Raw genomic sequence first — 144,179 nt, 5'->3', positions numbered from 1 at the left:
GAGAGAAAGAGGCCTTGCAAAATAATTTCCAAAGCCATCATGGATTGTTGTTTGGCAATTAACACTTGGGTAGGGTACACCGGTAACATCTGCTTTTTCCCACCAAATACATTCTCCGGGAAGAGCTTAGCTGAAAATGGATGTGCCTAAAATTCCAAAGTTTTAGACATTGAAAAATGTGCTCTCCGAATGAGCGTCGTGTGTGATTGAGGTGTTGGACCTGGACTACGGTAAGAACTTTTGATAGGGTCTTATCAGTAAGACAGCCAAACAAAGTCCTCTGCCATCTTTGCAATAGGACTGGATACGGAGAAAAGAAATTCTGTGAAGCAAGGTCACGACAAGGGAGAAACGTGAAGCTGACACAGCCTTTGCTAGAAGAACTCAACTACATTGGACCCCAAAGAGGACATCTGCTTTGGAAGAGAAGCAGATTATCCATACAATGCTTTCACATCTCTCTGACGGAGGTAGATAGTTGGTCAACAGGAGAGAAAGGAACAGGTTCTGTTTTGAGAATTTCAGGAGTGTCTAATTTCCAGGAGATGGAAAAATACAGAAATACCCATAGTGGAGGAATGGATTGTAAAGACGGCAGAATTAGCAGAAATGGCAAAACTGACCTGTTTGATCAGGGATAACATGATAAATACTTTTATGAAAGACTGGAAACCTTTTATGGACTTTTTTTGGAAATGGAAAAAAGTGAAATGGTGATTTCTGGATTTGCTGATTGAAAAATTCAATCATTCAAAAATTCAAAGTTCAGTATGGGATAGAAGGCATCTTTGTAATGTGATCTTAAAGTAGGAGGAGGGATAACTAGTTTACTTGTAACTGCTGCAAAGAAGATTGGAAGTCACGTCTTTCATTATCTTTTTCTCTTCTTTCTTCTCTAATTGTTTTGCATTTCGCGCTTGTAAGTCTAGGTTGTCGAGTCTGTCGATGGCAGGGGAAAGGAAGAAGCAGACAACTGACAAAGTTACAAAAGTCTGTGACCACTGTTGTGAAAACCATCCAAAATTTAAAAAAAGAACAAGATACTCAAAAAGCTGAATAATATTTGATTTTAAGGCTATGCCTGCTGGATGGAGGACATGAGGATAAAAAGGAGGACATGTCCCCCTTCTCCTGGATGTCTGGTAGCCCTACACCCAGAGGATGAGGAAGCCTCCAGATATGGCAGCTGCAGTGAGTCTGTAGAGTCCAAGGAAAGTTTATTTATTCTCATGGTCAGTGGACCATGTAAATGCCAACTCAGCTGGATAGAGGCACATCTGTTTCAAGTTATGGGTATGTTTGGGTTGGCCAGAAACCTGCAGAGTTTTACACAGCAGAAACCAACAAGTTATTCTTCATGGATGGTGAAAGCTGGAAGGAAACTCAGCTGGCTTGTTTTCAGGAACTGACAGGGTAGCATTGAAGATGGTGGATTCAGAAGACAACCAGATTTTTCTGAGGTCTTCTGACATCATTGGTGGGCCCACCAATGATTTTAATCCAACTTGTATTAATTATTTCTATTCCATACACCATATATCCTCTAGCAAGGCCCTGCTGTGGTTTGCCAGGAAGAGACCCCTTAGCTGCAGAAGAACCTTTGCCACCAAGACAATCTCACCACAGTCACTCCAGGCCATCAGCTCAACTGCTCCATCTTCTTGAACCAAACTGGAAAACTTGGTTACAGGCCTACTTTTTTGACAATTTAACTTGTAAAAAAACCAGCAACTTATCTGGGATATTGTGACTTGCAGATCTCTTCCAGTCACCAAGAATCTTCAACACACACCCAGAATAAGTTCATCTTTAACATGAACTCACAAAGTGGTTGGTTTAGTTCTCTTGAGATCTTCTGTAAAGTGAACCATTGTGGCTTATAAACGGTGTTTTATCACAGCATGGTGCCTGTATCTAGCCAGTGGTGGTTGATTCAACAAGCCGTGATTAAACAAACTAAGGCTTCACATGATGTGTGGACCCAACCATTAAGTTATCTGTACTCAGTAAAATCCCCAGTGTGGTAATAAATGATTAGAGAACTGTGAACTAGTAGTTTCTTAGTCAGGACTGGACATGAAAGCCCAGTGGGATTCTTAACATTTCCTGGGCATGAGTCGGACCTATGGCAGAACTCCCACTGACAAAGCTGTGATGTAGGTTTTGATGCTTGGTTATGTGTGTCTCCCCCTCCTCCAGAATGGTACAATTATTTCTCAGAGTTAACCATGGGACCAAATAACACCTGTTCAACAACAAGAAAGTCGACAAAGTGTTGTCTTAAGCCAAGTCTACCCAAACACATGATAACACTGTTCCTGGACTGCTATTACAGATGGGAGATTGTGCGTTCACATGCAGACTAAGTTTTTGTCCTAAATATTCAGAATTAATCTATCCCAGAAAAGTGGATGTTAAAAAAGCAGTCTTCCTGAGTGCTAGTTACTCTTGGCAGGAAATTATTTCTCGGTTGCAATAAAGTGGGACATCCAGGAACAATTTTTGCATGCAGTGTGCAACCGGAGTTGAAAACAACCTTCGAAATCAGGCAAGACCATGACATAGATTTTGGCTTGCGCTGCATCCCACCCATCTTCCATTTTCAATCCCATTTTTCCCCCTTTTCTCTTCCATTTCTATCTTTCCCATTTATGAAAATGCTAAAACCCAGAAGAGACTTTTTCTTTTCAGCTGTAACTGGCTCTATGTTTTGGCTCTTCATCATGGGTCCTGGAATCTACATGAGAAACTGCGTGGGGAGGAATAGCAAATCTTTTGTCTGAGCATTCTCTCTTTCATGAGCAATAAATAAAAGGGCTCTCTGTTTGTGTGTGTCTGTGTGTCTAGGCATAAGATTAAGAGAGAAAAGGCCTCTCAGTGTTGGTGAAAGATATACAGCCCATCACCTTATTCAGAAAGAAGAACAACACATATTTTTATTTCAAGGAGCAACAATTGTGCTTATTCTGATCAAACCAATTAACAGATGACCTTAAATTAGCCTTCCCTGCTGGGCTTAAAGTGGCTGGAGGAATCCAGGACTTGACCTGACCCACCGAGCTCTCTGGATTTTGAATCCTATCGAGACCACTTGCCATCTTGCATGTTTGACCTCCTTTTAGGACACTTGGCGCCATTCAGAAATTCCTTGCATTTTCTAGAACAAATTGTAATTCCATATCTGGGGGTGCCTTGCCAAGAATTAGACACTTCAGCCTGAAAAAAAAAATCAGACTTAACAAGAGCTTGATATCCTGACTCTGACTCTGAAACATTCTGGCTCCGTTCACACGACGTGTTTAACTGTGTCAGGAAGAGAGGTGAATGCATCATGCAAACACTTTAACCTAGTTAAGGTAACCCTGACAAACTAATTCAGAGGGAATTAGTTTTAACTGGAAAGAAAGCATGGGGGTTCAGAGCTACCCCCCCGGGGCATTATCCGCTTTTTTTCTGGTTTCCAGGGCAAATCAAATCATAGAATAGCCCTACAGCAGTGTTTTTCAACCTTGACAACTTTAAGATCTGTGGACTTCAACTCCCAGAATTCCCCAGCTAGCCATGCTGGCTGGGGAATTCTGGAAGTTGAAGTCCACAGATCTTAAAGTTGTCAAGGTTGAAAAACACCGCCCTACATAAATGAAGTTTCTGTCGACATCTGCCCCCTTTTTGGTTGGTACTCAGTGGCTGCAGAGAAAAGTGTGAAAAAAGGTCTGAATGAGTATCCTCTGATTCTGTCCGCCACTGACAATTAAAAAAAGAAAAAATTGCAGCACGAAGCAGAATAAAACTTGAGTCACCCTGTGTAAGATGGGCGGCTATATAAATATAAGTTAATAAATAGATCAATAAATAAAACACTAACGAGTATTGGCAGCAACTTCCCAAACAGCCAGTTAATCTGCAATTGTGAACTGCCAGTACTTAGGGTTAAGACAATTGCTTGAGGGATAGATAACCTGATCAGTTTGTCCAGTGGTGTCCTCAGGGTATGGTCAGAAGAGTCAAGATGTTGACCATCATGGTGCGATCGAAGCTCTGACTGTGTTGCACATAAAAAACTGGCAGAGCTTTGATCATCCTATGGGGTGACCATCGTCTTGACTTTTTTGACCCTACCCAGCAGAGTTATCCAAATACAGCCTGGAGGTGGGTACAGTCTGGTCTAACAGAGCATCCATTTGGGTCCTCCAGCAATAAGAGGAAACGGAGGTCACGTTTGTGCTGAACTAAGAAGAGCTTGCAAGCACATCACTGCTGATTTTTCTGCAGTTCTTCTCTTCTGGGGCCTGGCAGCCTTGAACTAAATTTGAGCATTGAGGGGTGTCCCTGAGCAAACTCCTTCTGTGAGTGTGACCCCTTCTCTAACCAGTGACAACAGGTTTGAAGAAAAGAAAAGGACCAGCTTGCTCATCTATCAGGGATGTGAATGGGCTGCCTGAAACGCCTACTCCTCTGAAGGCCAAGTTTGCAGAAGCAAAGCAAACCACAAATGCAGACGTGTGCTTTGTGAACCCATCCAGCTCCACGTCTGTTGTTCTACTCAAAACTAGGAGTAGATGGTGGACGGATGACTATGGATCACATCTGTGGAGGATGCTCTTTGGGCAACGTCAAGAAAGAATGCACATCTTGGAGAAGAGCGATGTGATCAAAGGCCAAGATTCAACAAACAACATTGAAACAAATATTTTCGTATTATCCGTTCTTTAAAATCTGACATTGGATTGGCTCAGTTCACCTAACGTGCCCAGCTTGATTATTGAGTGAATGCTGCAGGCTCTCTTGGAGCTACAGGCTGGCCCCCCTGCTGTAAGCCATGATTTGCAAGCCTGAACGGCTGGGTTCGTGCCACAGACTAAACCAAAACATACATATCAATCCTGGATATCAGGCATTGCTTTTTCTGCCAAATGTGTACATCAAGACAGTGCCTACATTAATGGCTAGAAAACCTATTCCATTTTTTAAAAAAAACCTTTGCATTAGCTGGTCAGTGCTTGTTCTGTAAAATCATAAACTCTGTCACCTGAAGCAAGCATCGTAGGAGGAAAAACGTTTTGAGGTTGGGAGCATTCATGCGAGGTATGCTGCTATTTCTCTTCGGAGCATCTTGTGGCTCTTTGAAAGCAGGCAAATCTATTACTGCAATTATTTTTGCAGATGGGTGTCCTTTGAATCAGAGAGCAGAAATGTTTTGCAGAGTTACAGGAATACATGCACCCTGTGAAAAGGGAAAAAGAAAACATATAAAGTACGATGGTAATTAACCAAGGTAATTCACCCGTGGGCTGAAGGGAACATTTGTGAGTCAGTTAGCTAAACAAAACACACAGTCCAACTGGACGGAACTAACGTTCTTGACAAATTGTAGATCAATACATTCTAGCTGTAATTGGGTTTTAAAGTTTCTTTGTCTTCAAATGGCCATTTTGAGGTCAAGGAGACTGAAATGCTTCTCCAGTCACATTTGAATCCTGTCGTTCCATCCACTAGGCATTTCTGCCCAAGTTGGAACGTGTAGGAAGTGGGTGGCGGTGGCCAGAAAATGATGGCGCTGATCGCACTGAACACCAACTTATGGATATGCGCCTTTTGGCCTCTAATCCGTAGGTGTCTTTTTTAAAAATAATTTTTATTGGAGAAATGTTTAACAAAGTAAAAACCCTAGAAGAAAATAAAAGGCAATACAGAAAAACAGTAAATAGTGAAAAAAGAAAATAGGAAATAGGAAAGGAATTAGAAAAGAAAAAGAAAAAAAGAAAAAGAAGAAAAGAAAAGAAAAGAAAAGAAAGATGATAAATAAGTGAATTCCAATCTTCTTGACAGTGTTTATAAACACATTTGTATTTTTATATTTATATATATCTAATCCATAGGTATCTGATGACATCCCACATGTGACTAATTGTGCAAATGACCAGAATTATGCAATTTGCATTAAACACCAAGGACATGTATTTTATAATTTGCATCCATTGCTCTACAGTATATTACTCACAACAGTGTCATGAAGCACGCCCAGATTTGTAATCAAAAGATGGTGTGAATAGAAAGTAGCCAAGTTTAGTATCTTCTCAAGGCCTGCTCCCAGAGCTGATTTTTTTCCAAGGAAGACTGCGTGTGAAAAAGGGGCAGGACCTTGACGGCGTGGCTGTGTTTGCCATCTTGCCTTTTTTGACTCCCCTCCCCCTGTTGGACGTTCTTGCAAGTCTGATATAATTTTTATATTTAATATAAACCAACTGTCCACAAAATGGCAGTGGGTGCCATCTCAAAGCTCGGAAATAGAATGCCAGGAGCTTCAATGAAAAGAAACGTCAGAAATACCCAAGCATATTAGGGGGGTATTTACTTGAGTGAGATTTGAGCAGCTGGACACAATGGCTAAATACGGAAGGTTTGACTAAGTTCCTTATGACGAACGTACTTGTATTTGCAGAGCCCCAGAGATAGAGGTCATAGCACATATATTATTTGAATGTCAACTGTATAAGAGAGAGATCAATATCTTGGACCCACTCATTAGGTGAACAGCCTGTTGGGATCCTTTACATTACAACAACATATTTCATGTGTGGTCAGAACCCCAAAATACAGCCCTTTATCCGAATAAAATAGTACAATTGAGAACTGCATACAGGTAGTCCTTGCTTGATGACCATTTGTTCAGTGACTGTTCGAAGTTACGATGGTGTGGAACAAATGGTAGTTACGGATGGTCCTCAAAGGTACGGCCGTTGCAGTGCCCCTGCAGTTACATGATCAAAGTTTGGGTGCTTGGCAAGTGGCCTGCATTTACAACCACATTGTGTGCTTCAACTTCCCTCCCTGCCTATCTCCTCCCCATCTCAGCCCTTTTGGCCACCCTGCACTCCACCAGCTGACCTTTGCCATCTCCTCTTCCTGATGCTGGCCCAGGTTCCAGGCGCTAGGTGATGGCACAGCCTGGGACGTGTGCAGTGAGCGTGGTAGGGCGGCAGAGGCAAAGAGAGCTCACCGGGCCTGCCAGGGGAAGGGGCAGCAGGATGGAATTGGCTGAGGAGGCAGGGCAGGAGAAGCATAAGGTCCTCGCCTAATGACGGTGCGGTCCTGGACTAACGACCACAAGCGGGACTAATGGAACCGCAGTGCGGTCATGTGATGTTTCACCTAACAGCTGCTTCACTTAGCCACAGGAATTCTGGTCCCAATTAGGGTCATTATGTGAGGACTAAAGTATGTGGATCTGATTGGGGTAAATTATAGGGGTGACCCAGAAATACGATTTGCAATTTCTTTTAGCTATGTCCTTTACTTTATTTTGTAACACGCAGACTTTTATTGTTCTGTATTTCATGTTTTGTATTCTGATATGGCCTAATGGCTAATCAATAAAGTATTATTATTATAATGAAAAGAAACGTTGGGAGGGGAACATTTTGCTAACCTCTCTAGTAAAATACAGGAGAAAACCATGCAGGAAAACATAAGGAATAAAAATAGGATCATTCCAACGACCTTCCATGAGTTGGAATTGGGCGCTTTAACTGAGGAGCAAGAGAGAGAATGAAAAAACATGCCGGCTTTATGCCCTTGGACTCCCTCGAGGTGCTTGGCTGGAAAAATCTGCCTTTTAAGTCAGCTGTTGTGACTTTGGCCAGCGTTTCCTCACAGCTGTGGAAACTCCAGCGGGGAAGCAAAAATGTTGGAGGGTCAGCCTCAGTGGCTTTCTTTTTATATGTATAAAAAGGGGGAAGAGATGCATTTTTCTTGACCTTGGATGACATGCGCCAGTGTTGGAGAGGCAGGGAACTCCTTATGCATGCTTTGGAAACACAAGATCAAGGCATGACCCTCAGAGCTGGCTTTTCTGAAGCATTCCCTTCTGGATGCAGTGGAAACCAACACCCGTTGCTGCAGTGGCAGGGAAGATGGGAAAGGTGGTACGACCTCTTTGGAGAACATCAGTTGGGGGGGGGGGCTGCTCCAGGGCCTTCACTTGCTTTGTGGATCTGGGAAGAGGGTCTCCAATTGGAAGCAGCCCTGCTTTTGTCCACAGGATGACACATCGCAAAGGATAATGGTGTCAAGGGACGGTTGCCCCAGCAATTTTGGTGTCAGAGAATGTTCATGTGGATGGCATTCTTGAAAGGAATCCACTTGTGCCTGATTGCAATGAAGAGTAGCTGTAGTTGCAGATAAATAGATGAAGCCCTACTACTGGTGTGAGCAAGGGACTTTCTTCCCTAGATCAGTGTTTCTCAATCTTGGCAACTTGAAGATGGGTGGACTTCAACTCCCAGAATTCCCCAGCCTGCCATGTTGAAGTCCACTCATCTTCAAGGTACCAAAGTTGAGGTACACTGCCCTTAGATGAATGCAGTGGATCAGCAGGAACAAAAATCCAAAGATTTAGAAGAGCTCATTTGGCAGGGATTGCCCTTGAAGGCCTTATTCCAATGTTAGATGATTCAAGAAAGTAGAAAACAAATGCAAACATTTCCAAAAGAAAGGAAGATCAAAAACATATTGTTAAGAGAAACATGACCTTTAACTGGGCTTAGCAGCTAAGCAGGAAGAACCTGGTTAAGCTTGGGTGGGAGATCTCCAGAGAAAATCAGACAGGTGGGCTAAATTGGAAGGTTGGAAAAAGATATCCTTGGAAAAGGACAATTCCATATTGCTGTAGGGGCAAAGGCACGCTGCTTGTATTCCTATGCATTCTGAAATAGCTTTTCGAGATTGAATCTGGCTATTGTTTGGTAGACCTCAGATGCTATTCAATGGAACAAATAGGTGGAAAATATTTAGCAAATGCTCAGCTATTCAGAGATTAGGAAACAGTCGACTCCAACATTTTCCAAGGAGAATTGTCAAAATGTTGGAATCAAATGCATTTGGCGCTTGCTCTTGTAAACCCCCTCATGTCTGAAGACATGTCTAGCATTCTCATTATGAAACAGCAGTATATATGTTATAGATATCTAACTTTTTTTGTCTGTGTGTGCCTTCAAATCAGTACTGACTTGTGGCAGCTGCCTGGACAAGTCTCGGCAGTTTTCTTGGCAAGATTTCAGAAGTGGTTTGCCATTGCCTCCTTTCTAGGGCTGAAAGGGAGTGACTGGCCCAAGGTCCCCCAGCTGGCTTTGTGCCTAAGTTGGGACTAGAACTCACGGTCTCCTGGTTTCTAGACTGATGCCTTTAACCACTACCCCAAACTGGCTGTCTATATCTAGCCTGATTTGCCCAAATGAACATGACCCAGATACCCCCCATTTAAACTAGTGTTAAGTCTTTGTGAAGAAAATGATCTTAAATTACCCTTGTTCTGATAAATACCAGTCTCTAATTCCAGGTTCCACTAGAATAAGTTAGATAACTTACAATATTTTCCCAGTGCTTTGAAATATAATGCCTGGATTTTAATTAGACTGAGTTTTGTGGTAAAGAAATAAGACTGGACTAACCATTGCATCAAATACTTCAGCATTACAGTTCAGGCTAATTGAGGTTCCTCCTGCTTTGAGTTATCTGTAACCACATGAAAATGGCATCAATGGCCACTTCACCTGATCTTTAGAAAGCTAAGCAGGGTTGGACCTGATGAGTGCTTGGATGGGAGCCCACTAGAAGATTTCAGGACTGTAGGAAAACTGTGGATATATTAAGGAAGTCGTGAATAAGCTCAACTCTAGGGAGCTTTTCTTCAATTGGACAACAATATCTACTGTAGGTAACCTTTCTGAACTTGAAAAACTAAGCTGGGTCAGACATGGTTAGCATTTGGATGGGAGCCCATCATGAAATAGCAGGTCTGTAGACTAGATTGGGAAGTTGGAAAACATCCTAGGAGAAGGCAAATTGCAACCATTTCCATATGGTTGCCGAGAAACCGACATGGAGGTCTCCAGGAAGTTATCAGCAGTTGAGCTTGTCTTGGAATCAGCCCCACTAGGTAGACCAGACCAAGGAACTAACTCCACAGGAGAGCTAAACTACTTCTATTGAGGTTGTCTATAATAACAGAATCTTGCAAGTCTGATTGTGCAGTATGTCCTCTTCCTTTTTAGAGCTGAATTTAGGAGGTGCCTGCCTGAACCACTTCCAAATGTTATCTCACTAATCTGGGCTTTAAAAATTATTAAGCCCTTTTTGCCTAGGCAACAGCATCTGCGCATCTCCATCGAGGTCACCTCCCTGACTCTCTACACTTGGGGACACTATCCTTTTAACTTATGTACTGGGGAGAGGGCTAAAAACCAGCTGTCGCCCCAGTTTTCCCTCCTAGTTTTTCAGGGACTAATAGAAGCCTCATTCAACTGCACATGCAGGACTAAGTTGTTTTTTTCAACCCCCAAGGATGGTTTCATAAGTTCTGCTGGACTTTCCTAACTTCATCTTGCTGAACCTTCTCTTTTGATGACCACCAGGTTTTGCTCATCTGATTCCTCTTGTATCTCAGGGTCACCACTTTTGACCTGAAGATGCTCCCATGAAATTGTTTATCCCAACATCTAAGCAAGGGAAGACTTGACTTCTTTGCTTTGATTCCATAAAATACACTTGTTGATGGCACTGAGACAAGAATCCTAGAAAAGCTACTGGACACAGTTTCTCCGTAACCACCAGAAAATACAGCTTGACTTGTAACTGGAGGGAAAGAAGACCATCTGGGCAATTTGTTGAAAGCCCTAGAGAAACCACCATGATTAATTTCCTCAATGGTCTTACTGACTTCTTCTATTCTGAGCAAAATTCAAGTGCGAGTCGTTTCCTGCCTTGGCTGGCTGACATGGTCCCATCCTCTCTAGACACACAACTTGGCAGGCCTGTGGCTTTTTTTAAAACTGGAAACAAGCTTTGGACTTCACACCTGCACGCACACAGCAGAGAACAACAGAAAGGATTAAGAAGAGATCTGGCTGGATCTGAGTAACACCAAACAAGTTTAAAAATACCTCAAATGGCAGGAACCCAAATTGTTTTCCTTATAGGCTGGGGAAATATTTCAAAGCATTGTTGTTATATCTTGATATTGTACTCAGTGGGGGGTGGAGGGTGGGGGGGCTGCCAAGAGTCAAAATAGTTAAGATGGAGGTTGCAACCTTGTGGCTGAAACCTTCTTCCTTTCTTGTGTGCATCATGCACATCACACATGTAAAAAAAGATTAGGGTTTAAATTGTATGGATGTAGTGGTCACTTCAATGTTTTTGATCCACCCCGCCATGTTCACTATCGAGATCTCAAGACATCAGTGAGTTGCCTCTCGCTGAATTTGTGCATATCTTTGTCACTGAAGGTTATCGGAGCTTCATGTGGGTCCTTATAATATACATGGGGCAACTGAGAGAACAAATAACAAGTTAAGCTTTCTGATAATTTCATTTATTACCTAAACATGCATTCTGACAGTGTGGAAAAGGAATTGCTTCCTTTTATTCTGTCAGCCCCTTGACATAGGCCAGGACTGGAAACAGATCCCACAAGAACTCCTAGAACTCTACTTTATTGTAATAGGGTATAATAACAGAATCTTGCAAACCTGACTGAATTTCCTTTTCCTGTCCTTTTATACCTAAGAGAATCAAGGTGGGGCAGTCTTGAGTTTCTTCCTCATCCCTTCTTGTCTTCCTGGACATAGCTGATGTTCTTATAATGGCTGTCACATATTTTCTTCAAGGCTATCTCTGTATTCCTCTGAAGCTTCAGTAACTGGTTACACCATATTTAGCTGCACTAACACAACCCAACATTTCCTGTAATTCAGGATCAGTCTTTTACAAGGCTTTGCAGGAATTTTGGCCACATTCGAGGTTTTCTAGCATGAACTGCTTGTTTCACATTTTATGGAACTTAGGTCTGGATTTGAACTTGACTGCTACACTTGCTCTACTTCATCCCTTTCTCTTGTTAGATCTGCTTGGATGTTTGGGGATCATTGTTTTGCTGCTTCAGCTGGTAGAAAAATGGCCTGATGTTCTTTTGTAAAATTCTCAGATCCAAAGTAGAGTTCATAATTCCTTCAGTCATCCAGATCTTCTCAACCATGATACTACCAACTCCCTGCTTGACAGTTGGTATGAGGTTCTGATTTTAAATGTAGTGTTTGGTTTCTGCCAGACATAACAACACCCACATGGCTTGAAAAACTGACTCATCTGTCTGTAGAGCATTCCTTCAGAAAACTGGAGATCTGGCAGAGACAAGCATCAGTGTTTTTAGTGAACAATGGCTTCTACCTTGCCTCCCATTTTTACTGCTAGTTGAGTCATAACCACTGACTTAGCAACAGTGAGAGAGATCTGCAGATCCTTGGATGTTGTTCTAGGATTCTTTGTGACATCTTGGATGAGTTTATGCTGTGCTCTTGAATGTAGAACAGCGCCTCTTGGGAATATCCACCATTGTCCTAAGTCTTCTCCAGCAAGATTATGAGCTTATATCCTGCTAATTGTGGCATGAAGGACCCTCATTCATTATTTTTTAGAGGACACATCCTCACGATATTGTCTTCAGTTCATCCTCAGGCCACCTTAAAGTAGCTAAGTTTGTCTGTTCCAGATTTACACTAGTGTTTTCTGTCTTCTTACAACACAAGTCATGCTGTCTGATTGATCGGTGATGCTTCTTTTATGATGTTGGTGATGACTCGTTTGGGGACTAGGCTATTCCCAGCTTCTATTAGTTGCTGTAGGCTGCTCCAGGCACATATCTTCTCCTCCAGCTGTTGGACATTGCCCTGTGGCCATTTTTACCTTGGGCTGTTGGAGAGATTAGACACCTGGCTTCTACGGATGAATCTGCCCACGTGATGTTTGATCAAGTTAGGGCCTGCACATGTTTATCACTCCTCTGGAAAATGGCTAGATCTCTTTTTAAACATGTGTTTAGTGGTCTTTTGAAAGAGTGCTAGATCTGTCTTTAAGAAAAGGACTTGGATTCTAATCAGTTTGAATTGGAAAAGAGCTTTGGGTTCTGCTTGCTGGTTGTTGCTGGTTCTGTCCCAGATGAACACGTTTCAAGTCCTGTCCTGTTTCTGTTGACAAGGCGTCGCTTTCTGTGGCCATACTTTCTAAAGATTTTAATGCTTTGGAGAGCAGAACCATCTTGCCTACAGCAATGCCTGTGGTATATCCCCTGGATTACTTGCAGCACTTTTGATTTGGGGTAAATGGGGCTGGGTGAAATTGACAAGAGTTCTTTCTGTTTATTCTTTAGTACAGCTGAAGATCCATCTTATTTATTTTATGAAATTTAGAAGCTGCCTGACTCCAGACATCTCTAGGGAGCTTATATTTTAAATAGCCGGACCCTATGCCATGAATAGCTTTATAGCTGATAACCAACACCTTGAATTGCACCCAGAAGCCATGGAGCAGTGGTGACACGTGGGCATACCGTGAATCATGTGGATCTGAATACAGCCCATCAGGGCCAATGTTGACCTTCCCTTGCAGTACTTATCAATCGCCCTCTCCCACTTCAGTCATGCCTGACAGAGGGGTCACACCCACCCACAGTAGGAGAGTGGGAAAGGATTCAGCCCATGGCCATTGGCCCCATGAGTGACTTTCAACTGAACACTGCCAGAGTGCTCTTCCAGAAGAGCGCTGGACATTGAACAAACAGAATTCACACTCCACCAGAAGATTGCTAGATCTGTGTTCAGAACAAACCTTAAGGACGGTGATAGGTTGTTATTTTTTCCTGCCAGCAGGTGATACTGAGTGGAGGGGACCCAGAGTCAGGGAATCAATCCACCAGTCGTGGCCCTTAAATTGCCCCACGTTAAAGCTGCTAGGATGCACTGCTTGGGTGTCTTGTTTCCAAGAGTTCAGCCGTCGGGGTGGCACAATTTATACTGCCATATTTGGATGCTGACTCAAGGATGGGAAGAATGCATGTTCATGCATCCATGAGGAAGGATCCTGTGTCCCTGACAGTGGATTTGTGGGGACCTGGGGCTTTAAAAATGGCTTTATAGCTTTTTTCAGCGTGACAGATGTCAGTTATGTTCTTTTACAGAGGCCTTCAGAAGTATCTTTTGAATGTTGCATGATGTGCATCTAGAATCTGTGTGGGCAGGACTTCATTAAGATCAGGGGAACCAAATTTTATGAGAATAATATAGAGCAGAGCTGCCCAAATCAGATTGTTTAATGAAATACTCTAGGAGATGGCCCTAGTTAGCCTAGTTAATCAAATGGATTAAACTTGGGGCAAGAATTTTTTTCCCCATACTAAGAACATGGTTTTAAGTAGCTATCATGGTTCATCATTCTCAACACTCCAGACAGGATGGGCACATGAAAGGCACCAGACTGGAGAAGATCTGTGTAAACTAACCACAGGTTGACTTCACATTCAAACCAGAAAAGCCATTGTCAAGTTTCTGTATGGTTTCTGATCTTGATTTGCTCCTATAAACCATAGATCAGACCAACTGGTGTTCTCAGTTGGGACATAATTGTAAAACTTCAGTTACTTTAAACCTCAAGGTAGGAATTTCCTCCTTGCCTTCACATTGTACTCTTTGGAATATGAGATAAAGCATCCAAGAGAATAATGTGCCTTAATCTGAGAAGAAATATGAAGATCTGGAAATGAACTGGAAACACTTGGGAAAAAATGTATTTTTCCCTGCCAGTTTCTTTCTCAAGTTCTTTTCTGTTTTGCCAAGCAACTGGATTTTTTTTAAATGGGTCTTTTAAAAATTGACCTATTTTCTTTTAGAATAATGAATAAATGTTTAAGACTAGGAGTTCATTTATTACAATCCTTTATTTCCCCCAAAGACCTCTAAAAATATAACTGCAAGAATACTTTTCTATGTAAAATTAAGTCGGTCCCTGCATTAGCATTACTTGCAAGAACAGGATGTATTTCTGTGTCTAGAAATGCCACAGACATTTTTACAATAGGAGAAAGAAGGGATCTGTGTCTTCTTCACTTGCTGGTTTCCTTGTTTGCTTTTGTAGAGACTGGTGGACGTGTTCTTGTCTTCCTACCAGCCTGAATAGTGAAGTGGGCAACAGTTAACAGAGCAGATTAGAATAAGGAAGCAATTGCTTGGATTGTCCAAGAAAACATAACAAGTCCTAAGGTTTTAAAATCCGAAGGGCTTCTTCCTCCTTGTTCTGAGAGTCTGTCTTTGAGGTTTGCAAAAGGACGAAGAGTTGTGAAAGAGCTGGAAGAAAACACTGAATGGTCCTTTTCCCACAAGATGAGTAACTGATGGAGTGTTAGTGTGCTATGGAGATTGGATCAGTTTACTAACCATGAAGGGGTCAGATTTATACCCAAACAGACTTGCACAGGATTAAACTAATTCCCAGTCATGTCATGGATACAGAAGAACCCAGTCATTTGTCCCATTTTGCCTGTCTGGCCCCCCAAGAAGAGGAGCCAAAGAGAAAGAGTGGTTGAAAAAGCAAGCCTTTCCATGACAGAACTCATTTCCCAGGGTCGGCAGCAACAACACACCTCCAAATGTTGATCGGTTGCAATGCTTAAGTCATACCTTCTGCTGCCTGCTTGGCCATCAAGGAAGAAACTAGTAACACCATGAAGTCTTACTCATACTCCCCTGGATAGGGGCTTGTGGGATATTCTGGAGAGAGCTGGAAGGAGCTCATGGGGGCTTCTTGTTAATTTTGGGAGGTCGGTGTTATTACAGCACTCTGTTCTCAGTAAAAAAGTTTGGTACAATTTAACATTGTGGCCATGGGAGGTGGTCAGATAATGTGGACAGGAACACTGAGGGAGGAATCACTTATATCTGGCCATGTCCACAAGGGAGAAAGAACCATGGAAGTTCTGCAAGCATCACAGTTTAGTCCCACATAAGGGATGCCGAGTAGCAGAGCATTTGAGAAAGACTCAAGAAAGGGCAAGCTCGCGCCTTGTTACCTGACAGCGTTAATCTCTCTTGGCTAGGGTTACCAGGCATCTAGCAAAAAGAGGACGTGTCCTCCTTTCTGACCTCATGTCCTCTGTCTGGCAGGGATAGCCTTAAAATCAAATATTGTCTGGCTTTTTGAGTCTCGTGTGTACTGTGTGTGTGTGTGTGTGCATTTTATTCGACTGTTTTCACAACAGTGGTCATTCAAACTTTTGTGCATTGCAATCTTGTAAATTGTCTGCTTCCTCCTTTCCCTAGACTGTCGACAGCTTCAACAGCCTAGATTTATGCTATTTATTTCCTTATTCCAGCCCTCGGCTTCAATCCAGCCCCTTCAAATCTACGATCACTGTAGTCTGTAGATCACACAACTCATCCTTCATTCCTATGGTGAAATTTGAAAAGTACATTGTCGCAGATTCTATATTATTGGTAACATATATTCTTGAAAATAAAGATTTGTTGGAAAAATAATGTGATTGAAAAATCAATCTTCCTAATGCTGGAAAAAGTAATTTCATTTTTTGGGTATAATTTTATTAAAGATTTTTTAAAAAAGAAGATAAAACTAATACAAACTAATATAAAGTGAAAAAAGAGAAGAAGAAGAAAGAAATCAAAGAAAAAACTAAAAGGGCAAGAAAAGAAAAAGTAAAGGTAAAATAGAAAAGTAAAAAGATATGAAAAAGTAGCTTCTGATTTTCTTTATAGCACTTATAAGTACAATTATAAATTCACCTCTTACTCTACAGTTACAACATAACTCTCTTGTTTCTATAATGTATTCTATCTAATCATCAAAACCATAAATCATAATTTCATTTTTTCTGTCTCATGCAGAAAGTCCATAAGGGGTTTCCAGTCAGCAATAAATGTAGATATTTTCTTTTCGCTAATCACACAAGTCAACTTGGCCACCTGAGCAAGTTCCACCATCTTCACCAACCATTCCTCCATTGTAGATATTGCTGAGTCTTTCCATCTTTGTACATACAATAATCTCATTGCAGTTATCATGTATAACAAAGTTCCATGACTTTTTCTAACTATTTGTCCATTAATCCCAAAAGAAGAAACGTTGGTTTCAGTTGTATATTAAACTTTGAAATCCTCTGAATCAATGTATGTATTTGAATTCTAGCTTTTTTACATGTCCACCAAACTTGATAAAATGCCCCTTCTTGTTCTTCACCTTCCCAACATGTATTTGAAGTGCCTTTATACATTCTAGACAATTTCTCTGGTGACATATACCAACGGTACATCATTTTATAAAAATTCTCTTTAAGATTATAACCTAGTGTAAATTTCAGTCCTTTCATCCACATATTTTCCCTTTGTTCCATCGGTAGATGGTAACCAAAAAATTTAGCCCACTTTATCATACATTCCTTACCTTGTTCTTCTGTTTCAAATTTCAATAAACGTTTGTACACTTTAGCAATTATTTTCATATACATGGAGGCCTAAGTACATTTTTTTTGCAGTTTTTCAGTATAATTTTTGTCAGAGATGCCAAGAAAGTTAAACAGTTAGTGTCCTCCTTCCCCCCACTTTTGACCTCCTTTCCAATTGTCCGTGTCCTCCTTTGCCTGTTTAGGCTACCAATAAAAAGGCTATAGTGGTTTAATGGCTCACCAGGATAAATGTGTTGTGTGAACAGGACCGCAGTTGCCTTTAATGAAACCTAAGAATCCTGAAGCTAGTACAGTGGTACCTCGGGTTACGAACGCCTCTGTTAATGAACTTTTCGGGTTACGACCAGCTCCGGCCGCAAAAGTTTACCTCGGTTTGCGAACTCCGCCTCGGGGTACGAGCAGGATACGCGGCCATTTTCCCTCCCGTGACACGGTCTGCGGCCATTTTCCGCCCCTGACACGTGGTCTGCGGCCATTTTTCCGCCCCGACACGTGGTCTGCGGCCATTTTTCCGCCCCTGACATGTGGTCCGCGGCCATTTTCTGCCCCTGACACGTGGTCCGCGGCCATTTTTCCACCCCTGACACGTGGTCCGTGGCCATTTTCCCGCCCCTGACACGTGGTCTGCGGCCATTTTCTGCCCCTGACACGTGGTCGTAGAGAGGGGGACTCTCCCTCCAAGCAATGCCGCCTCCCTGTCCTCCACGCCAGAACGGATTAACGGTAATTACATTGAACCTTATGGGGAAATTTCCTTCGGGTTGCGACCAATTTGGGTTGCGGCCAGAGTCACGGAACGAATTAAGTTCGTAAACCGAGGTTCCACTGTATATTACATTCTATCTTTTTTAACGATACATGCATTGTAATGGAGTCCCACTAACTGTAGATAGTTTGTAGAAAAATAACTTGGCCAGTTTTTTAAATCTATAAACCTTCCAACAAATCTGATGACCTTATCAGCCAACCTTACGGCACATAATGCATTTTAGAAGAAGAAAAAATTGTAGCATGTTTCTAAAGGAAAAGTGACCTTTTGGTGCCTAACAAGTGCCAAAACAGTGACATGATAATCAGGGGTCTCTGCAGGATGTAGTCAAAAGCATCAAGATGGCAGCTGTGATGGTCTTTATGTGTTGTGGAGCTTCAATCACACTGTTGCAACTGCCATCTTGACTTTTTTGACCTTACACTGCAGACAACCTTGACAGTAATAATAATTAAAAAAACCTTCCCCCAAATAGTAGATTTTCTAAAACATAAAGGACCTAGAAGCTTCCAAAAGCATTTAATCTCTTGTCCAGAATCAGATGTCATACAACAGCATATTAACCGGTAGAATCACTTTACTTGGGAAGTGTAAGGACTTTACCCACAAGAAGATGCTTTATTGGTAAATGCCCTGATTTTAGTTTATTTATTCCTATTTGATATACATCCTGCTTTTCTTCCAGGGGCTCACAGGACTTAGATGGAGAATCTTTTTTTTTTTAATCCTCCCAACAATTGCCCTGTGAGGTAGGCTGGGCTGAGCGTATCTGATGGGCCCAAAGTGCTCTATGAGTTTCCATGGCTGAGGGTGGACTTAACCCCGGGTCTCCCCACTCCTAGTCCAGCACCTCCACCACTGCATCCTATTGGCCCTCTTTTCAATATATAGGGATTAAGTAGTTGTAAAGCCTTAAGGAATGAAATGGATATATAATCTGAACTTGGCTTAATTAAGGAAGCTTCATGCGGATATTAGGACAGCTCTGCTCTGATACCAGGAAATGTATCGCCTTGTTTCGAGTATAACAAGTCTGGGGTGACTAAGTCGTATCTTCAAGGATTTTCCATCTGCTGATTCTTCTAATGTGCTTTTGATCACCGACCTCTAGCCTCGAATTAAGAAGCTATCAATATGATTGATAAGCTCCTCACTTTGACTCTGAAGTAGAGGCTGCTGATGAATGAGAAAACGTGTTCCATGCATTGATTTGTTCTTTCACCAGTTTTCTTCACCAATACCTTATCTAAAGTATGAGTACTTTGCACCCTGATCGGGCTGATTTTGAGTATAATGTGGCTCTGGGATCTGTAAGGTAGGAAGAGTGCCAGAGTGTGATGGGCTGAGTAGAAAGGATCAAGCTGGACTAGTTTCACAGCACTCTTGGCCCAATTTTAAACACCATATGCAACATATCTTTGGCCCCCTGTAATCTATCCCTTCTTGGTGGGAGGAAGAGAAGAGGGGGTCAGGAACATAGAGTTTGGGTCCCATCACTTTTGGCTCTGACACCCATCCGCTATTTGTTTAAGCTTCATCCAGTGTGTGTCCTCCCAACATGTGCCTGGAAGGGGTATGATCCCCAATAGAAAGAAGGTCACTCAACCATACATCAGAGGATCCTTAATAAACCCAACATCACATCTTCCTTAGAATCTCAGGTGCATAGGATTGAAGAATTAGAGCATCTGATTTCCTGTCCCTTCCCAGTTTCCATCTCCAGAGAGCACACCTGTAGGACCTGTCGGGCCAGAGATCAGGAGGCTACACACCCAAAGAATTGTGTCTACTCTGACCCTCCTGGACAACCTCGCCCAGCTCATTTCTGCATTTCAGCAGCTTTCTTTCCTTTCCTGCTGGCTTTACGATGTGATTCCAGCCTACGGACCGGCTCTGCGCCTTGAAAACGGCATCTTAAATAATGTCCTCCTCAGGAGATTGAAAGCTGGGCTAGACCTTTGCTCTGCTGCGGTGGGAAATCGGCCTGTGTTCCCAGATTACCTTTGGGTTCCTTGGTTTTTTGTTTTGGATGGAAAATACAGAAGAGGACTTTCTAGAAATGAGGTCTAATTTCACTGAATTTGTTTGTAATTATGCGCTTTCTAGAGGGAACTTCCTCCCTGCCCCTTCTTTCTTCACCCATCCTACCCCATTCTGTCCTGTCCTTTTTTACATGTTTCTCACATACAGTAGTTACAGGAACAGTGAAAGAAGGGAAGAGGTTTGCATCACCAGTGTAGCCCATGAAGCGTCTAATAAATGCAAATTGTTTTAGACAACACCACTTGTATATGACATACTGGATTTAGAGTTTGTTTGCTTTGTTAAGTTTTGCGATGTATCGAAGGTGATACGTTGCAATGCTGCTTTGCTGCATTGGAGCTGGTCTTTGTGGCTGTGTTCTTCCTCTTCGGGGTAAGTTTAACAGATCAAAGAAAAGGTGGGAGGGGAAGAAGAGCAGTATAATGCAGCAGTGGGAATTGAATGAGACAATGAATACGAAACGGGGAAACTCTAGCTGGGAGGCAAGGGAGGATGCCCAGGTGGGCAGAACTCCAGTTCAATCAGATTCCAAAGAGGAATTCTGCTTGGGAAGGGAAACGGAGGCAACGGAGGCAGGAGAGGAACCCCAATGGGGATAGCACAATTTAATGACTCAAGGGCAGGTGGAGAGCCCTGCAGCTCAGCAGTGGGGACAGCCTTTTGGTTGTCACATGGTTGATGAGTCATTATGTGCCATCAAGTTGATGTCGACTCTTAGGAACCACATAAATTTCCTCCCTAACCTAGTCTTCCAATGGTGCTCCCATTGCTGCTGTAACTGAGTCCATCCCCCTGGCTGCTGCTCGTCTTCTTCTCTTTCCTTCCAACTTTCCCAGCATCAGAGCCTTCTCCAGAGAGCTGGGTCTTCACATCAGGTGTCCGAAGGAGGATAATTTGAGCCTGGTCATTTGGGCCTCAAGTGAGAACTCTGGGTGGATTTGTTCAAGGATCCATCGCTTTGTTTTCTTGCCTGTCCACGGTATTCTCAGGAGTCTTCTCCAACAGCAAAGCTCAAAAGCGTCAATAATCTTCCTCCCCTGTTTCTTGAAAGGCCAACTTTCTCCTCCATAGAGGGTCACAGGGAAAACCATGGCTTGCTTGAGTCTGACCTCTGTACTTATAGACCCATGACTGCATCTGAATCTCTTTTCCAAGGACTTCATGGCTGCTGTACTAAGTGCTGGTTACATGGAATTATTCACAATCTGTGCATTTGTGAATGAGTCCCAATATTGCAAACATCCATCGAGTCTTCCTTCTAAAGCCAGCTGATAACACATTCTTGGGCCTTCACACCATTTGGAGAAATTGCATGAGCAATACACTGGGGGCCATTGCAGGCCTTGGAAAGGAAAAGCATGCTGGGTAGAAAGGGACCTTTTAGAGGCATTTCTGTTGATACTCCAGCAACTGGAAGTTTGCCATGAAACCTTGCAAGAGCAGCTAAGAGAAGAGGCTGGAAGCCAGCATGAATGGCTTCAGGCCAGATAGCAAGATCAAAATGTTGTGAACTCAAAGATCTGGAGTCAGGATGTTCAATATTTTGATGAGGGTTTGGGGTGTGAAGGAGAGGAGATGGATGTTCATTTGACTAACAATCAAGCATTCAGGGCTGGTCTAGAAGGTGGTCACCAGAGTGGCCAGCTTCTTGTCCAGGCAGCTGATGGACCTGGGGTGTATATTTATAAGATGAGAAAAGGAATAGAGTAATAAAAACCTTGCAGGGAAAAACGTTTTATCTCTGCTAAGAGGCATCATAACTCCTAAAATGTTGTTGTACTTTCTATACCACCATACACTTCAATAAATGAGAACAACCAACTGTTCCTGTGTCAAAACTCTCCTTTTTAAAACGTGTATTGCATGTATGATGCATGTTTGGGGAGATGAAAAAGGAGCAACTGTGTCTAACTTACTGAAGGAGGTATGGAATGGTACAGGCAAGAGTAGAAAGACACAATTTTCAGAGCAGAAGCCTATGTTAACAAAAAGAGGATTCCAAAGGATTGCTTAGCCATAGTTTACAGTAAACCATGATTGACAGGGCTAGCACACTAAACCACAATCAAAGCAACCAAACTGCTTTATGGCTCAGATTCATCTGTGAATCCTGTCTAAATATAGCATGGCCTGTATTTCACCCTGATGCTACTTCTGTTCTTTTGCAGAATCCTGAACTTATTGCTCAAGAGAAAGATGGACTTTGTAAGCGTTCAGAGCAGATCTAGGCAACTTCTGATGGGTCAGGAGCCGCAATTCATTCTCACAATCTTCTGGAGGCCTCTGCTGACGTAGAGACATCGTTAGAAAAAGTTCCACCTTGGCCTTTTCTTGGTGGGTTTTGAGGATGGGAATGGGCATGGAGCTTCCAGAAGGCAAGGAGTTCCCATTCTCACCTGAAAACTCATCCCCAGCCCCCAAAATATCCCCAAATTTTGCCACTGAATTTCAGCCATTTTCCTGCTGAATTTCAGCAGCAGGATCCTCCCAAGATATTGGAGGGCCCCATATGGCTTCGCACAAGGAGCATCTGCAAAGGGGTCAAAAATGTCTAGACGAATGTTTCTCAACCTGAGGAACTTTCAGACGTGTGGACTTCAACTCCCAGAATTCTCCAGCCAGCCATGCTGGCTGGGGAATTCTGGGAGTTGAAGTCCACACGTCTGAAAGTTCCTCAGATTGAGAAACACTGGTCTAGATGATGGCTGCTCCCCTGCGTCAAAGCCCTGCTTCTTTTAAAAACATGTGTTGCACGTATGATGCATGTAAAGAACAGGCAAGGTTTCAACTGCATGGCTACAGCTGCCATTTTGACTTCTCTGACCCCCCCAGATGCCTCTGCCTGGGACCTCCAGTTACCCAACCCTGGTTCAAAGGAACAGGGGTGGTTTGAAGCAGGTTCATCATGTTCCCTTCACAAACGGCTTTCTTTCTTCGAGCCACTGTTAGGGCCGTCGGAAAACCCTTTTTCTGACCGTCCTTTTTTCAAAATGTGCCTCTTTCTTGAGGGGAAGGAGGAGATTAAAGAAGCATGTCTATACGTTTGAAAAAAGAGAAGGAAAATGTCCTGGGTGGCCTTTGTCCACCAGAGATCCCTCTTTCTTGAAAGCCCTCTTCAGTCTGGTGGTCATCTCCTGTCTCAACTGCTTGTGACCTCATACCCAACCAGGCTGGTGATGATTGTGAATCAAACAGAGGCAACCCAGGTTGAGGAAGGAGTGCCTGGCCCTGGTTTGCTTTTTCTACTTCAGCTCTTCCTGGGCCAAGGCAGCGTGGCAACGCTGAAGCCTGCATTTCTCCCTCTGCTCTTTTCTTCACATGCATCCCTTTCTGCCCCTTGGAATTTACTCTCTGGGAGAAATCGCTGGCTGCTTGAAATGGTGGCCGAGCCGCTGAGACCCTGGCATCAGGATGTCCTTGGGAAAAGTCTCTGCCCAGTGGCATTGATGGTTTCCCCAGCCTCAGGCTATTTCTCGCCTTTGCTCAGGGGCAGGATCAACCTCAGTCACCCCTGGCTTGCTCCTGCCCGTGGGTGTGTTCACACCGGCAATTTATTGTTGGAACCGTGGCTCTTTTCTCTCTTCCTGCTGCACCTTTGCACCTGAAACAGTTCTCTAAGGTTGCCCTTTTGGTCCTCCACAAAGGACTCGGATCCAGCTTACTCCTTGAGCGACAGCCCAGGCAGTACAGAAGGGAAGTTCAACAGGAGGAAACGAAGCTGCTTGAGGAGGTAGGTGGAAACTTCTCCTGGGAGCTGACGGGCCGTGACACGCTCAGGTAATTTAGGAGCTAAGGCAATGCTCCCAGCCCTGCTTTGATGGGGGTCTGAGCCCCTGACTGGAAGTCGTGGGGAGTATACTTAGGTTTGGGCTGCAGGAGAGCAAGCTGTGAGCCATGCATTAACACCGGATACAGGGAAAGACTCGGGCAGATGCGTTCTCGTTTCCCGATATGCTAGGCTCGGCTACCGTGGAGTTGGGTTGGGCAGAAGTGCGCCATGTGAACCCTTCCCATCTCATGAGTTTGTGTTTCAGTCAAGTGGGGGAACCCAGAAAATGGCTTAATTCTGTAACCTGGTCCAGCCCCTTGTGGAAATGGAGCTCTGAAATGGAGCCCGTATTCTTAGTTCAAACCGAAGCATGAAAATCACAGGCATGCTTGCTCAGAAGAAAAGTCCACTCAGCTCTCGGCTACATGTTCCCAGATGACTTATGAGGGGTATCTATTCCTGGATGGGTTACTGGGGGTCCTTACTCCCAAGTGACTTACCGGGGGTTCTTACTCCCAGTTGACTTATGAAGGGTTTTTATTCCCAGATGATTTATGAGGGGTACTTAGTCCTGGATGATTTACTAGGGGTACCTATTCCCGGATGGGTTACCTGGAGTCCTTATTCCCAGATGACTTACCAGGAGTACTTACTCACAGCATCGTGCAACACTGAGCTGCTGCATTGGCGCAACCGTTACTGTCTCAGCTGTGATGCTTCCCCCCCCCATCAAAGTATCAGTGCGCCACTAGGAATAGTCACTGATTTTGCAGAAATATTGTGAATTATCCAAAAGGCTTATTACATGTTACTGTGAAATAGGCAAGCACATTTTAGCTTGCTACGTTGCATGGGGCAACCCCCCATGCTTGGTCGATAGCCCATTGGGTTGTGTGAACTCTGGAATCACACTACACAATGTTGAGCGCGTAACTTGCCAAATCGGTTGTGGCTCTGGAAGCGTTTCTCTTCCCCTTGTGATGGGAAAGAAACCATCTAGCTCTACAGAAAACTTCTCCAGTTTCTGGCACGCAGAATGGCACGCTTGATGCCCGAAAAGGCTTTGGTACTGAACAGCTTAAAAAAAAATAATCGGGATCTCTAATTTTGTCTAATTATAATGATATAAATATAATTTGCATTTTGATGAGCATTCCAGAGTCTGTGAGTTTGATGTCAGGATGTTGTGGCCGAGATGCCAACGACTTGCTCACCAAAGGTCACGCAGGCCGTCACGTGTTGCCTCTCCTGTACGGGTTTGAAAGATACGATGCCCGTGTTTTTATGATAAGCATTTTTCTGGTCACAGCTAAGGCCTCAGTGTGCCACACACTGGAAAATATGAAGTTTCTTGATGAGGGTTACAACCTGAGGCCGTCCATTAAACCGGGTGGAAGATTCGGAGCCGATCAACACGAGAGCGCAATGCCTGGCCACGGCCACCGATCCAGGGGACTGGACTAGTTCACGCAGGAAGGGCTACTGTGGCTTCAGCACTATCAAGAGCTACTAGCCGTGGTGGCGGTTTGCCACCTGTGGAATATCGGATGGCCCGACTTGGATTTCAGTTGCAAAGGAGCAAGCGGGAAAGAATGGGGATGCCTGCAGTTTAACCCTGGTTAGCTTCCGGACTGCATGGGGGGTTGGGGGGCTATTGGGCACAGAATATGGGACCGGAAGGTGAGGTCCAGATGCTTTCTCCCCCTTTTAATGCGCACACATGGCCTAGTTAGGAAAGAAAACCACTTTAAGCTTGAACCCAAGTGAGGGCAAAATCAGAACCCACCCTGGGCGTGGGAAGTGAGGCAGAGCATTCAGCAGGAGCCCCCCCCGCCCCCCCGCCCCCCCCCCCGGGTTTCAGCAAGGCAAACCGTTTAAAAGCATCCGGTGAAGAGCCCAGAGTGGGTTGTCAGGCTCCAGAACAGCAACATGCAACTCTTGGTGGCAGGCCTGTGGTTCGCGTTTGCTTTGATCGCGATTTCCAAGGGGGGGGGGTGCTCAGCCTGCAGCCGCGAGGTCCCTCCTCCGCCTGGGTGAATCCAGGGGCAGCGCAGCAGCTGGAAGCAGGAAAAATTCAGCTTCGGCTCCGCTTTGACGGCGTCCTGCCGGCCTCCTTGGGCGAGAATGACCAAGCCGGCGAAGGCAGGCTCGATTCTGCCCAGGAGAAGAGCCGGGGCGCGGGCTGCAGGGGGAGCGTGGCTGGGGAACGGAGGCACTCTGCACATCCTCAGGGGCCCGCCGCCGCCGGCAGGACCAGGAAGCGCCTCGGGGCGCCCGGAGCCGGGGCAACGGAGGCGGCCACCTAGCCGGCCTCCTGCCTTCCTGCCTCCTGCGAGGCGTGGCCCGAGGGTCCGCCTGCGAGGAGGAGCCCGGCGCCGGTGGGCGGCCGAGGCCGAGGAGGAGGAGGAGGAGGAAGGACGGGCTGCCGAGGAGCAGGCCGCCGGTCGTCGCCTCGCCGCACAGCCACCGCCGCCGCCGCCGCTGCCCAGACGCGGGGTCCGGAGGGCGCCGCCGCCGCCAGCACCCGCCGCCCGAGCGCACAGCCCTTCTTCCCGGCGCCCGCAGGAGAGAGGTACCGCCGGCGCCCCCCGAGACGGGGGCAACGCGGGTCCTCCTCCTGGGCTGGGGAGGGTCTCCCTCGGGGGTCGCCCCCGTCTCCCTCCCCCGCCCTCCGAGCCGCATAGAGGGGGCGCCGCGGTGGGCTCTGGAGGGCCCGCGCCGACATCTCGGAGAAGGGGCTGGCCGGTTGGGGAAGCAAAGCCCCCCGCGCGCCCAGCCTGTTGGGGGGGTTGTGTAGAAGGACCCCCCTTCCTTTGCCGGCGTCTCGAGCGAGGCGGCTGTTTTTCCTATTCGACATCGAGGCAAACCTCTGTGCCCCCCCCCCTTTCTTCCTGGCTCAGCAGATGGCCTTGTTATTTACTTTAAACCAGCCTTCTCCAACCGGGTGCCCTCTGCGCGCGTTGGACTCCGACGCCGATCGGTCTCGGCGAGCACCCGGATGGGGAAGGACTTTTTTTTAAACTGTATTTTTAACCCCCTCCCCTTTCTAATATCCTGTAGGTTACCGATAACCTTGTTGCAATAGACATGCTAGGAATCGCAGGAGACCCTTCCCTTGATATCTCACTGGTGTCATGGGGGTGGGTGGGGAGATATATCCGCCCATCCACCATTAAAGTAGGAAATATTTATGTCTCTCATTTCTGAGGATTGAAATTGCGTGGGTGGGATGGTCAGAGACCCCCTTGTCAGAAACTCATACTGTAATTCGTAATTCAGCTGGGTGAAGCCCCCTCCCCATCTGCAGGACCTGCTCCTTGGGGTGCGCTGCTCACCCAACTCACATTTTAAATTGGGGGAGCAAGGATTCCCGTGCTTATTTCTGGTCTCAGCGACCCCCCCCCCATACTCTGATGTCAGCGTAGTGCAGCTGAAGTGCTTCATTGAAACGTGTGTTTACGTGTCAGTGTTGGAGGCGTGAATGTTTGCATTGCTTCGCTGCTTAGATTCCCTCCCTGCTTCTTGTTGGTGCAAAAGCTGGGGAGGGGGGTTGCAAATCTAGGAAGCTGTGGATTGCATGGTGCTACATCTGCATGCATGTACAATTGCATCTCATTGCTCCCACCTTTGTTTCAGAGGATACCTCCTTCTCTTTCCTGCCTCAGTTTCCCTACCTCTCTCATTGCAGGATTACAGTATTTTCCCTTGCCTGCTCTTTTGCCCCTGTGCGAGAGCATATCTGAGTGAGTTTCTGCCAGCAGGAATAACCCAATTCCCTGCTCTTTCCCAGAGGAGAAACCCTATTTTACCCTCCTTGACTGTGGCTGTCTTTATGAATTGCGCCCTAATATTGTTTTTTCCCAAATGTCACGAGAGACGAAATAAAGATGCCACAGACGGCGCCTCTGAGCTGTGAAATTGTGTTGGGATACAAGAGCATTTAAACAAAAAGCAGCAAGAGAATCAGATGAAATTGCTTTATTTAAAAATAATGCATCCAAGTGGCCTTTGGAGTGGAGGGTGGCACTCCAGGAGACAGATGTAAGGATTAAAAAAAAAAAGCAATAAAAACAATTTTGAGAACTGTGAATGAGAAAGGGGTGGTGGCTGCGGTTTCCAGCTGCTGTTTCAAGGTATATTGCCCAACTCGTGCAGCTCTTTCAAAGAAGATTAAGCCGCTCCAGAATTAATGTGTAAAATTGCTACGGTGGTTTCTTTCAAGCCCCAGTATAAATAATTCCATTTCCCCATATATGTCATGATGGGAAAAAGGCAGCTGTGGCCAGTAGGAGAAACCAAGCAGAGTGGGTGGCTTTCTACATGTCTGTAGTTGTCTTTGGGGAATGGAAGGATGGATGGAAGAGAATCTGCAAACAAAGCCTTTCTCTTCTCTTTCTCTCTCCCTCCTCCCTCCCCCCCCCCCATTAGATCAGGGGAGGGGAAATCATTGCTGGTTTCAGCTGCATCAATCTGGCTTGCTTTGTGTTGAGCAAATGTGCTATCTGGGAGTCGCCATAGTGTTTGTGTCAGTGGAACCGTTCCAGAAGAGCATCTCTCATCTTTTGGTTCAATCTGCTGATGTGCATGAAAGAACAGCGTGCGCACTGTTCAGGGAGATAGAGATTGGGCTCAAGAAAAGAGGCTCTTTCAAGATACGCTTCTTTGTGCTCAGCTCCGAAGATGCTCATCAGCCGGTTCAGAGCAAGGTCCATCTAAACCTGCTGGGGTTTAGATCCGGCAGGGGTCAACCGGATGAGAAATTCACAGAGATTGAAGGAATGACTTTCCCTGGTTGGTCAATCTGGGGCCACGGAAATATTTCAGTTGCACTGTTTTGGCATGGTGGATGGTTGTCAAAAGGCTAATTCAAGCTGGATCTTCATCTCTGGAAAAGCCATGAAGTTCATGGACTCTGCTGATGCAAGATCTTTAATTTGGCTACAGAGTGAACTCAGTTTGGGGGGTTCGCAAAATACATGGAGCTATGGACTAAATGTCAAACTACAAAAGAAAAGTACCAAGGATGAAAACTAACCAGGTTTAGGCTATTGTGTGAAAGCTGCAGTCGGGTGAAGTATCCAGTCTGTCTGAATGTTGTGGGGGAGTGAGTGAGCTTTGCCACAGTGTAGTTGGGTCACACCAGGGTTTCTCAACCTTGGCAACTTACAGATGGGTGGACTTCAACTCCCAGAATTCCCCAGCCAGCCATGTGGGCTGGGGAATTCTGGGAGTTGAAGTCCACCCATCTGAAAGCTGCCAAGGTTGAGAAACCCTGGGTCACACAATACTAAACTGTAAGGTAGTTGGATTTAGGCTTTGTGTGGTGTGCAGATCTACCCAACATAGCTTTGTGGAATATGTGATTAACAAACCCTGACTCAAAAATCTTGGCTCAGTATGGCAGCATGAGGGAACCAGGGCTGTGTTTCTCCCCCTTGTCTGTGGTTGAATCCTCCCCACTAATGATTAGATGCAATTTGAAAATAATTCCTTTTCATCTGTTTGCCAGAGAAAGCCGGCAGGTTGTGGGGAAGTTTGCCAAAATCGATAAGCTGTGTGCTTTTTTCTAGCTGTGGCCACGTGTTTCCCCCGGTGTGCAGCTTAAACCTAAGCGAATGGCCTACTTGTAGCACTCTAGCAATTGACTGATTGACAGATTATGTACCATCAAGTTAGTGTCAACTCTTAGCAACCACACAGATAGATTTTTTTCTTGATGATCTGTTCCCAGTCTGGTCCTTCAGCTCTTCCAACAGTGCCCCCATCACTGCTGTAACTGAGTCCATCCCCCTTGCTGCTGGTCCTCCTCTTCTTCTTTTTCCTTCCACCCTTCCCGGCATTAGAGCCTTCTGTGGAGAGCTGGGTCCTCACATCATGTGTCCAAAGTAGGATAATTTGAGCCTGGTCATTTGTGTCTTGAGTGAGAACTCTGGGTTCATTTGTTCGATGATCCATCAGTTTGTTTATTTGGCAGTCCACGGTATTCTCAGGTGTCTTCTCCAACAGCAAAGTTCAAAGGCGTCAATGCTTTTCCTCTCCTGCTTCTTCAAAATCCAACTTTTGCCTCCATAGAGTGTCACAGGGAACACCATGGCATGCGTGATTCTGATCTGGGTAGGTATAGACACATCACGGCATTTGAGTATCTTTTCCAAGGCCGTCATGGCTGCTCCACCAAGTGCTATTCTGCAGCGTATTTCTTGACTGCTAGTTCCTCTGCTGTTGATGGTTGATCCTAAAAGGCAGAAGCCATCCACCACTTGGATATCTTCATGGTCACTTCCAAGGCTGATGCTTCTACTGAAGGGAATCTTTCTCCTTCGCGACCCATTGTCAACATTTTGGTCTCCTTTATGTTTAATTTTAGTCCCATTTTTTCACTTTACTCCTTGACTTTATATGCTAGACCTCGCAGATCCTTTGCATTTTCAGATACTAGGATACATTTATATGGAACATTCCAGTGTTCAAAACGCTCTTCCTTGGTGAAAACAGAAACTTTGCAATGTCCGCTAATTGGCCCATCATGTTACCCCTGCCTTTCTATACCATGCCAAAGCGAAAACACTCCAAATTCATGGACCAGATCGGTGGGGATTTCTAGCGAAGGGTGGAATTGTTACATTGTAAGTCTTCATTTATTTTCCTAGATAGATCCCACTTTTCCCATCTTATTGTATCCTGGCAAGATTCTTTTTTTAGAGGAACCTGAAGCGGTGCAAGGGCAGACAGATTACCACCTAGTTAAATGGAAGTTATTATATATATTTTTCATACCTCACGATTTCTGAGAGGAAGTGATGAAGTGTGTAAAAGTTTGGCAATTCTTTTCAGCCTTATCATATTGACATAGACCAGTGTTTCTCAATCTTGGGAACTTTAAGATGGGTGGACTTCAACTCCCAGAATTCCCCAGCCAGCATGCTGTCCACACATGCTGGCTGGGAATCCTGGGAGTTGAAGTCCACCCATCTTAAAGCTGCCAAGGTTGAGAAACACCAGCATAGATAATATGTGAACATGTATGACATAAGCCCAGGCATGTTGCAAATAAGTCCATAGGGAGCAAGTGACGTTACATGCACCATGATGTCATCATGCAAGTGATGGGAATTAAGTAAATAATTTGTGTCATTTCCATGATGACATTGTGACACGCGTGATGTCACCGTGGTGTGGAATTTCACTGGGCCTTCCAAGAAGTGTGTGCATTTTTCTTCTCTGAATTTCCTCTTCCTGAATCTACTTTTTTAAAAAAGCTATTCGTTCCTGTTAGAACTGTTTGCCAAGGTCATTTAATTGACCTCATCGGTATCCTGTGCATGCCCCAAATTGGGGATTTTTGCCCTAGTTTGAAAAGTTCTTGGAAACGAGTTTAGGGTTTGGCAGGACTTCTCTGTCCCTTCTTTGGCAGTTGGTGCTGGAAAGAAAAGGAGAGAAGAAGAGGACAGAAATAGGAAGAGACAAAATGATTATATGAGACCATGGGGGTCCTTTTCTCTCAGGGACAGGGGTGTCAGCAGAGGAAGTCCAAAAAGTCAAGATGGCAGCTACGTGATCAAAACAAATGTGGGAAATGGGCAGGTCTTTGACTGTTTGGCTGACATCTTGACTTTTCTGACAGCCCCTACAGATGCCCTTTCTCTGGGACTACTAAAGCTTGCCCACCATTGGCACACAGCCTCTAAGAGTTTGCTGCGGAGGGAATGCCCCCCTTGAAAGCAAGGGAAAAGATGGCCACGCTTGTACTTATTCACACATTTTCAAATGCCAGCTGTTTCCTTCTCCCTCTTCCTCCTGCCCTTAAGACCTTTCATTGCCTTTAGGTGGTGGGTGTCCAGCTCTGTTCACCCCTTTCATGGGGTTATTGAATTGTCCTAGATTGTAGAGCCAGGGTTTGCTCAAGATATCAAGCTGCAAAATATATTTAGGTTAAAACTAACAAACCGATTTGAACCGATTGTGTGAATGTAGATGCTAAGGCTTTGCTGGATCTCGTTAAGCACACTGCATCATTATACCCAATCTGTTGATTGGAAAGGGTGTAAAAAGTTTGGGTTATTTTAACCCCCCTAATTTGGTTTTACTGATGCAAATTATTAATTCTACTAAATATGGAGCTCTGTTGTAATGGCCTCATGAAAGGATAGGTGGTAATATTACATGCTGTCTTAAAAAATTAAACAGAAAACTATTATATTCTGCAGATGGTCAAAAGTGGATGAAAATGGTTCTTTCTCTCTTTTTCATTGCTGAGGCTGGAAGTATGGAGCTCGATCAGATGAGTCTATAGTTAAGTTAGGATCACAAATCTGGTGTTCTTTATCAATCCAGTTTGCAACTGATTTGCTCATTAAACCACCATGGTGGTCAATGTAGGGATGAATTTTAAGGGTTTTTGGCTAAGTAACAGGTTCAGTCAAGAAAAAAAAAGTTCTTCCATCAAAACCTGGCTGCAATCCTAACAATATATTTACTATAAAGGAAGTCTCATTGCTCCTAGAGAAATTTACTTCTGAGTTAAAATAGTTAAGATAGCTAATAAGCTTGGGTTCATTGTGGTATAAAATCATTTTTTTCCAATTGACTGAATGATGCTGTGGCTTTTCCCAAGTTGTAACTTATCAGATTTGCTCAATGAGTTCACCCAGGTAAACATAGGGGCTGCATTTATACAACCTAGGTTTGGTTAATTTTAACCATGGTTATTTTCTATTGTCTTACTGTGTTGTGTGATCCTGGCCCGTTAATTCAGTAACCAGGTTAAGTGCATTGTGTGAACACTGTTCCAATCTAGCACATAAATATCCAGTTTAAAAAAACTTGGATTTCAGTGAACATTTACATTTTGGTAGCAGTGTATCTCTTTAAAAAATTTAAAATTTAAATTGTTTTTAAAAGATTAAAGTCTTTTGAAAAAGAGTTGGAACATCAAGTCTCTGGATTGCACAGTATTTAATTGTGGTTGAATATTATCAAATATTCCCAGAAACCCAAAATGTCAGAGTGTCTGCTTACTCTTTAAATGTCATTAGTTGGTTGTTGCATTAGCTAAGAGAAAAGTAATGCTAAAATGTTTTATTAGCAGCAGGTGAGCAACTTGCAGTGAGCAGTAGAGTACTTCTGAATGTTTCTGTTTTTTTCAACTGGAAAATAAGTGTCGTGTTTTTATTATGTACTGTCTGTACTGTTTGCTGTTCCGGTTGTTTTAGTTCCGGCTGCCTGTCCTAGGGGTTTTAATTGTTTTAACTGTTTTACTGTTTTGATTTTTTTTATATATAGATTTTATAAGCTGCCCAGAGACTTCTGTTGTGGGGGGCCATGTCAAATCGAACAAGTTAATTAATTAAATTAATTAATTAACTGAAAGGCTGGTGACAGCCAATGTGCAGCTACAATTGCAACAACGAAGCCAGGAGAAGCATTCTGATTTGCAGAAGAGGATTTTTATTCCCTTTTGAACCTACTGCAATCTATTTCACTGGTTATTATAAGAGAGGAAACAAAACTGGTTTTCTCTCGGTTTCTTCACACGTTGCATAATTTTATGACTTCTGCAGTCTGCACAAAGAAAAAAGTTCAAGTCCCTTTTCTGCACTTTGTTTTGGCTGAATTTTGTATTTTTTTGCTGATGGAATGGCCAGAGCTACATTTCCTGAACAACGGTGGCACCACAGATTTCAATAACTTTTTTTAAAAGTCAATTTTAAGTCATATGACTTTGTAGATGTATGGACTTCAACTCCCAGAGGATTTCTTTGTTTTATGTTTTTGCCTTCTTTAAAGTAACATGAATGTTTTAGAAATGTTTAACTGGTCCTGTTGGAAAGCATTTATGTTGGGTACATTTTGTCTCAAGGTTGATTCAGAGGAGCCTAATCAAAATCATTATTTTAGTTCACTTTAGCGGATGAGGTTTTGGTCTTCTCTTTGTCAGATTTATTTATTTATTTATTTATTTATTTATTTATTTATTTATTTATTTATTTATTTGGCTTGTATGCCGCCCATCTCCCCCACGGGTGACTCTGGGCGGCTCACAATAAAAACGAAGAAATACAATTCTCTCCAAGATGGCTAAAAACTATAAATAATTTAAAAACATATTAAAATACCGTAAAAAACCTCCTCTAATTTTGGCCCTATAAAAATCTGTAAGATGCTGGGGGGGGGCAACCCATCGTCCCACCAGCCATCTCCACAGGTGCGAGCCCCCCTCTGGCCCCCAGGCCTTCTGGCAAAGCCAGGATTTAATACCTTTCCTGAAGGCCACCCCTGAACAATTTATATAGATTCCTGACTCCTGGACGGTTAGGTTGAAGCTGTTTCTCAAATATGTCCATTAGAAATGTCTCTGAGATACCTGTTCTTGGTGTGCAAAATGTTTCAGATTCGAACTATGTCAAAAGCAGACTGTTCCAAACATTTGGGAAGTGTTTTAAGATTGAAACGCTTCCAGAATGATGGAAACAGGCCGTATCAACCCCCAAACAGCCTACTGAAAATGCAGAATGGGGCGTTTCACTTTTAATATGGTTCAGATTTGCCCAGCATGCCTTTCCAGGATATTGATCTCTACAGTTGCCAACCTCTGAACAATTTTTTAAATGTAATCAGGTCTGCAGCCTTGAAAGTCCCCCTTTCCAAGCCAGTCTTACTATTCTGCGCCAGCCTTCTCCAACCTGGGGCTCACCAGTTGAGTTAGACGTCAGCATCAACTGACCTTTGTAGGTGGACAGCTTTTCCCCAATCTTGTATCTACCAAAACAGCCTGAATCATGACCCTAATTCTGAATAAGATACAATTATGCGCCATCTCTAGATTCTTTTAGCTTGGGGGCCTAATTTGGGGCACATTGAGAAGAATGTAATAAATGCAACTTGTGAAATGGTTATGAGATTCTGCTAACATCTGCAGGCCTGCACTGAATTGCTATTTTGTTTTGGTTTTTTGGGTGGGTAAGAGAGGCATGGAAATCTTTTTTTTTTTTTTTTAGGCAGAGACAGTGTCAATTCAGTTCATGTTGTGAGATCCGAAAATTGGAATAAGAGATGTGGTTACAAAGCAGTGGGGGAAACCCCCATAAAACGCTAACTCAACATGAAAGCGTGCTAGATGTTCTGACAAAATTTCTCTTCCTCTTTTCACGGCTGAACCAAACCATCCAACAACAAATGAGTTTCGGATTTTGTACCTGGCAACTTTTCAACATCTGTGATTTAAATTGAGGCTCCCGTGATGCTGAATGTCCAGAGACTGGCTTATTAGAGGAAGCATTTGGCCTCAGAACCAACCTATGTCCCATCTCTTCCTCCAGTTTGGAGCTCAGACATGTGGAGAGAGCCTTCTCCTTGATTTGGGGGTGAGATCAACAGTAGGCAGGAAATAAACCCCTACAGGAACTACCAGTGGCCTGTAGGGGTTTATCTACAGTACTACTACTAGTTACTGGGAAGATCTCACTTTGGGGCCTCTTTGGCTATGCCTTGTCCCATGCAGTACTTGATGGAGATACAGCCCTCTTTACAAAAGGGTGCAACCTAGTAAAATTCCCTTTGCTGTAGGCAACTGGTGTGTGTGTGTGTGTGTGTGTGTGCACACATGCACGTACGTTGGCTCCCCAGCAGTGCTGTTGTTTGCCAGGGGTGATGCTACTGAGCTGAGTTTCTGGAGCATCTTCTCTCTTGGGTCATCTGTCTTCCATGTGGGATGAGTTGATTGGAAAGTGGGTAAAACTGGCCTCGACATTGAAAACGCTTCTCCTACTCTGAATGGGATTCTCCTGAGGGTAACATTCCAGGATCATGGATGCATATTTCAAACAGCAAACTGTTCGACTTTGGAACAGTTTAGGAAAAATTGGATGGTGGTGGTTGAAGCTCAAAACTGTATTTGCAAACATGGGGAAGGATAATTGGAAATTACATAATGCCCGTTGTTAGGTTATGAATGGCGTTTTCAGTGTCACTGTTGAATTTCTGGCTGGGAATCAGGAGATGTGTGGAGACTGGCTGGCTGTTTCTTGTTTTCTTCTTTCTCTCCCCTAAATCTGGTCTTCATTCAAAAGAACAAGGCTGAAATTCTGTGATTCTCTCACAGAATGTACTGATCTTTCCAGGGCTAGACAGTTTGGGATAATTTCCTTCAAAGAATATAGGAGGTGGACCAAAGCAGATCTCTTGTTTGAAAGAAGGAATTAAGACGCATCAGGACAGAACAGGGTGCGATTTAGAGTACAGAAACATTGGACATTAAAATGCAAATGCAAAACTGCCAAAAGGAAACAACACAATTAACGGATGGATGATATTGCCAAGTGTGGTGGCCGCAGCCAAGAATTCAGCAGCGTTTTGATTGGAGATGATTACCTAATCAGATAACATCCACTTCAGTATCTTCATAATGAGAAAAAGAAGCTGTTTTTGAGGTCACTAAAAGCTGCTTTTTCAGAAGTCAACTGCCTTCAGAGGAAAGAGACTTTTCTTGGGAAGGCGTAAATAGCAAATGATTGCTTTTGTCAGCATGGACACTGTGCCAAAATGGTCCTAATTAGAAATGCATCTCCCTGAGGTTGGTTGGTTGGTGTGTGTTTTTTTGTCTGTGTCCGTGTGTGTGTTTGTGTGTGTATGTGTCCTTTGGTTTGGAGGCTGATCCATTGTCTTTTGATGCTCTTCAAAATATCTCTCTGATGATGGTGTCCCTGCGGTCATTAAGTGGATGAAGAACTGAGGTCTGTTTGATCATTTAGGGATCCATTAATGAAATAGCTTGGAAAGAGGGCCAGGGAGAAACTTTGCACAGCATTTGCCTGCTGTTTTGGAGGTGGAAGGAAAGAGCTGAAGGTTGTGCACAACTAACATATCTTACAATATTTGTCACTCTCTGCTATAAGTTTTAGAAGCTCATTGGTTGTGTGTGGGGGGGGGGGTGGAATAAAAGAAAGAAAATAAAAAATAAAAAAGGGACTTAGCAAACCACAGTGGCAGGCTTGGAGAGAATTACAGGGTTTATTAGAGTGGTTTCTATGAATTTTTCTCAGATGTGTGCAAAATTGAGTTAGGATGACAAAATTGAGTTAGGACTGTTCCATCTAGCTGGATTCCTTGTTGGCTCAGCCTGATACCCCTTTGATCTATTGTTCAATTTGTAGAGCCAGCCAGCTTGAATATCTCTAGATCAGTGTTTCTCAATCTTAGCAACCTTCAGATGTGTGGACTTCAACTCCCAGAATCCCAGAGTTGAAGTCCACACTTCTTAAATTTGCCAAGGTTGAGAAACACTGCTGAAGAGTGAAGAAGTTTTGAGAACTCAGTAAACATAAAGGTCCATAGTCTGGGATCGTCTGAGATGTCTTCTACAGCTGGGTACCCTCCAGATGTGTTGAAGTTGGTGCAACACACTTGCATGGCCCTGGACTGAGGAAGGTGTAGCCACACATTCCAAGATGCTCATTGCTGGCAATAGAGGAAGGTCTCGGTTTCACATAATGTGCATTTAACTTGCAATTTAACCGCTACAAGGTGCCACAGTAGGCAGTAGCTTAGATGATTTTGTAAAACGTGGGACTTCTTCTGGAGAACAGTTCATCTCCCTGCTAGCTAAGTAGAGCTTCCATGTTCAGGGGCAGCAGACCTGTGAAGTCCGTATCAGGTGCCAAGAACGGGGTTGCTTTCTGGCTCTGCTTGGAAGCATCCAGAAGGCCTTGATCTCTGACCATTGTTGGAAAGGGACAAGCGAGGTCATGCGGCCTTTTGCTTCCATCCTGAGGACGGTTCTTGCACGTTTAGGACCTTTGCCTGTGAGATGTTCCTGGCTGTGCTGTGTTGTTGCTCTGGATAACAAGTGAGGTATTTGTTGGGGCAAGATAGGAAATGTCATTTTCCCCTGTGAATGTTGTGGTTTGAGTGCTTGAGAAAAAAAACGTGCTTTCCCTGAGGTCTTAGCACAAGGTACCGGATTCTGCAAAACAGCTGCGTGTTTATTGGAACCTCCCTGTTCCTCCTTCATTTCCAGCTTAGGAACCTCATTTGAACCCCTCTCCTTCCCACCAGGTTGCATCCCATCTGGTTTGACAAGTTGGCTGAGCCCCCCCCCCTTTTTTTTTAAGCTGAGTCACAATGGTGTGGACTCCTTTTATATGTTTGAACAATCTGGCACACCAGTTTGTTGTATTTTAAGAGAAGGTGGCAAGTTACTAAAATTGTTTATACTTGTTGTGATGAAGGGGGAAGTCACTTCCTTAGATATTTCTGGTTTTTTTCTTTATCATATTCTTATTTTCTCTTTTCTCTTTCCCTTTTTTATTTTCCACACTTTCTATTTTTTCTCTTTTCCTTTTCTCAGTTTGTAATAGTTTTTATTTTTTTCATTGTAATGTTTAATAAGATTAGGATAAAAAGAAAACGATCTGGCACACCAGTGGGGCTTTTAAGTGTTGCTATCCTAAGCAGTTGTTTTAAAAAGGGGCCATTGAGAATTGCACCAGAGAATCCCAAAATAGACGGTGCTGAACACACTCATTTTTGAAAGCAGCTGGCCCTTTCGGCTCCCGGTGGCCTTGGAAAGAGAAGGATGGCTTGAAAGAACACGGGTTCCTTCCAGTCCTCCCCTTTGTTGGTAGCTTTTCATTCTTCTTGAAAAAAGTTTTGGCTCCGAATAACAGAAAACCCTTGGGGGGAATGGTGTTACTTTACTTCTTCCTGGATCTCCTGTCCAAAGGGAGATTTGAGGCTTTATTCATGGGCGAATGTTTCATCCTTTTTTTAAAAAAAGGAAATAATAGCAATCCATTCATTGCTTCTTTTTGGGTTGGTTGGTTTCAACAGGTCCAGATTTTTATACTTTGCAGCAGGTTAGGAAAAGGGAGGAGGAAAAAAAAAGAAAGAGAGAAACAAAGCAGGTTAAGGATAGCCAGTTTGGAAAGAACAGGCCGATGCATTCAGTGAGAAAGGAGTCACTCTCATTTTACTTCTTTCTGAAACAAGTTTCGTCCACTGACTTAGACCAATGGTGCTTCGGAGGCTTAAGAAGCTGATATATACAAAGAAAGTGCTCTCTCTTTCTCTGTTTTTCTCTTCTTTCTGGTATTTTGCCTGCTCCCTTCCCATCCTCTCCTTAAAAAGCTTGGTTCTCCTGGATTGGATCTTGGTTCAGATCCAATTTAGAGCTGGTTGCAACTGGTTCGGACCCCAGTTTAGGGCTGGTTGCAACCAATGAAGTCCTTTGATATTCTTTTCAGTGTCCAAATCTTCCATGTTTGGACTACACGTTTTGTTTTTTGTTTTTTAATACAAAGAAAACCAGTAATTTCTTTCTGATGACCTTTGATGACATTCCCTTGGCTAGAACAGGTCCTGAAGAGAAACTCAGTAAGTCAGTTGGGGGCTTTCAACCATGATATTAGGAAACATCTGAAGTGTACAAGTGATCTTTGCCTGGATCTGTAGACTGTAGACTTTCCTTCCTTAGCTTGCTACGTCAGATTATAGCATTCAAGATTTCCAGCTATCATGGTCAGTGCTCATTGGGAACTTGAGAAATGGAAGCTGAACCTGTTTGGCAGGATCTAGGTTGGAGAAAGATGCTCTAATACATTTGGAGAAATTTGAGTCCTTTGGGGAAACATCCCAATCCTTGTTTGAAGACTTGATAATGTCCTTCCTTCAGAATCAAATCTAACCCCAATTGGAAGTGCCAAACCAGGTCTATACCCATATGCTGGCATGATTGGCTCTCTCCAGCACCACTTCCCCTCTTCCCTTTCTCAATGGAGACCTTCGTGTGGACCTCAACCACCTGCTTGGAGGGCTGGAGCAGGAAAGGCCCACCACAAGAACCTTGAGAATAGACAGGACTGTTATCAAAACCTAGAGTAGGCACCCTCTGCATCTAAGGCTGAGAAACAAGAAGCCCATTACCCTGTAAAGGCAGGAGAAAAAACATAGGTTTTAAGCTCTGGGTCTGATAGAAATAGAGCTTGATTCCTTGGCTCTGCAGTAGACCGATCTTCTTTGTTATTAGAGCTTCTTTAGCATCTGCAATAAATGCATCCTTATCTCTCCGGCTTTGTCCTTGACTCTCTGGCTGCTAGCTTTTGAGCGCGGGTTGAGTTTCTAGAGAAAAATTTATTTCCTTGCACTTCTGCCCCCCTTTGCTCCTCTTGAAGTGGTTCTCAGTTATGTCTTGGCCTCTCAGGCTTGGAAGAACCTTCTCCTTAGTCCTGTGGTGAGCATCCATTGAGGACCATCTACATGTTGTCATTTTTTTTCCTGAGATCAGAGAGTCTTATACAAGAGTGTTCTCCAAAGCTCTGATTCATGCCTTTAACCTGGCAGAACATGACTTAATTAGAGGCTTTACACATTAGCTTGGAACCGTATGCCAGAAATGCCCCTTGGCGTTCTGTATGGAAGTGATCAAACCTGCCTTGGAAGAGGAAGAACTCAGACCATATGCTTATGTGCTTCGTGGCTTCTTAATAGCCCTCTGCTTGTCAACAAGTTTATTGAATTATTTTGTGGGGTGGAGTGGGGAAGAATGAAAAACAGCCTTGAGTAAATCAGCTTCCAACAACTCTGTTTTACTCCAGGGACATGTAAAAAGAGTTGGTGAGCTGCAGCGGGAATATATAAAGCTTTGCTAAAAATATTATTTGCAATACAGCTTTCCTCAGGGTGATATCCTCCAGTTGTGTAGGCTACCAAGATTCTGGGAAATCTATTATTTTGAGAAGTTTCCAGGATTGTTGCAGTCTAAAAAGTGGACTTTTGTTTACATCCATGCCTCCTCATCATACAGTTCCCAAGGTTATGCAAGCCTTCTCCCCAGGCTTTGTGAGGTGCAGCCCATCTCTTGCCAGAAGCCATTCCTATAGACAGTGAAGATTGTGGTTGAGGTATCCTACGTTTCTCAATAATACCATCCCTTGAGCCAGGAGTTCATCTCAAGAATCTTCTGCTCCTTCCTTGGGCTATGGTCATCAGTTGGAAGTATGGGTGAGGTCACCACCTGTGCTCCAAACTCTTTTGTCTTCCTGACTAGCTCCTTGTAGTCTTTTGATATTCTTCCCAGACTCTTTCTGGCAGTGTCATTTGTTCCAATATGAAACAGAAGAAATGGATAGTGGTCGGTAGGCTTCATTTCTTAGATTAGCCTCTCCATCACATCTTGGGACTTCGGACCTGGGAGACAACATACTTCCCTTGATAACATGTCTGGTCTGCAGACTGCCATCTCTGTTCCTCTGAGCAGCGAGTCACCCATCATCACCACACTCCTTCTCCTCTTTGGGGAAGTGTGAACCACAAGGCACTTTGACTCCTGTGCAGCAGGAAAGAGAGAACCTATAATGTTCAAGAAAGCAAAGTCTGTCCTGCCTGTTTGTCAGCCTTCGAGGTAGGCCAGGTCAAGAAACAGATTCCACAAGGAATGCTAGAACTAGGTTTTATTGATAATAGCTTATGATAACAGAACCTGGAAGCCCAACAGTGTTTCCTCTTCCTTCCTTACCGAAAAGAGTAAAGACGGGGCAACTTTAAATTTCTTTTTCACACTGTCTTCTTTTCCGCAGACTGAGGTCATGTTTTGCTAATCGTTTCTGTGTAACTCATATATACTCATAAATTATATCTGTGCTCCTCTATGCTGGTGGAAGATGGGAGTTGAAGTGTAACACACATGAAGGATAACAGGTCAGCTGAAATGCCAGTCCATGCTTGGGTTTCTGCTAGGGGATATAGGCCTTATCAGCTTAATGTATACTGGAAATAGGCTATGTGCAATGTGCATACGGGTCTCCTCTGTGTCTGTACCCTTGTGCACATACAGTCTGGTTCAGTGTCTGTTGCCTTCATCCACTTGTAGTGAATCCTATCTTGATGGACCTGGACTGTAAGTTTCAAAAGCAGGAAAGACAGCAGAGTAGAAAAATGGGGAGTCAAAAAAAAAGCTAATCAAGGTCAACTGTGAGTAAAGGTAGTTGTAGTTAAAGATGGGAAAGATATTCTCTAGTTGAGATTGACTGTTGGCATTTTCACAGACAGGTGTTTTCTTGGCAACAATATGGAAATAGTTGTACATTCTCTCCTTATTTATTCAGCCTATATGCTGAATATATATTGTGGAAGGCTAGACTGGAAGAAGATGAGCGTAGCTTTCAAACTAAAGGAAGAAACATCAATAACCTGTGTTATGCTGATGACACTGCTCTGACAGATGGAAATGCAAATCTTCTGAAAGCTCCAGTAATGAAAGCCAAGGAGTACAATGAAAAAAGGTGGGACCATGATTAGGTGTAAGGAAGATCAAGCTAATGACAACAAATGCAGTAACCAGCCTTAGATTTGGCACTGAAGATGTTGAAGAGGTAGATAGCTTCTGCCTTTTATGATCTTCTATCAACAGTGAAGGAACAGCAGTCAAGAAATATGCTGCAGAATAGCCCTTAGTAGAGTAACAGTGAAGGCCTTGGAAAAGATATTCAGATGCCGTGATGTGACTATACCTAAAAAAGATTAGAATTGTGCAGAAAATGATCTTCCCTGTGACATTCTATGAAAGTGAAACTTGGACTTTGAAGAAACAGGATAGAAAAGATATTGACACTTTTGAACTTTGGCATTGGAGAAAAATCCCAAGAATACCATGGATAGCCAAGAAGACAAACAAATGAATCATTGAACAAATCAATCCAGAGTTCTCACTCAAGGCACAAAATGACCAGGCTCAAAATATCTTACTTTGGATATATTATGTGAAGACCCAGCTCTCTGGAGAAGGCTCTAATGCTGGGACAGATAGAAGGAATGAGAAGAAAAGGAGGACCAACAGTAAGGTCGATGGACTCAGTTACAGTGGCAGTGGGGGCACCATTGGAAGACCCAAGGAGCCAGATTGGGGACAGATCATCCTGGAGAAGGTCTATCTATGTGATAATTAAAAATTGGCATCAACTGATATCACATAATCATCATTGCTTTCTTCTAGTTTTTTTTTTTTTTTTAATTTCCCAATCCAGCCTGCAGTTCTGGAATTTCCTGGCGATCTCCCATCCATGTACTAACCATGTCTGACCCTGCTTAGCTTCTAAGGCCTGAGAAAAGCAGTCAAGTGTTGTTCTCTTGTCATAGGTTGGATGAGGGTGATGGATGGATGGTTGAGATTTTTAAAAAGCCTGCGTTTTTTTAAAGGAGGGGTTGAGCAAAGATCTGAGGGGCCTCTTACGGTTGGAATGAATGATCTCCCTTTCCCATTTGGATGCTCTGTTGTCACACTTGAATCTCTTGGGATGTTCTTTAGGAAAAAACTCTCTTTCTTAGAATAGATTTTGTTAGCAATTTGGTCTCCTGCTTCTCCACCACTTGTGTGTCCCTGATGTGGGTGGCAGATATGCCTCCAAGCACAGATCTTCTTCTCAGTCTTGGGGGCAAACTCTTTCTCCTGTTTAGGGAGATCATGGCTGCCCTGGTAGCAGGATGGAGAGCATCCTCTGCGCAGCACGATCCTGGTTCAGTTGTGGATGTTGTCCCTCAGGTTGGGCTTTCTTCTTGGATCCCATCAGGAACCCACCTACTTCTAGGGGTTGTTTCCTAGCTTAGCCAGACAGATGCTCTTGGGTAACCCACCAGTTGTACACGGAGAGAGTAATCTGTTTTTCTCACTTGCCTTAGCATCTGAAGATCAGAGATTCACTACCTGGCGTTTTGCCCTGGTGCAGCTGGAAGAACTGGCCTCTGTGAAAATGGCTTAGACGTAAGCTAGTTGCTTTTCCAGCTGTGGGGGGTTGGAAATATCCAGGGCAAATGAAGGTCCTCAAAGATTTTCTGGGATCCTTCCATTTCTTTTCTCCACCGGCAAATTAGCAGCCACGTGGCAGCAGGAACATGTTGCTTATCTGAAGCCGTTGGTTCACTCTTGCTGCGAATGCTGTTGTCATCCGTCTGGCTGATACTCAGCTTTAGATCTGTAGAACATACTTCTCAATATACAAAGTTTATGCCTGTGTCCAAAACAGCAGACCCCCAGTTTTGTGGGTGAATTTGTCTCTTATTTTTTGTTGTTAGAAAGCATGAGGGCTAACAGCTGGACTCAGTTAGGAAATCTAAAAATTTTGTGCGTGCAGCTATTCAAAGCTCTGTGACGTGTTAAGACGGGCTGCAGGATCTTTCTAGACCAGCCTTCCCCAACCAGGTGCCCTCCAAACATTTGAGGTCTATTTCCTAGGAATTCTGGGAAATGTAGTTTTAATGCACTGATCTGAGAAGGTGCTGTCAGCAAGAGAAATGGGGTGGAGGGCAACTTCTTAGGGGGTCCTTTGCTTCTGGCAGTTTCGCACAAGTAGCCCATGACCCATTGGCACTTTTTGTTTTACAAAAATAAAGGCCGTTTGAGACATGCTTATTCTTAATATTCAGCAAAACATGTATCATGAGCAGCAATTAGCTGTTTGCAGACCTTTTCCTCATGTCCTGACATGTTCTTGTGGGGAACTGCTAAGGAAGCATCATGTGTACGCCCTCTTGTTATAAACAGAGGTGTGCCTCTCTTGTGACTTGCGGGCATCTCTCTCATCACCAGCTGCTGGTTTTGGAGGGTGGAAGAAGAAGGGGGCCTGGCACGTAGGACACAAGGTATGGGGAAGCGGCCTTGCCATAGCCTTTCCCAAAACGAGAGGAACAATTCGCTTTTTGATTTCTGTAAGCAGTCAGGGGTCTTCTGTCAGGTTCACTGATGGCATCTATTTCAGCCACCTCCCTCCCTTTTTTCGCCTGCCTGCTTCTCTTCTCTTCTCTTCTCTTCTCTTCTCTTCTCTTCTCTTCTCTTCTCTTCTCTTCTCTTCTCTTCTCTTCTCTTCTCTTCTCTTCTCTTCTCTTCTCTTCTCCCTCCTTCCCTCCCTGCCTTCTCCTCCTTCTCCTTCTCCTTCTCCTCCTTCTCCTTCTCCTTCTTTTTTTAGCAAGAAGATCTTTTGCTTGGTTTTGCCTCGTAGGAAAAAGGACAGCAAATGCAGGAAAAATTCTGTTCATCAAAATCTGTCCCCCTCCCCCCCTTTTTTAAGGCTATGGTCAGATTTGGCGTTTTGAGACCTGCTGTGAGCACCAGCACAAATTGGCTGCCCCTTCCTGGGCTCCACGATGCTTCCCCCCCCCAACCAACTTAGTTTTGTCTTTTTGCAGGGAGGGCAAATAGGCACACTTCCCCAAAAGTCACTAGACCTCCCTTTTTATCTAAGAAGGTTTATAAGGGGCCAGAGATATTTTTGGAAATAAAGAGGGTGCAATGGAACTGATCCTGAACTTTGCTGCATGTCGGTTTGCCATATAAAATTAAAAGAATTTTAAGTATCTGGGTGGGACCAAAGTTCTACCCTGGAGATGCCACAAATAAATTATACCAGTTGAACCATGCTGTCACCTGCTCTAAGGCAGCTGTGCTGGCTACATAGCCGTGCTCTTGCGTGTGAAGTTGTGGTGAACTCTCCAATGGGATGTGTGTGTGTGTGTGTGTTTGTGTGCATGGGTGGGCGTGCCTGCATGCATTCTTCCTCCCTGAATGAGCTGTTTGTCTCTTTCAAGCCAGCATGTAAACTCAAAGCATCTGGATCTGGAGCCTGAAACATTACCCATTTGCAAAGGCCTCCCACTCCCCTGGCCTGCCTTCCTGCAAGCCACGTTCCCAGGTTTTTTGTTTTTAATTTGCTCTCTCTGGAAGTTGGGCTGTGATCCTCTTTGGAATGTGTGGGCCATGATGGGACAAGCATTCGACTTCCTTTTGTTCTCTAATTTCTGAAATGGCCAACATATTTCCAGCGCGGGACTGGAGTATTTCTGTGTTTAACGAACAAAAGAGAACTATTTCTCTTTCTTGTGCTTCCGTCTGTAAAATTTAGTCTGTGTTGAACTGAAAATCATTTTTCTCTTTCAATGAGAGATTAATTACACTGTGTTCTTTAGCACTCTGCATATTGCTCAGGAACACTTCCTCTAAAAATGGGTCTTGCCAAATTCAAAGCTTCAACAGGGTTATAATAGTGGGAGAGAATTACAAAATGAAATTACAGTTGCTTTCCTTCTGATGCTCCTACTGCAACACTTCTGTGTGCTGCAGCGAGCCGTAAAGCTTTAGGAAAGCGTGACTTTGCATCAGATAATTTCCAGAATCTGTGTGCAGGAGTCCCTAATGGGGACAGAGAAATTCTCTGAGCAAGCAGAAGCTCAAGAAAAATCCTGTTTTATGCGCAAAAGCTGATTTTGCCCACAGACAAAGTCCTGATCTGGATACAGTCTGCAAAGCATGGATTGTAGTAGCGAATGGAAAGGTCACAAGGAATTGGAGAGGCTATAATAAAATGCAAAATGATGAAGAGACCATTGTTTTGCAGGTTAAGGATGTGCTACAACCTCCGCCTTTGGACTTCAGTTTATTAAGCGTTACACAGTCAAAAAGGGACGTAGAGCTGAATTTGCTGCTGAAGCGTGCTCAGTAACAAGTAAAGACAGAGATCGGGTTTTGAGAGGATCTTTTTTAGAAACTGGACCCTTTGGAGTGGATTCCCCAAAGAGGTGTGCATTCGCAGATAAGAGAAATCGATTGTGCTTGTAAAGCTAGCGAAGCAATTTAAAGGGAAAAATTGCAACTCATCTTGGCACAGAAAACTGGGCTATTGGAATATAAAACAAATCAAGCCGACGCATTGTCAAGCCAGCTCCACATTGGCGCATTTGCAGTTTGCAATTTCGAAATCAGCCCTGCTCTGTGTGTTTATACAGTTCATGTCCTCAAGAATCACATAGTACTAAAAATACTGAAAGCTTTTTAGATATGGGAAAAGCAGCATGATGCTAATACTCAGGGTAAGAAAATCCACCCTGACCTTTGTCCCCTTCCCATTGATTCAAACAGAGGAAACAGGCATTTTTCACTTTTCTTGGATAAGCATCTCATTTTGCTGTTTGTATCTGATAAGGCATGAGGGTGAAGTGACTACCAAATTGAGACAATTTCTGGCGCACGTAGGACATGAATTTGGAAGAAGGCCACAGATTTTACGTTCTGATAACGGAATTTGTGAATGGGCAGATCCTCAGTTATTTAAAGCACAATGGAATTAATCATGAGAGAACGGTTCTCTTTGCACAAGAACAAAACAGGTTAGCAGGAAGAAAGATTAATTCCTCCTTGGATGTGTGAGGAGCTGTGTTAGTCAGACTTCGGCCTGGATCAAAGTTGGTGGGGAAGTTAAAACAGGCTTCCCATGAAAGTCATAAAAGGCACTCCTGATAAAAATGGCTCAACAGAAAACCGAATTTAAATCACATTGGGATTTGGGGATGTAAAGTGTATGTTTACAATCCCCAAGGAGAAAAGGGGAAAAAAATGGATTGTAGACACGAAAAAGGCTTCATGGGTCAGATATGCAACTGGCCCATAAGGGCACAGGACCCCAGAGCCATCCACTGGAAGGATTAAAATAGGGAGTGTGACTTGCTTGGAGGAAAAAGAAGATCGGCTGGGAATCAGCGTCTGAACTTAGCTACCACCAGCGTTTAAGGCCACCGCTGCTATCTCTTGTCTGTAGTGTCAACCAGCATTGCCACCAGTTTCAAAAGAGGTCCTGAAAGCGGCAAGATCGTGAATCTGGGAAGTTGAAAGAGGCAGCAGCGAGGTGAGAGAGTCTCTGGAGGAAAAAAAAAAGGCAACCTGTGGAACTACCTGCCTCAAGAAAGACAACAGGGTGCAACTAGGTCTTGGAGACCAAGCATGTTACAGATGGGGAAACTGAGCGCTACAAAGATTGGTAGCCAAGGGTTACTCTTACAAATATGGAGGGGACCCTGATGAGATCTTTGCCCGGGTGTGAGACATACTTCAGTCATAACTCTCTAAAGCAGCAGCCAGGTGCATGGATGCTGGCCTTCTGGAGGCAAAGGGTGCTTCCTTACATGGGAGTGAGAGGGAGCAGTCCTCAGGTTCACTTGGGGGCAGGGAGAGCTCGTGTGCAAAGTGCAGAAAGCCTTTATGATGGAAATAGGCTGCCAGGATGTGAAATGGGACAATGCCAAATGTTGCTTATGGAGGGGTTGAAGCAAGGTAAAGCTGACCCTTACCTGCACTCAAGATTTATTTGGCACAGAAAACTGGGCTGTTGGAATACCGTATTTTTCCAACAATAAGACGCCCCCATGTACAAGACGACCCCCACTTTTCCAGCCCCAAATTAAAAAATCAATATTTTAAAGATAGTGCAGAACACATTTTTATTTAGTCATTAGGTAACATTGACCTGATACACTCGGTGGGAGGAGGTCCAAACCGTCTCTCTGCAGCTCTATTTCCAGGCTCTTTTGCATAACTGATTACATTCAGTCACGAGTGAAACTGCCGATAGCTGGTCTCTGCAAACAGACTTCCTCTAATTGGTTTGTTCAGCATCAGCTGACATCAGTTACATCAGGCTCGTGATTGGAGGAAGTCTGTTTGGGAGACAAGCTATTTCACTCGTGATTGGAGGCTAGCAATAGGAGGAAGCCTGTTTGCAGACACAAAGTATGGGCAGTTTTGCAACCGCGCGGTTCTCTCCTCGGCTGACTTCCTTGAATAAGACGCCCTTCAATTTTTAGCATAAGGATTTAAAAAAAAAAGTATCGTCTTATAGTCGGAAAAATACGGTACTTCAATTTCGAGGCTACCTGACAACTTATTTGTAGTTTATAAATTAAAAAGAAAACAATGCAGGTAATCCTCGGGTTATGACCACTCGTTCGGTGACCATTCAAAGTTACGACGGTGCTGAATGAGGGGACTTAGGACGGGTCCTTGGAGTTCCAGCCATCGCAGTGCTCCCATGGTCACGTGATTGTGATCTGGGTGCTCAGTGCCTGGCTCGTGATTATGATGTCATAGCAAACCGCAATCATGTGACCGCAATTTCTGACTTTCCCTGCCAGCTTCCCACAAGCAAAGTCAATGAGCAAGCTGATAGGAAGTTGGAAGTTGCTCCCACTCCCGCTGCTTTTTTGCTTGCCCGCACTCTGTAGTGCCTGCCCGCAGCACCTGCCCATCTGCCCAGAGCTCTCCCCCTGCTGGTCTGCTTCCCACTTAATGACCCGTGCGGTCTCTGGGTTACAACAGCAACCAGGACTGCTGGGATTGCTGTCGCTAAGTCATGTGGTCATATGATGTCACACTTTACGCCTGCATTGCTTCACAACGGAAATTCTGCTCCCAATCGCTGTCGTAACCCAAGGACTACGTGTATGTATAAAAAGAAGAACATGGCTGACCAGGTTGTCCATCCTTACTTCTAGATGGGGCTGCCCTGGTCCAGACAGACCCAGTGCACAACCTTTCTTCTAGACCAGCATTTCCCAACCTTGGCAACTTTAAGATGCGTGGACTTCAACTCTCAGAATTCCCCAGCCAGTAGTAGTAATGCTTGTAGTATTGTTTGAAGATGGCTAGAGTTGTATTCAGTGGTCATCTGAAGAAAGGGTTAGTGTAAGAGTTAAGCAGCTGGACACCAAGTAGTGCTTTGGACAAGTCTGCAGGGGTGGTCAGAAAAATCAAGATGGAGACCACCACCATGTCAAAACAGGACAGAACTTTGATTTCATGGTTGTGGCTGCCTCTTGATTTTTGAGACTTCCCCAGACAAGAGCAAGGGATTCTCAATGCTCAGGTGGTGTGGGCACATTGACCAGGCCAGTAAAGAAGAACGGAGTCACGAGTGGGTGCCCAGGATGATGAGAACGGCGGTGGGAAGTTGTATCATCTCTTCATACTTTTGAGCTTATTTTGACCCTTCAGACAAATGGTGACCAACTGAGAAATGGAAGGGTCTTCACAGGTTGTCCCCATGTCTGCTTCTCACCTGGCCAATTGTTATCAGTCTTTGTGTTCAAGAAACAAGGGAACTCTTCACCTCTTCGGCTTCCTTCTCTCTAGGATGTAATTTAGGAAGAAGTGACGCTCCTCCGTTCCTTGCATTTCTTAATAAACCTTTTTAAAATTATTTTAAAGACAAAAGGTTAGCATTTATGGATAGCTGGACTAGGCCCATCCTCTGTCTTGAAGATAGGTATATTTACTTATTTCAACTCCTCTCATGAAAGGAACTTTGAACGGTGAATAGGGTTTAAGGTTAAAGCCACAATATAAACAAAACTCAACATGCAATCAGGGAAAAGGAAAAAAGAAAATTTTGTCATCTGCTGGCTCTAGGGCAGACAACCCTGGGTTCTGTAAGTGGTCCATTTGCATTAGAAAAATGGGATTACAGTTGAACTCAGATCCACGTACCTTCAGGGGCACCAGATGGTCAACCACATCAATCTTTTAGAACCAATAAATAAAAACTGAGAGTAAAAATCCCACCATGAGAACACTTTTCCTTTTCAATCAGAGCTAAAAGACTTACTCAGGGTTCTTTGGGCACTCTGCCTATGCTCAAGAGCACTTCTTCTCCCCAGGGTTTCTGCTCAGTTCACATCTCCAACAGGATATTGCGCAGGAGAAGGTTGAGACCTATTTTCTAGCATCCCAGACGGGAGGTTATTGGTTAATGGTTTAAAGAAGAAAGTACATTCCGTATGTAAGTGAGAAAAAACTCCCCCAAAATAGGGACAGTTTGATGGAGGACCTTGTGTCTGTGGAGAAGTACGTTTGCTAGGAATTCTGGATTCTTGCACTGAGGAGCGAGCTGGATAAGGTGGCTTCAGTCCCCTTAACTCTTGTCCTTCTGAGCTTCTAGGAAAACGCATTTGGACATTATAGATGCTATATAAATGCTACAATAGCGGAGAAGGTTGAGACGCTTTGAAAAGCAACCCAGACATTACAACAGTAAAAGTGAAATGCTTGCATTGCCCAGAAGTTTTGGGGTGATGGGATGGTGGGAGTTTTTGTTCTGCAGTGTTGGGGGGGGCTCATTTTCCCCTCCTTGCTACCTTTCTGCTTGCTCCTGACCTTGTGGGGGGGGGCAGATCTGGTTAGGACTTGGATGGGAGACCCCAGCATATCCCAGAGCTATAGAACATACTGGGAAGTCCAAATCATCTTCCAGAGGAAGTCAGTGCTAAGCCACTTGGATAACATGTCCCATAAGCCAGCAGCCATGAGCTGGACTCTGGCTTTTATTTTTATGGTTACCCATGGCTATCAAGTAAGCCAGTGTTTCTCAACTGTGGCCACTTTAAGAGGTGTGGACTTCAACTCCCAGAATTCCCCAGGCAGTCAGGCTGGCTGGGGAATTCTGGGAGTTGAAGTCCACATATCCTAAAGTGGCTAAGATTGAGAAACACTAAAGTAAGCACATCTGTGTTAGCCTCTGCAAAATAAGAGAGATGGCAGAACCCATGCAATTGAGTCAGGTTGCCAACGTTAGCTTTTCTTGCTGCCGAACGAGGAACTTCATAAGTTTCTAAAGGAGAGTTTTAACTTTCCTTAACCCCATGGATACGTGATCTCGACTCCGGGGAATCGGCTTCCAGATTTTTTCCTTCCCCCCCCTTCTCTTGCATGAGTCAGCCTCAGCCATAGGATTGGAAGCCATGTGGCAAGTGACCTCAGGAGCTGGCTAGCTGGCTTCTCTGCTGAGGAAGGGTGGGGGAATAATTGCGAAGCTCTTGTGGTCAAGACACCATCTGGCAGAGGAACAAAACGTGGCAAATAATAGGTCACTGGGACACGTGCTGGTTTGCTCTGCTTTGCCGGGTGTTGACCCCCCAGCATGAATAAAAGACAACACATGGGTGTGGGTGTGTTTATTTTGCACACCGAGCGTTTGCCCTTTGGAGAAAAGTGAGAAGCACAGCTGGATTTTGCAACCCCCCCTTCCAAACTTTTCTTTTTCCTCTGAGAGCCCACATTTCATTTTCTCCTGCTGGGGGTTGAAGGAGAACTTAGAGTCCAAAGAGGTGGATAGAATTTGAGAACGTGCCGCTTTCCCCCACCCCAAACAGCCAGAGTGACATTTTCTGCTCTCAAGTTCAGTCTGCATGTGTAGGGTGTGTGCGCTCTTGTGTACCTTGGCTTGTGTGCATGTGTGTTCAGCTGGTTGAATTCTGAAGAGAAGTGACGTCAGCTGGCTGGCAGGAAAGCGTTCCCTCTCTCTTTTTGTTCTGTGGATAAAAACTCCAGGCTCGGTTTTGTGAATTGGTTGACCCTCATTCCGTAACCCGTCATCTGCCAGCTTTCGAGCAGACAACCATGGGTTCAATAAGTGGTCCTTTTGTGTTAGAAGAGTGGGATTGTAGTTGAGCTCAGATCCACATACCTTCAGGGATACGTCCATGGGGTTTTCTTGGCAACCGTAGAGAAGAGTGTTGCCAAACTTCTTTCAGGACATCTTATCAACTTCCCAGTCTAGCCTCCTATGTTGGGATTTCTTGATAGCCTCCCATCTACATACTAACTAGGTTTGACCTGGCTTAGTCAAGCTCAGCCAAGGTAGCTCTGTGCTGCTCTTAGCTGGGCCATGAAGGTGGAACAGAAGTCTCTTTGCCTGCCTGTCCAACCACTTGCTAACATTTTCATTAAAAAAAACACTTCCAAAATGTTTCGAACAGGATGGGTGGCACATTCTCCAATCTGTGCCTCCATCCTTAAGCATTCCTGATGTTGTCTTCCCTTCTTCAACAGTCTTTCTTCTTTCTTGAGAATCTTGGGTTTAGTATAGGTTCTAGACCAGTGTTTCTCAACCTTGGCCACTTGAAGATGGGTGGACCTCAACTCCCAGAATTCCCCAGCCAGCATGGATGGCTAGGGAATTCTGGGAGTTGAAGTCTACCCATCTTCAAGTGGCCAAGATTGAGAAACACTGGTGTGGACCTCCACATTGAGAATAGGGAAGACTTGCATCAGGAGCCAAGAGCCAGAAGCAATCTACGTAGGGACACAGTTTTGACCCTTGCAATGTGGCATCTTATGTGCCATGTTGCAGGGGCGGAGGCCCTCTGTCATCCTTGGACAACTCGATTGAAATTCAGAACCAGAATTTCTATTCTTCCTCCAGAGAAGTTGCTTGAAAAGCGGTGAGCAAGTTTCCGTGGGAAGAGAACGTGAAGCCATCCTTCTGGGAACCTTGGAATGAAGAAGACCAGCATTTTTATCCCCAGGCCGCTCTTTACACTCCATATTTCTTAAAAAGTATATTTATCCATTCTGTGTATCTTCTACCTTTTCTCCCTGATTGGACATTTAAAAGGCAACTTACAAGATTAAAACCAGCCCAACTTTCAAAAGATAAAAACCGGATGCTTGACATGCAAATGCTGTAGTCAAATCATTCTGACTCTTCTCCGATTTAACGCACACCAACCCCATTTTGTGGGGAACCAACACATCAATGTGTTGCATTGACAGGAACACCGGTGGGTACAGCGGTCGAGTGAAAGATGTGGTAGAAGAATAATTGTAGAAGTGTAAACTGGAGTGGTCTCCCTTGGACATGTGTTTTTCCCTTAGAAGGGACCAGCCAGGGATCTGATCCACTTCTTACTTTGTCATGTAGGAAAAACACCACATTCTGGAGCTGGGTGGCTCCATTTTACACATTGGTCCAAAGAAACACGGGTTCCAATTCCCTCTCTCTGCTTAACCTCCCTTTCAGGGTTGTTGTGAGAATGAAATGAGAAGGCCTTTTGCTCCTGAGCAAAAAATGGGCTATGACTTTTGGACTCTCTGTCCAAGATTATCCCATAAGCTACATTGTAGGAGGAGAGTTGAGTTAGCCTGTAGTGGCAAAAAATCAGGAGGAGTCTAACAGCCCCTTTTCCAATTCCCACCTTTTATTAAAAGGGATCAGCTTTTGTCAGCTGCACCTCCCTTCATCAGATGCCCAGAGTGGCTGGACAGATGTCGGATTTAAATTGGGATGAGTCGGTGGGGAGAAAGGGAGGGAAAGACAAGGTGGTTTGCAAATGTGGGTTACACGGGAGAGCTCATCCCAGGACTAGCAGGCTCCCTCCGTTTTTTTGCCACGTAAGCTACAAAATCATTTCCCACGGAAAAAACCCGAAGGCAAGATTTGGTCTTTCTGCAGGGTGACCCTGAGATTGAAAGGATTCTCTGTTCCCTGTTTACATTTGCGGTTCGGCTTCCCGCAGCCTGGTTGCTGCACTCGGTTTATCTTGAGCGGCCTTTGTGATGTCTGTCCCTGTTTGCGACAAGGAAGGATGTCGTCGGCGCAGGCATTGCATAATCGATCCGGGGCTCCTCTTGGCGGCTTCGTTCTGGTCTTGCCAGCTCTGCAAGGAAAGCCTGGAGGAGTCGAAAATTGCCTGTAAAAAGCCGGTCTTCAAAATAAACTCCAAGCTGTTGCATTTGGCTGATAACAGGAAATTACACAAATGGCATTTTGGAGACATGATGTGTTTGCCAGGACGTGGCCTGGTTTCCTTCTTCTGTTTATGCTCTTCTTGAGAATTATACATAAACAAGCAGGAGGTCGTCTTTCCCTCTCATGGATGGGTTGAAGGATTGCATTTTGAGCTGGCCTTTTCCTCCGGAATTCAAGGGAAGGCGTATGGGAAGAGCCGTCCCTTCATTTGACTCCCACCATGACAACCCTAGGAGGTAGGCTGGGCCAAGGGGGAAAGAATGGCCCAAAGTGACTCTGTGAGCTCACTGGTGGAATGTGGACCAGTCTAGGTGGGACTAGTTCAACACCTTAAATGCTGCCCGTGCTGGTTTCCAGGGGGTGTGATTTGGGCAGAGAAGTGGTTGGTGGTTGTAGTGTCCAAAGGAGATGTGGGGAACAGGGTGTCTTTGTCAGCCAGTGCAAGCCATTCACTGGGCTACATTTATGGAAAGACACCTTCAATGCTGAACCAAACCATAGGGTATCCGTCCATCTCTCCTTTCATTTCTGGTTGTCAAATCAGATGAGCGACTTGACTGATTGATAATGTGCCAGCAAGCCATTGTTGACTCTTAGCAACCACATAGATAGATCTTCTCCTGGAGGGTCTATCCCCAACCCGGTCCTTCAGGTCTTCTGTGGGTGCCCCCATCGCCACTGTGACTGAGTCCATCCCCCTTGCCGCTGGTCGCCCTCTTCTTCTCTTTCCTTCCACCTTTCTCGGCATTTATCTACCCAGTAGCCTTTCTTTTATCTCTTGACTGGAGAAGTGGAAAGCATCAAACAACTCCATTTGCCACACAGAATAACTTTCTGTAAAGTGTTTGCCCTTTTTGTACTCAAGGGACAAATGACCAAGCTCCAGTTATCATATTTTGGACACATTGTGCAAAGACCTTGCTTTCTTGAGAAGTCCATAATGAGGAATACAACCAATGCTTTGTGCTGCTAGTCCTTAAGATTGCCCAGGCCTGCAAACCAATGACTTTCCAGTGCCATCCCTAAAGCATATGTTCTTTTATTCAGAACTTTAAAGCAGGCATGAAAAAAAATTATCAAATCCACATACTTCCAGGCCATGTGCCCCCACCTTCCAGGAGCCAGATAAGACCCCTGTTTTGATGCCAGCATGAATACATATTTTATTTTATTCCAGAGGACAATAGTGGGAACACAGACATGATACGCTGATCTTTTCCTGCCAGATCTAGTTGTGTAAATCAATGCTTATCTCCACAAGATGCCCACACTTCCTCCCTTAATGATTTCAGAAAGTTCACTGTCTAACGGTTTGAGATTTTCTGGAAAAAAGGAAAATGGGGAAAAACCCCCTGCTATTTTGCAGCTGCCTAGTTGAGATACTGCCTTTGTCAAATTAGCCATATTAATCTGCAGGGGGAAGATAAATCTGTGGCAAAGTGTCTGTGTGTGTGAGTATATACGTATGTATATGTGTGTTTATGTGTGTGTATATGGATCAAAAACATGCATACATGCAAACCTACATTCATACATATATAACTCCCCCTCCCAACTAAAACAAAATCCAGCATGTAAGAAAGTTGATGGCATTGCCCTAGGGCAGCGTTTCTCAACCTTGGCAACTTTAAGATGTGTGAACTTCAACTCCCAGAATTCCCCAGCCAGCATGGCTGGCTGGGGAATTCTGGGAGTTGAAGTCCACACATCTTAAAATTGCCAAGGTTGAGAAACATGGCTGTAGATTTAAGAGTATTCCAGAGTTTAATTGCATAATATGCTATGTTTATAAAAAAGATAAAAATACCTTCAAATCAAGCTCAATTCCTGGGGGCCCCCTAGTTTTCTTGATAACAGCCCAGATACCGTTTGCCATGGCCTTCTGGAACATGTTTGAACTTCCCAATCTAACCTTCCATCTCGGTCTCCCATCCAAGTTCTAATCGGGTCCCTCAAGTTGAGTCATTTCCTGATAACTACATGGACACATCCATGTTGTCTTCTTGAAACAGTATGGAGATTGCTTTTGTTCAAGATGTTTTTGGCTTCTTCGTCTAGCCTTCAGCACTGGCACAAAGTCTTCAAACTGGCACGGAGCACAGTCTGAAGGTGGCTGATGCCAGAGGTAGACATGTTGGTCTCTTCCAATTGTTTTGGGCTTCAACTCCCTTCTGTGCTGTCATTCTCGAAGAAATAGGGGCCCGTTCTCCCTGAAATAGGAAACGTGTCTTCCCAATTTAGCTCAAAATGTGTGAAGACTACAGGCTATAACGCTACCAGCCATTACGCTGTGTTGTGGGAGTGTGCAGCTATCACAACCGTCAGCTTGAGCTCCACACCAGGAGTAGTGTATTGAGGACCACATCCCCCAAATGGGAAGGATCAGATCCAAATTGCTGCCATTGCTTCCTTTTCCTACTTAGCTGATTTTCTTTAAAACCCTCTCTTTCATCCCCAACTAAGGCTCCAGGGAGGCTCCATATTGTAATATTCAGTGCAGCGTTATCACATTCCTTCTGTTGAGCTTTATTGTTAATGGGGGGGGGGGGAAGAGCCTTTTCTTGGCTTTGCAGCCAGCTTTTTAGAGCATCCCCCAACCCTGCCACCCCAGAGACCCAGTGTGGTGCTTGACCCAAGAAAAGTGGGCAGCCTCTATCTTCTACCCTTGAAGTTTGTGTGTCTGTGGGTCTCAAGAAACCAAAACGGCTGACGTGCTAAGCTGTGGCCACGAGGCAGTGTCTGTATTTTTTTTCCCTTTACCACAAAATTGCCCCTCCAGTAGGTTCGACCTGTCTATAAAAAGAAACACAAGGTCCTAAAATGGGTGCATTCTCCAAAAATGCTCTCTTTGATCACTGGGTAGTTTCTGAACCCTTTCATCCTCCAAGTCAGAGGGCTTCTATTCCAGGCTGCTGTTCACCTCGATGCACGTTGTTAGATCAGCCTGTCCCGGAGCTCTGACGGTTCTCCAAAGTCTTGAGAGCCGGATTGGAAAGGGTCTTCACGGATAGGAGGGCGAGGAGGACGCTTTCGCCACTGGACCCACTGAAGAGTCTTTTCTCTTGGCAGGTTCTTTAGAAAGAGAGCTTGGACGGCATGCAAAGTGGTGATATATCTGCAGACAGTACGGATGATCCTCTTAGTAGTGGCCCACGAGGAAAGCGACAGCCGCGAATAGTCGTGATCGGTGCGGGTCTTGCCGGCCTCTCTGCCACAAAAACTCTCCTAGAAAGCGGGTTCACGGATGTGACTGTCCTCGAGGCGTCGGATCGAATCGGAGGCAGAGTCCAAAGCGTGAAACTCGGTAAGGGAACTGCTCGTCTGGCCGTTGGCTTTCGATCTGGGGGTGCTTTTCTCAAGGGTAGAGATGGGACGCTGAGGCTACAGACAGACAGACCCCCAGCCCACCAGTTCTGGTCCCAGAGTACGCAGAGTTGACATTTTAAACACTGATGTTTTGGATTGGAGAGGGTGGGCAAATTGGAGGTGAAGTGGGTGACTTGGGCTTTGCAGAGCACTCAGCACCCTTAAAAGTTGACCTTGGTTTTTTCAGTTTATGGGTGTGGGTGTTAAAGGGTGCAGTAGATGCATAAGGCCGTGCAAGATTCAAAATACCCACTTTGGCTTTTAAAACACCCCTTTCAGCTTTTAAGCAGGTTTGAACGATTGGGTCCTGCCTGGCTCTGCGACACTAAGTCCAGCCCCTCCAGGCCCTAGGCAGGGGTCCAAGAGAAGATGGGTTTCCTCTCCCACCTGGGATCTGGATTAAATTGATGGTTCCATCGTGCCCCACATGCTTAAGCAGCTGGGCCAGCATCCACACGGCGTGCTAAATTCAATTAATTTTAATCTTGGTTAGTTTGTGGTATATCCTGTTGTGTGAACCCCACTTGTCTGCTTAGTTTATGTCTCAGCTCAGGAAGCGGGTCTCATGGGAGTCAGATGCAGAAGGGAAGTTCACAACTTGGCCCTGAAGAGAACCAGATCCCCTGAAGTTTGCCTGGGCTGTTCAGTATTTCCCACCCGATCGTTCTTGAAACTGGAGGTGCTACAGCGCTCTTCCTAGTGCTTGGTGGACACACCATAGCTTTTTTAGGCCAAATGGGCTCATTTCAGTACCCAAGGAGGAGGTATTGTTTGCATCATCAGGGAAGTCTCACATTGATCCTGGAAGAAGTGCAAAAAATATATCTTCAGAGGGAAAATCATCAAGGTGAACAACATGTGCTTAAAGTCCACTGACTCTTCAGAGAAAAAGAAGGGAAAAGCAAGTTGCAGCCTAAATGTAATGGAAAGGTGGCATGGCCAGGCGTGTGCAACTCCTCCCTGAACTGGACTTAGCTAGCCTTCCCTAATGAAGTGGCAACTCTTGGCTGGCTGGGACAATGGGAGCTGTAGTCTGTGAAGAGTGGTCTATCCTTTTGGGGTGTGTGCTTTTAAGAACATTACTTGGGGAGGGAACAACAGGGTTCAAAACCATTTGGAAATAGAATTGGGTGAGGAGGTGGCATGGAATCATAGATTTATAGAATTGGAAGGGATCCTGAGGGTGCAGGAAAACCGGTGAAACCATCTTGAGAGGTCCTTGTCCATCCTCTTCTTAAAAAGCTCCAGAGAGGGAGAACCCACAGCCTCCTTGGGTAGACTCTTCCATTATTGGACAGATCTTACCACCAGGAAGAGGTCCCTGATGTTTAAATCAAATCTAGCAGCTGCAGTTCTGTTATTTCTGGTCTGAATTTCTGTTGCCTTGGAAAGAGTCCTTGGCTAAGGTGGCCTCCTTGAAAGCTCTAATTGGGACAAGCTGGCATTAAAACATGCCATTTCAACCAGTTCTGTCTCTCGGCCAAGTTGCCTTGGTTTACCTTGCTCTGACGCCTTTTGAATCACAATTCTGCCATTGTTTCCTGCGTCCAAAGGTCCTTCTGCTCTTGCGGTGAAGGTTGAGTGAGAAGCCGCGTTTTGCTTTCCCCCATCAAGTTCTCCTGCCTTTCATCGGTCGGGCTCATTGCCACTCTGCAATTCGGCTGGAGTGGTTGTCTGCTTTATAAATATCTTCTCTTCTGCCTTTGGGGTCCTATAAATAGCACCACGTCCAGAGACGAGCTGTATGGGTCGCTTACAGCAAAAACAAAGAACCTTTGTGACAACTGAGCAGTTTATCGTGACTTAAGCTCTTACGAACCAGAGCCTGTGTCTTCCTCAGATCCTGTCCTCAGCTGACTGATAATTCTGTGTGTGCAGGGAGAGAGGAAAAAAAGAGAAAAATAATCAGGGCAAAAGGCCACGACCCTCATGAGCCGTGTGTAACAGCATCACAACCGGCTGGCCTTCGTTTCTTCTGTGGCTTGACGGCCCCAACTGTTTACATTTTTTGTCTATCGCTCTTTATCTAAGGGTTCATAGATCAATCTGTCGGTTCAGGATAGGGCAACTTGACTACATAAACTTGCTCATCTTTACACAGAACCACAAGACATCATCATCATCATCTTCATCATCATCATCATTCACAACAACCTGAAATCACAGCTGCCAGTTCTTTAGCTGGCGTTGGCCTTCATTCGCATCGAGTTCTTTCCCTAAAACCTAGGAAAGGTAAACCAGTGTTTCTCAGCCTTGGTCAGTTGAAGAGGTGTGAACTTCAACTCCCAGAATTCCCCAGCCAGCAAAGCTGGCTGGGGAATTCTGGGAGTTGAAGTCCACACCTCTTCAAGTGGCCAAGGCTGAGAAACACTGTCGTACTGTATCAGCATAGTACATGCAGATCCAAGCAGGGTGGCCTTTTATAATTGACAGATGGAAATTTTGCCAACGTGCAGATTTTCTTAGGGCCATCCAAGGCTTTTTGGTATGGCACTGAGTGTGCCGATAAGCATTGGGACCACCACAGCCGGTTTATGCCATAAATTATTATTATTATGGTTGGTGGCACAGTCAGCCAGATGTTTAGACTGGATTTGGCATTTTTATCCACCTCTTGAGTTCTTCCCAAGGACCTGGGATAGGCAGATGTGGCTCTTCGATGGTGTTCAAGGTCTCGTCGCAGGATGAAAGCTGTTCCAAGTCAAGCTGCCTTTTGCAACAGACTGATGGTGATTTTGTCAATGTTGATGGTCTTCAAGGGCTGCTCCAGATGTTTTGGGATTGCACCCAAGGCGCCTATGACTATTGGTACTATCTTTGCCTTCTTTTGCCACAGTCATTCTACTTCTATTTGCAGGTCTTTGTATTTTGTGATTTTCTCCAGTTCTTTCTCTTCTCTTCTGCTCTCTCCAGGAGTTGCAATGTCCACAATCCAGACTTTTTGTCTTTCTTATCAACAGTTGTTCAATCTGGGGTGTTATGTGGCACGTGCTTGTCTGTTTGAATTCTGGGAGTTGAAGTCCACACCTCTTCAAGTGGCCAAGGCTGAGAAACACTGTCGTGCTGAATCAGCATAGTATGTGCAGATCCAAGCAGGGTGGCCTTTCGTAATTGATAGATGGAAATTTGGTCAATGTGCCAATTTTATAAGTACAATCCAAGGCTTTTTGGTGTGGCACCGAGTGCGCCGATAACCACTGGGACCACTGTGGCCATTTAATGCCATAATCTTTCAACTTTGATTTTCAGATCTTGATACTTTGTGATCTTCTCCACTTCTTTGTCTTCTATTCTACTATCCCCTGGTATTGCCATGTCGATTATCCAATTATCAATTATACTTTCTTCTTTTCAACCAGTTAAAACTGGTGTGCTGTGCGCCAAATCTGGTGTGCTGGTTTTAATAGTTCCTTACTGTTTTAATGTTTTTAAGGCTTTTTATTGTTAGTTTTTGAGTTATTTTGGGTATTGTTTTTTGGGTTTTAACTCCCTAAGCCACCAGAATCACATATGCGAGATTGAAATTAGCTCTCTGCTAATGGCAATGAGTCCCAGAACTGAATTATCTGCAGGCTTCTGTGCCATTAATTCCATCCATCTTTAAGATGCTATGATCTCATTTGTTATTTTAGTATTATCCTGGGAGTTGGAGGAAATTTCTATGAACGCTAAGACTACTTTTGTCTTTCATAGTGACGAGTGGGATGTGGCAAAGAAAAAAAAAAGAGGGCAGTAAGAACCAAGAAGAACCCCCAAAATAGATTGAAAAAGCTTATGTGCATACAACCAGGTGGAGCTTTGATTGCATTGTCATAGCTGCCATCTTGACTTTTTTGACCACACCTTGGGGATACCCCTAGTTCCACTGAAGTTTTTTTGGCACCTGCTCTTTCCTCCAACTTTCCTCCAACTTATCCCTCCCCTACCACCATCAGCAACTTCCTGGTCTGCAATCTTGTTGCTGGGAGATGTTGCCCAGAGTCCCTGGGAGTTGGGTGGCATATAAATTTAATAATCAATAAATAGTAATGAGGATGATGTTCTTGGAAATACCCTGCAAGATTTGTGCCATTCCCTATTCTTTGCTGAACCCTGTGACTTGTCAAAAAGTGGCACCTTCTGTGCTGCTCCATTTTTATTGTTTCAATTAAACAATAAAAAGTTTCAGATCTTCCTAATATCCGATTCTTTTTATCGCTTCTTTCCTTTGAATTAAACACACATATGCAGGAACCCACACCCCCATGCACAGAGTAAAATAATGCCAGGTTGTCTAGAAGCCTGAATCCTGCACAGAGGACAAATGGCACGAATTATAAGTGATCGGATGCTAGATGTCATCTGAAATACATTTTCTAGTTGCAGCTAGTTCTGGACCATTGAGTGTGGATCCAAAGGGGGCCTTTAGCAAGTGGAATGCATTTCTTTACCTTGGAAAAGGATGCGGGTCTTTTTCAGCAAGGGGAAGGAATCTATTACTGTTCTGCATTTGTGCAGAAAAAAATGGTGTTTTCATTTGTGCACCGAAGACAGCAATTTCAGAAACAAAAATTGGTCACATTTCCAGTCTACCAGCTTGTGTTGAATCTCACCAAATTTCTGGTTGAAAATATTCTCTCCAAGATGCATAGTGAATCTTTCTCTTTCAGCCAGTCTCCCTTTGAAAAGTATGGTTTAAATCCAGCACCAGTGAATTATAGAACCTTGCTTAACCCACCCTTTCTCTGCCAGTGTGGAAGACAATCTCTAGCAAATCTTTCCAGGGCTGAGAGTGGTCTTGGCTTTTAAAAGTATTGCTTTGGACCAGGGCTAAAATTCAATGGATTACATCACATCTACAGTTAAGCAGAACGAACGCTAGGTATAATGAACCTGAACCATTTCCAGTCATGTAGTTAATATTCTATGCCAAATTCTTGATTACAATTACATACCAACTTTTTTTCTTGAGGCTACACCTAAGACTTTTGGGGGCCCCAACTATGCATCTCAGGATGTTTGGCCCACTCCAAGAACTTATGGGTGTTGTAGTCTAAACCAGTGTTTCTCAACCTTGGCAACTTTAAGACATGTGGGTCGCCTATCACCTCAATTTCAAGCTGGCTGGGAAATTCTGGGAGTTGAAGTCCACACATCTTAAAGTTGCCAAGGTTGAGAAACACTGGTCTAAACATGTGATGCTCTCTGGTCTAACTAGATCTAACTAGGTCAGTTCTCTCCAAACCAGATGAATTAAATTTTGGACAGATTGCGCTCTTGAAGATCTTATAAAGCAGATTCTTCTCTGCATCCTATAGTTTCCTTGCTGCAAAGCACTGGCTCCATTTAAGTTTGACCAGGGTTTTCTTTATTAACTGAGAGAACTTTGGCATGTTCTCTTTTCCTCTTTATTTAGTCCTGACATCATGGTCTGCTCTTGAGTTGATCAATATGCAGCAGTAAATTAAACCTGGAGGCATCTGAAGAGCTTTCAGGAGGGAAGCGGACAAGAAAGGAAACTTGACAAGTCCAGCATCCGCCTTTTCAGTTGAGAACTCTGAGCGGTGCGCAGCACTTGGCCACAACTTTGGAACGGGAAGTGGGTCATCGGCTGCCAAAACGCTGGGTCAAAAATAGACCCCTGCCAGGGCGTTCTGCCAGACAGGACGGAAGTCCTTCACTGTCCAAATCCTTAGGGGACCATCGCCTCTGTCAACACACCTGTGCAATGTTTCCTGGTTCTGGTCTTTATATATGGAATGCTGGAATGTAACCGTGCCTGGCAGGATTGGCGTCTTGAGAAATGGCACGATCTCTCCGGCTTTCTCATGCGGACCTTCTGTCGTATTTCCTTGCCTTGGCGCGATTCAGAGAATGGGCGGCAGGGACAATGTGTATCTTTCCCTGAGGACCAGTGGAGGCATTGCTATTTCTGCATCAGGCTTGGCCCTTTTGTGATTCAGCAAGGCTTTTCCAGATGAACACAAATGTCCTGTATGCCCCTTGGAAATTGTGATCTCAGACCGCTTCTGTTTCATTTGAGGTGATTGATGAAGAGAGTATCCTAGAACATCTGCTTGTCCCCATATTTATTGGGAGCACAGATCTTTCCAAGAAATCCCTTAATTGGCTTTTCATTTCTGACTCTTGCCCTTAAGAGTTGACTGAGTGAGCTCAAACACTCTTCTTCTTCTTCCTTTCATGGAAGTTGACTATCAAATTAGTCCCTCAATGTTTTCCAAATCTGTCAAAATGTATATCTTTTGACAAACTTTACACTTAATTTAATTAAAGTTAATACTAATTTTAGTATTAATTTTAATTTGTTTTAACTTGATAGATTCCTTTTTTTAATGGGATCCAACCGGCTGAGGGTGGATGGTGGAGTAGGAAATGAATGAATAAAACAAGGAAATAAAATACTGAATGGACTTCTTTTCTGCATCTGCGTCTGAAAAAAAAAAAATCAGCAGTATGGACCGGAATGAATGCTCCTGTTGGTCTGTATGCCCTTCCCCAAATAGTACAAATAGGAAAAAATATTTTCTGCATTTACCAATTTATACAGCTGCCCACCTCACAATGCAGTGGCTCTAGGCGGTGAACAAGAATGAAAACAAAAAATAAAATACAGTATAAATGACCACCAGAAAAAAACTACCATATGTGCAAGGTCTAAAAACATTCCCCTTCTAATCGAAACAGATCAGCTAGGAAAGCTCGCTTAACCTCCCAGCCCAAACACTGGGGGGATGGACAACCAGATCTTCGATGCCTTGTGAAAGGTTAACAGAGTCGGGGCCATCCAGGTCTTTGGGAGAATGCTGTTCTACAGAGCAGGCACTGCAACCGAGAAGGCATGAAGTCTGCCCTTCCTGTTTGCAGGAGGGAGAAATCCACCTGTTTGCAGAAAGCTGGGGCAATGGCTTTCAGTACGTAGAAAAACCTGTTTTGATCTCCAGAGCTGCTTAGGTTAGGGTGCATTTAGTTGCTTTAAAGTGGGGTGGGTTCAAATGCAACATTGGGGTGCTGAATCTAGCAGAGGCTTAAGGCCGCTGGGTTTGTTTTTATTCCGGAAAGCGGGCACACCTGGGTACCGAAATGGCATTGTGGAAAATCAACACATTTGCTGTTGCACATTGGCGGTGATGCTTGGAGGCTGCTCGGAGAAATCGGGTTGCTCTTTGCTGTGATGGAGGATCGAGAGAATCGCTGGGATTTGGATGGCATATAAATTCAATATGCCATCCGATATATGTTCAATATATTCAATAATAAATATTCAATATTTAGCATTGAAGATTTTACCTAGCCGAGTAATGAAACATTTGCAAGAAAAGAACCAAGCTCAGAGAACCCCAAGGACTCCAAATTCAATAAATTATTATTTTCAGATTTGGATGTGTTTCTTCTATCTGTTGCCAACGCAGCATCCTTATCAAGTGGGACTTTTGTCCAATGCTCAGAAGAGTTCAGACAATGCTTCTGGTTGAAGGTGGGCAGTAGGCGTCCATGTTGCCTCTTGCTCCTTTCGTTATAGATTCCTGAATCTGCTTAGATTCTCTGTTGGTTTGGACAGGGACAGGTTCCTTTCTCAGATCCCCCTCGGTTATCCCCTCTGACTCAGGCCTCCTTCCCTTCCTGTTGCAGCAAACGCAACTTTTGAACTGGGAGCTACGTGGATCCACGGTTCCAATGGAAACCCAATCTATCATCTAGCAGAAGATAATGGCTTACTTGAAGAGACAACAGATGATGAGCGGAGCGTGGGTCGCATCAGCCTGTACTCCAAGAATGGGGTCGCCTATCACCTCACCAGCAGCGGTCAAAGGATCCCGAAAGATGTGGTTGAAGAATTCAGTGATTTATACAACGAGGTTTGTAGCTCAAGGCTCTGGAAAAGCCTTCTCTGATCTCTGGCTATGCCTTAAGTTCATTCTCCCCCCTTTCTTATTTTATTTATTTATTTAAAGCGCCTACATGGCCATCTATCTCACACAGTGATCTTAGGCAGCTCCGAACAACCAATGAAAACAATCTTATGGTAGGTAGCAAAGAAGGACAGTCTTGCCCCAGATCACCCAGGAAGATCCAGTTCTCTCTGATGGCGTTACTTTGCTATGAGTGCTGTGGGATGGGGAAGGGTGCACTGAGGAACCCATAGGTATCACTGCACTTTGCCGGCACATTCACATTTCAATTTCCCTCGGCATCTGTTTCTCCACATAAAGCCTTTTCACACTGGGACTGAAGTCTGACCTTCAGGATTCAGCAGGAATCCAGATTTCCTGGGCCTTTTCTCTTTGTAGGTGTGAAATGTAATTCTGACCAAAGTCTTTGTCCTCCTGTGCTGTGCAAAATAGTCCTCAGCCCAGCCATGGCATTTTTTTTAAAAAGGTGTGCCCCTGGTGGGCACACATGAGCTTGTTACAGATATGGCTTGGGGAGGTGGGTTGGACCCCTCGCCCTTCCTCCTTGTGTGTGGCCAACAGGACTTGATGGAGGGGACCATCAAGGGTGGGCTTGTACATGGGTCAGTAGCTCTAATCCAGGACCTTAATCACTGTGCCACACTGGTTTAGCATTGATTTGCTTTCTCTCCAGTTTGATTTAATATGTAGCTCAGCTCTTGCTAAGCAAGATTCAGACTACACAGCTGAAACAGCTGAGCACAGAACAAAAGCAGGGAAGGGAGGATATGGAGGAGGGATGGAAAATCGGAAAGGCCATTGAGATGTCTGTGTCCATATCCTCCCCCCGCTCGGTGCAAACATCCAAATTTAAGCATCCCAGATAAGTGATGGAATAGCCTCTATGTGAATGCAACCCATGAAAGGGATCCCATGGTGTGTGTGTGTTTGTGTGTGTCTGCACTGGGGAAAGTCAAGATGGCCAGGATCACATGATCAACATCCCACCCCTTTTTGCTGCGTGCCATGCATGCACATAAAAAGGGGTTGGGCTTTGACCACATGATTGCAGCCATGCTCTTGATTTTTTGACCCCTCCCTGCAGATACTTGTGGGAGCCCCCCATCTCCCATGGATCATGGGTTCTGCTGTTGCTGCTGTGAAGCTTTTTCTACGTTCAGTCAGAACGGGGGGTTTTCTTCTTCATGACTCTGTGCCCTGTATTTTGGGGTGAAAGAGAACAGGTTTAACCTTTTCTGCAACGTCCTGAATAAATGGAGTTTTTCTCCTTTCACAAACTTAGGCCATTCTTTGAAGCTAAATTTGGCAAGGGAAGGAAAAAAAAACTTCTTAATTAAGATCATTCAGTTGTAGGATTTATTGCCGGTGAATGGGAAAATAGCCAGATTAGATGGCTTTGAAAGAAGATTGGATCAATTCTTGGAGGGTCTGTCTGCTGTTCATCACATCCTGAATTATAGAAGCACCTCTTAAATGCCAGCTTCTGGGGAGGAACAGCTGGGGATGATATTGGCCCAATTAACAATATTGATGACTTTCCTGATATCTCAAATTGTAGTACAGAAGATGGATTATTTGGGCCTCCTGATGTTCTTAAGTAAATCACGTGCATGGCTCTTTCTCCTAAGGACCTCTGTCTGGAATTCCAACCTTAGAGACTGTCAGCACTCAGCCCATTAGCTTGTTTATTAAAGGCTGGGGCGCTGGGGGCCTGTATTCATTAGATCCTCTTAGAGCATTCCTAGCATCCTTTAAAATGCTGGGAATTAGGATCAAGGTATTAATTAAAGCTCTACAGTCCCCTCTCTAGCCTTGGGACTCTGCACCAGTGATTTCAGACTGCTGTTTAAAAATTAGGCCTTTTGGTTTGCTCAATACATGCAAATCCAAAGGGAGTAAAACACTGGCTTTATTTGATTTGGCTTGTCTTGCGAAGGTGTGATCTGCTTCCTTTTGGCAAGCTGCTTAGGAAAGCTTAAGCAACTTTGTGCTAGGCAGAAGTTTCTGTCAGTTTTTACAAGAATAAAAATGGTTGTTATTATTTTGCCAGGGAGAGGGTTCCAAGGCTAGGAGATAGGGCCTGTGTAGACTGCTGAAATTTCCTTGTGCCCTGTAGTGCCAAAGGACCAATAGTCATGTTACATGGCAGACCTTTAGACATTCTCTGGCTGGGATATCTTGTCCCTTCGGTGTGTTTCTGTGGCTGCAAAATCAAAGCTTTCAGCAGGCCCCCTTTCCTCTCTCTGCTCATTTCTGGGAATGGATACATAGCATTTTCCAAGCTGTTCCAAGCTTCAGTGGCAATGCCATTTACTTTGCCAGGAGGAAAGTATCAGTGATATTGGAAACAGAAGGTTGAGACTCAAGAGAGAGTGGCAGATAGAAGATCTGGATTTTGATGTCCTCAGCCTTCGCTTTTGCACCTCTCGCTAGATATTCCCCATCTCTGTTGGATAGCACAAGCTGTTTTTCTTAGAAAGGGGAAGTCACCTGCTGAAGGCCGTAAATGCTAAGGCATGGTTGGCAAGGCTAATGCCCTCCCCTTTCCTCTCTGATGTCCAACTTGGTATCCAACCAGCTTATCTGTAGGGAAGTTGTAGAAAGGGAGCTGGGAAGGAGCTGTATTATCATGTGCATGTTGATGAGCACACGGGTAGCCCTGCGGTTGATCTGAGTTTTCTTGGGTGATTAAACCTCTTTTTTTACACACCTTCTCTCTGTCATGAAACAGGTCTATAACCTGACTCAGGAGTTTTTCCAGAATGGTAAACCAGTCAATGCCGAGAGCAAGAATAGCGTGGGTATCTTCACGCGAGATGTCGTGCGCAAACGCATCAAGGATGATCAAGACGACTCGGAGACGATCAAGAAGCTGAAGCTCGCCATGATCCAACAATACCTGAAAGTAAGGAGGTGATGGGAGCCGGTTTGGTGTAGTGGCTAAGGCACCAGGCTTGGTGGGACTACAGCTCCTAGAATTCCCCAATAGTTTCTGACTGACAGCAATTGTGCTGAGAGGTGTTCAGTTTGTGGTCCACAAGTGAGGTCCCACATTGGTGACAGCTGCAGTGTCTATGTTGCATAGCTCAGATATTGATGGGGACCAAGAGTAAGCCAGTATCCATGCCGTTGGATGCCCCACCAAACATTGCTCGTTGCATCAGATCAGAAATCAGGGCCGTAGCAGCTCATAAGGACACTTGGCAGATAGTCAACTGTATTCAGTTGGTAAGAGCTAGTTTGGGGTAGTGATTAAAGGCATGAGATCAGAAGTTGGGAAATGGTGAGTTCTGGTCTTCTTTCAGGCATGAAGCCAGCTGGGTGACTTCGGGCCAGTCTGACTCTCTCTCAGCCCTAGGAAGAAGAAGGCCAGGGCAAACCCCTTCCCAAAAAGCTGCCAAGAAAACTTGGTAAAGAGTGCTGTGACATCAAATGACATCCATAAACCCAGAACTAGTGAAAGAATCCATATCAGCAGTACTATATAACACACCCGAGTTAACCAGATAAACCCAGATCGAAATACCCAGAATCATGGACCTCATCAACCTCTGCCTCACCACCTATTTTCAGTTTGATGGACAAATATGCCAACAAATCAGAGGCACACCCGTGGGATCTCCACTGTCAGGACTCATAGCAGAGACTGTAATGCAACGCCTAGAAACTATAGCACTTCCCCACATACAACCTAAAGAATGGATCCGGTATGTAGATGACACATTTGTTATAATGAAAAAGGAACAACTAGAGAAGACACATGAAACCATCAACAACATCTTCAAAGGAATAAAATTCACCAGAGAGGAAGAAAACAACAATACGCTACCCTTCCTGGATATCGTCATCAGCAGAGGAAACAACAGTAAATTAGAAACCCAAGTTTATCGGAAGACAACCCACGCTAATCAAATACTCCATTACCAAAGTAACAACCCTACCTCCCACAAGAGGAGCTGTGTAAGAACATTATTCAAGCGAGCACAAATGCACTGCAGCAACTCAGAACAGCAGAAAAAGGAAACAGACCACCTATACAACATCTTCCAACAAAATGGATATCCATGCAACTTTATCAAAGAGTGCCTGACCACTCAACCTACTACAACTCAGCCAACACAAGCTATGAAAAGGATCACACTGCCATACATCAGAAATGTCTCAGAAACCACCAACAGACTATTACAACCACATGGCATCTCCATAGCACACAAACCAACTAAAGCCCCCCAAAACATCTTAAGCAAACCCAAAGACCCAGTAGCACAAGAAGAAAAAACAGGAGTCATCTACAACATACAGTGTAAGGAGTGTAACAAACACTATGTAGGACAGACAGGCAGAAGGCTAGCAGAGCGCATCCAACTAGCAGTCAGAAGACACAATGAAAACTCCTTAATCTCCCAACAGATGGACAGACTCAATCATAGTTTCAACTGGGAAACTGTCAGCATTTTAGACCAAGCTAAATCCAAATATGCAAGAGAATTCTTGGAAGCTTGGTGTTCAGACAAGGCAGCAATTAACAGACACATAGAGATAAACAGCATCTACATACTATTCAAAAGAGACAAAAGACCAGAAGATCGCCTCACCAGCAATCGTCACCCAGATAGGCAAAGGTTACCACCAGGCACACAATCAAGCAGTAAACAATACCCTAATCAAGGAACTACCAGAGGAACAAAACCAACCCCCACCCCCACCAACACTGGCAGGGCATACCACAGTATATAAACAGAGAGAAAACCCCACTCCATTTTAGCACTGAAGATGTTACCTAGATGGGTAATGAAACGTTTGGAAGAAAACAGCCAAGCTCAGAGAACCCCAGGGACTCCACAGTTCAACCCTGAGCTACACATATTCGCCTCCATTGGTATAAATTTTGCTAAAAGTTTTTAAGAAAATGTAAAAACTAACAGAATAAAGAAAACACAGAAAAAGAGAGAAGAAAAAAAGACAAAAGTGAGAAAGAAAAGAAAAAGAAATAGGAAGAAAAAGCTCCTGATTTCCTTTGCAGCAAATATAAGTCTGATTACAAAGTTATCTCTTCCTCTGTGATTACAGAAAATGCTCACTTTTTCCTATTATCTAATTTTTTCCCCCTAATCATCAAAACCGCAAGTCATAAGTGCATTTTTTCTGTTTCATGCAAAAAGTCTATAAGGGGTTTCCAGTCAGCTATCAATGTGCAAAACTGCTATTTTCTTCAGTTTGGGATGAAAACTGGCTGGAAATTCAGGGACCAGACTGAAAAAGTCTGTAGTATTAATAGCAAGGTACAGTTTGGAGTCAAAACCACTAAATACATCAACAGGACATAATGTATGTGAAAGATGAGAGTGTTGGTCTGCTATAATGTTCCCTAACCTTCGCAGCTTCCAGGACTTCAACTCCCAGAATTCCCCAGCCAGCAGAGCCATAGCTGAGAATTCTGGGAGTTGGTCTTCATGTTTGGAAGTTGCCACTATAGGGAACCATTGGCCTAATACACTTGAGGTTTGTCAGGTTGGGAAGGAATGACTTACATCCTTGTTCTTGTACTAGGAGAAGAACCTCCTAATGGAAATATTGCTTTCTGATTCTCTTGGAGCAGGTGGAAAGTTGTGAGAGCAGCTCCCATAGTATGGATGAAGTCTCTCTCAGTGAATTTGGGGAGTGGACCGAAATCCCTGGGGCACATCACATCATCCCTTGTGGCTTTATGAAGATTGTGGAGATCCTGTCCCGTTCAATCCCAGAGTCGGTCATCCAGCTGAACAAGCCAGTCAAATGTATCCACTGGAATCAGTCCATCAGCAAGGAGATAGAGCAAGTGGCTGACCACAATGAAGATCACGTAGAAGAAAACGCAGGTTACAGCGTTCTTGTGGAGTGTGAAGACTGCGAGTTCATCTTGGCTGACCATGTCATTGTGACAGTGTCTTTGGGGGTCCTGAAGAAGCACCACGAGGACATGTTCTACCCCCCATTGCCTGAAGAGAAGGTGCTGGCCATTCAGAAGCTGGGCATTAGTACCACAGACAAGATCTTCCTGGAATTTGAGGAGCCCTTCTGGAGACCTGAATGCAACAGCATTCAGTTCGTCTGGGAAGATGAAGCGGAGGCCGAGAGCCTCACCTATCCAGAGGAGCTGTGGTACAAGAAGATCTGCAGCTTTGATGTCCTCTACCCGCCTGAGCGTTACGGCCATGTGTTGAGTGGCTGGATTTGTGGGGAGGAGGCCCTCATCATGGAGAAATACGATGATGAAACAGTTGCAGAGATCTGCACTGAGATGCTTCGCAAATTTACAGGTCTGTGGTTCTTCCCTTTTGGGCCTGGAAAGTGGAAAGGCTGGGGTGATGGTGGTGGAAGAATGCAAAAATGATGGGTAGGTCAAGTCTCCATTGTGGCTCTGTCTTGAACTTAGTAATAGTGCTGTGCCCCATATCAGGGCAGGGCAAGGCATATGTAGGTGGTTCCAAGGGGTCTTATCCTGAACTTAATCTTTGTGGGTAGAGCCATGCCCCATATCAGGGTAGGGCAAGGCATATGTAGGTGGTTCCAAGGAGTGTCATCTGAAACTTAATCATTGTGGAAGGGGCCACGGCCCATTTTACAGTGGGACCAAGGGATATGTAGGTGGTTCCAAGGAGTCTCATCCCATGGGAACACAACCTGTTGAAACATTTCAACAACATATTTCAAAGGGACTGTTTTGTTCTGAGACAGGAAGCCTAATTGTGTTATCAATTGTGTCTTTTGTTCCTTAAAATGGCTATGATGATTTTCAACAATATAGACCAGATAGAAAAAAGGTGTGTTTGTGGGGGGGGGAACACATTCATTCTGGGATCCTGATTTTCCCATCCCTGGCTTAAAGAATGGCTTTTAGCGAAGAACTCTTCCTTAACCTCCATCTATTACAACTGTTTTTGTGTGCCTGTGAATATCAGTGCAAGATGCTGAATAAGACCTCACCTTTCTCCTAATCTTGGGATTTGAAGGACTGTAGATTAATCTCTACCCTTATTGAGAAGCTTGGAGGAATTTTAAAGGTCCTCTTCCCATTTCAGGTCTAGCAAATGATGTCCAAGATGAGACCTGGTCCTCCTTAGGTATCGCCTGTCATTAGAAACATGTGGGTATTGTTGAAGGAACAACCAAAGGAACACTCTCCTTGGAAACAAGCTTGAATCCTAGTAACTACATGGATACGTCAAGATTGTTTTTTTGGAAGCAGTATGGAACTGATTGATGGCCATTGCTTTCTTTTGTTTACGTTGTTTGGACTTCCCAGCCTAGTCGACAACTAGATTTTTGGTTAAAGTCTACACATTAAACCATATTTCACAAATAATCCTAAATGTACCCCTTGACTGTCCGCCCCGCCCCCATCTCCTTCCCTTAGGGAAAGCACTTCTCTGTTTCTTATCCTGGTTTGGAGATGTCAGTCAGCTTTCAGGTTGTTTACCAAAATAATATTTTAGTATTTGCAGGATAGAAATAGTGGATTCAGCAAATCATAAGTCACACCTAAGAAATGTTGTTGAGATGTGCTTTCTGCTGATCTTGCGTTTTAATTTGAAGGTGCTGTCAGCAACGTTTCGCAAGCAGAAAAACCAGTTTTAGGGGAATTGTTTTGGGTTGTTACCTTGCAGTTTTTTCTTTGACCGGGGCATGACCGTAAATAAATTGTCAGATATCTCTGCAACGGTAATCAGAAGGAGTGTGGTACAAAAGCGTATGCTTTTTAATAAAATTTTTGTAAAAGGTACCACCAGATTCCTCCTGACCGTAGACTAACCTATCTCTCCAACAGTCTCTGCAAAAATAGCTTCAGACAGAGTAGCTAGAACAGTGTTTCTCAGCTGTGAACTGAGAATTCCTGGGGAATTCTGGGAGTTGAAGTCCACACGGCTTCAAGTTGCCAAGATTGAGAAACACTGAGGTAGAACAATCTCTCTTTGACAAACAGAGCCCCAGGTTAAACTGTGTCAGCAATCCAGTCTTTTGAATCCAACAATATCATCTTGTGAGCAAGGTAAATGAGTTTTGATTCTAGATCAGAGTTGATTATATGAGTCGGGAGCAGGCCAGCCTTTAATATCAACCATAATATCAACTATAATTTAATACCAATGATAATATGAACAGATGTAATCGGGTGAGAAGAGGAGAAATTAGATTCCCATCCCTGTGGGAGACATTCTGTGAAGATGGCAACTCAATTGTGTCGATAAAATTATGTCAATTTTAAATACTGACATAAAAGTTTAAATATTAAAATTTAATAAAAATGGTTAGTTGGAAAAGGGGTAACAGGTTTCTCCTGATTTAGGGCGACCATAGACCAACACAATTTTCTACCTACAATGTCTAAGTGAAGGTGGTGAGTAGGGAAAATCTGAGAGATGTTGATGTCAAGTCTTTGTGCCAGGAATATCCAAAGTTGATTGCTCCTATTTAATGTGAAAGATCCATGTTGCAAATCTCCTGATTTATTGGTGAGATTTATATCCCGCTCTTTCTTCAGGAGCTCAAGGCAGCATACACAACACTGCCTTCTCTCATTTTTCCTCATGACAACCCTGTGAGGGAGGCTGTGTGAAGACCTGAGTGATTGGCCCAATGCCACCCAGTGAATTGCCATGGCAAGTGGTAGACTGGAACTCTGATTTCTGTAGCCTTTAACTATTATACTGGACTTCCATTTCAAGAACATCTTTTCCCAATAGCTTGCCTGGTTAGTGTGGCATCTGTAATCCAGCTGGAAGGAACCTAAGTGATCAAGTCCAATCTCCTTCCCACTGCAGGATCCACTACACCATCCTCTGTTTGAAAACCTCCAGTGAAGGGGAAGAAACCACTCCATGTGGTAACCTGTACCACTGATCGGCAGCTCTTACTGTCTAGAAGTTCTTCCTCATGTCTGATCTGTATCTACATCCTTGAAGTTTCATCCCATTAGTTCTAGCCTGGCACAAATGAGAGAATAAGTCTGAACCCTCAGTGTAATTGAGATATTTGAAGACAGCTATCGTGTCTCCTCTTAACCTTCTCTTCTATAAGCTAAACAGACCCAGGTTCCTCATAGGACTTAGTTTCCAGTCCTTTCACCATCTTGGTAGCCTTTCTCTGGACTTGCTCCAGTTTATCTATGTCTTTTTTAAACTAGAACGTGTGGAATTGATGCAATACTTCAGGTGAGGCCTGATCTAGGCAAGGTATTTACTTCTCCCAATCTGGACTCTACACTCTGCTTGATGCTCCTCAAGATGTCCTTGGTCTTCCTTGTAGCTGCATTAATAAGGCTATCCTGTATTCAGTATGAACAGTGCCAAACCACGGGTGCTAAGGCGGGGGTCCGCAATGAGCACATATTGCCTGCTGGAAAAACAAGGCCACCGGAAATTCTATGTTTTGGGTTACCATTCAGGGTTTTGTATTTTTCAACAGCTCCCACAATCTCCCTTTTGGTTTAGGGAATCCAGACATTCCGAAACCTCGGCAGATCCTTCGATCCTCTTGGGGCAGCAACCCCTATTTCCGTGGCTCCTACTCCTACACGCAAGTTGGGTCGAGCGGAGCAGACGTGGAGAAACTTGCGAAACCCTTGCCTTACGCAGAGAGTTCCAAAACAGTGGTAGGTATTTCCCGGGAAGTACCTGACCATCATCGGTCAGGAGAAAGATGAATGCAGAAAAGTGGTCCATTTGGTGGTTTGATTTCTAAAAATGATCTTTCTTGAATATGATATATTATCTTTCTTGAATATGATATATGCAGTGACTGGAAAACCCCAGCTGTTGAATGGGGCCAGCTGTTGAATGGGGCCATTTTTTTCCACCCACCCAGCTGTAATCTCAGAACATAAGAGGGTTTGGGCTTCATTTGCCCCAAGGGTGTTAAACCTTTTCTAGTTTGGGGTGCTCTCCCCATACATCTGAATCAACATGAGATTTTCGTGATCTCTCCATTATTTTATATGAGATTGTCAAGACCACTGAAATCCTGCCTGGTTTGGTGATAGTACAAGATTTTGCCATTTATTTAAAAAAAATAATTTAATTTGTGATTTGAATGAGTTTTTGGGGGGAGACAGTAGGACCTCAGGAATGTGTTGCAGGATCTGGCATAATGGTGTCTTCTTTCAAGACCTTCTTGACTCCATACTTGATATTCTTGATAACCACTGAGAATATCTTTTGATTGTGGAGGAACCTAGATGTCGTAAACAAATAAATAAACATTTTCTGATGTTATCCCTGGTGTCCTCTGTCCTCTTGGTTCCTGAAAGGTACAGTGGAACCTTGGTTTACGAACTTAATTCGCTCTGTGACTCTGGTCGCACCCCAAATTGGTCGCAACCCGAAGGAAATTTCCCCATAAGGTTCAATGTAATTACCATTAATCCATTCTGGCGTGGAGGACAGGGAGGCGGCTATTGCTTGGAGGGAGAGTCCCCCTCCCTACGACCACGTGTCAGGGGTGGAAAATGGCCACGGACCACGTGTCAGGGGCAGAAAAATGGCCGTGGACCACGTGTCAGGGGCAGAAAATGGCCGCGGACCACGTGTCAGGGGCGGAAAAATGGCCGCGGACCATGTGTCAGGGGTGGAAAATGGCCGCGGACCACGTGTCGGGCGGAAAAATGGCCGTGGACTGTGTCACGGGAGGGAAAATGGCCGCGTATCCTGTTCGTACCCCGAGGCGGAGTTCGCAAACCGAGGTAAATTTTTGCGGCCGGAGCTGGTCGTAACCCGAAAAGTTTGTTAGCAGAGGCGTTCGTAACCCGAGGTACCACTGTAATTTGATAGATGGTGTTATTGTTTCATGAAACATTTCTTAAGATGCTTCCCTCTTCCTCTTTCTCTTCTTGCTGTCCCTCATCTGGATCTCCAGCCTATGCAGGTGATGTTTTCGGGCGAGGCCACGCACAGGAAGTACTACTCCACCACCCATGGTGCTTTGCTTTCTGGCCAGAGAGAGGCGGCTCGTCTGACCGAAATGTACCAAGATCTTTTGTCTTGCAAGAATTAAGATGCTGGACTTTCAGAAGACCCTTTAACTCTTGATTCCTTTTACTGTTGTGCATCTAAGCAAAACTTTTCTTTTTCTTTCTTTTTTTAAATGCTGATCATAGAAACATTTTTATCTTTTTATATTAAAAAAAAGTCTTAACTATTTTAACCCATAGTTGGTGGACTGTAGTTTCTTTTCATGTACTACTGTATCGTTAACAGGAAAGGGTGCTCCTACTGCCTGGGCAAAAGTTGATTCTTTGTGTCATATCTTTTCTAACTGTACTTCTGGAGCTATTTCTCTCCATTTCCTCCCCTTCTTTCTCTCCCGGTATTGTAAGTGCCTTCTATAGTTCAATAAATGTTGCAATGGTCACTCTTTCGTTGTGTGGGCACCATTCGTTTCAAGAAGCATTGTGACTCCTCCACCACCACCACCACCTCCCCCTCCTCCTCCTCCTCCTCCTCCTCCCCCTCCTTCTCCTCTTCCTCTTCCTCCTCCCCCTCTCTCCCCGTCCTCCTCCTCCTTCTCCACCTCCTTCTCCACCTCCTTCTTCACCTCCTTCTCTTTCTCCTTCTCCTTCTCCTTCTCCTTCTCCTCCTTCTCCTTCTCCTTCTCCATCACCACCTTCACCTCCTTCTCCTTCTCCACCTCCTTCTCCACCTCCACCTCCTTCTCCTTCTCCATCTCCACCTTCACCTCCTTCTCCTTCTCCACCTCCTTCTCCACCTCCTTCTCCTTCTCCTTCTCCTCCTCCTCCACCAACTTCTCCTTCTCCTCCTCCTCCTCCTCCTCCTCCATCTTCTCCTTCTCCTCCTCCTCCTCCATCTTCTCCTTCTCCTCCTCCCCCCCGCTCCTCCTCTGTTCCTTGCAAGCCAAGCAATGGAATATGGTTCTTGGGGCACTGGCTTCTTTAGTTTGTCTTTGCAAACAAATGCACAATGGCTGACTTGGAAAATCCTTACCAGCTTCCTTGCATGTCATTCTGCAGCTGGGTTCATGCACCCTGCTTGTGAACCCAGCTCATGCGCTATGAAACAAGCTCTATGAAGTAATGGCCTGGTTCACACAACACAGTGAGAAGTTGGCTGGATCTTTACGCACGCTGGCTGGGGAATTCTGGGAGCTGAAGTCCACACATCTTAAAGTTGCCGACTTTGAAAAACACTGGACTAACTTATCCAGTAACACCGTCTGTTGTAAAGCCACAAACTAGGCAAAGAACCCAGGACAGAAACATCCCCTTTTCTTTCCAGATGCTGAATTTCAGATCATAGGCTCCTGGCAAATACAGGAATGTGGTAGGAATGGCCACGAATCATCTTTAAAATTTTAAAACTTACTTGTCAGCTATACATCCCATCTTTCTTCCGGCAGCTCAAGGCTGCTTACACAGGGATCTCCATTTCATCCTGCAACAACAGCCCTGCAAGGTAGGTTGGGCTGAGAAGGATGGACTCAAAGTCTCCCAGTGATTTTTCATGGCTGAGGATGGACTTGAACCTGGATCTCACCAATCCTAGCCCAGCCCCTTCGCCATGGCACCACACCATGTCATTGCTAGTCTCAAAACACTTGGAGGAATAAAAATAGAGTTAAGGTTGCACCCCTTAATTTGGGAACCAGCCTGTTAATACTCTAGATCAGTGTTTCTCAACCTTGGCAACTTTAAGACGTGTGGACTTCAACGCCCAGAATTCCCCAGCCAGCCAGCTGGCTGGGGAATTCTGGGAGTTGAAGTCCACACGTCTTAAAGTTGCCAAGGTTGAGAAACACTGCTCTAGATGGTTTATTGTGTCTTTGCCAGGGGTATCATTATCTGGCTGGTGGGGTCACTAAGTCAAACAATCTGTCCTTCTAGATGGGGTATGGATTTCTCTCACTGCCCTAAATTTAGCAATTGTTTACAGCCAGATCATTTAAAATTAGACCTGTTTACAAGCCCGCCGAGGTGGTATACATGATGCAAGAAATGCCTTCATATTCTCACCTCTTCACTCATAGGGCACGAAAGTTACAGCAATCGTATTGGGTGGTAGCATCCATGCCCCCAAAGGCTGATCCAGGAAGCTAAGCAGCATCAGCCCTGGGTTTTATTTGGATGGGGAACCACCTGGGGAATCCAGGGCTAGAGGCTAGAGCGAAAAGCCCCCAAAACATTTCAGAAGGCAAGGGCTAACCAATTCTGTACTATTTGCAAGCAAATTTAGGGGTGTTTAGGTCAGCAGGAATTGAGCTAGATTCAGAGGGGGTAGCAATTGATCTTTAGGACTCTGCAGCTTCCTAAAATGTCCTAACCATTTTCTGGTTCCTCATCCAAATAAAACCCAGGGCTGATGCTGTTTAGCTTTCTAGATCAGCCTTGGGGGCGGGGGGGGGGAGGGGGCTAGCCGCTACCACCTTCTTGCAATGGCCTTATAAAATGGCCTCTGGTGAGTCCATAATCATGGAGACATTTAACCCCAGAAGATCTCAAACACTTCTCACCCTTTGAATTAGTGCACCAACCTTCCTTCCCATCTCAAGAAACACCCAATTGAGTTGTTGTGGCATCCTGTTCCAAAATGCCTACAATTGTTCCAATTCTGTTTTATTGGCATGCTATGGGTTTTTTAGAAACGATGGGAAGGAAGCATGCAGCAGCCCTTGGGTCTTGCTTGTAGAAAGATCAACACATATTTCTGGTTTCTTGCAAACAAACGGAAAGGCTCTGGGTTTGGAACCGGGATTCTTAAAAAGCAGGATTTGGATGAAAATAGGGAACAAAACACCTGGGGGGTGGGCAGGCTGTGAATAGCATTGCTTGCCTAGAAGGAGAAAAAGAGAATTCTGGGGCTGGATCGGGCCAAGGACCCATTTAATCCAGAATTTTGTGCGGTCGGACAGAGGCACTTGCAACGCTCATAGCCACAGACTGGAGGACGTGATCTTTCTTTCAATGCTGCCCCTTTCAGCTGGTGCTTGAGGTGTGCCACACTGCCAGCATGACTAGCAGCCACTGATAGCCACTCCTGCATGGATTTGTCCGGTCCCTTTTTAAAGTCAACTCAACTGGTGGCCGTTGTTGCTTCTAATCGCTAAGCAGCAAAGGCCAATAGTTGAGATCTATACTGGGCCAAGAAGTCATTCCAGTGATAGTTTCAGAGGATGACCTTGGAATTTTAGCATGGTAAGAGAGGAAGAAAAATCCCCCCTTTATAGTTTCCATATCATGAATGATTTCATATCCCTCTATCAAGTCTCAATCTCTACCCTTTGCTTCAAACTAAGTGGAGTTTGGCAGTGGGAAGTATGATGTTATGATGATTCTCCTCCTTTCTCCATGGCTGGTCCAGTTAATGTTGACAAGTGGGGAGATGCTGAACCCAAAGCCCCTAGTTTGTGGAGTGCCTCCTGGTTCAGTGCTTTCACCTCTCCCGTTTAAGATCTACATGAAACTGCTGGGTGAAGTCATCCACCAACATGGAGTTAGGTTCCATCAGTCCACTGGTTACTTCTGATCGCTAAGCAGCAAAGGCCAATAGTTGAGATCTACACTGGGCCAAGAAGTCATTGGTGATATTCAGCTGCGTATTTTGTCCCTTGTGAACCAACTGATGCTGATGGATACATGGTGCTGGTGATGGTCTATTGTTGGTTTTAAATGGGGTGGCCCTTCCCCATTCTGAGCTAGTGCACAATTTGGGGGTCCTCCTGGACTCACTACTCCTGTTTGATGAGCATGTGACAGCTATGATCAGGAGGTCCTTCACATGGATTCATCTGATGCATGACCCTTTCCTTGGGTGTAGGCACTTCTTATGGGCACTCATGCCTCAGTCACTTCAGGTGTGGACTGTTGCAATGCTCTTTACATGGGGCTGCCCTTGAAGACCACTCAGAAGCTAGAGCTGGTCCAGAATACAGTGTTGTGAGATAGTTATGATGCACCTTGGTACAGTCATGTGACCCCACTGCTATGAGAACTGCACAGACTACCAGTGAACTTCTGGATGCAATTCAAGGTGCTGTTTATAACCAGCCTAGGGCTTGGCTATCTGAAGGATCACCTCTCTCCCATCATTTCTGCCCTTCCTGTAAGATCGGACAGAGTGGGTGTGTCCCTTCTATTAAGCAATAGCATCTGATGGGACCTAGGAAGCACATCTTCTGTGTTGCAATGCAACAATTCCTTCTCTGGAATAACATCCCCTGAAGATTTGGACCACTCTAACCCTGTAAATTTTTGGACAATATTTTAAAACTCAGCTTCTCCCCCCAGGCTCTGGGATAGATTGCTGTGGGCATTTGGGGTATGGTCTGGCTTGGTCACGACATGTTGTTCTGCCTGTTAATGTTTAGTTCTGTGTCCGGATATCTTGCCTGTTTTTAGCTATTGTATTAGTTTTAACTGAATGCTGCCCGAAGTCCATGCTGAGCGGGGCAGCCTTTATCAATCGAAATTATAAACCGCCTCATCGGGGAACTGCTTCAGCCCACGAATAATTTCCATTTTTCTTTTTGTTTCTTTTCCATCTCTGCAAGGACTACATGTAGCTTTTATGGCCATTGCTTGGTGGTCTGTCTTTTTCTTGGCTGTTGCATGGGAATTTCTTGGCTCCTTTTTGCAGTGATTTGGGGGGTGCAAGCTTTGCCTATCTGCAGCTGTGTCTCTGCAGCTGGATTCCATGCAGTTGGGAAGGATGGGAGTTGTGGCCTGATGCACCCAGAGGGCTTCCAGTTGGGACAGCGTGAGCCATTGCCTCAAGGACCAACCTCTGCAGTATTCGAGGAAAATTCATGAACGTCGTCTTGCACTATAATACATTGGTTAGATTTTGAGGGTGTCTCATTTGCTGCTTTGAAGTCTGCCTTTGCTAGCAGAAACTTCCATTCAAATATGGTTAAATCCTGCCCTCTTACGTTCACACGTGGAACAGAAAAACCAGATTCTGCTCATTGATGGATGATTCTTTTATGTGCATTCTAGGGGTATTAGATCTGAGCTGCAAATATTCAGATGATCCCTAGATGGCAATTAAGAGATATGGAAAACTTTAATCTTTTAACCTTGCTCCCTGTAGGGGCCACCTGGATGTTTGCAGCCCAGATCTGGTAGCTGCACAGCTCTCATGCCAAGGTTACATTTGATGGGTTATTTATCATTAAGTTGGCATCAACATAACTTGCGATGCAAAAACAAATTAATCCCTTTTAACTCCCAATTAATGGCAGAGCTAAATACCTAATGATATAAAAAGTTGTCAAATGGGGGTCATAGAAAAAGTCTGTTCATAACTAAATAAATATTAAGATGGCCATCATGAGTTGGGCTCACGCCATATCATAGACCAGACTAAAGGGGAGTTGGGTTCCTGACTAGCATCTCAGCATGTGGTATGAACCATGTTAAGCTGGAAAATGATCCCCTTGTTTGGGCAGGTCTTCAAAGCAATCATGAGAACGTGACTGACAAGTAGAACTTTCCATGATAGAACTCACTGGTGGGTGGAATCACCTGCCACAATCAAGGCAACCCCCTGATGGCTATAGAGAAGGTGTTAGTGATGTCATGAAACCCTGTCAGTACTCCCCTGGCACAGGGGCTCATGGGATACCCTTCCTGGAAGAAGTGGTTGAACTCTGTACCCACACCAGTGGTTGCTTTTGATTCAGTTGGCGTGATGGTGTCCAGTAGAGCCCCAGCTGAACAGGCTATTTGGCTGGAACGGGGTATGTGTTAAATCCAAATGGCTGTTAAATCTGAATTGATGTCATCAATGTCATTTGCTTAATACTGTGCCCTTATGCAAATGACACCAATAACCTCAGATACATCAATGGCCTGGACTGCTTTGAGGCTCTCTGAGGTTAAAGTCCAAAATAACACTTTGCCCGTTGAATTTGGAATTCTGGAGACTTAAGGTTTTATTGTCTTTGAACTGACTTTGGGCATTAACTCCTGAAATGGTTTTCAGAACTGCCTTTGATCCTGCTGCCTGGCTACCCAAGAACCTGTGTTTAAGGAGGACAAAATATTTAATATTCTTTATCCTGAGACCTAAGTTGGATTGGCCTTCAGACTGAAGAGCCTCCATGTATAGTCAGGAATCTGGCCAGCCTCATTTGCAACAATGCTACCTGTTTAATATGACTTCAAAGAGTATCTGGAATATCTGACTCAATCATCACCGACCACAGATAGAGCATATCACCTATGGAGGTTCTTTGGTCCAACTATGATATGGTCCCTCTTTCCCTCTTCACCAACACTCCAGGTCTTAAAAGAAGTTGGATGCTTAGCGTTCTCCTCCTTCAATTTCCTCTTGTTTTCAGGGGCCTGTGTGGAGTGAACTGTGCTAGAACCTTTGCAACTGTTCCGTTCAATGTGTGGTCAGCACTATCTTGAAATACCCTGTAGTAAAGGATTCTAACAATCATCTGCAGATTTGCTATTCCCTTTTTAACCGAGTGGAAGGGAATGAATCTGTCAAAGCAGAGTTGAGTTGCCATTTTAATGCAAATCATTAAAGTCATTAGCTTCTTTTTTTGTAATAAACAACTGATAAGAGTTTGGCTTAAAGGTCAAGTTTCTTGTCACCCCAATATGGTGGGAAGGATCCTGCCAATTTCCTTAAGTTTTTGATTATTACATGTATGCCCCCATTTTCTTCTCTGACAGAATTCAGAGGAGCGTGCAGAGATTCTGGGCATGGATCAAACCAGTCTTTGCTTCAGTGAGGCTGTGGTTCAAATAGGTTGAGGAGGTCGTTCCAGCCTTATCCCTTTATGGTCTTTTTCCTTCTTGCCCCCCACATGTGGATGCAGAAGGATGGGTTTCAGCTTCCCTGTTGTGGACTTGACAGAAGTTTGGTAACCACCTGTAGGCCATGGCTAGGTATGAATTTTATTGCATGCTAGGATGAAGCTGCTTTGCACACTTGATCGTCCTCTGTCAAATGGAGACCGGTCTTATAGCACGATGGTTAATTATGGCATTTATTTCTCCTGCCTTTCTCACGGTTTAGCAGATACAGAGCCTTGAGCTTTGCAGAGCTAAATGATGGTGGGTTGTTGACATAACTGAAACTCCTGTCCTGGGAAACTCTAGCTGTCAACCTAAACTGGAATGCCTTGTACATGAAGCATAAAATGGAGAGTGTGAGAGGCAATGTTTCAAGACATGCCGTATTTTAGCAGAGCAACTCTGTAATGGTCTGTGGGAATGACCTTGGGAGACAGGAGGAAGAGCCGCAGACTAGGCAACGGTCAGATAAGCATCAGCTGAGCCCACAGAAAGAATGAGGATGAGGCAAACATCTCAAAAGGGACCCTCCCTAGTTTCTTGGACTGTAAAGGCGAGGAGGGGAGAGATGTATTTTCAGACTTGCAAGATTCTGTTCCTATAACTTTGCAATAAAGTTAGAAGTAGGACTTCTGGGTGTGCGTCTGGTCTGGACAACTTCGCGAAGCTGACACTCTAGGACTCCATTTTGGTGTGGGCTGCTGAAAAAAAGGGTAATTCTCCTTTAAGTGGTTTCTTCCTGTTCCTACCGCATGGCTGAGCAAAAGCAGCCAATGAAGACAAGAGAGCTTTCCATGGCATGTCCCTCAGTAACTTATGCTTGGTGTCACATTTGCCCTGGATACAAAAGATCCATAGAAGCACCGCCATCTTTCTGATGGGAAAAATGCATTGATTTGAGAACAGAGTTGTGTTCTCTTTGCCTTGCAAAGCATAGCAATCCGTTCCAAGGCTCCTGGATGGGCTGGGATGGAAGAAGGGAAGAAATCTGCAATTGGGGGTCATTGCTGTATCCTCTGCTTAGGATACCCCAGATTAATTTGCTGCATAAGGACAGGGACATCTGCAGAGGCCCCAATGGACAGAAGGACAAACCCGCTCCTGCCACCCCCCCCCCCCTTTCAAGAGCAGCAAAGGGAGAAGAACAGCTTTCATATTCCACTTGAGGGACTCTCTCACTTAATTTAACACCGTCCAAATGGGTTCAGAACGAGAACGCATCTCATTTTGTCCTAACGATCTTTAGCGCTTTCTTAATATCTTGGCGGCAACGATGGCAGATAAATGGCCCTTCTTTTCTTTGACAGTGGCAATGGCAAATGGAGGGCAGCAATTTCTATGCCACATTAAGCAGCTTTTTTTTTTAATGAGTTCATCGCCGCTTCTTGATTGCAGTGTAGTTGTCCATATCAGCCACAGCCTCGCGGTGATGGATGCGAGAGCTGCTGGAAACAGGCCTGTGGGAGCAGGACTTTGGGCATCTGCAATGTGGCCCAGCCTGTCTCCTGATGTCCCAGTGCGAATGATACAATTGGTGTCACGGAGGCAATGGTGTCATGACACTCCTGAGGTCACTATGGCTTGGATCGGATGACTGTGGTCCACACCCAGGGCTTCTCTCAGCAGAAGGACAATGGGGAACTATACACCAGTGTGAATTTAGCTGGGGCTGCAAATTAGTGCAATAATATACTCCCCAACTCCCAAGACTTACTAGTGTAGAGGGTGAACAACACCGCTGTGTAATGTACAGAACATGTTTAAGTAGGACAGTGAAAGATTTAACAGCTCCATATGAACAGCATACGATGTTTGATTACTGCCAGATTTTTGTTTGACTTGTATCCTGCTTTTTCTCCAGGCAAGGAGGCTGTCTTTGTTTTATCTCCACAATAACCCTGTTAGGTAGGTAGGGCTAAAAGGGAGGAGGGACTGCTCAGGTTTCCAATGACCATAGCTGAGTTGGATGAACTTGGAAATTCCTTGTTTTAGTCCGACCCCTTGACTACTCTCAAACGGGCAAACTGAGCCCGTTTCCTTGGTTCATGTCTCCATGGATTGTGTGAACCCAGAAAATAGATTAATCCAGTCATCAGCCGCTTGAGTCCAAAATTATGTTCCTGCACTGCTCTTATGGTGTATGAACCCTGCATGCAGTGGTCTCTGGAGCAGGGGATTTTAGAAGGGTCAAAAAAAGTTAAGATGCCTTCCACAGCTGTGTGACTGAAGCTTTGTCCTGTTCTTACTCTCATAAAAAAGTGTTCAGACTTGCAAGATTGATGTCAGTCCTATAAGGTAGACCAGACTATGAAACCAATGCCATATAGGCCAGTATTTACTTTTATAGTAACAGCATCTTGCAAGTCTGAATGTGCTTCCCTCTCCCTCCATCTCCATGTGAACTAGGGAGGGGCTTGCCTGAGATGTTTTCTCATATTACTTTCTTGGCCCAGGCTCAAACCCCTTTTATCTGACCATTGCCTTGGTAGTGGCTCTTCTTCCTGTCCTTCAAGGCCATTCCTTCTTCCCTCCACATAATCATGGAATCATAGAGTTGGAAGGGATCTAAGAGGTCATCAAGTCCAATCTCCTCTCCATTGCAGGATCCACTACACCATCCCTAATAGAGGACTATCCAGCCTCTCTTTGAAAACTCCAGTGAAGGGGAAGAAACTGCTCCATATGTTAACCTGTTCCAACAATTGTCAACTCTTATTGTCTAGAAGTTCTTCCTCATGTCTAATCTGTATCTACATCCTTGAAGTTTCATCTCATTAGCTATTATCCTCTGGAGCCAGTGAAAATAAGTCTGAACCCTCTACAATCTGAGGGTTCACATCTTCAGGTATTTGAAGACAGCTATCATGTCTCTCTCAATCTTTCTTGCCCTGGGCTCAGGCCCCTCTTATCTAACTGTTGCTTTGGTAATGGTCCTTCCTCCTGCCCTTCAAGGCCATTCCCTATGTTCTCTACACGAACACAGCTTCATGCTGCATGCTCTGGCCTTTTGTACATGTGTGCAATGTCACAATGTGTGTAGAAAAGAGGCGGAACCTGTGGCATGATGGTGGACACTGCTTTCATAATTTGCTTGACTCCCTCTGCAGGTGTCTTGAAGCATGGCGGAATTTATTCAAGATGCTAAACCTGGTCAATTAAGAACCTAATGTATTCCATGATCCCACTAACCTAGGAGTACCAGGGCAATTTTTATAGGGGCACTTAAGAGTGAACTACCCTGCCCCAACATCAATCCAGCTGTGCAACCCCCAAACCCAGTCAACCATGGGACAGCTCCTAAACCCCACCCATTCAATCTTCCAAGGAAATGAGATTGAGAGTTGCTACAAATGTAAAAACTGCTAAGGTGTGGAAGCCACAGAACATACCCCACTAATACTGATTGATGGCAGCATCTGAGCCAAGCCTACCTCTAGGGCCCTTGTCAGCCTGTGACCCAGATGTGATTACAGCTGCTCAGTCTCTAATGGTAAGACACTATGACTGGGTAACAGCAGGTTGCATGAATCTAGCCCTTGTTTGGAGTTTAGCAACCCAACAAATTGCACAGGGATGTTTTGCACCTGTATTTTTCATAGGTGTGCCCAGTGTAATTTTGCTGGTACTATATATGCTGGCTTTCCTTGATATTCTTTTCACAACTTTCCCCAAAGAGAAACTACACATTTATTTTGGATTTCATCCGCAGGTCTTAAGTGGAAGAACCCCACAAGCATCAAGGAAGGAAGAAGCAACACTGTGTCAGAAACAATGCACCGAGGAAGAATTGTGCATGTATTTGGTACAAAGAAACAGAAGATAATGTACATTCTGTTTGGAAAAGTAGACAGGAATTGATCCATCAGAATTTTCCTTATGTGGCAGGAAATAAATCTCAGCGAATAAATATAATTGCAGATTTTAAGAAGGAAGGGGGCAAAAGAACTGGGCATAGAAGATCCAAAGATCTGTTAAACGAAATGTACACCTATGTACACAGTTGTAAACAATAAAATAGAAAGGTTATAAAACATCTGTCCAACTGAAATGCAGATGACGTCTTCTCTCTTCTGTTGTGTCAGCGGTGGTGAATTTCAGCTGATGTATGAAGTTCAGACAAGCTCAGGTTTCACAATTCCACCATATACCTCTAAGGATCAAGTGTCTATTTCTTCCCTGATACAGTGTCTCTTCTCTCCCTGACTCCTCACTCCTGTGTCATTCATCTATGGTTGAAGATAGGATCTCTACTTGGGTTGTTTTCTTTTTTTCGGAATGGTGGAGTAATTCCCATTGTCAAAGAGGCAAGTCTTTTGAATGTTGGGAAAAGGCTTGCCTCTTCAGCAGTGGAAAGTGTTACAGCTAAAGGACCGAAAGTAGGCTTTGCTGTATGCATATGGATTTGTCCTAAGTGTTCCATCTTTGGATCAGGGCCTTAAGCATGCAGCCACAGATCCTTTTGCACACCAATCCATAGAGCTACATACCAGTTGAGATCATTCCTTAGGTTTAGGGTTCTTTACACTTGAGAAGATTCACTTCACTTTTCTTCATTATGGCCTGATTCCATCAATCCACATTGCAATGGTTACTTTACATGCTGTTCATGCATATATCGTGGGGAGATTTTCAAGACTAGCTTAACACTCCAGCATCATATCACAACAAATGTGTACAAACAGTGGTCCTGAAGCTGCTTGCAAAGTCTGAAACACCTCCCAGGGACTTTACAAAAGTTGTCCCTAAGTTGACATTTTCAGGGTGACAGAACAGGGAAATGAACCACCTCACAAGGAATAAGCATTATTCATAGAATGTAATTCATGATAATTAACTTTACATTAATTGATGTTTGTCCTAGTCCTGCTCACTTCATTCTTTATGTTCTACCCACTGAGATCCCTGGCATACCATTCAAGGGCCCAGCATGGCCCTTGGTCTCAGAAAGGTTGAAGATCACTGCACTGTCAGCTGATTTACCAGAAGCCAACCAACCAATGTTATTTATGTCTTGACCTGGACAATCACCCTTGCATTCTGGTCCCTGAAGCTTGATGACACAACCCAAAAGGGGAACGTTGTGACAGATGATGATTTAGGAAATACCTGATTTAGGAAATACTTTCCACCAAGTTCTGCTGAGTGCAGTGAGATCATCTGCTTCTTCTTTCCATGGGAATGAAGGCTGGCACAATGCCCCTGGACACTGGTCCCAGGGCAATTGGAACTGGAGGGGATGAATCTCTTAGTAAGGACTGCAGAGAAACTTGGGGGAGTGATATTTTGATCTCTTTGGCTCTACTCTCTTTTATTTAAAACTTCTGAAATTGTACAAAGCAGCATCAAAGGAAAGGTGCATTTAGAGCAATGTTTTTCAACCATGGCAACTTTAAGATGCGCGGACTTCAACTCCCATGCTGGCTGGGGAATTCTGGGAGTTGAAGTCCACGCATCTTAAAGTTGCCAAGTTTGGACAACACTGATTTAGAAGATTGCAGAAAGGTTTTCCTTAAAGTGCTTCATAGGGGTTGGACAAAGTTATAGCTGAGTCTGTGTGACAGCCTGCAATCCCTTGTGTCAGGGCTGGCCCTCCTGTCAGGCAGTGAGGTAGCCAAGACAGGCAGATGAGTTGGGGTCTCATGACAGGCCTGCAAAGAGATATGCAATTTATTATGAATGTACTGTTACTATTTCAGATAGTTGGGAATACTTGTGCCAAATCCCTTGGCAGAGTTTGGGTACAATGTTCTGGACTTGAGTGAGTTCCTGTTCCAGTACAAGTGGAATATTTTTGGGACAATTATTTTGGGCTAGCCCATATTTGACATTCTCAGGACGTGTAGTACTTTAGAATGGCAGCCAGTTCCCAGCTCCCATAAGTTATTAACTTGGCTTATCCCATCCATTACTACAGATCCTGGCTCACTGTTTTGCATTTTCTCAATTAACTTAATGCATCTGATGAAGTCAGTTGTGGCCTATGAAGTCACAACAAAGAGGAATTATTTTATGGTTGTTTATTCCCTAATGCACTGTTTTGCAACCTTAGCAAAATTATGATGCATGGACTTCAACTCCCAGAATTCCCCAGCCAGCATGCTGGCTGGGGAATTCTGGGAGTTGAAGTCCACGCATCTTAAAGTTGCCAAGATTGAGAAACACTGCCCTAATGGAAAGGTAAGAATTGACTTCTCAGGTGACACTCAAGATGCTCTGGAAGTAGAGGAATCTTGGAGTAATTCAAGAGTTTGTTAGATTTGTCTTCCATCTTTCTTCCAAGGGGGTGTATGGAACACTCCCTCCTGTCTCCCCACTCCTATTCCAACACTCTCCCCACAACATCCTCTAACTGACAACACAAGATGGCTTTGATTTGACACTGGGCCAAGACTTGTCCTCCTGTTGTGCTCCAACACATTTTGGGGACGATTCAGAATTTTTCTAAAATTTCTTTCAGCTGATTTGATCATTGGGGATCAAGACAGCTAATGGAGTCATTCATTATATTTTGCATTTTGCCACCTCGGCTGGCCAGGCAGCCCAGTTTGAAACCCCCCCAAGGGGGGATTTCCCTCATGATATCTTTCGATAGGATTTACTAGAAACCATGGGAAGGCAAGGAAAATGATTGTAAAAGAAAGGGAAGATGCTTGCAAATACCCCTCAGGCATCTCTATCTGGAGAACTGAACCCAAATGATCTTCTCCATTGAACGAAAGAAAGCAAAAACATGGCGGGAGAATGTTAAAAAAAAAAAAGAACCAAAATGTTTGGTATACTATTACCCGGATTACAGAACAAGAAATGTGCATCATGTTTTTGGAGGAATATTCCAAGTCCATCCAAAGAGCTACTTCTAAGCTGCAAACTCAGACCTAGAGAACAATGTTGGAGGCTCATTTGTACTAATATGAATTCAATCTTTACAAACCATATTCACCAGAAAGGGCACTGCCTGGATCCTTTCTTCATTAGCAGGGGTGTCCGCACAGTATGGTAAAAAACATTGGAACGGTGGCCACAATGGAGCTTCCATTGCACTGCTGTGGCCACCATTCTTGACTTTTCAACCACACCCTGTGGACACCCCTATCCCTAAGCCAACCAAAGTGGGTAGATTTTTCATGGTTGCTCAGACTAACAGTCTCATGTATGTTTTTCAACCCTCCCACCAACTTCTACCGGAATGTTCTTGCGTTGTTGAGATTTTGATGGATTTTGATGGATCCAACGATTGTGATGTCCTTTTCTTTATTTGGGTTTCTTTCCTCAATGCTCCTCCTGTTCCTTCTGAATGTGAGCCAATGTTTAGGAAAGATCAAAGAAAATCATGTGATTTGAACACCACGCATTAACTGTTTTTTGAAGAGACACCTTCCCCCTCGCTGGCAAATCAGCTGCGTGCATTTGAATCCGACTCGCTGAAACTCCAGTCTCCAAACTCCATTTTAAACCCAGAGTTTAATTTTCAGGAGGCGCAGGTTCTCGGGCATCGGAGCACAGCAATGGAAATGCCTCTGAGCATAAGCAAAATGCATTATCCTCACTGCTGAGTAAGCCTGTTCACTTGCATACATCAGGGGAAGGGGAGAAGGAGGGCAGCCTACAAAGTGAGATGTTAGCTAGACAGTGATGGTACTACTCGTATGCAAGTGGCCCGTGTGCCAAACCAGTGACAGGATACTCACTCCTTTTTTCTAACCAACAAAAAAATGTAACCAACTTCAAGATATTGGATAGTTGACATATTATAAATTAGATGGTGGGTATTAAATTCTCACCATGCTGGTCAGGGGTGGGAAACGATAGTCTTTCCAATGTTTCTCACCTTCCGTGTTCCAGCATGGCTGAGTGAGGAAGAACTAATGGCCCTAGGCTTCCCACTGGGATCTTCCCACTGGGATCCAGTACAATGTAGGGCTGTACTAACTCCACCCCAAGTCTGTCAACCTGAAGAACTCCTGCTTGCATTCCAGAGCTCCATTCCTTCTCTCTTGGGTGTTCCTCAACACCGCAATGGAGGAAATAGGATTTCTTGGGTTGGATTTCTTTTTCCCCTTCTTGAAGAGCTCAGCAGTGATCAAGAAGGTTCACTGGGGATTTGGGTCATTGGAGGGGGCAGGACTAGGTAACAAATCAGAGCACAGAACTTGTCTGGGTTCTGATTTGTTATCTACCCCAGCATTCTTAACCGTCTCTTTCCTACTCCAATAATCTGGCTCCAGAAATCTGTATAATCCAAGAATCAAGTTCAGAATAAAGCAACACTTGGTAATGATCTCACATGATGTCTTCCTCTTAATTTACATCACTTGTTGGTGGCAAATATTTTTTTTCATGGTGGCAAATATTTTTAGCACAGGATTGTGTAGCGTTCACTCACTGATAACAAGGCACTGCTCTACCCACCAGAGGTGGATAATTCTCATAATCAATAAATTGGCCAGCTTCTCTTGCAGGACCCATTGATCTACCCCAGGACTTACATATGTAACTTATCCTGCTCATCATCATGGCTGTCTGTCCATCTTTAGATAGCTACCTTGTAAAACTCAATTGTAAAAAGGGTGTCACTTATTAGGTCAGACAGGAGCTCTTTGAGATTTCCAACCAAGGCTATGACATACTGCTCTCAACTCATTGGAAACATGGGTGTGTGTGTGTCAAATGGAGAATGGTGCCTTCTGTATGCAAAGCATGGGCTCTACCAATGGGGTATGACTACCTTGGTTAGTCTACCTGTCTCACTCATGGAGTGCACCCACCTATGTCAGCCAACCACGTATAAGATGGAAACAAACAAACTGAATCCAGAAGAACCTGAATGTCCCCTATTAGCATTAAATATCTGTTTCTTTAAGCCCACAAGACTCAGAGTCTGTTAAATCATCATACATTTGATAGTCAATGCATTCCAAGAATTCATTGGGGATCCCAATGGAGACTGACTCCACCTCTGTTTTGAAGGAGGCTGCCATGCCACCTTTGAGGGAGCTACCACGCATCTTGTGGGAGAGGCTATTCATTTTCTCTTTTAGCTGTGTGGTTGGTTTTTGGAATGGAGAAAATATCCTCCATCTCTTGAAGTTCAGAGTTCTTCTTTTACTTGATCTTTCCAAGCTGCTGGAGTTCAATATGAAGGAGCCGTTGAGAGTTGAGATCCTGGAACGTGGTTCCCTCTCAGAGTCTTGGCTAGAGCCATTGATTGAGGCACCTCGCCAGTGGTTGTCATACACCCTCCAGATAGGCCTTCTCCGACGGCACTGACACTTCAGCAGACGGATGAAAGCTCTTTTGAACTCTTTGCTGGAGCAGGGGTAGATTATCGGGTTCACACAGCTATTGAAGTAGCCGAGCCAGAAGATGATCTTGAAGGCCATGCCTGTGGGCTTCAGTGAAGGAAAGAAGGAACCTGACAAAAAGATGGAATAAGATACAATAATGTTAAAGGGCCTTGCAGGGACAAAGAAGGAGCCACCATACCTTTCATGAACTGTGGCTGGGGGTGAGTACTGATCCTTACAAAGCCAAAACAGCAGGTTCTGGAGAACTTGAAGGTTTGCCAAATGATGCAAAGTCTTTAGAGAAGAGCCAACAGTTTTCATCTCTCCTCCCACCTACTGGTGGGAAAACAACCATTAATCACTTTCTCTAATGGAGCTGGAGGGGTTGGGTTAATATGGGTGGTTGCTTGGAACCCCAGGTATGGTCATCTGTCATACTGCCGTACTAACAAGTCACAGGCATGGAGGGGTGTGTTTGGAATGGAGGGAGTAACTCTATTGCTCCTGCTTGGTGCAACACCTTTTCTGTGCCTATGATCTGTCATTGGGCTATTTCTGAACACGAGTCTACTGTTTTCATGAAAGACTGCTAACCCATCCCCCAAAATGGCCCAGCCAATGATCACAGGGATGGAGGAGGGCCACAGGGTGCTTCACTGGCATAGGAGATGGGGACAAAGGACAGGTGTGAAACTTAGATATTGGTAATGGAGCTTCTCTTGAGCCCAGATTCTCCTTGTCTAATGTACAATCTGACTTTTGAGTCCTTTAGATGTTGGCACCATGGTGGTCTCATTAGGTTCCTATCTTATCTGATGTTCCTTAGTGGAACCCAAATATAGCAATTTATAATCACAGAATCCATGTTGACTTCATTATTCACCCTATAGGAAGCCCTCTCAGACTTTACTCAAGAAGTAGTGCTATGGAAGGAGATCAGGAGGACATAGCTTCCATCAGCTGTAATGATGGAAGCTCTTGTGTACAACTTCAGTGTTCTGCCAGGAGCTTCTGAGAACCTGATTGTGCTAGTCTGGATCACTTCGGGAGTAAAGGGTTCATCCCACCCTGAATTGAGATTCACAAACATGGACCACAGTGGTATTTGGATTGTCCAAAATGGTCTGAAAAGTGGTGCAAACTTTCAGGGTATCTTGAATTTATCCATTAGGAAAGATGTTACCAAAACATATATTTTGAGACCCCATGGGAAGATTGGTCTCAAGAAAGGATGGTCTGAGCTGATTTTCAGAAAGAGGAAATAGAAAAACTATAAATGATCCAGGACAAAGCTTCTGACTGTGGCCTGACATTTGTGAATGAAAGGGATTTTTTACTTTGCACATCCTACCCCCTCCATTAATTCCAGATTTCTACCTAAAATGTTCCAAAGTGTAATGCTGCTCTCTTCCAGCAGGGGGCTCCCTTGCCCTTTTCCAGACTGGTGGGCTAATGCCCGGGGAGGTCTAAGAATAACTTTCTGAGTCAGCCTCAATGCCTTTTAATTTTAGATGAATCAGGACTCTGCGTGACTGTATTGTTAATTCGTATTATGGGTAAATAGCAGGCACTTCCAAGGCATTGGTGCTAAATCCTAGTGTCAAAGCAGCTTGAAAGGGATTGTTTGGCATTAGAAGCACGAAAGTATCAAAATCTCGAAAGCAAGAAGGTAAAACACATGCACATCATATCCTTCAACAAGAAGCATTTGAAAGCTGTTCACTGGCAACTTTTTCATTGCTTGGAGGGTCCCAAATCAGCACAGCTTGTTAGGTATGACCCTCCTTTTCAAACCTTCAAGATTCCAAGCTGCATGCAGGTAGTCCTCAACTTACGACCATTTGTTTAATGACCATCCAAAGTTACAATGGTGCTGAAAAAGGTGACTTATGACCAGCCCTTGCACTTACGACCATCGCAGCGTCCCTGTGGTCATGTGATCAAAATTCGGCAAATTTGGCAACTGGCATGTATTTATGACGGCTGCAGTGTCCCAGGGTCATGCGATCGCCATTTGCAACCTTCCTGGAGAGCTTCTGATGAGCAAAGTCAATGAAGGAAGCTGGATTTGCTTAATGACTGCGGCAAAAAAGGTCGTAAAATTGGGCGCAACTCACTTAACAACTGCATTGCTTACCGATGGACGTTCCAGTCCCAATTGTGGTTGTAAGTTGAGGACTACCTGTATTCACTGGGAAGGTAGACCTTCCAAATAGGGACCGCTGCTTTCTGCTATGGCTCATTGACTGGAGCAGCTGCAGACTACATGGAGAAACCAGACTGCTTCTTCAGTGGAATGCCCTGCAGAAGTATTGGACTACAATGCCCATCTACCCCAGCTGGCTGATAGTTGAAGTCTAACACATCTGGTGGGCACCGTATTGGAGGAGGATGAAATTAGAAGTTGATTATGTGCCATCAAATCACTTTTGACTCCTAGCAAACACGCAGATAGATTTTCTCCACGAGAAACTAGAGGTACCAGCCCCTGAATCCCTAGTTAACTGCAGGTTTGAGGGGAGTTGGGCAGGTGTGAACCTTCTGTCCATTAAAAAAGGAAACTGCCCACTCCAGAAAGGAAACATCTTTGACGCCTCCTCCGTTCCATGCTAGAATATAGTTTTGTATTGCACGCATAATCCAATTTGCAACATTGATGTGGAATCCTCATGCACGCTAGACGCTTTTCCTGGAAGATGGATCTGCACATTAGCGTGTGTGAATTTATATTTACTTATGCCTGATGGACTGTTGGTGCACTTGGGTAGCTGCTGGTGGGTCAAAACTTTGGAACATCTGAAGTGATTCAGACTTACAGTCCATTGTGCTATTATAACTGAAAACACCTCTCTGGAATCAAACAGAGGTTTTATTTCCAGCCCAAGACGGAGACTGTGAAGGATTTAACATTAGGAAGTTTCTTGCAAGCAGGACCTGAATGACAAGGGAACGGTCTCCCTTGGAAGTGAAAGACATTCCAAGCACCTCTCTTTTGCTACAGCTGAATCAAAGGTAGATGGCCACCTTTCAGGGATGCTGACAGTGGTGTGGTCAAAAAAGTCAAGATGTCAGGCACAATGTTGTGACTGAAGGTGCGCCTGTTTTTGATTGCATTGCATGTGCACATAAAAAACAGGCAGAGCTTCCATCACATTGCTCTAGCTGTCATCTTGTGTTTTTAACTAGACCCTGGATGCTGGACTATCAGGTTTCCTACATCCAAAAGGGTTGGACTAAATAGGTGGAAGGAGTTTCCACCTCCATAAGTTTGTGAAGTCGGGCTCTTTTGCTTGGGAAGGACATTCTCTACCACCAAGCCACCTGTCCTTATTGCCTTCTGTGAGGTTCTCCAGGGTCGAAGGACCATTTCTTACCCAGTTATTATAGGGATGGACTACTTTGCAGGGAATTTCATTGGTTGAGTCACTGAAAGTCTGCTGTAGCTCTGCACGAATGAATGGACTAGACCAGCCTTCCAGAACCTGGTGCCCTGGAGTCTCGATGGAACTACAGCTCCCTTCACCCTAGCTGACAACAATGGGAACTGTAACCCAAGCTCATCTCATCCCATCAGGAAATGAGTCTTGCTCTGACTCAAGCCCTGCAAATGCCAAAATGTAGTTGAATTTTATATCTCCTCACTGGGCTGTCTCTTACAGCCTGCAAGGAAATTTTTTTTTTTTTTGCTCTAATCTCTTTTACTCCTTGTAGGAACAGAAACGTTCCTTCCCTCCTTATGACCCCATCCAATCAAAGCTAACTCTGAGCAGCATAGCCCAAACTGTAAACAGAATAAATAAAAAAAAAAGCATGCAATACACATTACAGCAGCCACAATTCATTAAAAAAAATTAACTGTACCAAATAGCCGGTGAATCTAATCCAGTTCAACAACTTTCCCACAAAAAACCCAACTACTGTTGCTGGAGGGCGCAGATCCTATCATTCTAGTGCCCAAGTCCTCTTTTGATGGCCTTCTTAAAAACAAGGAGGGATGGGGCCATTTGGATATCTGGAGAAATGCTGCCCCATAGAAGGTGGGCGGCAGTGATAGAGACTCCTTGGTTCCTGAAGTTGGTAATTACCAAGTGATTCCTACTGGATCTTCATGGGCAGGCTACTACTATTATTCCAACAGATCCAACTGCTAGTGACAGACTATCCCTTCCTTTTTTATTCAGGGTAAAACTCATAAGGGCACATCAGCTATCAGACAGTTTTAGAGTTACCAGCCGCATGTCCCTCACAGTGCAAGAGAAATGCCCCCTCCTTTTCAAACACTCAAACACACTGACACGCCTGATGTTAAATTTGGAATTCGGGGCCGGAATGCCGCCAAAATCTGAGAGGTCTGTGGTACAATCAGCACGATGCAAGTATTTTTGGAAGGATGTTTGTTATGGCTTGAATTCACATGCTGAAACGGCCAGGATGAGTCTCAGGGCAGGTTGCAACCCTGTTTTTATTGCACCTTCCTAAAAGCAAGGGTTTTTCCAAGTATTTGTCCTTTCCTACCCCCAAAAAATCATGGAAAGGGCAGTGAAAATTAGACTTTTTCTAAACGTTAGGTGGCGAGAAAGATGGAAATGAAGCAAGTTGGACTTAAACCCAGGTCCCCCAAATCCTGGCTATCCCTTTAACAACTGGACTGCACTGCCACTCAAATGTCTGCAAACTGGGACAGAAGTTTGCTGGATTAGAAGTCTGTTACCAAAAGCAGGCAATTAAATGACTTGGCGGCCATCAAATGTTGGCTTCCAAATTCCTACCCACCCCTTGTTATTTTCTAACAGCTGCCAGGCTTTTTCCCCTGGCCAGGGGCCCAACCCTTGTCCTGGCTCTTTCAGACTTCTAATCTGCTTGTACAATGGCATCATTCCAGGAGAGGGATTTTGAGACGGTGGCTCAGAACTGCCCCATTGCTGCTACTATGTCAGTCCAGAAGTTCTCCCAAGTTCAATCCAGCAATGAAGTCAATGAGTTCCATATGTTTGCTTGCCTCCCTGATGCTAGAGGGACTTGAAGATATGTCCTCTGAGGTCAGGCTGAAGGAACGGGAGAGGTTCAATCAGCAGGAAAGAAGACTTACTGAAGACATGATAGCTGCGTTCTGCTACAGAACGGGAAGCTACAAATAAGAAGGTCAAGAACTCTTTTCCATAGCCACAGAAACAAGGGCAATAAAGAATGGGGATAAGTTGCCATCACCTAGATTTCATTTAAATATAAAAGAAAACTTCCTGAAGCTAAGATCGGTACCACAGTGAAACAGTCTACCGATGTAGGTTATGGGTTCTCCATCTCTGGAGGCTTTCAAGAAGAGGTTGGATAACTACTTCTCAAGGATGGTTTCATTGGCTACCTGCACATTGTACTACTACTACTACTACTACTACTACTATTTTGTACACCACCTGACTCCCAGCAACTCTGGCAGTTCACAAGTAACCAACTAACCAACCAACGATACAATGGTGAAAACAAGGGACAAAAGATGGCAAAAACTGAGCAACAGCAAGAAACAGACTCACATTGCCCAGAAAGGGGCTTCAATCACCCTCGCCAGAGGCCTGGGTGAAGAGCCGGGTCTTCAAGACCCTTGAAACACCAACAGGGTGGGGGTCCTCCTGGGTCTTGGGGGGAACCTCATTTCTTGTGGCCCCTTCGAACCCCATGGTGCTATGATTCTAGGTGAGGAGCAATCCCTTGGCCAGGAATGGTGGTTTGGACAGCAGCCTCTCCTGGCCCCTAAGTGTCCCTTCTTTCCCCTCTGTTGCTGCGGTCATTGTTATCTCTTCCTTTGCTGTTGCAATCACTCAGTGCCCCTATTTCAAAAGATGCCAGGAACCAGAGATGTTATTGCTGCGATAGAGAACCAGCCCCAGGCACACCTGGAGACTCCATCGACTTGTAGAGGCCACCCTCGGTTGTAGGGGCCCCAGCTGGCAGTAATGCAAGCCACTCAATCCAATCCAGGGTATAAGGTGTTGGTTATGACCTTTCAAGCCCTTCGTGGCATGGGCCCAGGTTACCTGAGGAACCATCTTGTCCTGGTTACATTGATCTGTCCTATCTGGTCCGGCAGGAAGGGCGTGTTACGGACCCCGTCGGCTGGAGAAATTCGACTGGTGGGATCTGGGAGGAGAGCCTTTTCTGCTGTTGCCCCTGCCCGGTGGAATATCTTGCCCCCTGAGGTGACATTGGCCCCCACTCTTTTGGCCTTCCAGAAGAGCGTTAAGACCTGGCTCTGCCAACTAGCATGGGGACCCAACGGGGGTTTGCAGCACTGCGGATGGCTGGTTGGTGGCTTGAAGACGCTCTCTCCGCCTTTTAACTCTGTATATTTCCGTACAGATTTTTATTGTTTTTTTAATGGCTTTTTTACGTGTAAGCCGCCTAGAGTCCCTTGTACAGTGAGAGGGACGGCATATAAATTTGATTAATAAAATAAATAAATAAATAATGATGCAGAGACCTCCTAATTATAGTGTAATTAGGTAATTTCGGATTCTAAGCTCATTGGCATTATATTTCTCTCTTTTCTATGCAGGCGTGGGCTGGACGTTGCGTAGATATATGACATATTTATATTTATATATATAAAAATCCCCTTTTGAAGCCATTGGCCCAACTCCGATCAGGACTCTAAAAACCAATGCCCTAATTTACACCACCAAAATGGTATATCTGCGTGGAAAAAAAAATCTAAAATGCCCTGAAAAATAAAGGAAAACAGACCCAGTTAATGGGGGCAGGACTGAGATCACATGGCTATGGCCACCATCTTGACTTTTTTGACCTTCTTCCCTGCAGACATTGTTGGGGGTCCTTGGATCCAAAGAGATGGCCTGTCCTTGCTTTGGGAGGAAGGCTTATTAAAGGGAGCCAGATCTGGTGTGTTTTGGGGGTCCCACTGAGAAGTCTCTGGGCTGTGGCCCTAAAGTTTTGCCTTGTTGGCATCACCCTCTCCAAGTCTGCAGTAGGAGCCCCCCCACCCCCAGCTCAAACTGCTGAACATTTGCAGCTTCCTTTTCCACCATGTTCAGATGAGGTCCATTCCAACACTCTTGGGTTTGCCCCAAAAGAGGCTTAAGAAAAAAGAAAGGAAGCCCTCAGGAAACAAGGGAAAAATCCAGGGTTCTTCTCTGGCCATGCTTGCCATTTCCCATCATGCCCCTCCCTGGGCCTTTTTCTCCCCCGTGGAAAAAAAACCAGGCCGTGGCTCCAGCCCAAGGATCCTGCTGGGCGACCGCTTTACAATGCCTCTGTGTGTCCTGCTAATGACCTGTTATACAACAAAATGAAGATTTATTCATTCTCTGCCTCCCGGTTTGGCCAAAGCAGGGCTTCTGCGTGTGTGCGTGCCTGTCTTGTCATCCATGAAAGACGGCGCATTGATGAATTGCTGGCGTGTTGCAAAACGCAACCACTGAACTTCGCCGCTGTACCCCGCAGGCTTTGCAGCTCAGGTGGGGGGATTCAGCTCCATCTTCCTCTGAGGCTGGAAGAGGGTTCATTTTTCTAAAGTAACGCTCCCCCCCAGTAGATGAAAGTGAAGGGAAGAAATTGGCCCTGGACCTGTTTAGACCAGAGAGAGCCATTAAACTTTTTTGCAGATTAAAATATCTACTGGTGAAGTGTGGCTGGAGATATTTATGATCTACTAAGTGGGTTCAGTAAAGTAGCCTCAGTGCACGCTTCATATTGCCGCAACGCTGGCCACCAGATGCTGGCTCCCTGGGGCTTCCCATCTGGGCCCCAGTTTGGCCCCATTGCAAGAATCCCTCTCCAGGATTTCAGCTGCTTTCTCCAATACAAGCAATGACACTAAACCTCGTTCTCACCAAAGCGAATTGGGATACAAGCCAAGAGGCCAGCTCGTGTTAGTTTTTCTTTTTTTTTAAACAAAAACAGAAATAAAACACTCTTCCTGATTACTATCTGCTTTTCTCTTTCATCCTGGGTTTTCAGAAGCAGACTCGCTACCAAGGATTTCAAAGGAAGCAAACAAGGAATAGCCGGATCTTCAAAAGCCAGGGCCTGTTTGCTAGACCAAGTGCGATTTTTGCAGCTTCCATTTCCCCATTCTCAGGGGTCCCTGAAAATGCATTTCCCTGGTGCCAAGGAATTATTTCCAGTCTGTAGCCCCCATCCCTTCAAGGTGTAACAAATTCAAGATGGTCGTGGCTTCGCTTTTGCCCCGCATGGCCCTATCGTGCCCATCCTTTAGTAGGGTTGTGCAACACATGGCATTTTGGCCTGCCAAAAGTCACTTCAGAGTTCACAGGTGTGAACGCTGCACCTGTCTGCAACACCTTAAAGAAGATGTACCTTTTTCTAGGGAGGCACAATCTTTTGGGTACACCCGACCATTGGTTAGGGCACTAGATTTCAAAGATTCAGGAAACAGGGTGAACCAATGGAGAAGAAAGGAGCGTCCCCATCTATCACTCCTCTGGTTCTTCTTCTGTTTCCAGACATCAGCATTTCGCCCAACATGGACAGAACAAACGGAGGGTTGGAAAGGAAGACATTAGAGAACAATCACATTTGGATTATTGGATGCAGGAAGGAAAGAGAGAATGAAAGTTTGGAGTCGAAGCTGTGACTTCGTGGACACGTGCAAGCACGTTTTCTGGACAGGGTTACCGAAGCGGTTGGCCACTGCCTCCTCCCAAGATTTCTTTTTCCTTCCTCGTCGAGCCTGCAGCTGTAGGATTTCTAGTGATCTCCCATCCAACTGCTAAGCAGGAAGACTTGCGTCCAGATATTTGCACAGTCATGCAATCCCTGGTGATTCTCTCTCCGTCTGGTCTACCACGCAAGGCTGCTGTGGTACGTAAGAGCAGGAAAGGGAAGGGGACTGTGCAGGAGTCCAGAGAGAGAAAAAAGGGAGAGAAGACAGGATGTCAGACAAGGCAAAAACAGAGAAGTAATGGAGGCTCCTGCTGGGCTCACTTGAAATCAGCCCTGGGCGGGCAGGGGTGGGGGGAATCTCTGTGCCCAGATGACCTTGGTTCACTTGTGCACAGACATCCTCCTCTTCTGAGCATCTCAGCGCAGAGATATGGTGAGAAGGTCCTTTTGATGGGACTGCTTAAGGAATGAGCCTCTCTTCCCTCATTGCAGATGGAGAAAAAAGATGGAACCAGACAGCATTTCCTAAACCAGATGGAACTAGGCTTTCATTGCCTAGTGAACAGCGTGCCAAGTTGGAGCTTCAGGCTGTGCTCTTGGGAACTAATTCAGATCATGGGTAAGAAGAGAGAGAAGATGGGAAGGAAGTGGTTACATGATGGTGAACAGGACTCTCTGTTTTGCATCTAATCTCCACCCTGAACCCTCCAGATGCCCTTGAGTCGAGGGGTATGACTTCTGTTGGCTTGAGGGCTGCCCTCCAAAAGTGGGCGGGGTGTCCCGCGAAGGCACGGCCATCTTTTGAACCCTTGTGCAAAGGCCCCAGGAGTTTCTAAGGCTGGTGGAAAATATTGTTCAGTAACCAAGGAAGACAAAAGGTGTTCCTTGAGTGAGCTAAGACTGAAGGAAGATGCTACATAGAATATATCTTTGTATACCAGCTGTTGGGGCCCAAAGGCAGAAGGTGACCTGTTTCATTAGACCTTTTTCAGCCTATTGCTGGAAACAGAAGACTGACTCAGAAGAACCCCCAATTTGATTAAGCAAAAGTCCTTTTTTTGCTTTTTTGCTCCAGTTTTGCTCGACTTTGGGGGTGAAAGGTCTTGTGGAAATTCCATCACTGCATTTTTACGGGTGGATATACTTAATGTTTTCAGCAGAAGTCTCCTCTGTTTATGGCAGGTTAGTGCTCCTTTCCTGAGTGATCCCAGACAACCAGGGTTAGTTCACCTAACCAGGGATAATGGTATCAATGTGGTGATTCTGGGCATTGCATAACCAATCCAAATTGATTATGCAATGATGTCATTAAAAAAAACCACAGAGGCAGAAGATAAAGTTTCCATCTTTAGCTGGATGGATAAACATTTTTCTCCTGTTTGCACCCCCTGCCCTGGAAATCACCAACCAGGACTCTTTCCCTAGGAATGAAAAAGCTGATAAAAATGCACCTTGCTTCAAATATGCCCTTTAGTTGAGAAAACCGATGCTGTTTTAAAGTTTGACATATTCCGACAACTCGCTCAGCATCTCCAATTGTATTTCAACCCCCCCTCCCCGCCAGGGATCCAGATTCTGCTAGTTACCTTTCGAATGGCTAAAGAACACTCTTGTTTTTTTTCAAAAAAATATCTTTTCAGCTTTACCCAGCATGTTTTTCTGTTTTGCTCCAGCTCAGCCATCATTTTAAGGCCGTGCTTTTTTGCTTTTCTCTTTTCTTGGAAGCCTGAGAGATGTATTTCCTGTCTAAAAGCAAGATGTGACCCTAGAAGACTCAAAGGCGGCGATGGGAGGGAGGAAGATGCAGAGAAATAAAAAGACAAGGTTGCAGAAGCTTGATCAGTTTGCTTGGAAGGAACAGAAACCCACTTGCTGGTGAGTTTCTCCGAGGACTATGCTGTATTTCCACTTTCTGAACGCTTTCTTCCTTTGCTCTGTTCACAGAATACAAACATGGAGGCAAAACCAAGCCGTTTCAAACCCAGGGGTGTTTGCAAAAGGGGGAGGGGTCAAAAAAGTCAAGATGGCAGCTGTGGCCATGCTGTTGAAGTCCTGCCCCGTTTTTATGTGCGTCACATGCAATGGGTTGTGGTCCCAAACTGTTTTGGGGATTTAAAAAAAATTATATTGTTATAAGACATACATCGTACGTTATATTATTTTTTTTGCTGTGGTATTTGTACAGTATTGACTAAAGTTTATTAATGCTCTGATGCTTAGATAACTTAGACCATTAGGGATAATTAAGGTTGTGGCCCCGATCTTGACTTTTTTACCCCTTTATGGATATCCCTGTTCAACCCCTATGCATATGGAGATCAGGCCTCCCCACTGTCATTTTTTGGGAGGAAAACATTCATATTGAACACAGAGATGCTGCCTAAGCCAAAGTCCCATGTTCCTAGGTTCATTTATACCACGCCATTAGAGCACATGGTAATTTGGATTACGTTCAGCAGTATAGGCAGGCCTCTGTGCCCGAGGAGATTATAACTTAAATGCATGGCTCTCTCCATCACTTCTGCTTCAGCTCTCCATGTTCTCAAAAGCAGTCTGAAGATTGTCTTCAAACCTGACCACCTCAAAATGCTAAGAAGAAGAAGAAGCATAAATCACTGTCCTGCCCTGAGCCACTCTAGAGATTACAGGAACAAAATTAACCTTATCCCCCTTGAGATAAAAGGAACTTGAAATAAATTTGCATCTATGTTATGTGCATTTGTCTGCCTGCATGAAAGAAAAAAAAATCTTAGCAATTCCCAAGAGGCGGAACCAAAAAGGCAGCAAAGCCACCATTCCCTTTAAAAGACCTGCTACCACAGCTGAAGCTTAGGAGATGTTCCTGCAAGCCCACAAGCTCTACCCAACCAGAGCACATCAAAGAAAAGTCTGCTTTTAGTGCAATTCCCAACACACCCAAAACATAGCCCAGATATAAGAGCCAGCTCTTGAATGCAGCCAATGGTGTGAGCTCACAAAGGCCTGAGTCCCCTTTTGAACTGGTGCAAGAGTTCTCGTGTGAAAGTGCTGTGAGTAACATCAGAGAGACACGAACAGAAGAGGGTACCAGCCAAAGGAAAAATGAGAGCAAACGCTGCCGTACATATGTCAACCTTCATAGTTGTGGAGAAGTGAATAAGCCAATGGGGAAGAGCTGGAAATAGGAGAGACAAGACGGTTTGTAGAAGAAGGTGCAGAGTTGTCCCAGATGGAAGACTGAGTTGAACCGGATTAAATGCATGTAGCTTTGGAGGATATTTGTGCTAATGAACAACAATCAAAGAGTTGGAAATAGGAGACATGTCATTCCTAGGATTTGAAGGCCTTCCTTCTCTTTCCTGCCTCTTCCCCCAACATCCAGTGATATTTTGTGTGTGCAAGTTGAACACTTGCTGAGCCTCATCTCGACTGGCACCAGCAGCCTTTGAAAAATAAACCCTCAGGGTTTAGAACTTGAGCATCATGGGACCAGACACCTGGCAGGTTCTTCTCCGCAAGGTCCAGACACATGACTCAGATGTCTTAGGAAGTCTCCAGAAGTTGAGCTGGACTTGGAGATGTTCCTTTTTTATTTTGCAAGTGAAGTGGATAGTGTAGGAAGATGCACCTGTTTGGCTGTGGGATTTTAGCTCTAGAAAGCTTTCCCCTCTAATCTAAGAAAGCCTCACCTGTGTTACTTCGGCATGAGGTGGAGATCTTTTTATTTTATGAGCATGAGGATGAAATTTCGGATGGTTTTGTGGGTGATGGAACTCCTTTATTTATGTTTCCTGCTTTGTTGAGAGCTGTTGAAGGCAACTCTGAAAGGGAACCACATCAACACCACCACTGTGGGTGTCTGCAGAGTGTGGTCAAAAATGTAAAGATGGCAACCACAACAGCAGAGCTTCGATCACACCATCGCGGTCATCATCGTGATGTTTTTGACCATACCTGTGGACACCGGCAAGATAGAAAGCAGATGGAAGAAGCTATTCCTTTTTCCAGGAAGTGAGGAAAAAAAAAAGACTTTATCTGGAAGTTGGAACTCTGTGCCCCAGAGGCCAACCTTTGCAAAACGTGTGTTTTTTTCAAATGCTCCTTTTCCAGGCTTAGCTGTGGTCCCTTGCCAAAAAGAACACAAGTGATTTGCCAAGTTCCAGCCTTTCCCCTAATGGATTCCGTGTGAAAAAATGCACATATTTTCCCATAATCTTTGACAGCTTGGGGGGTGGGCATCTCCTTGGGCTATGAGTGTCCTTGCTTGCACTCTCTTCCCACCTAGGGACCCCAGAGGGACCTTGAGGCAGACCAGATGCCCAGGAAATCTTTCCTCAAACTCCATCTTGTCTTCTGACGGCTGGAAGAATTGCCGAGGAGACATTCCAGTTTGATTTCAGCAAAGAGAATGGGAAAAGGAAGAGGATGAAAACAGGACACCCTGAATAGAGACGGGCTTTTGCATGGTCCATGTGCCAAAGGGAAAACAGGGTGAACTTTGTTTTCAAACTTTTCTGCTCTTCCATAATACAGTCACTTCCTTTGGGCCTTGTCAATTTTAGCCTAACCAGATCCTCTTGTTGCCAGGGCCTCCTTGCTTGTGTGCAGCTTTTAATGTATTTATAGGAAACTGCAAGCAAGCGAAGAGTCAATACTTGGATGAAGATCCTACTGATTTGAAGAGTTCTCCACCCATCCTTGAATGGGTAGAAAACTCGTCTCTCCCTGCCTTGATAACTGGTTCTTGGTCTCTGCCAGTCCCTCTCCAGTGTCATGGGAGATAAAACCTAAGAGACAGAAGCATCCACGGGGGTAAAAAAAGTCAAGATGGTGACTGCAACTGCCTGATCAAAGCTCTGCACCTTTTAATATGCTTTGCACATGTAAAGCTTTGATCTTGCTGCCATCTTGAATTTTCTGACCCCCTGTGGACATCCCGCTAACAGATTTTACATACCCTTGGATGGTGCTGGAAGAAAGGGGAATAGGCTCCTTGAATCACGCAACAGCTCAACGTAACTTAAGGTTGTCTTCTTGCAAGCTGGGGATGGAAGGCAACCGGATGGGGACAGAGGAGAAAAAAAGAGGTTACCACAGTTAGCAGTAAATGGGGAAATCCTTAATCCCAGTTGGATACAGTGGCACAGATGGAAAACGTTTGGTAGGTAAAAATAAATGCCTAAATAAATTCTGGCACGGCATGGAGAGCCCCGTGTCTTTGTCATTCTTAGCTTGAAGGGCTCTTAAAAAAAAACAAACAGCATCTATTTGGGAAAATTGCAGACAAAACAGTGTAAACTTCAGTTTCCGCGTATAGATGCAGGCGCGCGTGTGTGCGCATACATTAAAGCTAGTGGTTTTCAAATCAAGATCATATTTAGGAAATCTGTATGGGGAAAAACAAAGTAGAAATAGCTGCAAAAAAGTATATTTAGGTTATTGGGTTTAAGCAACACTTATATTAAGGAAAATTGTATAGGAGAAAAACAACTATCGGGGTAAAATTAAAGAACTCTTGAGCCAGATTCACATCTGTGCAGTTTTTTTTGCCAAGAGTAGATATGTTCTTTTGGGATGTTTTTGATTTTCCAGGCCAGCCCACATCCTAGGATTTCCTGGCAAGTCTCCCATCCAAGTCATAACCTGGCCTGACCCTGCTTAGCTTCCAAGCCCAAGCCAGGTAGGACAAGTGCATAGAGACCCTTATGCTAGGTTTAACATTCCCAAGAAATCCAACACCCTAAGACAAGCAATACTTATCCCAGAAAGTTAGCCAGCCATAACCAAAAGAAATTCAGGGACTACTGTGATTTAGACCTAATACACCATAAAAAAGGTTCAAAACTGCTTTGGTTTCTTTTTTATTCCCTCCCTGCTTGCCCCTCTCTCGAACGGGCCGGCCTGTTTCCACCCTCCTTCGTTTTTTGCAAACTAAGATTAGGCAGACTTCCTGTGGCAAATGCAGAAAAGGAGACTGTACTTCGAACACCTACCCAACAAACTCAATTGCTTAATGTACTATAACTAATTTAATCAAGAATTTCTTTATCGGGCGATAGCCACGATCATTTACTCTGGTGGAGCTAATCGTGCAGAAGGCAGTGAGGGAGGAACGAAGATGCAAAAAGCCCAATTTGCAGGCCTGGAAATCTGACTGGGACCCCCCTCTGGCTTCGGAGATTTTGCTTGGGAAAGGCTCACCCTCCTTCCAGCCAAAATATTCAAACCTCGATCTAGAAACGTCAGTGATTATGTTTGCGTTTATTTTTAAAATGGCAGCTGGATGCTTTGGAAAGAGAATTTCTTTGCGGTCATTTCTGAGTAATTTGGGGCCTTTTTAAATAAGAGTAGAATCCGTGCAAGACGGAGTGTTATGACATCTCCTCCATTGACGCAAGAGCTCCTCAGGGCCCTTTGTGAATGTGGACCCCGGCAGAAGCAGTTGCAATGGCTGCACAGTAGATACACAACAAACAGCACAGAGAAATAGCTGTGGAATGTGTGTCATCTAAACACAACTCAGATCCACACGAGAAAGAGGAGAGGCGGATGATGGAAAAGACAACATTTCTTCTGGCAACCGACTGCAACCGTTAATGCCGTATGCTGGTTTCTATTGCTCCTTCTTCAAATTTTATTTTTTGCAAATCTGGACCGGTTGAGGACCCAGGCTCTTCCACACCTTTGACTTGGGATTTTTAAAAAGAGAAAAATGCCTTTTTCTGACTGGGGGAGGGAAGCAAAGACCCTTACATGGAGCTTCTTGAGTGGAGGGCACTACTGATTTTATCAGCCAAGCTCATCTGAATTTCTTTTAGTCAGTCCCACAATGTTGCTGGATTTGTGAATTTTTTTTCCTGCTGATGTGCAGGGCGTGGATGTTCTCTAAGCTGAAACAGAACTATCGTCTGAAAGATACGGTGATCTGGACAACTGTCCAAAAAAATCATCATACATTGGCAGTCGTCTTATCTAAATCAGTGTTTCTCAACCTTGGCAGCTGGAAGATGTGTGGACTTCAACTCCCAGAATTCTGGGAGTTATGTTTTATGCTGGCTGGAGAATTCTGGGAGTTGAAGTCCACACATCTTCCAGCTGCCAAGGTTGAGAAACACTGACTAAATGAGGGAATAATCTGTAACAATTAAGGGGCAGGGCAAGATGGGCATTGGGAGGCCCCACGCTCAGAGATACAGTCGCTTGATGCAGGTAGAGGGGTTGCCTCTTCTCCTGCATAGTTCTCCAGGTGGTGGGGGGCAATGTGCCCTGCCTTGGGCTGGCATCACCAGAAGTCTGCCAGGACTATACCACTGCCCCTTTGCCCAACTCAGGGCGCGACCCGCCATATCCTGCCCAAAGCTGAATGGAGAGGCACCCATTTGTAGGGAATCCAAGGCCGGACATGGCCAGCTTCCATGCAGGACCATGAAAGTCTCTGATTTGCTGCCTTCCTGAGCATAGAACTACGCATTTACTCAAGGGCAGCTGGTGAGAGGAAGCCTTACTCCTCCTTGTAACTTTATAGGATGGTCTGCTCCGCCTCCATCCTTTTTCCCTTCTGGCTCAGCAGCTCAGTCCATCTCCTTAGATGGCGATCCTTATCATGCTGATTTTCAAGGAATTCCAAAAGCCTTCTTGGACATCACGGCGATGCTTAAGGCAAGGGTTTTGCTTGGCAATGCCCTTCCTTCTTATTCTTCCTTTTGGAATGAAAAGAATCTTTAACGAGGAAAAAAAATAAATAAAAAGAGTTTGGGGACCATCTGAGAAAGACTGACAGTTACAATGATGCTTTGGCATCCGGTAGGCAGGACGTAGGTGTCAGAATCCAATCAGGCGCCACGTGGCACCGCGGTGCAAAGGATACAACACACATGCCTCCTTTTTTCTATTTTTAAAATGATTTTGCATGTGACGTTAGGAAATGGAAATGAAAAAGAACCCAATGATGATAAAATCATCAAAAAGAGTACTGTAACGTTAATAATGAACTGGAGAAAAAGAGGCTTTGGAAGTTAAAGAGGGAATTCAAGAGATGTCTTGTCTCTCGGTCTTTGAAACGTCCTCATATTGGAGAAATGAGAAGCTGGGCCATGATGCTTCTAGGTGGCCTAGATTTAACAACATGTTAAAGATGTGAACTTGCTGTATATTAATAGGCTCCCCTGGGAGTTGTTATATGCCCTTGCGTTGCGATGACAACACAATTTGGATCGTTTGTACAATGACATCCTGATACATGAGATGTCTCTTGCCCACCCTGGGGACAGAGGCCTCTGGGGCAGGGTCAAAACAGTCAAGATGGCACGAGCACACCATTGAAGCCCCACCCCTTTCTTAATGCACGGTGCGACTCATGCAAAAAGAGGCAGGGCTTCAATTGCATCATCATGGCTGCCCTTTTGACCCTTTTTCCTCCTGCCCCCCCATGCCCTGTCCATGGGCATCTTGGCATGAGGGGCAGTCATGGGATACCCAAGTTCTGGCCCTCATCTTCCAAGTGGAGGACACTGGGCAAATTTGACATCAATTCTCCTGTTTGGTTTGGATCCCTCTAGAGAAGGATAGGTAATCTGCGACAAGCCAAATTTTGTTGAATTATACTTCCCATTCGCCCCAACACACAGGGCCTACTACAAAGGATGCAGAATTTGTAATTCAGAAATGTTTGGAGTGCCCCAAGTTGCATTTTTCTCTTCTAGAGTATGATGTTTCAAAAATGTCGTGCTTCTGGGGATGTGATGCCTATAATTAAATGTGACTGCAGTTTTGCAAAAACAGATTAAGCTCTGATGCATCCCGACTACCATTCTGTAGCAGACAGATCGTCTATGCAATGCTAAATATCCTCGAATTCCCCCCACTACCCTCCAAATAAAAAAAATACATAACCTGCAATTAAGTTCTTCATTTTTCTTTTAACTGAAACAAGCTGACGCATTGAACAAATTATCAGTGGGCAACAGTAACAGGCCTGTTGACCAAACAATGATTATGTTTGAAAAGAAGGAATCCTTTGAAAAGGGGAAGAGATAAAAGAGTGTTTTTCCTATTTTCAGATTAAAACAAAGGAAGTAATAACCCAGAAAATGTGGAGGAATCCTTGTGATTGACAGGCAAAGAGATGCGGATATTTAAATTGGATTTCAATGTAATTCAGTGGAAATGTTTCATGGGTCCCTTCTCCCTTGAAGTAGGCAGACAGATAGGCAGACAGACAGATTTTTGCAAACTCCAAGTACATGCTGAAGTTAACTGTTCATTCATGGAAGTGGAAAGCTCCACATTCCTTTCTTTCATGCAGCAACGCCTAATTAGATTATCTTCCATTTTACATACTCTACAACTTTCAGAACTCCCAGTCCAGGCTAACTCAAAATGCTGGGTTCTGTAGTCCCAACACTTCTCAAAGGTATTAAATTTGTGTAGACTAGTCCAGTGGCTTCCAAAGCACATAATAAGTCTTGAAAAATCAGAAGGTGGCTGGGGGCCCCTTGTTTTAATTTTATTAAAAGGCTTTTGTGAACGACAAGTCACGGAAGGTGAGTTCAGTGGCCAAGTTAAGGGTGCTGTGCATTTTGGGGTATTGTTTGACCACGCCTAAGCAACCTCACGGGGTAGTCGTGATCGGAAAATGACTGTGGATGATTTCTACTTTAGTCTGCGCTCGGCACGCTCCCGATCAATCCCTCCGTCCAGATCAGAGCAAGCCCAGATGACCCTCAGTTCAGCTAGCAACAAATATAGCTTGATGTTTATTTATGAAACATCAGCAAACATGAAATAGGAAATAGGAGGGAGAGAGACATGAATAGGCGAGAGATAAGGACAGGGAACTTAATATCAAGAATCCACATTATCAATATAGATCTCTAAGGGAGAACTCTGCAGGGCCACTGGAAGCATTCCTACGGCACAGACAGTCACAAATGGAGCGGCCTTCGGTGATCACAGCTTTAACCCTTTTAAATATATAATGGCAGCAGAATAGAGATGGAAGTAAGAACACTAGAACGTCAGAACATAAGCCGTGCCTTGCTGGATCAGACCCGCGCCCTATCTAGTCCAGCAGTCTGTTCTCCCAGCGGCCGACCAACTGCCCAAGGAAGTTCACCAGCCTCCCAGAGATTAGCAGGCAGTCGTGCTGCCATCAGTGCTAAGAGTCCTTGGTCCCCCGGACTTCCACGAATCGGTCCAACCCTTTTTTTTTGAAGCTGGCCAAGCTGCTCGCCAGCACCACAGCTCATGGTCCTGAATGCCAAAGTTGAATCACAAGCTTTCAAAATCATTCCTTTTGTCTGTCCTGAATCACCCAGGAGTCAATTTCATTGCATGACCTCTGGTTCTAGTATTCTGAAAGGGGAAAACAGCTTCTCCTTGTCCACTTTATCTACACCATGCCTACTTTTGTACACCTCAGTCATGTCCCCTCTCATTCTCCTTTATAGAGTAAAAAGCCCCAAATGTCACAACCTTTCCCTGTGGGGAAGATGCTCCAGCCTCTGGATCATCTTTGTTGCCCTCCCCTGAACCTTCTCCAGATCCACTATTTCCTTTTTGAGGTGTGGTGACCAGAACTGCAAACAATATTCCAGATGTGGTCACACCAGTGAGTTATATAAGGGCATTATGTTATCGACATCTCTGTTTTCAATAATAATTTTCAGTAAGAAACGGTTCTGATTAACCCTAAACACTGTTGACCTTTTTTACAGCAGATGCCCACTGTGTTGACACCTTCACTGAAATGTCTACCGTTACTCCAAGTTCTCTTTTCTCATCAGTCACTGCTAGCTCTGATCCCATTAGTTTGTATGAGTAGTTAGGGTTTTGGGCACCCATGAGCATCACTTTACATTTGCTCAGGTGGATTGACATCTGACATTTTGACACTCACTCCCCTAATCTGCAGAGGACTTTTTGGAGTTCTTCATCATCCCTGTTGTTTTGACCCCTCTGAACAATTCAATGCTATCAGCAAACATGGCTATTCTACTAGTCACACCGGATTCTGGATCATTTACAAATAAATTAAAAAGCAAGGGATGTGTTGCAAAGGGATGGAACTAGTAATTAGTTACTAGTTACTAACTCTTATTTTTTGTCTTATATTCTTTAGCCAGTTGCTTGTTTACAAAAGGACCTGCTCTTTTCTTCCATAGCTGTTAAGCTTCCTAAAAAGTCTTTGATGAAGGCTTATCAGAGGCTTTAAGTAGATGCCTGTTGGCTGACCTTATCCATATCTTTATTCACACCCTCAAAAAGTAGGACACCAGGTGATCCCTCCTGCACCATGAAAGAATCAATTTGGGGAATGGGGATGATGTATCCAACACTTGCAAGGAACACAGGGGTGGGGGAGGGGAAGAGGGAGAAGGATAGGTATCATTCATCCTCCTAGCAGGATATTCTTTACTGTGGAGATGACTGGGAAGGGGAGATTAAATTCATCACTCCTTCTAATTTCTGCTTTCTAACAAGCTGGACAAAAATCTTTGGGATCTTCTTGAGTCTGCCAAGCCCTGTCCCTAACACCCATGGAAGGGGAGTAACACTGTTTTCAATCCAGAGTTGAGATGAGCCAATATGTCCTTTTCAAGTTCTCTCTGCTTCTCATTTTCATGAACCTGCCAAGTCCTTTTTTTTAATCATCGGGTCTCATTTTTTGCAAACATCTCAAGTTCCGTCCTGAGAAACGAGAGATTTACTTTTTTGAAAATCAAATACATGCATTCAAGTGTATATGTACGTCGGTGTGCATTTCTCTGAAGGTACATGTTTTCTTTGCAATGTTGTCTAAAGTATAGTTCTTTAGTCTAACCCTAACACAATGCATTTTTCAGCATTATTTTTACAAATCCCTGGTAGGAGCAGAACCACAGGAGGAACTACCTGCAAGAACAGGGCAGCACAGAAACCCTCTTTTAGTAACCTAAAAGAAATATCAGGTCAGATCTCCCCTCTTTTGCAAGACTTCCTTCTGCTTGAGCCAGATGCTAACAGTGGCCTCAAGTGATTTATTATGTGCCATCAAATTGGTGTCAACTCTTAGCAACCACACAGAGGGATTTCCCAAAAAGGGAAAGAATGGGAACCTAAGCCATATCTCTGGGGGTGACTCCATTCTTTGCTCCCATACACCAAACAAACATACACCTCCCTTTACTTTATGACTGCTCAGTTCATACAACACGTTAACCCAATTAGCAAAATACAACGGCCATGTTTGCCTAACATGCAATACCAGAACAAATACACTAGATTACGGCTTATCATGTTGCCCTGGTTCACACCATGTGTTAAAGCAATGGTGGGTTCCCATGACATGCAGAGACACAAACATGGGGAGGAAAAGTCCAGTGTGCTGTGGGAACCCACCTTTGAGCTGGCAAATGACTGAGGCAGATCTGCCTTGAGGGTCCTGACCCTCTTGTCTGATGCTGTCTCAGGCTGAGAGCGGAATTGAACCATTGCAGTCTTCTTTTCACCTCCTGAGGCCTCCCCACCATGAAGAGCTCCCATATTCAGCTCTTCTCAGGGGAAGGGAGGAAGGGAGGAAGGAAGGAAGGGAAGGAGGGAGGGAGGGAGGATGTGATGGATGAATAGGTGGGATGGATGGATGGATGGATGAAAGGAAGGAAGGAAGGGGAGAGAGAGAGAAATAAAAAGAGGAAGGGAGGGAGTGATGGATGAATGGAAGGAAGGAAAGAAAGAAGGGCGGAAAGATGTGAGACTAAGCTGAAGTTGCCATAAGTAAAAGATGAAGCAGGTACATAAACAGAGAGGACAAAAGGCCAGGAACCTTATCTAAAAGGTCCTTTGGAGGAGGTCGATAAGAAGGAAACAAGGTGTTGAGGAAACAAAGGAAAAAATGTTATCTGAACCAGACAAAGGAAGCTGGGCCTGAGCACCTGGAAACCTCCCCCCAGTCCCATCAACAGCTACCTGACCTGTAAATCAACAAGGCAAGAGTAGCTGCCAGTCTTGGGAATCAACAAAGCAAGGACTTTGGGGGATAAAAGGGGTCCTGAAGCCCACCCCCCACTCCTTGAGTCATCTTTAGATCCAGACTTGGTGGCTTCCTCTAGCTAGTGCCTGGCAGCCTAGCTGAGAAGGATGTGGGTAAGTGTGGATGAGTGCGTGTGTGCAGAGGGAGAGAAAGAAAGAGGAAGGGAGGAAGTGATGGATGAATCAATGGGGAGGGAGGAAGGAAGGAAATGGAGAGAAAGGAAGGAAGGAGGAGAGAGAGAGAAAAAGCAAAAGAGGAAGGTAGGGAGTGATAGATGGGAAGGAAGGAAGGAAGGAAGGAAGGAAGGGAGGAAAGAAAGAAAGAAAAAGAGAATGAAAAAGAAAGAAAAAGGAAGGAAGGAGGGAGGGAGGGAAGGAAGGAAGGGAGGAAGGAAGGACAGAAAGAGAAAAAGGAAGGAAGGAAATAGAGAGGAAGGAAGGAAGGAAGGAGGAGAGAGAGAGAGAGAAAAAGAAAAAGAGGAAGGTAGGGAGTGATGGATGGGAAGGAAGGAAGGAAGGAAGGAAGGAAGGAAGGAAGGAAGGAAGGAAGGAAGGAGCAATCAATCAAGCAGCAATTATTTGTGAACCAGAATTTGGTATCATTTCAAACTGCAGAGCTGCATAGTTAACCTCAATCTTTGATCTTGACATTTGAATTGTTGGAAACCATGTCATGCCTTTGAAGTGCAGGCAGCCCTCTTGGCAGAAGGCGGTTACAAGTTCCACAACGTTTCCTGAGTGTCAGCTGGCATGTTCGGTCTGCAAATCTCAGCAGCTGTCTCCATCCGCTTTCCCAGGGACAACCCCAACCTGAAGAAAAGCGGGGGGGGGGGGGGGGGGTTGTGTCTGCACAGCCAACTTGCAAACAGGCACCGCAACGGGGTGCGCACACCTGTTTCTGTGTACAGCGTGAGAAGATGGGATACCGTGACCTCACACTAAGCAGAGGTTTGCTTAGTCAACCTGGTTGTTTAAACTACAATTGGCAGGATTCGTACAACAGACCGCGCCACAGATCCTGGCCCAGTCTCAATAAATCATATTGTAGCCTAGCCATGGTGGGGGAAAGCCCTCAATCCTTGCAAATGAAAAAGAAAAAAAGGTTTACAAGGATAAAGCATGTTTTGCTTTTCTTATCTACAAATGCTTGGATACAGAGATCATATCCAAGCTACAAAAGTTCGGATTGTCACTAAAGAGGAGCAAAAACAAGCAGTCCCAAACGGGGAACGTGGCCCGTAGAAATACAGAATGGAGTAGTGGTGAGGGTGCTGGACTCGGATTGGGGAGACCCAACTTCAAGTCTACCTTGCGCCATGGAAACGCATGGAGTAACTTTGGCCAGGTGCTCTCTCCCTCAGCCCAGCCTACCTCACAGGACTGTTGTGTGGATAAGATGAAAGGAATACCCCTATAAGCCACCTGGAGCTCCTGTTGGATAAAAATAAAAATGATAAACATAAATAGATAATATAAGATAAATATAAGTAGATGAACAGTGTTTCTCAAACTTGGCCCCTTTAAGCCATGTGGACTTCAACTCCCAGAATCCCCCAGCCAGCATGGCTTAAAGGGGCCAAGTTTGAGAAACACTGAGATAATGTAAGATAGATATGATAAACATATTTAGACAAAAGGAAAAGCTCCCATCTACGTTTTCAAGATGAGATTCCGTTCCTCCTACAGAGATTTCTTGGCACCCTAAAAGCTTTGCAAAATGGGGTGCTGCCTTCCAAATTATTATTATTATAATTAGCACAATTGCATTATTAATATAATGTAATTATATTATTATTATCATTATTATTATTAATGATAATGACGATGATGATGATGATGATGATGATAATAATAATAATAATAATAATAATAATACATCCTCTTCTCCAGGTGTAATTAATCTGGGGAAAACAAAACATGGAGCTGCGCTTTATGTATTTCTCAAAGTTATTAGTTGCCCTACAGCTAATCGCCGTCCGGATGACATCCAGTGAAAGTCATAAATAAACTTATCCAATTGCAACGTAATAATTACACAATCAATCAAAGTAGCAATTAAAAGCAGGAAGGGCGGAAAACAGAAATGGGAAAACGGAGCTAAAAACGATGTAAGAGCAGCAGGAAAAGGTTGGGCGTAGATAGGATCCCTGTATCCCAAACCTGAAAAGATTTTAGGGGTTAACGCCAGCCCGTTGCACGATTTACAAAACCAGCGGAACCAAACCCAGGTTTACAAACCCAAAACCAAAGTCTGGGATCCTCTGATTCTAATCTTAATTAAAGCTTCTGAGTGTGTTGGGTTGGTTGGGGATTGATTCTCTGGCTACATCTGCATAAGATGAACAACTGTCCTTTCCAGAGCGGTCCATGGGGGAGGGGGGTCCAAAAAGTCAAGATGGCGCCCATGCCCGCAGCATCGAACCCCTGCCCTGTTTTTAATGCGCAACACACATTAAAAGGGGGAATGGGAACGCACTTCCCTTTTTCTCATTATTGAACCCTTTAAAGAAAATACATAAGCCAGTAGATGACAGAGTAGGAAAAAAGAATATAATGCAAATGAACACGCCAGGGATTTAAACTTGGCACGGAGACTATCACTTGCTAATATATTGTTAATTGTTTGTAAACAGTTAAGTGTGTTGAATACATTATACCTTGTTCGAGGGTTCAGAATCACTATTAAACCAAAAACGGACCTCCAGAATGCAACGTAAATCAGCGAATGAAGTCATCTTTGATCATCAGTTCAACCACTTTTTTTTTACCACCTCTGTGGGAAGCGACAGACGCACCTTTGCCTGCGTCCAGCACAGCGCAGGGCGACGCTGAACCTGTCAAGCTGCAGCTTTCCTCCTTTCCCGCGGGAACAAAGCGAATGCCAAGTTTGGCGCCCAGCCAAAGACTGTTGTGAGGGGCATCACGCTGCTTTGGGCCAATATTTATTCATTATTATTCCATATTGGTACTTATTAGACTACTTATACTGACGGCCCAGGTCACAACTGCAGTCTAAATGCCAGTAAAAGAAACTGTTTTATCTGTTAAAGTCAACATTCAATTATAAGCCTCGGGGAAAACTCCAGTTAACAGGGGTTTTAATGGCAACCCTAGAGCAGTGTTGTCCAAACTCGGCCACTTTAAGATGAGTGGACTTCAACTCCCAGAATTCCCCAGCCAGCCATGCTGGGAGTTGAAGTCCACTCATCTTAAAGTGGCCGAGTTTGGACAACACTGCCCTAGAGCATTTAAAAAGCCAACAGAGAGGTTCATGCCCTCAACCCAGCAGGAAGTGCAGGACAAAGAACTGGAACGAGCTGACCCCAAATCGCCACCGGGCGAGCTGACGACAAATGCAGGCGAACCTCTGCAGAAAATCTCAATGTAAGGGGGGATGGGAAATGGGATCAAAAGAGGCCGTTTCCTACCTGAAAAGCCAAATGAGATTTTGCAGGTAATAACCAAGGATTTACATTGTGCCCCAAACAAACCAGCCACTACCGTGATGCTTTTAATGCAGGATAATGAGATCTCTTTGAGTTGCTCCAGAAATCAATCTGACGGTTGAGTTTGGTAACAGTGGAAATTTCGAGACTAGCTCTGAAGTCATCCTCACGTGATGAGGAATCACACCAAGGTGATCCAGGTCTTGCTGTCCCAATGCCTGATTTGGAACTGCCCCTTTAAATTTCCCATCAGGCCCTGGAGCGCTGCAATATCAGGGGCATTGTGGGAGAGATCTGAAGCTGCAGCCCAAACGACTGGATTGTGGTGCTGCTGTTAGCAGCTGATGCAGAGAAGCGTGGCCATCTGCTCCCGTGGTCTAGCAGCGTCCAGCCGGGGTTCATCTGCTGACCCCCTTCTCAGATTTGGAAGTTTGGCACTCTGGCGAATCAGCCCTCAACAGGCACATGGAGATAAACCCCCTTTTAAGAAAAGATGCAGCCAAAAGTCAAGGAAGGAAGCAAACAGCCCTCAGCGCACCTTCCTTAGCAGCCAACATCCAGATCAAGAGGAAACCACACCAAATACACACTCACCAAAGAAACAATGCCCTGATCAAGCAAGCATCCACGAAGAAACCACACCTCAGCCAAGATGGGCAGGGTAAGCAACCATATATGAAGAGCCAGCAAACCCCACTCCCCTCTGCCTTGATGACGTTCCCTAGCCTGGTGATGAAACGTCTGCAGGAAAACCACCAAGCTCAGAGAACCCAACAACTTTCTATTTGTTGGACTTCAAGCTGGCTGAGGCAACGATGGCCCTGTGTGTGTGTGTGTGTGTGTGTGTGTGTGTGTGAGAGAGAGAGAGAGAGAGAGAGAGCGCGCTCATGGAAATGCTGGGGCTTACATACTTGCAGGAGATGTTGGGTCACAAGTAGGTCAAGGAGACTTACATGCAGGGATATCCCTGCACGTGTTGTGACATATTTTGGCATCGTTCTGGAAACTTCAGGGCAAAGGAATTGGATCTTCTGGCTTGTTCTCTGCACCAATTTTGCTGGCCCCCCCCCCCCACGGCTCCAGTATCAGCAAAGTTTAAATGCAACATGATGTTCCTTTAGGGAAATAGAGGTGAACACACACTACTTGCCTTAAGAATGTCCACGTTCCTTGCAAATATTTAGAACCACATTCTTGTCCTTAACACTCAAGTTTCATGAATAAATCTAATAATATTTTATATAGTTTTTTTTTTAAATGCTTAGATCTATTACTTGTGGTTATTTTATTTTAGAATGTACCGATTCCTTCTGAATTCAGGGGAATTGCCGTGAAAAAAAAAAAAACTTGGTTATGTATACGCTACAAATCCTCGTAGTATCTTTTGTGATATGGTTTCGGTATTGATTCTCTTTTGACAGTTCCGCTGGGGGAAAAAAAATCTATTTTCCAAACTACATCACAGGCCATATCAGGGGCTTCCACAAAGGGTTGTGTGTGTCAAAAAAGTCAAAATGGCATTGACATCTGTGCTACTGAAGGCCAGCGTGGGCAGACGACGCTGTTTCCGTCTGACCGTCTACCCAGGCGGACCACCAGCTTCTGTCCTCACTAAAAGCTGCCCTGGCCCAAGTTGACTGTCTCGGACAATGTAGCCTTATTAAACGTTGAGGTCAGTCCTCCTCTTTCCAGAATAGCCTTTAGAATTTAAAGCTTTTCCTGTTTGTGTCCTCGACTCAGGCACTTTTACAGTGTGTAACCCTTTTGCGAGGCTAAAAAAGGTAACGCTGATATACTTTCCAAAACATTGAGTCTAGCCCAGCTATCAAGGCAAAGGAGTTGGGGGAGCCAGCCAGCCTGTAACACGCTGAAATAACATTCTTGGGAAAAAAATGCAGAAAAAAGGGGACACCGGGAGAAAATGTGGCCCATAATCTATCGACCAGACGTGCTTTCAGGAAGAAATTACAGCTACGCTTTTTGCAGGAGGGAACCCTTCAGCCTTCTGGGGGTGGGGAAACCCAGCTGCAAATTCTCGGAGGGCACCAGCTTGGGGAAACACTCCAGCCCTGATTCCATAAATAGAGCTCTCAGCTGATGGTCTGCTCTCACTCGAGAGGGAAGGAAGTGCAGCTCTTATCAACGAGCCAGCCAAACTGTTGCAAAGATACCGTTTCTGCTTTCTGACCCAACTGCAAAGAGGGGGGGGGGAAATGCACATTCAGGACTGGGGTGGGCACATGCAGAGTTTTGCAAAAGACAACACAAACCATCTGTGTTATCTTCATGAAGAAAAGATTAATACAGGAGTAAATTTCCTCCCTCCCTCCCTTCCACTTTCCCCTCCCTCCCTCCACTTTCCCCTTCCTTCCTTCCTTCCTGCCTGCCTTCCACTTTCCCCTCCCTCCCTCCACTTTCCCCTTCCTTCCTTCCTTCCTTCCTGCCTGCCTGCCACTTTCCCCTCCCTCCCTCCCTCCCTCCCTCCCACTTTCCCCTTCCTTCCTTCCTTCCTTCCTTCCTTCCTTCCTTCCTTCCTCCCTCCCTCCCTCCCTCCCACTTTCTCCTTCCTTCCTTCCTTCCTTCCTTCCTTCCTTCCTTCCTTCCTTCCTTCCTTCCTTCCTTCCTTCCTTCCTTCCTTCCTTCCTTCCTTCCTTCAAAATAGGTATCTTAAGCCAGCCCAAGGCTGAATTAACTGTTTTGAGTGTTATTTCACTTAAAAGTTCACTTAAGAGAGAGAAGGAATGAGGAGAGAGAAGCAAACGTATTTCCCAAAATAGTTAAGTTTCACATTTTAGGTTGGAGGAAAAAAATATAGTTACCCAGTGAATTTCATCAGCAAGGAGAAATCTGAATCTACTGTTCCCACCACGCTCAAATCCAAAATTCTGGTCACAGCATAATTGCACACTGAGTACACATTTAGCACACTAGGAAAAGATGAACTGGGAGCCAGATAAGGCAAAATGGCCCTATATTTCTTACGCAGTTTCCAAAAAAAATGCAACATTCTTCCCATTTCCTAGATGGGGGAACCACTGGGCCAAAGATGTGGACCAGTGCTCACCATTTGTAGGCGATGGGAAGGGACTTCTGGTCCTCATCCTGTTATTGATTTGACACATACAGTATCCCACCTTTCTGCTTTGGTGAGCCGAGAGCGCTAAGTAAAGAAGTTAACAACATTTCAAAAGAACCACCAAAGTTAAAAATGAAAATTGAAAATAAGATTAATAGATAAAGCAACTGACAAGTAAGGCAGCTGTATGATGTCCTTTCCCAAAACTGCTGTTTCTCAGCTACAAAAGTGAGATCTTGGAGGACACAGTGAAGCAAAAGAAACGGGGTGTCAGAAGCCTCGCAATCAATTAACCATCTTGCTCGTTGGCTTGCTTCATTTCTGCCATTACAAGAAGAAGAAGGGGGGGGCAGCTAGAAGGTGAACCGTCAGGCGCAGATGGACTGTAATCTGTTTCTCAGGAATGCCCAAGGTCGTACCCGCGTGAGACCAGGAGAGACCCAGGGGCACACGCAGGAAGGACTATGGGATAGAAGGGGGGAAATGAAAGGGAAAGGGGGTAAACTTGAGTTTGGCGCACGCAGGCTTTTAGTTTCAGCAGTGCTTTAGAACTGTGCACTAGTCCTCAGTAAATGAATTCTTCTTTGAACCTACATTGGCTTCACTGCGAGTTGCTTTCATTGGGAACTGAGCCTTGCAGCTTCTTACAAGGGGTTTCTTTTGCTGCTGCTCAGAGGGAACTGGAATATGTGTGTGTACATGCATGTGTTTACTTTTCAAGGGTGTTTATATCTGGCTCCTAGCCAAGTGCATTAGCGATGACCCACATTAATAGAGCTCTCCATCAAGATCAGCACTCAAGAGCTCTTCTTTGCTAAGCCAGTCCATTACAGGGCACGATGAATGTGTTTTCTGATCTGCCCTGAGAAGCCTTCATTAGCAAGCCCGCACTCAAGGCCTTTGGCCAGGCTACCTGGGAGTTACAGCTCCAACCTAGCCAACAGGCACTATATTGGAGAAGAAATCTGTGCCATACGGACTGTGAGGCCCAGGCTGTTTCTTGCAGGGTGGCCACATTTTGTACCCCTCTCATTTGCTTGAAAGGTTCTTCCCTCTTTCCATGCTGGTGGAAGAACTAAATGGTTGGTGAACTAAATGGTTCTTCTGCCACTCAGCACACCTGGTTCTGATCCCCTTGTGTTCATCATGCATGGTGGAAGTCTGAAAAGGAGCTGTTTTATCAGTTATATCCATGCAGGGTGAGTTAACTCTGAAGTATCAAGAACTCTCTTGGGGTAGGGCAACCTTCTTTAATGGGATGTTGCCCAGATCTGTTGGGGTTGAATTCCTAGGCTACCTAGCCAGCACGGAGAAGACACAGCATGGCCATGACCCTTGTAGACAGAGGTGGGGAGCTGACTAGGGAGTAACAGAAAGCAAACCCTGACTCCAAAGATGTAGAAGCCTGCTGAAGTCTATTCTCCCCAGAACCTTGAGCATTCAGGGATAGGGGTTGTCAACAAAAACAGACTCTTTGGAGTCTCAGCTGTCCAAACCAAGAACTCAGAGTAATTTGCAAGATAAAATATCAAACCAAGAAAGTAACTGGGTCTGGCAGCAGCAGGTGAGGCTTCTTCTCCTGCTCTTGCACCAATGCCTTCCAGCCTCAGCTGTGAGCATATAGGCATCTTCTTGCTTGAGTAGTCTCTGACCCTTCCCTTCCCTCTGAGTAAGGCTTTCCAGTGTGAGGAACCAGGTCTCTTCTCTGCTTGGGCAATGAGCTGTTGATACAGGCCTGATAAGGCTAATTCCAGCAAGCTTCTCTTTATTGTCCTCTGGCATCTGCCCTCAACCTTCTTCTCCAACCCCCACACCTGCCTTTTCTTCAGAGCAACCTTTATGCTTAGCAAGCACTGAATCTGCAGGCACTTATAGTCTGGAGCTATGGCTTACTCACAAGGAGGCTGGTGTTTTCCCTTCTCCACACACAGGAACAGTCCTGATGGATCAGATCAACTCCTGTTCTAGTCCAGCATGTCAAGTTAAGTCAAGCCAAATCAAATCAAATCTTTATTACAGTCATAGAGCAGCCTAAGGGGATGGGCTACATTGCTAGGAAGAACAGAAAAGATAAAAAGTGGAATACAATAAGAACCTAAAAATAAAGCTAAGAGACACAGAAGGTATACAAGGTATAAAAAGCGAGATGCTCATATTCTTCTGAATCCCACAGCAAAGGAATGGGAGCCAACAAAAGCACAAAAGAAATGGATGTTGCATTTCCAGTTGTAGAAGGGTTGATGTTACAAGGACAGAGGGACAATCATTTTCCATGCGTGGTCTGGAGAACATACCCGGGTCCAGATCTGAAGAAGCATTTTATTGATGGGAACCTCAACGGTAGATTTATTTAAGAATCTGGACTGCCTAGGCCACTCTCTGTGCTAATACTTCCATTCCCCTGGCTTCTAAAGCAAGTCAAATGAAAGCAAATTCATTTTATAACTTGGGATAACCATGTCTGCAAGACTGGCCCTATAGTCTAGGAGCGAGGAATCGGTCAAGTCTTCGTTTTTCCGGTTTGCAAAGAATAAGTAAATAAATATATAAAGAGATGATTGTGAGACCTGATAGCCAACCCGCCCCTCCCCAAATCTCCTATTCTTGGTTGACATGTCTTTATCATGGAGGAAATCTATCTATATGGTTGCTATGAGTCAGACACCGGCACATAACGTCTTTAAGATTAGCATTTGTGAGTTATTCTTGCAAGCATTGTTGGCCATTGGGGTGGGGATCAGGGAGATAACCGTACCCACCACCACAATTTTTTAACAAAAAAAGGCTCTTAATAAAACCAGGCCCAAGACTTAAACTCAGTTCCAGCCTCAGCTGTATTATAATTAGGCTGGGAAGTATTACTGTATATAAGCTAGTGTTTCTCATCCCTGGCAAGTTTAGGACACGTGGACTTCAACTCCTGGAATTCCCCAGCAAGTTCTGGGAGCTGAAGTCCACATGTCTTAAACTTGCCAAGGTTGAGAAACACTGATATAAGCTATTCTGCTCCCCCCTCACACCTGCCAGGCAATCTTTTATAAGGCCATGATGATATTAGCCTAATGCACAAGGTTGTTGTGATTACGATATAGGACATGAAGAGCAAAAAGTACTTAGGAAAAATAGTGTATAAATAGCTGGCATTTTTATGTGCATCTGTGCAGACAATGCAGAAAAACTGCTTTCCAATCCATATTTGTATCTTTCGGGCCCACTGGGGTATAATCAGGGATTAATATGCTCTGCGATGTCCCCAAATTTAATTTAATTACTCTCTACCAGAGTGGGTGGCTCGGCGGTAAAATATTTTAAAGAGGACATTCTGTTTCCAGAGTATAAGAAAATAAATGGTTTTGATGATAAGCTATATTTTCTTGGGCACCGTACCTATATTAAATAATGAAAGTCCTTATTTAGCTGGCAGGCTGTAAATTCAGGATATTTTTGCCACCCTGCTTCATTTATTTTGGTAGCAATGTTAAGCATAGGAGAGAAAGTTTATTCCCCTTGCAAACAGCTCCTCAAGGAAACAGCAGGTGGAGCTTTGCTGTAGCCAGAAGGGCTATTCCTTGGTGAAGTGTGGAAAATGAATGAGTGTTTTGGGTTCTCTGTGCCAAAAAAGACAAACCAAATTAAGGCAAGGCAGTATCTGAAGCTGGAACACCAGACGTTGCTGATGGCTTCAAGCATGTGAAGTCTTGGTTCAGTTTTATTTACTCATCTGAGATGGCATCTCAGATGAACTTTGGATGTGTGGAGCAACTGAGTTTTGCTGGGAGGGAACAACTGCTGGGGATATTCCTCCCCAGTCTTCTGCACGTCTGTATCGTAGAATCAGAGAGTTGGAACTGACCAGGGAAGTCTTCTAGTTCCAACCCCTTGCTCAGTACAGGATCCACTAGAGCAGTGTTGTCCAAACTTGGCCACTTTAAGATGAGTGGACTTCAACTCATGCTGGCTGGGGAATTCTGGGAATTGAAGTCCACTCATCTTAAAGTGGCCAAGTTTGGACAACACTGCACTAGAGCATCTGTTACAGATTACCTTTGTTTGAAGACCTTTGTTGAAGGAGAACTCACCATATCATGTGGCAGCAGTTCCACTGGCTGATAGCTCATACAGTCAGATGTTCCTCCTGACATCTAGCCTGAACCTCCTTCATTATAGGTTTAACTACTTGGTTCTGGTCCTGCCCTCTGGGTCAACAGAGAATAAGTCTACTCCATCTTCTGCGTGACAGCCTTTCAGATATTTGAAGATTGCTACCAAAACTTTCATCAATAACCTCTTATATAGGCTAAACATACCCAGATCCTTGAATCATTCCTCTTCGGGACTGGGTTTCCAAAACCTTCATTATCTTGGTAACTATCCCCTAAACTTGCTCCAATTTGTCACTGTCCTTTTTTGAACTGTGGTGTCCAGAACTGGACACAGAGGTGATGAACGGTGACTACAATGGAAGAAACTAACATTTTTGAAAAATCACTGCTATCTCTGGAGTGGAGCACTGGAAAAAGATGGAATGGGGTATCAGTTGAAATTGATGGGGGCTCCTAAATTATAGTTCCCAGCATCCCTCATCATTGGCCATCTTAGCTGGGGCTGCTTCTCCTCCTGGTTCTAAAGTTCTTGGGGTCTGTTCAGGTCTCTCACATGGCTATTCTTTCACTGAGATTGAGTATCTTTGGGTCTGCTCCCATCAGCTAGACTGGACCAGGAAATCAACTCCACAGGAAGGCTAAAGCTACTTTTACTGAGATTGCCTCTAATCACAGAATCTTGCAAGTCTGATTGTGTTGTATCTCCTCCCCATTTTATATTCTAGTTAAGCAGGGAACTGTCTGCCTCAGCTGCTTTCAAATATTATCTCATTGCTCTGGACTTTCGCCTAGGGAACAGGTCCTGCATACTTCTGTCAAGACCATCTTCTTCACTCTCTACGCTTTGCTACTAGGATCACCTGAAGTTTGTTAGATTTGACTTCTGAGTCACTCTCCCCAGGCAAGCATTTGTTCCCAGCTCAGAAGGTGAGCCCATTGCCTACGCAGGAGTCACAAATGGGTTCCTCCTCATCCCACCAGGCTCCACCCTCTGGTTCTCAAGCTCAGGGGCTGATGAGATCTCATTATTCATAGTTTAATTCACCTGATGTTTGATGACTCAAAAAAACCTTGTATTTTCCTTTTTGTAGTGTGGGAAAGACAAGCTACACTGAATCTCACCCTATTAGCTGCAGGCAGGTCACCCGATTTTCAGCTCAGGAGTTGAATCTGTACTTTTATCATGTACTAAACCTAGTTTCATAATCCAAATTTAACTTTAAAAAAAATTAAAAGGATGTTTGGCCTTTTCAGATGTTGTTTTCAACATCGACTTCCTTGGGTGCCTTAAAAATGATGCTTAAAACTTGAATCTTCTTGCTGAAATGTTCAGGCAATTGTGTTCAGCCACCGCTTTCAAAATTCCTAGCATGCTTTGGTTTCCAACCCAAGAACCCTCAATCTAGAAGTTGAGAAAATAAACACAGATCAGGAGAACTGGCACTCAGATCATTGGAAGCAGATTTCAACTCATAGTATTTGGTTTGAGGAAGTCCCCTGTCCCGTCCGTTCCAGATATTCATCAGAGATGGTGTGCCATCTCCTTCTCTGGATAAGCCACAGAAAATCATGTCCATGACTGACATCAACCTATCTGAGATATCTAGCAGATCTGGGGATGAACTGGCATGAAAACTGGCACCCAAAATTTGGAAAGCATGGTGACATCCTAGAGGCGTGTGTAATCCCACTGGCATCAAGGGGAAAACACAAGAATGATAAATGATGCTTATGTAAAACCACTTCCCTCCCTATGTGCATGTCTGTTTAATATACGGCATGATGGTCCCTGAGCCCATTTTGTACGACTCCCTGGAGTTTCCCAAGATTGCACTATCAAACAAGGGTGGTGTGAATTCCTGCAGATTTTTTTGACAGGAAACAAATGAAGAACAAAGAAAAACAGATGGATTATGCTTCAGATAGCTTCATGTGTCTGGATCTTTTTTTTAAAACGAAATAAAACAAAATAAAATCTGCAAACAGTCAAAATAGTAGTCCTCCACTCACCCACGCAAACTGTCTTTGTAACGCTGTTCCACCAACAGTGGCTGTTGGCTCCCGGGAGATATCAGTATATGCATTGCACTAAGCCAGAATCTGCTTAATCATGGCTTGTGAATAAGCTCAGCTCAGCTGTCCCCACACACTATGTCACCATGGCTGGGTTTGTTTTCAAGCAGTTCAGCAAAAATGAAACCTATCACTTTGGCTGTGTTCACAAGACATGCCAAACTGAACAAGCGATTGACCAAACCGGGTGAGTACACAAAACACACACTAAGCCTTGCTCACTAACAATCCAGTAAACTGAGGTTGCAACCATCTAAGGGCAGCATGTGTGAATGCAGTCCTTAAATTAGTGTTTCTCAACCTTGGCGACTTGAAGATGCGTGGACTTCGACTCCCAGAATTCCCCAGCCAGCATGGCTGGCTGGGGAATTCTGGGAGTCGAAGTCCACGCATCTTCAAGTCGCCAAGGCTGAGAAACACTGCCTTAGATTTACAACTGAGCTAGTTAATCATATTTTATGAACACAGACAACATATAGCATAATGCGTGAACCTGGATAGTAAGACATGTTCTTCCAAGAAGGTATCTCCCTATCTTATGGACAGACAGAAGAAGTCAGAAGTGTGGGTCTATTTTTTAACATTACTTATTGGGAATAAATTGCTATATGAATGGGTGTACAGCTTTATCATTTTGCAAGATTTTTTGGTAAGGAGCTCTGAAGAGAGCTCCATGTTGTACAGTCACAGCCGTGTCTCTTTGAATTCCCCTTTCCCTCACCTGGCCACCCCCTAGATGTCTGGAGTTCCACTCTCAAAATTTCCAGAAATTATTAAGTTGAAAAAATCCACACATCTGAGGACAGCCAGGTCAGAAGAGGCCTGTTTCAATATAGACGCTGGTTCTTTTAAAATCAATAAACAGCACTGTGCTATTCTGGAGGAGCAAACACAAACAGGGTGTGATTGGTGACCAGCAGCTAGAAAGAAAATCATGTCCTTGAGTTATTGGACATTATGAGGTTCCCAAGGAAGGGGGACTAAAATAGTTCCTGGAACATCGGGAAATTAAGCTTCTGTTTGCTGGATGCCTGAGGAACCAAGACTGCATCGATGTGTTTGTGCAAAATTAATGTAAACCCATGGTATTATTGCAATTTCCTCCCACCTGGAACTTTCCCATGTGTTGGGAGAGCAGGGCCCACAATTCCCAGCCAGCATGGCCAACAGCTAGGATTCTGGGAGTTGCAGTCCCAATGCGCTTCACAGTCTCCAAGTGTCCTACACTGCATGGCCAGCTATTGATACAGATCAACCCAAAATACCAGGCATGGAAAGGAAAGGATCTCAAGATGTTCAAGCATTCCACATGCTTCTCTCCTCTTTCTTTTCTTTTCATCACAATTTGGAAGGGGAGGTTTCAAGACGGAAGAGGAAGGTCATGGAGGATAGGTGTTCAGTGCTACAATTGCAGAGAAAGGCCTTTGGGAAGAATGCGTTGATGGGGAGGCTCAGGAGCTCAGAAGCTAGGTCAGAACTAATCATCGTCACAAAGCAGGGAGAATCAACTGGGATAACACAACTGTTCTCCAAAAGTTGGTGATTGCAATGTCAGCCACTAGCTGTCCTTAACAAGGGTGCTGAAGCATAAGGAAAACTCTTTCAGACAACCAGCCTTCCTGTCTCTCACCTCTTCTGAATCCTGTCTAAAATGCCCCAAGCCTCTTTTGACTCCGATGGACAAGAGTGGGTTTATGCTTTTGGCAAGTCTAAAGTTTGCAGAGAGCCACCTGCCAATCAGGGTTGGCCCTCTCCAGCCTGGCCAGGGCTAAACATAAATTTCTGTCTTTTTCACAAAAATAAGAGTGCCCCCCCCCAACACTTGAGTTTAGGTCGGTGCTGAACCTTTTCTGCCTTCTAAAATCTTAGTTCGGATAAGCCAAGAGTGTTGCATTTGGGCTTTTTTACCCATCGGTGCCAGCACGCTGCTATATATGGGATTCCAGAAACCAAGAGGCAGGATGTGTGAAGGATCTCTCCAATAGAAGCCCAGGCGCCCTTTCGAGCTGTTCTCACGTGGGCCTCGCTATCTTGCAGCAATGTTTTCCCCAACCACGGATACAAGGACATCGGTGCAAGGAGATGAAAACACGCCCGGCAATGGCAAACCCCTTGCAAGGAGGCTCCGTTTGGCCCACGCCTGGGACCGCCCCTTCACCTGGAAGCTCTCAAGGTGCATCGCAGAGGGAAAAAGTGCCTAGTCCTGTTGAGACAACCTGGGGGGGTTGAAATCGCCCCATCCCCCCCCCCCCGCTTTCTGGCTTTTGGCCAGACACAGCAGCCTCGTTCCTCCAGCCCAGAACTGACAATCTGTATTCAGGAGAGGTGAAAGCTGAGTCATGTCTGTTGATCTGGACTGCATAAAAATAGTTCAGTCACTTTTACATCTTTTCAATCAGATGGAAGGCTTATGTTAAATATATCTTGCTGGGAATGCTCAATGAGCCCATAAAAATTCTGGATGGCCTTGCAGCCCAGGTTGCTGAATCGAAGCCTTAGTGAGTCGGAGTTAGCAACTGTTTGCTGCTGCATCGGGCTTAGACAATGGCTACACTAAATACACCGTTATTTAGAGAAAGGAGCAAGCAGCTGATGGCATTCGTGATGCTTTTCAAGACTGCTTCCATGCATACATCCACCAAGCTGTAATAATCCAGTGAATAGCTCCTGCCATCTGATATCTACCCGGTGTGCGGCTGATGTACAAATTCTATGCTAATCACGCCTTCCACCTTCTCTCTAGGTCTTCCGTATGAACAGCTCACTTGCATTAAGAAAGCTAGCAGCTCAGGGAGATGCAAACACTTTTTCCCAGGCATGCTGTCATTTATAGTGGGAGGGAGGTTGCCTTCATTCCCAGCTTGCAGAGGCTTGCCAAGTTATCAAACAATTGTACCTTGCTTAATGAGAAAGATTTACTGTACATAGCAAGGAGCAAGGGTGAAATATAATTAGAGTGCTAGATTCTAGCCCTGATGTATGCCATCTGCACATTATACACAAGGAGTAAACCAGTGAAGGCCCTATAGCGTTTCAGAGGGCCAATAAGGCAGGGGGAAATTTCGCAGGCTCTTACGCAGGGGAGTAACATATTTAATTCGAATGAAAACAGGGCAGTCTAAACTTTTCCAATCAAGCACTTTTGGATAGGTTAGATTACAACTCCCATCATCTCCAACCAGAATGGCCATCCCGGAAGCGCTTCCTGCAAGCCAGGACAGCATCTTCTGAGGATGCCGAATGAAATGGTAGGAAGAAGTGGGTAAATTACCTCTCTGGGCCACTTCCCGACTGCATTTTTCAAGCTCTCCCCTTCTCGAAAGTAAGGAATTCAAAGCTCCCAGCAATGAAGAAAACTAAGCTGGCAGGGTTTCAATCTGAGATCTTAGTTTGCTACTTGCTAGAAATATTTTTTTAAAAGGAAACACACACACACACTTCCTCCTTACATTGCAATTTGAAAGATCCATAATTTGCAGTTTGCATGGCCCAACATTTGTGGTTTGCACGATCCAAATTTCTACCATCCCTTGGACAGCAAGACGTAGATTAGTCTCCGTGTTTGCAGAAGTGCCACAGATACCAGTATGGGGAAGACAGTCTTAGATGAGCAGGTGAAACAGAAAACAGCCCCCAAATGGTGGCCTAGGGAGTGGTCCACGGATATCACATTTCACAAGATGCCCAAATCTCAAGAAGGTTTCAGAGGGGAAGGCCAACTTCTCAAGGGATTTGAGGATCTCGCAATATTTCAGCCAGTTTTTCAAACAATGCATTAGATTTCTATTTAAGTTTGGAGGTCCTGTGGATGTCCTGGGAGGGTTGGCCACCTTGTGGCTTATGGGATAGCCCCCCACCCAACCAGAAACTTAAAAGCAATGTTGTGGTCTGCATAAAGAAAAAGACTGGGAATTTCTCACCTCAGGGGAACATTTGTACGGCTGATACAAATAAAAGATTTCAACGTCATCCTCAAGTGGGACACGTCAGGTTTGGAGTGGCCAAAAATGGGAGTGACTTCCATAATGGGATCTTTAGAATCCATCAGTAAGATAATTTGACCTAGGCAGGTATAAGAACCTCTTTTGTATTTACTCTTCAAGCAGAGTAGGGGGTTCTCCTCTAACTGTCATTCCCCCCTTGTTGAACAAACAATTTTTCTCCATCTGATCTTAATCTGATGCAGGTTAAGGCCAACGGATGCCCTAAACACAGTCCAATTATGGTGCCCCTGGACGGAAATGAAACTCTCAGGCCACAAGACCAAAGCACATGTGATGTTTGACAGCACCTTCAAACCAAGCCTTTAAACTTTAGTGCCTCCCCATGCCAAAGAAAACGGTTTTTGAATGATACAGATGAAAATTGAACACAGTAGATAAGGACAATTTGATATAATTTCAACTAAAGTCAAGTGTGGCAGTGAAAGAGTTAAGGGCATATACGAGAGGGGGGAAAACTCTGTGGTGCCCCCCTTCCCTTGGTGCCCTAAGCATGGGCTTAGTTTGCTTAATGGTGAATCCAGGGCTGCCCAGATGAAGCGCAGGGATGTTTGCTTGTGTCAGCCCTCCGAGGTAGACCAGCTTGGAAACCAAAGTCATGCAAGTTAATACCACTTCTATGATAAGGTTATAGTAACAGAATCTTGCATGTCTCAATGCGCTTCCCACCTCCCTCCCTTTATCTTCACGAGAACTAGGGAGGGTCTTGTCTGAGACACTCGGTTTACAGTTCTGGACCAGACTCAAATTTCTTTTATCTGACCGTGGCCTCTTCCTCCTGTTCCTCAAGGTTATACCTTCTGGCCATTACAGGTTGTGGGAATTGCATTCTTCCCCTTGAGGAGTGAAAGCATTGGAAGACAGTGACGGTTCAACCCTGCATGGCGGGCAACGTTTCTGATTTTTCATGGAAGGGGAGAAGATTTTGTTCCCCCACCAGTGAGCTCCATTGTCATGAGAAAGGTGTCACGTCCCAAATCTTTCCCGGGCCATAAGGAGAAAGCTCCTTCCCACGGCACCAGGGTGGAGCATGGGAGTTGAGCGGGGAGAAGCTTTAGCAGATGTCCCACCCTTGTGGCCTCTGGTTTCTCCTCCCACCCTCCAAAGATCATCTGCTCAGATTTTCTTCATGCAGGAAAAAGAGGGAAACTAAGTTTTTATTTGGACCACACTACGTCTGAAGCACTGGCTAAACAATGCTAAAGGAAAACAAGTTTTTTTCCCCCAGCGTCTCTGAATCACCCAGGGATAACTTACTGTAGTGTTTCTCAACCTAGCAAATTTAAGATATGTGGGCTTCAACTCCCAGAATTCCCCAGCCAGCCAGGCTGGCTGGGGAATTCTGGGAGTTGAAGTCCACATATCTTAAAGTTGCCAAGGTTGAGAAACACTGGCTTACTATATGCAGGGATCATTAAAAAAAAAAAAATCCACTTATTTGTGCTTTAAGGAGGTAGGGTGCAAAACTCTACTATCTTAGCCTCTCAGTTTCAGATGCATAACACAGTGTTATTTCTTCCAACTGACCTCCATCATAGATTATTTCAACTGCACATCAGCTTTAATCAAGGGTTAGAATTTTGTTTATAGTAAAACATACTCAGAAAGAAACATTGGGCTAATTAAGGGCTTTTTCCTACTTGCTTCTGCATCTATTACTGTATCGGGTTTTCATGCAACGAGGAGATGCGTTTCAACATTTGTTTCCTTTTTAGAAATACATTTCCAATCCCTAGGAATGCAGAAAGGCACTTAAAAATTGGACATATCTAAAGAAAAACAGGCAGGATTTCCAAACGCAGGGCAGAGCATGAAAACATCACAGTTTTTAGTATCTTGCAATTCAGGAGGTCTTGCAGGACTATGATTCGCCTTGTTTGAAATGTGCAGAGGAAACAAACATGGGCAAATTACTGTTATTGTATTTATCAAAGTAATCTAGAAAGGTAGAGTAGAAAGAATGGAAGAAATCTGGCATTCTAATAGCATGCTGGCTGGGGAATTCTGGGAGTTGAAGTCCACACGTCTTAAAGTTGCCAAGGTTGAGAAGCACTGCTCTCGAAACTCAAGTTCCCATACTCTGAACTTCCTTTTCTAACTTTTCTCAACAACCCTGAGATGGAGGTTGTGCAGACAGAACGTGTGAATGCAAATAAGTGACTTTCCACGATCTTTCCACGGTGGAGAGAAAATCTGTCCCAAATCCAGCACTTTTAACCTCTAGACCTCACTGCCACATACGGCTGACACAGGTGAGGTGAGAACCAGCTTTGCATTAGCCTTCTGTTGCCTAAAGTGACCAAGCAGCTGTCTTCAAAATCCAAATTCAAGAGCTGTCTCATTTTTCTGTTGCATTTTACACTCCCGTATGAATTCTGGCCCTTAAGACGTGCAAAATTCATCACGCACGTGCACACACGCGCACACACATTCTTAACTTTCTGAAACAGGCAAAAACTGTTTGGCTGACTAAATCAGTGGCTCTTTTTCTTGGCGATTTCTTTGACTTTTATTCACATTTTCAGTAATGGTGCCTCTTCTTAAATGTTGCGATCTAGTTTGAAATCTAACGTGAAAAGTGGAAAAATGCATACATGCTTAGAAATCAACCATTAGCACAATATTCCAAAGTTGGTTTCCTCCAGACCAGGGTTTACCAACTTCAGCAGCTTTAAGATGCGCGGATTTCAACTCCCAGAATCCCCCAGCCAGCATGCTTAAGACCCAGTTTTCTCTTTTAAAAACAATCTAAATGTTCAGGCATTACCACAACTTTGTTAAACGAATTAGAAATCCCAGTTTTGCAATGAATAAATGCTACTTTCTGTTTGGTGCCTAATTTCTTGCAGCACACCCAACCCTCTTTCTAGATTATTTTTGTCCTATCATAAATTGATGCAGGATGGCGAGCCAAACAAAACTGAGCCGTGTTCCCCATGAACTGCTTGCTTCACATCCTGAGATTAGTGAAAGACACTTTTTTACAGATTTTTGCAGCCAATATGGACTAGAAATGTGCGGATTAGAAAAAAAAAGTTTGAGATTTCTAAGACACGGTACCCTACGTTTAATACCACATCACAATCCCCAACATATAATTGCCCAGCAATTGTACACAACCTAAACACAACCACTGGGATTTTTCAAATTCCCAGTTTAGTTTATAGTTCTTGGATTTCTTAGTGGTCTCCCATCCAAGTACTAACCGGATCTAAGCCTGCTTAGCTTTTTCTGAAATCCACATAGGTTGATTTGAAATACACACTGTCCAGTATCTTTTAGACCAGTGCTTCTCAACTTTGGCTGCTTTAAACTATGTGGACTTCAACTCCCAGAATTCCCCAGCCAGGTTGAGAAGCACTGTTTTAGAGAAATGACCCAATGCTACATAAACTGGTGCTAAGCCTGTTTAATAACTTTTCAGGGATAGTATCTCAAGAATGACATATTTTTAATCTGGAAAAGATGCTCAGTCATTCCCAGTGAAATTCCCTTAATCTGGGGTTGGGGTGCAACGCCAGACAACATTGTCAATTTTAGTTACCCAGGTGGGGCAGGTCACAGTGACCCAACGATAAACGCTAGTCAGCAATATTCTCTTTTTGCTGAATTTCTCGTGGTCGCAAGATAATTTCGGAAAAAGCTACGGTTAGACTTGAATCTGCTCAATGCCCCAGAAAACCAGGCTAATTATATGGATGGGTTTCAGCATTTGTCCCCCCCCCCGCTTGCTCCACGGATGCATTTGGGGGCACCGCTATTTTTCTAAGAGCAAAGGGTGATGAAGGACTTGGTAGAGGGAAGAATGAACCTTGCCAAGCCAGAGAAAATAACAACTTGGCATGGCTTGGGGGAACTGGGAGTTCGATTAGATGGCTGGGAAGGTCTCTTCCAAACTCCCACGTTCTGGGACTTTTGGGGCTTCCCGGCTGTTCTTTAAATTTGTTTATAGCCCTGTGCCTCAAAGCAGGAGGAGTGAAGCAAGAAAAAAGAGGATCGGTTTGGGAAGATGCTTTTAAGTGGATGATTTTCCAGGACGTTCCTTGGAAAATGGGGGGGGGGGGGGAGAGAACGTGGCTGGATTTTTTGGGAATGTGTGGAGCAAGAGATATTTTTCCTGAGAACTTAAGCGAGGCACTGATTTAAGGAAGCGGTTGGTGCAAGAAGTCGATTCGCCCCAAGGGGGGGGAGGAGACACCTTTGGCGCATCCAAAGCCAGGGGACTGTTAATTCAGGGCAGGGGGTGGCATTAGAACAGGGAGAGCTGGGACTCTCCAGACGTGCTTGGACTACAGCTCCCATCATCCCTGCTTACTCGGCACACAGCCTATAAAGAACTGCAAGTGTCCAGCTCTGCGGTGGAACGTAACGAAAGGGATGTCGAGAGTCCGTTTTAAGTCCTGCAGTGTTAAAGAGGGACTCCAGCAACAGGACACAAAGAGATACGTTTGCCTCTCGCTCATCCCTGGCATTCAGAAACACACTGCCTGGACATGGGGGCTCCACCTATTTCCGGGGAATATTAGCTCGTGCTACATATGGTGCTGACGATTAAATAAACAATTTAATAATTAATTATTAGCTGGGTAGACACGTCACTACGCTGATCTTGGTTGTTACTGATCGACCCCCCCCCCGCCATGCAACATGGGATCATTTGCTGATCAGCTGCAGGAAGAGATCCTCTGCGCTCAACCTAGGTGTATTTGGGGTCTGAAAGACCTCAGGGAGGGGGCTAGAGAGGAATTTGGAAGGGCAGAAGGATTGTTTGGGGAGGGGAAAGAGTTAAGGGCAAGCCCCATCTCTTCCTAACACTCCCCCCCTTTTTTTTAAAGCAGGGCTAGGCATCATAATCTGTTGTTTTTCTCACAGGAGCTCTAATGGAGCATCTGGTGGATTTCTTAGGGTGGAGATCTTTGGGCCAGCAGATCTAAAGGAAGGTCTGGAAGCGACTTGGCCTAATCAGAGGGTGTCTGCAGTCTCTGACAGGCACCTTGCCCATAAGGCATCTTCTATGCCAAATTGGGTTAGCTTTGTAGTGAGTCAGACCATCTCCCGTAAATTATCTGTAAAGAAGGGAAATCTTGACTTCTAGTCATTTCATGGACATGCCCGCGCAGTTTTCCTGGCACCGAAACAGAAGAGGTTACCATGGCAAGTCTTTTGACTTCTCAGTCTAATCAGCAGCCCTGAGATTTCCTAGTGGTCTCCCATCCAAGGACTAACGAGGTCTGATACTGCTTCGCTTTTTGAGATCAATCAAAGTTGCTTAGGTGCTGTCACCTAGTTGGGTATAACCATCAACCCCGACTGAGAGGACTTCTGTTGGCAAAATGGACTTTTTCACCTTGCCATCAGAACCAGCTCGGCCCCCCTTCCACGGGCCAGGCTCACTGCTCAAATGAACCCCAACGCCCTTTGCAGAGGGAGACAGAAAAATGGGTGGGGGTCCAAAGAAACAATTTCCAACCTGTGAGACGCAACCTAGGAACTCCTGCAAAACGGATCGATATCTTAGAAAGGTCACTGCAGAGTTGATCTGGAGACCTGTCTGTTGCAGCTGTTTGGACTATGAAAAGTTTGTTAAGATAAGGCTTTGGGGTCTCCCACTGAGCAGAACAAGCATTGCAACAGAGCTTCCGGGCATGTTACAGCTTAAAGGCCTTCTCCTTACAATCCCCAAATTATTAGCTGCATTCCTGGCTGTAAACCACCCCTCCCTTCTACCTGAGACTTTAGCAGAATCAACAGGAAAGGTCCTGAGGTTTAAGGGAGGTGGGCTGACACTTCCAGTGGCAACTGGCTGTGGCCATATGCATGCTGAACAATGCTACCCAAACAGGGGGTGCCTCTTAACCCTGCAAAACTAGCCCATAACTTTCTTTCAGCATTGTGATCTTGGCAAGTTTCAAACAGAAATCAGGTCTGGATGTGACTTCAGCCTTTTCTTAGCTTTGCAAGGAACATTTCTTTAAATCTGGCAGCCTTAAATGTGTTGTGCATGATTTGCAGACCTGGTGGCTGGCAGGCCAGGCACGAGGACTTTAAAGACAGGGATTCCCACCTCTTGTTGAGTCCCAAGGCAAAGGTGTTTAGTGAAGGTTTCACAACCCTGTATAGGAGATCCTTGTTCGGTGGCAAGGCTGTTACTCCTGCCTTCTCTGCAGCTAGCCAGTTGAATTAGGATTCCAACCCCAAACTTATTGGGCCACTGGAGGGCCCCAACCGGAGAACAAGGATCCTCACACTGGATCACTTCTAGGGGGAGAGAATTAGTTCTCCTGAACCAAACATAAAATAGGGCCATGCCACCAGCCTGCTCAACCAGTCTGAGCAATCCCCGTTCAACATCTAAAATGGGAGACGCCAAAGCATCCTACTTACCGAAGGACAGGACGAAAAAGAATGGCAGCCAGCAGAGAATGAAGACCCCCACCACGATGGCAAGCGTCTTGGCTGCCTTCTTCTCCCTGGAGAACTTCAGAAGGCGGACAGAGAGCGAGCTTCTGAAGGTGTGTCCTTTGCTCTTGGTGCTGGCCAGCGAGTCCTCGAGGACACTCCGGCAATGGATCCTGAGCACCACCTCCATGGACTTGTTCCGTTCTTTCTTGACCCCAGCCTCCAAACTCTTGGTGGTCCTCCTGGCTACCACATAGATGTTGAAGTACATCACCAGTATGACCAGGAGGGGCAAGTAGAAGGAAAAAAGAGATGAGAAGATGGCATAGCCAGGTTCTTCCGTGATGCTGCAGAACTCCTCACTTTCAGGGGGTTCCTCTTTCCAACCCAAGAGCGGCCCGATCGATATGACCATGGAGGAGAGCCAGACCACCCCCAAGATAATCACGGCCTTCTTCTCTGTCATAATGGTGGGGTACTTGAGGGAATATTTTACCCCGATGTATCTATCCACCGAGATGATGCACAGGCTCATGATGGAAGCAGTGCAGCAGAGGACGTCCACCGCTGCCCAGATGTCACAGAAGATGCGGCCAAAGACCCAGAGGTCCAGGACTTCCAAGGTGGCCGAGAAGGGCAAGACGGTGGTGCTGAGGAGCAAGTCCGCAATGGCCAGGTTGATGATGAAGTAGTTGGTCACGGTCCTCAAGTGACGGTTGCAGGCCACAGACAGTATGACCAAGATGTTGCCCACAATAGCCAAGAGGATGAAGATGGCGAGGAAGACTCCGACGCCCACCGACTGCAGGGTCAGTCTCAGAGCTAAGGAGGAACTGCTGTTGGAATGAACATCTTCTCTGGACAAGGACCAGTTAACTCCGCCGGCTTCTCCCGTGTGGTTCCCATTCAAGCTTGTATTAATCCGGTCAGAGAAAGTCATTCTTTTTCAAGAAGGCTCAATCTCCATTGGGGATGGACTCAGCAGTGCAGCAGGGAGAGGGCAGCAAAGGCATGGTCTCTCCCATGCCCCCTACCACATCCTAAAAGGAATGACGACCCTTGCTGAAAAGTTGAAGAACCCCCTCCCCTCCCCTCCCCTCCCCTCCTCCCCTCCCTCCCTCCACTATCTCCCTTCTTTTGCAGTTAATTCCTGCAGAGGTGGACTTTCTCCTAACATTTCTCGCCACCTTTCCCTGCCTCCACACTTCCCCTTCTGCAGCCACACACTCCTGGCAGATTTATTCCACAAAGCTTCTGGATCTCAAGAAGCCCACCTTCTCTGGCTTCTCCCAACTGGGGAGTGTGTGCCTGTGTGTGCCCGCAGGCATCTAAGCTCCTTTCTCTTTGGGCTATGACCAGTCTTAAGGCTCCCCCCTCAAAATCTTCACTGCAATATTTGACAGCAGAACTCTTAGTGTTATTTTGGGGGTCCTTTATCCTTCCATGACCCAGCAGAAGGAAGGAAGGGAGGAAGGGAGGACGGAGGGAGAGGGGGAGGGGGAGGGGGAGGGAGAGGGAGAGGGAGAGGGAGAGGGAGAGGAAGAAAAGAAAGAAAGAAAGAAAGAAAGAAAGAAAGAAAGAAAGAAAGAAAGAAAGAAAGAAAGAAAGAAAGAAACTCTTTTACCCCTCCCTGCCTGTCTCCCTCAAGCGTCCTTCATTCAGCAAAACCGCGGGGCGGCGCGACCACCTGGACCGCGGACCGGGTCAGTTTCCACCGCGGCCGGTCAATTTCACGGTCACGCCGCCGGCGCGCTCGTCCGAAGAGGCGGCCCGGCGGGCGGCGGCAGCAAACGAGCGCGGCCGGTCCCTCTGCAGCCCAGCCCAGCCCAGCCGAGCGCGGGCGAGGGGCGGCGGGGCTCCGAGCCGCGGCCGCTCAGGTGCAGCGCGTCGGCTCCGCCGCGGCTCCGCGGGCAGCGGGCAGCGGCAGCGCCCCTCCGACGGCGTCCGCTCTGCTCTCCGGCGGAGGAGTGTCCCGGCGCGCGGCGGCAGCGGCGCTCGGCAAGTTTGGCCCGGGCGCGGCGCGGCGCGGCGGGGCGGGAGCGGAGCGGAGCAAAGCAGCCGCGGAGGGTCCGCGCCGCGCTTGGGAGAGGAGGCGCGGCGGGCGGCGGGCGGGGCTTCGCCGCTGCCCGAAATAGCTCCATTGAAGGATTCCCAGCCCTTCGCCCGGGCGCCGGGGAGGCGCTAGAGGGCAGCAAAGGGCCGGGCGGGCGGGCGGCGGAGCTGTCGCAGCGCCGAGAGCCGCGCACGGTGCCCTCGGGTCCCGGGCGCCGGGCACGGACCGGGCGGGCCGGGCCGGGCCGGGCGGAGGCTGCCAGCGGGGAGCCGCGGGGCCCTTCCGCGCGCTCGGCCGCCGCAGGGTTGCGGGGAGGGGCGGGCGGCTCGCCTTGGCGGTCTCCCCGAAGTCGCCCGGACTCCAGCTGGACTGGAGAGAAGCTGTATTTCCTCGCGTGGGAGCTCAACAACGGCCCAAGCCGTGTTGAGCCTGGTTCGCGTTTGGACGGGAGGCCACTCGGAAATCCTGGCGTTGTGAGAGCATCGGGGGAACGAAGGCATCTCATAGAAGAAAAGAGGGGCGAAACCCTTCCTTGGGAAAGTGGCGTGGACATGTGCCTGAAGTCCCCAGGAGTGGATCTTGCGTCCAGGGAGTTCGGGGTGATCCTGGGGTGACCTGGCTGCTCCCCACATTCCCTTAAATCTCTGTGACTTGTTCCCTGCCCTCTAGGAGGAAACAACCTGCTTTAGGACTGGAAGTCTGTCCTTGCATTCTCACCGCAGGCGTAAGGCAGTCCCTGAACGGACCCCTGTCTTTGAATGTGCGCGCTGCGTAACTGATAAAGTACAGGGCTGGGCCCTCCCAACACACTAACCCCCCCAAACCGAATGTCCGAATGCCGCTTGCACAATGCGGCAGGTGGGTTCCCGTGTCCAACATTCATCCCTGCAGACTTCCCTAACCCGTGCTGGTTGGGAAGTCTGGGCATTGTAGTCCCCGCACTTCTGAAGAGCCCTAGGTTGAGAAAAGCTGGAGGAAAGTGTTTTACAGTAGTTGGAAGAATATAATATATACATTTATGCCAAACAACTGGTACGTTTCCTTTCGTCTTCGGTCCTGCTTGTGACATTTCAGAGGGCAAAACAGTTACTGTTAATTCCTGCTGCCGGGGGAGTGAGATGAAGAGGCCTTTCTCCTGCTGGAGAATAATGCGTAATGAATCACATCAATCCATTAATAATTAATTAATGATCCCCATGCAATCGCAGAATCCCATCCGCTTGCTTGCTGTTCTGCCTCGGCAAGCTCTGCGCTCCCTAGTTCTTTCCCGGTTTTCTTCTGCTATCAATAATCTCAGCAAAGATTTTTTTTCCGGGGTGGGGTGGGGGGAGAGGTGTTAAAAAGGTAAACGCCTTTCTTCAAAGCGCTGTAATCACGTTAAAATTGTATCTAAAAACAGAGAAAGGAAGCTAAAAACAGAATGGAAGTATACCCCATAAAACGATAAAAGAAGCAATTAAAATGATTATTGAAGTAGCTGCTGGGCAGAAGAAATGAATATGAAGAAAAGCATTGTTGCAGCTAATGAAAAGAAAATCAGGGCCAAGATGGCTCACCTTGCTTTGTCTTTGCCGAAAAGGATAAAATAGAGGCCAGGGAAGCCTCTCTTGGGAGACTATTTCAAATTTGGGAAGCCAGCCCCGAGAAGGTCCACTCCAAGAAATACATAATATTTGTCAGGAATATGAACATTTTTGCAGTTCAAATAGCAAACAAAGGAACCAAGAATAAAGTATACTGTGTGAAGGCTGCCTACGTGCTATTTTTTTAAAAATAAAAATAATCCCTTTGGCCATTTTTTTTTTTGTAGTTAAGGTGATAGTCCTTGCTGAAACCACTTATTCCTTTAATTAGTTTTGTGGCTATAGAACAAAACACACAGCAGAAGGGAGCATGCTTTGAATGCTTATTCATCCGTATGTGGATCATTTAGCACAGAATGGAATGAAATATTTCCTTTTATCCTGCTCTTAGCACAAAGCTTGGGAATGGCGGTGTTTTGTCTTCTGAACTGGAAACCCTTGAAATACCTATTTCAGGATCAGAATGTTTTGCATAGCCTGTGATCTCATCTTTATGAGCAAGCACTAGAAGTGCTCCTTCTAGCAAGGTTTTATATGTGTTTGTGTGTGTGTATAAATATAAATATATTAGCAGAGTTTATTGATATTACACTCAGTCCAAGAATGGAAGGAATGGGATGTGACAACACATCTCTAAGATCAAGACTGATGTATTGTATCTCTGTTCCCATTTGTACAATCAGGTGTGAGAGACATATAGCTAAGAATGGCTATGTAATATATCTGCTGGGGAATACAGAGAAGCCACACCTGGCTTATTAAAGGAAGCTTAGTAGAAAATCAAATTCCAATTCTGCAGGTTTTCCGAAAAAACAAATAGACTTAGATTAACAATGTAATCTATGTAACGTTTTGATTTTTCAAAGGCGGAAGAAAGCTGTAGAATTATCTTGGGAATATTCCAGTCACATTAAGCCCTGACAAAGAATTTTTGTGACTCATAAATGTCAGCGTATTTTTTGTAAACAACTCTGATATTAAAGCTGCACTTCATACTTCTTTTGCTATCAGCCTAGAGCCAACACTATTATTAGGCAATTTGCAGCAATGACCCGGCTGGCTGATACTAGGAGGGGGCATCAGAGACACCCATTCACTGTTCCACCAGCAGAAGATCTCTGAATGGTCTCATTTCTCTACCTCTTCTTTTGCCCCCTGAACCTTTGCTTTGATATGGTCGAGTGATAACCCAGGACAGAACTTCCCCAACCTGGTGACCGCCAATGCATTAGATTGTATGATTTAATTAACCATGGTTATTTTAATTGGTGAGCTTTATACCCTATGCTAAAATCTGTAACCCACCTGGTATCCTCCAGAATTCACTGAACTGCAGTTGGTGACAGTCCCAGCTAACATGTCCAGTGCTGAGGATGCCGGCATGCTTGGGAAATTTTGTGTAGATTGGAGGATCAGCTCATCTTGCTTATCCTACAGTCCACCTTCAGGTCCCCAAATTGGGTATGTGCATATATTAGCTCTGTTCCTGGAACACTTAACCCAGTCAAACCCAGCCTGTCTCCTTGTTGCCCATATCACATGAAGTGGGTCAGAATTAACTATTGTAGAATACAGTTCTCACTCATTTTCTCCAAGAAACACTTACATCTCAAGACCTTTTGCACCAGGGATGGTACCAGCCAAGCTTTTACAACACCAGGAGCAACCCGTTGCCCAGGCAGGCAGGACTAAGGGTGGTAGGGCAAAAGCAGCTGATCACTGTTTGAGAAATTGTTCTCTGTTTGGCATTGAGTTCAGCAATGGACAGGCTTACTTTCCCAGCTGATCTTTCTCTCCAACTCTTTTTCTTGGAGGACTAGGTATGTAAAAGCAGGTCAATTGACTGGGATTAGATGCTCCCCAACACATCAGAGTGGAGTTGTTGTTGTTGTTGTTGTTGTTGTTGTTGTTATTATTATTATTATTATTATTATTATTTATTATAGCCATCCCACTCCAAAAGTCAGATAATTTAACACTGGGCACAAATGAGTCTGGCTGGGTCAGTTAACTCTTGCTGGTCTTCCCACCTCGCATTAAATTTGGTGAAATACATGATGGAAACTAGACCTACCAGATCTGAGCTGCAGTAATTCCAATGGCCACTAGGTGGCAGCAAAGACAAACAGAAAAGTTACTCTTGGCCATCTTGTGGCCATCTGGAGTGTCGCAGTCCGGATGTAGGGAAGAGGTCAGTGGTGTCATAGATCTTGTGCTGCAACTAGGACATTCTGAAGTTGACTTCTGGCTCTAGTTTGAAATCTAACCATCAACCATGATTTCAGATTTTGACCCTAATTCCTGGTAGGCTAGAATTTGGTATTCTTCAGAGCTGAGCGCCAACAGCCTTTGAAAATTCTCCATCAAGCTGGTGGAGAGGGAAATTTTCCAGGGGGAGTGGACATGGGCATCCATGGGTGTGTGTGTGTTGAAATCTACAAGACGGCAGGTACGGCATCACTGAATCATGCCCCTTTTATGTTGCACATGCCAAAGGGACAGGGATGCTGCCATCGCCATCTTGCAGAATTTGACCTCCTCTGTGTTTGCTGCTGGGAAAGGAAGTTCTGAAACTGTTTCTGAAGAGTAAAATTCCTCCTTAGGTGTAACAGCCACACCATAACTGAAACGGTGCCTTGGAAGTTCTTCCCGTGAAATTGAATAGAGCACATGTAAGACATTCACACGCCTCTCCTGCCTCCCTCCTCATTAAATCTGTGCAAATACTCAACCCGGGAGATTCCCATTGGAATTCTTTTCATCTCTGACAGTTCAAATGCTCTTTCAGAAAGCATATACGTGCAGAGCGTCTTTGTTCGGCACTGCTCTTCTTCCTTGCCAGAAGAATATTCTTTTCGTGGTTCTGCTTGCTGATGGTTGCGAGAATGCTGATTTCTTTGGACATGGAGGATCATCTGCCATCACTCCTGCATTTGTAGCCCTTGATGGTTTATAACTGGGTCTGAGACTTCATAAGAGCAGATTGGAAGGAACGGAGGCCGCTGGAAAATCAGGAAACAACTGATTTTCCAATAGATGCGATCTCTCTTTAATGAGGCATTGCAAAGATGATTCCTTCAGGTTCCCCTTTCTGGTTTGGAAGCCTGTTTAATGCACTTTACGTGCTGGGACTGATACTATTTGCCAAAGAGATACCATCGCTTACTCCCCTCCACTAAATTTTCTTTGGGACATAAGATCTCTTGAATCCTTTATTTAAGGGCCATGATGCAAATCATATCCTTTAATTAT

General features: G+C 44.8%; 2 protein-coding genes across 4 annotated transcripts; one reads left to right on the top strand and one right to left on the bottom strand.

The window, feature by feature from the left end:
* Window positions 1-23,684: 23,684 nt before the first annotated feature.
* Window positions 23,685-76,876, top strand: SMOX (spermine oxidase). Of its 3 annotated transcripts, none has more exons than XM_088133186.1 (7): window positions 23,685-23,844; window positions 57,285-57,519; window positions 65,211-65,437; window positions 68,223-68,396; window positions 71,091-71,790; window positions 74,962-75,122; window positions 76,382-76,876. In XM_088133186.1, the coding sequence occupies exons 2-7, from the start codon at window positions 57,312-57,314 to the stop codon at window positions 76,517-76,519; spliced, it is 1,608 nt and encodes a 535-aa protein (XP_087989312.1). In that variant the 5' UTR covers window positions 23,685-23,844; window positions 57,285-57,311; the 3' UTR covers window positions 76,520-76,876. The 3 variants fall into 3 exon arrangements, with proteins under 3 accessions (XP_087989312.1, XP_087989310.1, XP_087989311.1); XM_088133184.1 differs by having other exon boundaries at window positions 71,088-71,790; XM_088133185.1 differs by lacking the exon at window positions 23,685-23,844 and adding an exon at window positions 26,268-26,455 and having other exon boundaries at window positions 71,088-71,790.
* A 10,171-nt stretch (window positions 76,877-87,047) lies between these two features.
* On the bottom strand, window positions 87,048-139,465 carry ADRA1D (adrenoceptor alpha 1D). The gene is made up of 3 exons (XM_088133183.1): window positions 138,916-139,465; window positions 137,277-138,331; window positions 87,048-92,697 (listed from the first exon to the last, which is right to left on the bottom strand). Exons 2-3 carry the CDS (start codon window positions 138,229-138,231, stop codon window positions 92,126-92,128), a joined length of 1,527 nt encoding a protein of 508 aa, XP_087989309.1. The 5' UTR covers window positions 138,232-138,331; window positions 138,916-139,465; the 3' UTR covers window positions 87,048-92,125.
* Window positions 139,466-144,179: the final 4,714 nt, after the last annotated feature.

The sequence above is a fragment of the Python bivittatus genome, unplaced genomic scaffold, assembly GCF_059951505.1.
Source record: "Python bivittatus isolate LINGU-HERP-01145 unplaced genomic scaffold, Pbiv_v1 ctg000070_np1212, whole genome shotgun sequence".
NCBI classification, from domain to species: Eukaryota; Metazoa; Chordata; class Lepidosauria; order Squamata; family Pythonidae; genus Python; species Python bivittatus.
This window is presented reverse-complemented; position numbering and strand designations above follow the sequence as displayed.

Bases quoted from the DNA above. Each gene is read 5' to 3' on its own strand.
- SMOX (XM_088133184.1), top strand. From the start codon at position 57,312: ATGCAAAGTGGTGATATATCTGCAGACAGTACGGATGATCCTCTTAGT. The intron at 57,520-65,210 runs GTAAGGGAACTG...TTCCTGTTGCAG, and splicing joins AGTCCAAAGCGTGAAACTCG to CAAACGCAACTTTTGAACTG. The intron at 75,123-76,381 runs GTAGGTATTTCC...CTGGATCTCCAG, and splicing joins CAGAGAGTTCCAAAACAGTG to CCTATGCAGGTGATGTTTTC.
- ADRA1D (XM_088133183.1), bottom strand. From the start codon at position 138,231: ATGACTTTCTCTGACCGGATTAATACAAGCTTGAATGGGAACCACACG. The intron at 92,698-137,276 runs GTAAGTAGGATG...TCTTTTTGTCAG, and splicing joins CTTTTTCGTCCTGTCCTTCG to GTTCCTTCTTTCCTTCACTG.